Source organism: Mixophyes fleayi, chromosome 7 (assembly GCF_038048845.1).
Source record: "Mixophyes fleayi isolate aMixFle1 chromosome 7, aMixFle1.hap1, whole genome shotgun sequence".
Taxonomy (NCBI): domain Eukaryota; kingdom Metazoa; phylum Chordata; class Amphibia; order Anura; family Limnodynastidae; genus Mixophyes; species Mixophyes fleayi.
In genome coordinates, this window is record NC_134408.1 from 48,288,164 (window position 1) to 48,432,342 (window position 144,179).

At 40.2% G+C, this 144,179-nt stretch overlaps 2 protein-coding genes across 2 annotated transcripts; one reads left to right on the plus strand and one right to left on the minus strand.

Moving 5' to 3' along the window:
• The first annotated feature begins 733 nt into the window (after positions 1-733).
• Positions 734-54,330, plus strand: TXNDC11 (thioredoxin domain containing 11). Its single transcript, XM_075179796.1, has 12 exons — positions 734-1,140; positions 3,285-3,501; positions 5,876-5,973; positions 9,981-10,110; positions 14,276-14,369; positions 26,978-27,090; positions 29,332-29,532; positions 42,237-42,996; positions 48,671-48,816; positions 49,932-50,041; positions 50,492-50,572; positions 52,829-54,330. Exons 1-12 carry the CDS (start codon positions 1,016-1,018, stop codon positions 53,436-53,438), a joined length of 2,685 nt encoding a protein of 894 aa, XP_075035897.1. The 5' UTR covers positions 734-1,015; the 3' UTR covers positions 53,439-54,330.
• Positions 54,331-57,576: 3,246 nt separating this feature from the next.
• SNN (stannin) lies at positions 57,577-71,145 on the minus strand. The gene is made up of 2 exons (XM_075179800.1): positions 71,031-71,145; positions 57,577-59,410 (listed from the first exon to the last, which is right to left on the minus strand). The coding sequence occupies exon 2, from the start codon at positions 59,337-59,339 to the stop codon at positions 59,076-59,078; it is 264 nt and encodes an 87-aa protein (XP_075035901.1). The 5' UTR covers positions 59,340-59,410; positions 71,031-71,145; the 3' UTR covers positions 57,577-59,075.
• Positions 71,146-144,179: the final 73,034 nt, after the last annotated feature.

The following is a 144,179-nucleotide window of genomic DNA, read 5'->3' on the forward strand; positions in this document are numbered from 1 at the left end:
GCCCACAACAAGTGGGCCTGTGTGCTTTAAATGCCAGGGCTGATTTTTAGTCCCAGTCCGGCCCTGGTGCAAGGTCTCTTCGGAAGAGCTGTGATACACCTCGTGCAGATTTTTTTTTCACAGGAATTTCCTTCAGTTTTGCATGTGCCCCATAGAGGTGCGAGCAAAATTGAGAGGATATTTTTTTACCATATAAACGGTAACAATGCGCAGCCGCGATATTTCTCAGAACTTCGCACCCAATCGAATTCCACCCTGGTAGCCTAATGATGCTGGTGAATGGAGGAAGTGAAGGATCCAGCGAAGCTGGAGAGACTTCAGCTGGATCCCACTGAAAATGACAGATAACATGATCCAAAGAAAGCTTTACCTTGCTGCAAAAAGCTTTAGCCAGCTTAATAAATTGCAGAACTTTGCAGTTCCCATATTTATATTTGGGGATTAAAAATTAAATGTGTTATTGCAGGTGAAATCTTTGATTTCTTCTGCCATAAACCCTTCATAAATTGTGTGATTGCCATGTTACAGAGAAAACTGCTGTTTTCTCCATTTTAATGGCTCATCGCATTTTAATAAATAGACCCCTATTTCCCATTAGCGAAAAAATGACCACGATATGGGACATGTGACTGTAACATTGAAATACTCCATCTATGACTTGTCAGTGCGGACATTATTCACAGTTATTTACAAGTACAAGCTGTCATGTAACAATAATTACATGGCCTTCCCTAGCTGTCTTATAATACGAGACAATGAGGCTGCGGTCTGCTATAAGGATCTTGTGTGGCCGTGCAGCTGGATGCAGGAGGGGTTGGGTGACGGTGTCTGACAGCATCCCGGCTGCGGCCTGCCCCCTGCACAGCCACACGCCCCTCGCTTGACTGGGCCACGGAAGCAGTAAGACAGACGTGGCGGCGCCCAGTTCGCGCTGGTGACGGCCCCGGGGTGTGATGAGGAGAAGGTCCGTCCTGCCCCCAGCGGGCTCGGGCCGCCCATCAGCTCTATAAGCGGGATGCAGAGGCCGGGCTGGCTGCACGTTAAGCGGCTGCTCTGTCTGATGGGCCGGAGGCCTGAGCTACTGTGCGGGGCCATAGCGCTGAGCTGCGCCCTCATCGTTGCTCTCAGGTTCACCTGCAGGTAACTCCGGCCGCTTTACACCTATGCACCCTGTCATCAGTTACACTGTACCTGGCCATACAGCTGTCACTGGTCCTTCACTCGCTAGGAATAACTGCAAAGTGCACAGCTCTCTAATACAGACAATGTTATTTATATCATTGCATTCCTTATACAGTCCTATAATATCCTCTCACTGATAACTAGTGGTGACAGTGCTCACCTCTGTGTGTTAGAATTAAAATGACACACGTAACAATATTATATTGCCACTTCAAGTCAATATTAAAACATTTCTAATAAAATCCTATGATACGTTTATTTATTATTTCTAGTGTATCTAATGTTCTCTATCTGTTGTCAGTAAGTGTCATTTGAAATGACACTTCCTTTCAAAGCTGACATATTTCAGTGTAACAAGAAAATACAATAAATTGACTTGTTCATAAGTATGTATGCTGTTGCACACATAGATAAGATATATGGTATTTGCTCCTTACAGTTTTCTTTGCGGGTACATTTACCCTATTTACAGCTAAGCTCTAGTTTTTGTTAAACCAGACCGTTCCTGGCATGGGGTCTGTTTTTATTAATAACGGTATTATTATTTTTTTAAAGGTGCAGTATGGTCATTGTATGTTTATTTTTAGAACCATCTATCATGTGTTTACCTATATGCCAGTTTAGTTGAATTATGTGTTATTTGTAGGTGAGTGTATGAAGTATGCTGCGTTACAACAGACAGCACAAAGTGGTATTTGCACTATTGCTTTACAAAACATTCTCCCTCTCCAATCTGCCCTACAGATTTAATTGCCATTCATATGGACAGCACAAGCAGCAATGCATAGAGATGAATTGATCACTTACCTGTGTTTTACCCCAGTTTTCTCACTTTGCGTTCAGTTTGCAGTGCAAGGGGTAGACTGAAGGCAACAAAAACCAGTTACTCAGGATGAACTCTAAGTTGGACTGCTGTCGCTCAGCCCCAAAGAACAGTGGGATCTCTTTCTAGTTTGGCCTCATGGGGGCTGCCAAATTGTTTCGATATATCTGCTTGGTGCTCTGTTCAAGCGACTGAATCGTATGTGGGCATATTAGAGAGGTCGGCAGATGGGGGCACATACAAGCAGATAACGGTCATCTGCCAAAACTGTTGACAAGCTTAGCTAATAATGATCCAATTACTTTCATTCAGTAGAACTATTTGCTCATGGTTTTCACTTTTTACTGAAAAAATATGTAAGAATGAACTTTTCTTATGAGCGTTTCTCCCTTTTAGCTGTGTTTTCTTTGGAAGTAGTTGTAACACAATTCTGTAATAAAAAAAAAAGAAGCACGAATGGTATCATATTGGAGTAAGTGAGGTAGTAGTATAATAGATTTGGCTACTTACAATGATTGTTAAACATGAAGTTATTTATATAAGATTAAGAGTAATGTTTTTTTTAATCAACCAAACCAGGATATTTGCTGCAGGTCCACATCCTTCCATGACGCATTCTCTGCATTCACATTCCACCTATACTATATTCAGAAGCAAAAATTCAGATGCACCAAACCCTTAGAACACACATGTAGTATACTTCTGTGTTATTACACTTATAGTTGGTTCCCCTGTCCCTCATTGTAGCATAGTGAAGGGAGTCCTCCATAGTTACCTGATGCCTGCTACCAGACAGAGCCAATAGATAGAGCAGAGGCCTTTTGGTGCTGCAATGCCTTAATTACAAGCTATTCCACCAGCTAGCACAGTGATGGCTAACCCGTGACACTCCAGGTGTTGTGAAACTACAAGCCCCAGCATGCTTTGCCAGTAGATAACTAGCTTATAGCTGGCAAAGCATGCTAGGGCTTGTAGTTTCACAACACCTGGAGTGTCACAGGTTAGCCATCACTGAGCTAGCAGAATGGAAAGGGTCTGGTGTCTGGGGGCCCTCACCCTAGTTGGATAGCGATCCCCATCTAATCGGTGTTCTCAACACAATCGCAGTGAGACTTCCAGAGCACAGGAATAGAAAAAGATGTGTGTGAGTATCTGCCTGCTAGTTGGGGGAAAGTGGATGTCAACATTTTTTTGTTCGTGGTTGGAATTCTTCTGTATGTATAATTCACCTCCATTATTGGGCTTATGCTCTAATTGAATTGTACTATTTCTTTTTCAGCCGCGCTAAAGATGTCATCTTACCAGCAAAGCCGCCCGTGCACTTCTTCTCCAGCCATTCACCAGTGGTGGATCTCTTCCTTGGCCAGCTTGACTATGCAGAGCACATACGCCGGGACTCTGAGATAACCTTATATTTCCTGTACGCGCCCTGGTGCTCACAGTCCATTGCTGCAAGGATAGAGATCGAGCAAGTGGCTAATAAGCTTGCAGACCAGGTAAATAATGTTCGCTATAGCATACCCCATTATTATATAATATTATCTTAATGTTACAAGACATTTTACAGTGATTGTTAATTGAACAATACACTTTATATAGTATTTCACTTTAAATTGTTTAATTATCCAAATGTGCTTTACTAATAATATACTTTTGTTTGAAAGCATTCTTGCCAAGTGTTTTAAAGATTTGTCCATGGAAATATTTCAATGTAAATGTCCCTATTTCTCTCGATTGACCAACTGCACAATAAAGTTTTAATGTGAGATGCAGTTATTACCTTCTACAGTTACACTTTGGGCTTTAATATTTATTCAATATTTGTATAGTGAGTAAAATGCAACAAAGCATGTTATTAAATTCAGTAAACACAGCATTATGGGGATTGTAGTGCATCAAGGTCCTCTGAGAGTATCACGAGTCCCATGCTTGGATTCAGCTGCAGATTGTCCCTGAAAAGTATTTTAAAATGTTGGTAACTATGTAAAGCCTGTATGATTTGAAAAATAAGTATTAACATGTTGTTGTAATAAAATCCTAATTGCAATATAATGTTATTAATAGATATCCCAGTCTTGACATTTCAGTGGGTGCTGTTTTGTGATCCATAGCGAGATGTAATACTCTGCACATCACTGTTATTGCGTACAAGAGGGAATACTGAGTGCTACTCTTGGCAACTCAGTTTATTTGCACATTTCATCAATCCATATCATCCCTCTTTTTCCTGGCTTCCCATGTGATGATGCACCAGTGCTGTGTGGATGCTGTGATATGGGATTCTATGTTTCTCAGGAGCAGACTGAGCATACTCCTGCCAGTAGATTGGGCATCGCCCCTCTCCCTAGCAGAAATCTTCATACCTTAAAATTGCTGCAGAGAGGTCTGAGCATCAGGAAGAAAGAGGACGGGGCCAGCCTGGGCCAACCAGAGTGAGAGGGGTGTGGCTATGTAAAATAACCCCCCCCTCAAAAAAAATAAAAATTCTAGGTCTGCCCCTGGTTCACATTCATTAATATTAATGGATATTTAGAACTGCACAGAAGGTGGCTAATTGACATATCAAAAAGTGAATATAGAAGAAATTAGACAGTTGTAACACACGTAAATGTAACATATCATTGTTGTTCTTATTAAAATATTATTATGTTGAAACTGAAATATAGAATTCATTCCAGCTCTAACTATTTTTGTTAATATGGAATTTCATACATTTTAACTTTTTAACCCTTTATGTTTTAGCATGTAATAACCTTGTTTTGAGGTTGATGTAGTGCAAAATCCAAATTTTCCATAATTTATTATCATAGATATGTAAGGTGCCACAGTACTCTGCAGCGCTTTACAGTAGGGCAAACACTATATGCATAAAACATACAAGGTAGACAAAATAAATGCAGACATGAAAACAATGGAGGATCCTGCTCATTAGAGAGCTTACATTCTAAATAAAAGAGGGCATAGCTGAAACAAGAGAAGCAAGAGTGGAGATTGGGATAGTTGTGAGGGAGCGTAGTGTGAATAGTATTATTGAGGATAAGGTCACCTCTAAAAAAGAGATGTGTAAAGATTTGAAGGCTGTGGGAAAGTCTGATTGAGCGTAGTAGGGAATTCCATAAGTGGGCAGCAGCACAGGAGAAGTCTTGTAGGCAGGAGTGAGAGGTGGTTACCAGAGACGAGCCAAGGCGCAGGTCAGAGGTAGATCTAAGAGGGCTGGAGGGAGAGTATTTTGATTTGAGGTGTATGCAGGGGTAGTGTTGTTGAGGGCTTTGGGTGAGTAATTTGAATTTGATTCTGGAGGACACAGGGAGCCAAGGTAGAGGTTTGCAAAGTGGTGCAGCAGATGTGGAGCAATGAGAGAAGAAGATCAGTCTTGTTGCAGCATTTTAGATGGATTGAAGTGCGCATATATGGGTGTCAGGAATGCCAGATAGCAGGAGGTTGCAGTAGTCAAGACGGGAGATAATGAGAGAATGGGTAAGAGTTTTGGTAGCATGTTGAGTAAGAAGCCTGATTGCAGAGATCGAGAAAGGAATGAGAGGAGAGAATGTGAGACAGGTGTTTGTACACTAATTGCTCAAGTAGTTGGGAGGCAAAGGGGAGGAGAGAAATAGGGCGGTAGTTGGAGAGAGAGACTAGATCGAGAGATGGTTTCTATAGATTAGGTGAGATGAGCGCATGTTTAAAGGAGGATGGAAATGTCAGTGGAGAGAGACAGGTTGAAGAGGTGAGTGACAAGTGCAGAAGAAAATAACCATGTCCTTGTTTGCTTACTGTATTTGTTGCCTGTTTTTTATCCAGTTTTATACTTTGATAAAAAAGTGTATAGGAAAACTTCAGGCTATCTGTATAATGTATTTTTTTCCCTAGGTACTTTTTGTGGCTGTTAATTGCTGGTGGCACCAGGGCAGGTGCAGGAAACAAAGAAGTTTCTTCTATTTCCCTGTGATTAACCTATATCATAAGAGGTAATTGGTGAAATACAGCGACACGTACACTGGATAAAGCAGATGGTTTAGTTTCCAGAATCTGATAACCATGCTTTAACCTCTTTGACTTCCAGGTGAACTCCGTTATTGTACTGTGGTTTTGAAAATGTTAAGATATTGCAAAGGCTTTGAAAACCACACTAATCAAATACAGAAAGATTGGAGGGTGATAAGAAAGTCTAGGGGATAAACTTATCAAGCTGTTGGTTTGAAAAATTGGAGGTGTTGGTATAGCAACAAATCAGATTCTAGTTACTTATTTAGTGCATTCAACAAAATGACAGCTAGAATCTGATTGGTTGCTATCGGCAATATCTCCACTTTTTCAAACCTGCAGCTTGATAAATGTCCCCTCAGAAGTCTGTTTTTTGGCTAGATATACAATTACAAATTGAGACAGATGCATGTCAGTCAGTATGTAGGTGCAGCCACTTCTCACTCCTGCATGGTTGCTGCATCCAACCTGGACATGAATCCTCCCAGTCCAGCCAGCAGTTACATTCTGCATTGGACTATTATCGAAGCATCTTTTTGTTATAAATCTTCATTTCTTGCTCCTCTACATGTCCTACATTTTTAAAGTGAGCAGAGGTAGAACAAAATTTCGGATTTCACAGCAGCTCAGGTGGATGGTGTACTCATCTTGTGGCCTGTGGGACACGTGCGGGTTCCATAATGTGAGAAGAGGTAAGCAGGAAGCCAGAGGTCCAGAGTTTGGGGAATAGGCAGCTTACTGCAACAGCTGGAGGAGCCCAACAGTGATGTGAGGCTCCTGTCAATGTAATGCAGGAAGATTGTGGTGGTAAAAATGCACTTCTGCATGATGCTAAGCACTGGAGAGTATGTAAGTGCTACCTGAAACTGGAAGAATGCATGTTGGTAATACGTTCAACATTTCTTCACTGCACAATGCCATATTTCTGTGACAAAATCAAAATTGTTTTGATATGTTGTAGAGGATGGTGAGTTGTATTTTTAATTTTGTTTCTTTGTATATTAAAATTTTTTTTTTCTTTTTTGTTTAAATCTGTCTAATCCACAAAAGTTTACCCACACAATTTGATAAAGCTATAAGAATATACTAGAGTATTCAGTGTACCAGCGTCACAAGCTGTAAGTGTATGGGATAGAGGGGATAGTACTAGTGTCGGCTGGATAAAAGTTTGGGTATATGTGACCTGTGTAGCACCATTATGTGCCAGATTGGGGATCTGGAGATGAGACATTTATTTAAGGTTGGCTTTTGTTTTGTTTTTGTCTTATATCCCCATTTATTTTATATTGTCTAAGATGAATGTTCTGGTTGCTGACATGTCAGGAGAGCTGTCTTTGCATCAGATTTTATAGGGCCAGTGCAAGACTTTACATGTAATCAGGCCCTCTCAGAGGTTCATAGAGGCTCAGAGAAACCCAAATTAAGAGGCCCCCCCATCCCCTCTTTCTTAAAAAATAAATAAACATAAATGTATCTTAAATTGATTTTAATGCTTAACTTTATTAAAATGTACAAATAAAATACGTTGTACATATACTGAAGTCCTGGATTATTGGAGATTTCAAATTACATGCAGCAGTCAATTTGAAAAATCCAACTTTCGTGCCACGTCACCGTTGGTATTGAGCATGGCCAGCCCATTCGCTCTTGTCCCATAGTTGAGCGATTATAATGTTTTATGTTCTTCAGCGCACTGAATGTTCATTCTCCAGAAGCAACAGATGCTGGCAAAATATGCTGTTGCTCACGTAATAATGTTATTTTTTAAAATGTATTAATAAAAACGAAACCTGTTGGATCTATACAAGTATGAGCATTGTAGTAATAAAAAAATAAAATGATGAAATTAACTTACCTAACACACTAATTCTGCAATTTCTCGAGTAAAGTATTAGTGGCAAATGAGAGCAGATCTGGCGCTATCTTCTGCTCCACACGTCCGGTAACCATAGTGATATCTTATAATAGTGTTTAATCATTTACATTCTCCAACTAAGACTATCTATCAATCCTAGCCAACACTTATGATACTACCCAAGTAAATTCTGTATTGCCTGGTTTCGCCACCAGGGTGCTGTATGCTGTGGCCAACAGATGTGCCTGGCTCACATTTTAATGGAGATCTGGGGCTAGATTAACTAAACTGCGGGTTTGAAAAAGTGGAGATGTTGCCTATAACAACCAATCAGATTCTAGCTTTCATTTATTTAGTGCACTCTGCAAAATGACAGCTAGAATCTGATTGGTTGCTATAGGCAACATCTCTACTATTTCAAACTCGCAGTTTAGTAAATATACCCCCTAGTGTGCTTCCGGACACGTAGTTGCCACTTAGGCACGTATGTCCAATGTGCCCCTGGTCACATGGTCCTCAGTGCACATGGTAGGAAATCGTAATTGTTCTACATGTCAACGCATGCTGTACCAGGTGAGTGTTAATTTGTAAATAAATAAGTTTATAAAACATCTAAAATAAATATGGTTAAAAAAAAGCTTATGAATCAAAGTGATATATATATATATATATATATATATATATATATATATATATATATGTGTGTGTGTGTATATATAATCCTAACCATTACACTTTTTTAATATCGCACGCATACTATTCAAATCTGTAAATTCTCTCATACTGTTTACTAATTAATTTCAGTCCCTGCCCTAATGGAGCTTACAATCTAACTACCACAAAAAAACAGACCAAACCTCCAATAAAGTACACATATTTTGGTATCCCTGAAATGCTGGAAGTCAGACTCCAATATAGGAGAGTAGATAAGGAAAGAATCGCAAAAGTATATTTACTGGTCTATGGTACAAATTAAAGTTGAGTGCGGCCAAAAATAAAACAACTCTTGTTGTTCATTTCAAAACTGCTAGCAGTTTCTGTAAGCCATCTGTCAGTTTCCATCGTTAAATGCAAATACAATTTTGTGCTACGTGGATTAACAGTATAGAAACGCAAACAGTCCCTAATGGTTGCAGCAGTGTCGTACTGGGACCATATTCAAATCACCAGTAACTACCTTTTCTTATCTCAGAAACTTTAGTTTCCCTCCCTGTAGATTGTTATAACCAAACAATAACCTAGATATCCTGTATAACTACAAAACTAATCTGTAAACATTCAGCTGTGATGTGAGTGAGTAATAATCAAATTACCTTTCTCCATTGTGTTTACTTTATATTTATAAACCGTGCTTTTAAAGCAGTATGTCTACTGCTTCGTTCTGAGGAGAAAGTCCTATATCCTAGAGCCACGCAATAGCTCGGAGAACAGCTGTAATGAAAAACTGCTCCTATGTGCTCTATGGTCAATATCTATATATCCTTTTAGATAGTGATCGGAGGGGACAGCAGTAAGATGCAGTGAGGGATCCCATGATCCCTATACCGCAGTGTTTTCCCCATAAGGTCAGAGCTGAAAAATTACACATGTGTAATGTACATCAGCTCAGGCTGGCGTACATTACCTTGTGTAACTGCCTTTTTGGAACTTATTAATTTGGGATATATAGCAGTGCCCATAGATCTCTATGGGGACTGCTCTGGATTTAGAAAAAAACCTGATATCTGCTGCGATGCACTCTTAATAAATGTGCCCAGTACTTACATGTGCGTCGGCCCCCCGAAAAAGGCTGTTTTCTGGGGAATTTATTACAAAAATAATAATAAATAGATGTTGTGAAAGGAAGTCTCCCCATACCAGCTATCTGCTTGTAGTTACACCTGGAGCGCTATCCATTGTCCAGGCCTGGCCTACTGAATGTAAAGGCTTTCTCATTTAGCTGGAAACTCTAATCTCTTGTTTGGAGGGAAAGAAGTGCCTTGAATACTTAACGTAATACAACAGTTTGTGGGTTTATACTTCTAAATTTGATTCCTTAGTCCTTACATAATTTAGAAATATCTTGTTTAAAGTTATATTTTACTTTGTAAATCTTATGCTACTTTCTCCCTCAATGTGTATAGTGTTTTCTTGCAGTTTTGGACCTATTGAATATAAAGGGCCATTGACAGCAGGATATATAGAAAAGTTTATACGACGAGTGATGAGTCCCATTTCATATATTGCCTCTGTGGAAAGACTAAAGGATTTCTTATCCAGCTATGAGGTATGGAAGGTTTCTATTGTATTTATTGTTCTTATATAGCTATGTAAATTGATTGCCCAGAAGTCTGTTCTTCTTTTGCAGTGTTTGTATTGTTTGCTAATTGTCCCTAGGCAGCATAGCTTACTCTCTTCATTTTAGTGAGTTTTTTCTATTGCTCTTAATAACCCATTCTAAGTGGATGTTGTGTCATCAGCTTTTATCCTGCTCTCAAAATTCATTGAGTGGGGTTTTGATTTAAAAGTGAAGTCATGTAAATCGCTTTGGTATATGAGCCCAGACTGGGAAACTCCATGCCTTTTATGTCTGTGTAGGAATAATCTAACTCCACTTGTAAAGACATGTGCGTATCTATTAAACCATACAAGTGTTTTTTGTTTTTTTTGTAATATATTTTATTAGCGTTTCACAAAGGTATGCAAATACGAAGCTACATTACGTTAAACAACTGCAATAAGGAGTGTAAAGGAAAAGACGAAAAATGTGTGGGGGGGGGGGGGACGACACAAGGGGCAGGGTGAAGTTTTTGTGCATTTATAGACTGCATAAGAACCCCGTCCAGTAACCAGAGTAAGGCTGGGTACACGCTACAGTTTGCAGCCGATTGTTGGGCCAATCACCCGATAAAGGACTGTTCGGTATTGCATTAGTGTGTGCACTTCAACGATGAAGGATCATCATTCCAAAGCTCATCGTATCGTTTCATTTGATTTTTTTTTTTTAAACCGGACTAAAAATCTCGTTCAACGATGGAACGATGTTGTTCCAATTCTGCAGTGTGTATGCGCTCACGGTCAGGATCTCCAGAGAGACTAGTCATGATCTTTGCAGCCGACAGTTATGACAGACGAAGAGCACAGATCTGAGGGTAAAACGCGTATAGTGTGTACACATGAATCGGCAGCTGATCGTGACTTTTTTTTTTTTTCCATCTGGAAAAAAGTGCCTATGAGAATTGTGTAATGTAGGTAGTTCATCATCATCATCATCATTTATTTATATAGCGCCGCTAATTCCGCAGCTCTGTACAGAGAACTCGCTCACATCAGTTCCTGCCCCATTGGAGCTTACAGTCTCAATTCCCTAATATAGACACACACTCACAGACAGACAAACACAGACAGAGAGGGACAGACTAGGGTCAATTTTGGTAGCAGCCAATTAACCTACCAGTATGTTTTTGGAGTGTGGGAGGAAACCGGAGCACCCGGAGGAAACCCACGCAAACACAGGGATAACATACAAACTCCTCACAGATAAGGCCATGGTCAGTTGATGGTTTTGCTGCATTCATTAAAGGTGGTTTTATATTTGTGGTATGATTTCTTTACAGCCAGTTGACTGAAGATGAAACCATCATGAATTTGGTTGAATAATTATAGCTCTCTGAAGTTGGTACTTTGTAATATGTTTCATTTTAGCTCATTTGAACTGAAATATTTTTTTTTTTATTTGAAGGGAAAAAGTGTCAAATTTATAATCTTTCTTTAGTCAAAATATTAACTTTAAAAATGACTAACTTTTATCCATACCAATGAAGAGCGACTATAAATGTGACATGGTAGTTTGGCATAAGATCCTCAGTTAAACCTGTACTTCTACAGATGTGGTGTTAAAACTGCTGCTCTATGTAAATTAGACTTAATGAAATCAGAACAAAATCTTGCAAAACAAATTTGAAACCGTGTACGTTGTTCGTTGTTAGTACAGTTCCTGTGTGTTGAGAAAACAATTTAATTTCAGGTTTTTTCATAATCTTAAATCTTATGTTTCCCATATAGGACAACTGATAAGTAATTTATTAGCACTGTTTTTGCTGTCCATGACACTTTAGACTTGTCATAGGGTGTACAAGGAGTCCAAATCATGCAGCACTTATAGCCCCATATTATACAACCTCCAGGGATCACATATTATATAACCATATTGCCCTCATATTGGTGATACTAGCCTTTCTGCTGTCTCATGCGAAGTGTGGTCATAGTGCCCAGAAATATACTCTTCATTCGTATTATGTTATTAATATGCTGAGCTGTAATGCCCAATGATATACACTTATTCGCCCACAGCCAACAACGTCTGTGTTCTGGTTGCTTCCTTCTCCCCTCCTCTGGATTAAAGTGCTTTCGCCAGAAGCAATTCTGGATGTACGCTGCTGGATTCTAATTGGTCGCTTGTATCCTGTGGGGTGCAGCACTAAAGTTGACTCATTCATGAAAATTTTAAATAATAAGATAGCCTCTTGCAAGTGAATTGCCTACAGTGGGTAGTTCCACTGCTGCAGTGAGTTACCATATGTTTTTCTAAACTCTATGTGCTCTCTATATAGTTTTGTAGCTCTATAAGTGTCACTTAAATTGTAAGGGATGAATGTGAAACACTGGGCTTGTCTCATAGGTCTGTTGATTTGTAAACTACTACTTTGCTGTAGCAATAATTCTCAAAATAAAGTCAAATGCAAGAGGTCATGATAAAGAAACTCCAACTTCTATACTCCTATTTAAAATAAAATGAAATGCTGGCCAATGTCTGTTGCTAACTATACCGTTCTTCCAATAATACAGAATTGTGGGATATTAGAATAGGAAATGTGTGATTTAAAATAAGTACTGGAATAGGGGAGAATGTATAATGCATTGGTGACCTTTCTGAACACACACATCCTAATAAGGGAAATACATTTGTAGTATTGTTAAAGGTCAGCTTTTATGTAAAGGTTAACACATAGGAGTATAACCGTGCTGTGTACAAGATGCCTCTTATGTGTGCAGGTAAAATAAAGCTAAGTAGGACTGAATGGTGACTGTACTAAAAGCATAGTGCGTGTTTGCATAGTGCATGCTTGCTTTGTCCTGCAAGCGTGTTTAGTATTTTTCTTAACAGCAGGTGGTGCAAGTGTCACTAAATTAATAGAATAATGTATCATTTTGTATCTGTTTCCTAAAAAAAAAAAAATACACCAAAATACCACAATCACAACTGCTTGGTTTGTCTTATGATCTCACAGGAAATACATGTTGTGCTTTTTCTTATGTTTGTTCTATATATGTTCTCAAGATAATTTGTTTTATTTATTATATTGCATCTTTTATCTTTTTTATACAATGTATGTATATATATATATTTATATTTATATAATATATATATTTTTTAAAATCTGTATGCAACTGTTCACCTAGGAGGGAATGAGTGCATAAATTGTACTCTCTCTCTATGCTAATGCCTCGCAGCAGGAGAGTCATGAAGTATGGGCAGCACTGTGGCTTAGGGGTTAGCACTTCTGCCTCACAGCAGTAGGGTCATTAGTTTGATTCCCGACCATGGCCTTATCTGTGTGGAGTTTATATGTTCTCCTTGTATTTGCATGCGTTTCCTCTGGGTGCTCAGGCTTCCTCCCACACTCCAAAAACATACTGGTAGTTTACTTGGCTGCTATTAAATTGATCTTAGTCTCTTTCTGTGTGTGTGTGTGTGTGTGTGTGTGTGTGTGTGTGTTAGGTAATTTAGATTGTAAACTCCAATGGGGCAGGGACTGATGTGAGCGAGCTCTCTGTACAGCGCTGCAGAATTAATGGTGCTATATAAATAGCTGATGATTGTGATGAAAGAATCTGGCCTTGGAGAGCTTAGCTCAGTCTGAAGTTTGACTTTGCCCTGGAGAGAGCATGTAAAATAACATCCTGTGACAAGAACTCTGTACCCAGATTTTAAGCAAGGGCAGATGAAACCCGTCTTTTTATAAATGCACATCGCACAAGGCACTGTGTAATAGAACACTGTCAAACTTGGTACCTGGTTCTCTTTAATAATAAACATGAAACTTTACATTTTGTAATAAATATTTGACATATTTAAATGATTATATGTTTACTTGTATACTGTTCTCTACATAATTCTTCAAATACAGATATTAATCCATTCAATTTTTAGTTAGTATGTTGGAATAAGTGCATACCTTGCTGGCCTGAAATACACACGGGCAATGCTAAAGTAGAAGCTACATATATTATACATAGAGTAAAAGCGCTACGCAATTTGCTGGCGCTATATAAATAAATGTTGATGATGATAGAGTATAAGAAGAGGAAACAAAATAAACACTATAAATACTATGGTATTTGTCCGATGTATCTTCTTTGTATTATGTTCTTTTTTTTTTTTCTTGCAGCCTGGTGTCCTGGGATTTTTCGAGTTCAATGCCTCCCCTCAACCTCCAGGCTATTTGACCTTCTTCAGCTCTGCACTGCACTCATTACAAAAAGGTAGACACATACACTCTATACTACGAACATGGTTTTGTTCCTTCTATTTGGGTAATATTTAAAAAAAATAAAAATAAATATATATATATATATTAATATTAACATTAACATTAACCCGTGCATGATACTCATGCAATCTAGTCAAATCAGGCTACTTAAGGTGTTAAAAAGGATCTTGTCATGCATTTGGGCCATAGCCCAGGCCTCAACCACCAACCACTCCCCACTGTCACCCCCGGCAACCACCAACCACTCCCCACTGTCACCCCCGGCAACCACCAACCACTCCCAACTGTCACTTCTCCTTCAAGAAATATATATATATTTTTTTTAAATCTTTATAAACACTTTTAACAATTAACAAATTAAATTAACAAATTAAAAACATCTTAGTATACCAAATTTCAGCCCTTTCTGAATTTTTTTTCCACACACACTAAGAATTTAGTAGGTCAGTGTATAACTCCGCCCAGCAGGTGGCGCTGCAGCTTGGTTTTATTTTTTCCACACACAGACAAACTAACACACGCCACTAGACATTTATATTATAATAAATTTATATATATATATATATATATATATATATATATATATATATAATATTATATTATTAGTGCGTACGTGTATATATATTAGGTAGAGAGTTTTGTTCCAGATCCCCAGACACAACGTTCAGTACAGAACACTGTGTAAGTGCAGCAAGTTCCGCACACTGATTTATGTAATGCTAACAAGTGACATAACAATGGTTAAAGGTAATGATAACCCTGGACTGCATCTTGATATTTTCACGACTGAGCGATACATTCCAGGATTGAATATTAGTCATTAGTCATGTGATAGTCTTGCATTCTATGCTCTTCGGCAAACTGCTCCCAATTCTCCAGCCACATGGAATAAACAAAGGGCTACTGTCTGGCTAAAATATATGATTGGTGCAGCAAGATGCTGGGGAGGAGGGGCCAAGCAGCTGCTTACCTTGCTTATTGTCTCTGACAATAACATTGTCATACACCGACCCTGCAATCATATCTAACCCTGGATCTTGGCCTATATAGGTCACTTGTATATGATAAGTGACTTATCCTATGCCTCAGAACTGTTGATGGGTACAGCATATTATCTTATTGGTGTATATGTTGTAAAACCAAGTGTTGATTTAGTGATAAAGTATTATGACCCTTTAATGTTTAATATATACAGGGGAGAAATCAATTCTGCTGCGAGTAACGCGGCGCTAAATCTATTACCGTTAATACGGTAATTTTAACCCTGATTTCTGCTTGCGGCTCCCTGAGCTGCAGGCAAAAACCAGCGTTAAAGATTACTGTATTAACGGTGGTAATGCGCTATTTTACTGTAATATCGGTAATAGTGCGCAGGCCGCGTTTTTTTCGGCAGTAACGCAGCCAATTGAATTTCCCCCACAGTGTGAAAATTTATCTTTGACATATATATTTATGTGTAGGTGATGTTTGGCTTTGTGTAACCATGAATTCTGCACTGTAGCAAGGAGTTACTTTTGTGTTTAATCATTAGCTGGTTTATTATGTGTGTGTGTGTGTGTGTGTGTGTGTTTGTGCATTTCCTGTCTTTTTTGTGCTTCTATTAGGTCGCAGTAAGATTATTATTATTTTAAGGCTCCCTTTTGGGATAATAAATGACAAGTAGAAAATGTCAGTGGCAGCAGTCAGCGGGTGGCTGTTAAACTCCAGTGTTTCTCTCCCTCTGATGCTCAGGATGTGATGATCTCATGTAGAAAAATAATCACCAGGTGTGAGATGCCGGAAGGGGGGGGGGGGGATGGGGGTGAGGTTTGAAGAAGCCATGTTAAAGATATGATTTTGCTGTGTAGTTTGCTAAGCAACAGGCAAATAGACATTGTAAAATGCAGTTTATTTGCTGTCCTCAACCCAAATTAGTCAGCCCTTCTACAGCTCCTTCCAATGGAAATGTAAAAACATGTTGGGTTCAATTGGCAAGTATGGATTTTACAATGCCTGTAGTGTCGTCTATTCACAAAAACTAACTTATACCTGTTTGTCTCTCTGTTCCACGATTTACACTCGCGCACAAACCCCGTCTTGGTCACACAGATACTTTGGGATGCCTGGTTATCCCCCATGCCATGGCTAAAAAGCATACTGCAGTAACAGTGATATTCTATTCCATGCCTTCACCTCCTACTCAAGTCCGTTGGGGACTCAACAAATCTTTCCTCCTAAAAACAAACGTAACCTTGGAGATTGAGAAGGCACTTGTCAAGTGTTGCACACAAATCCCTTATCTTCCCCAAAGGCTCACAACGCGGACATTTTATAAGCTTGGCAAATGCCCCAAAAAACAGTAATGTGTTCAAGTCCCCGAACAATAACACATTAGAGGCACCCTAAGCACTCTGCTTTTGTTGGCTACAGCAGCCAGATCTCTGCATGGTTACAACAGAGGGCCATCTTTCCGAGAGGAATAAATGCACTCTACCATAATCCCACTTCTGCCATCCTGACCAATGTCATTGTCTTCCCGATGTTCGAGATTCGCAACTGCACCACATGGGGATGCCTACTCTCAATAATTACGCTCCTGATGGAGCATTTTGCAAACCCTGAAGTCTCGTTATACACAGATAAGTGGTAGAAGTGGGCTGGTATACGTTGGTATGCCATACCACCAATTCTCTTACTGTCTTCATTGTAAAACTATCAAAGTCTATTCGCTTACATTTTCCATATCGCCACTTCTGCATATCCCATTCAACCACTGAAACAGGTGATATTTGTCTTACACTGACATACCCCGTTATTTCCATATCTAACATAGGCTATGAGAGATGCTCCCTTGGTGAGGTCTCGAAGAAGACCTGAGATTTTAGACCTTAATCTGCCCTCGCCTCTAAAGGAGATCACAGTAAATTTGACATTTTAGCTGCCAAACTGTAGGCTTAAATACCTTGGGTTCTTTCTCACAAGACATTATGAACCACTGTACAGGCAAACTACACAGTCCTCTTTAGATCTGACAGCAGATCTCCACTGCTGCAGTTTACTTCATCTCATGGGTTGGGTGCACCGATACAGTAAAAGTGAATACCCGTCCAAGACTTTTTTTTGTTTTCCGTTTTCCAAGTCCTTTCTGTTGATATGACAGGAAATGTTTGATTGTTTGGGACTGTATAAATACTTACAATTAAAACACCTGTATAATATATACTTCATAGGCTTCACATTCCCACAAAGTGCCACATTTGAAGGACTGTGTTGGTGGAGAGCCTCCACTAGAGGCCAGCTATATCCACCATATACAGATTACTGCTAACCACTGGCATAGACCCCAAGGACCTCCAAAAAATTCCCTACATCCGGAAGAATGGTTGGCTGTAAGAGCTAATGTAGCATCAAGCTCTATATGAGTATCAGGGAAAAGCCACTAAAGTATTCTCTATCTTTTATCTCTTAAATAATTAAAGACTCTTTCTCTCCTAGTAGTAGAGCCTACTGTGATGATAGAGTATTCCCCTTCCTTTGGCATTGTTCATGTTTTACTTTCTGACACCAATGAATCAATTACAATGAAGCAATTACAGTAGGAATCAACTGCAAAGTGTATGAGGATGTTCCTGAGGCAACTAATTCAATCTCCCCCATATCTCACAATACAAAAAATGATAAAGTGCATATATATATATATATATATATATATATAGGGTTTTTGAGCGCCTCTTCATTTTTACCATGCAGTATATAATACATACATTATAATGTTACATTACATTTGACACTCCATGGTCACATTATGCCTCCCCCACGGCCACCACATTACACCACCCCTACAGCCTCATCATAACCCCCCCACCCCTTAGACACATCATACACCCTCCCCTCAGCCCAGCATACTTACCTAAGCTGAACTGGAACTCGGTATGCAGGCAGAGCTGAAGCTCTTACTCCTTGTTCCCCAGGCTGCTAGGACAGTGTGTTATGTCACACACTGTCCCAACTGTCTGCTTGTTCCACCCACTGGAGATTTTTTTATTTTTTTACAAGACTGTGTGGGGCCAGGTCCCCCCAGGCAGGCCGGGACCCGGTTATTTGTACTTGGGTCACGTGTCCGCCATCAGCATTGTGTGTAATTAAACCATTACAGTTTGTTTAGAAATAGATTTGATTAAATGTAAAACTACATATTGAGCAAAAACTAAATAACTGAGCTCTCATAATATTTGGTAAAACATTTCTGGGAGACTACTGTTTTTATTTCATACTTTAACTCTAGATCCATTATGAGTGTTAATTTAAAAGGGATTTTTCACAAGCTCTCCCAGAACCTGGTCCAGACTAAACATGATGAGGGAATGTTCCCTATACAGTTGGGATCCATCTATAACTACTTTATGGTATCTCTTTCCATTCTTAGTTTATTATTATCGGTCCTATTTATCAAACAAAATCCCCCTGTTAAATCCCTGAAAACTGATGTTTTCGGGGATTAACCACAAAAATGTAATTTACCATTATGGCATCACAGCTGATATTATAGATATCTTCTGCTTTGCATCTCTCTTCGTTTTACTGAGCACTCCCCATAACAGTGTATGGGGAGTGCTCAGTAACGCTATTTATCAATAATAATCTTTGTTTGTACGCCAACTGAAGCTGGCGTACATGAACATAATTGAAAAGTTTCACTGAAGACAGCTCTGCTCCGAAGAGCAGAGCTGCACAGCGCATGTGTGGGGGGATCATGTGATCCATCCCGGTCACATGCTAGTTTGTCTTTTTTGTTTTACACTAACTTGCTCATGCACAAGTTTTGCGATCGCCGTATGCGCACAAGGATTACAAAGAAGCTGAAGAACTTCACTGAAGGACCGCGAGAGAAAAGACAGTGTTAGGTAAGTGATACACTTCACAGGAACAGCCGTATTTTGGAACGGCTGTTCCTGTGTTGATTTTTTAATAAATATGATAAATCTTTCAATCCGCATCTATGCGATGAGGATTGAAAAGTTTCATTCCTATTTTGCAGTGCTTTGTAAATAGACCCCTTAGCATCTAATAGCCATGATTGTGAGTGTCCTTTTCATGGGTACTTCTAGAAAGTTGATTTTTCCACCCAAAATATAGTTGAAGGGTGGCTTAGGATTTCTATCCACAATTGTAATTGTTGAAACTGCATCTATATTCATACGTCTTCCGAGGCATAGCATAAGAGTGTAACAGGCACTGCAGCATGAAGTCATCATACAAGTTGGTTGATTGAATGAACTCTGAATAATGCACATAGCCGTTTCTACTAACTGCTTATACTAAACTTAGTGTCCATTTATGCAATTCTCCAAAGTCGTTGTGGTTTATTTTAAGTGACTAAGCTGTTATCTCTAAAACATACATTTTACGAGCCTTAAGTAATTTTCTGTAAGATGTATGGTTGATAACCTTGCAATAGTTCATGGTACCCTAGCATTGTTTATCCGTCAGTTCAGTAAGTTTGTTCCCTTTATTTAACTATTACAAACAACGCTTTATGTGTTTCTTTCTAAAACACAAATCCATGACCCACTTCTTACAGACACTCTGCTGCGTAGAACTAATATAAAATTAATAAAAAATAAAACTTTGTAAAACAAAATGGAAGAACTTTCTAGAACAGTTTATGTATTATATCCAGTGCTTGAATTGTACAAAGTGTCCTGTTATAGTATACATAAAAGTTCCAAATGGTGTGTGAGCTGCCACAGGGGGTATGGCCAGTGTCTAGTGGCTGTGACTAGCTAAGGCAGCCTCCAGGCCCCTCCATATTTCCTTGTAATGGCATAAAAACCCTAAAGTTTATTGCATGAGGCTCATCCTTCTTGACACATCTCTCACTTGTTCCCACAGCTGGGACACAACATCCCCTCCCTGACTCAATGTCATTCACCCACCCTGTTAATGCTAATTAGTTTTGTCACTATCCTGTATCTGCTACTTTTTTTAGGTAAAGAGCCACATTTACCTCCCAAATTTGCCCCAGAGCCTCTGAACAATTTTTTATCCATGGGTGATCTGTGAACTGGTCTTTAGTAACATTACTTAAAGTAAGCCCCGTTTCCTCTACTTGGTTCTGGTGTCTAAATTATCCAGTAATGTAAGATGGTGTTACTATAATCTGAGATTTTCTGCATAAAAAAGCTGTGCCGCGTTTTCGTCTGGTATCAAATACTGGCATTATAACATAGAAGGACTAGCTGCTCTGGAAAGATTTTTAAAGCCCATGAGCAGGCAAAGGGATTCATCAAAAACATGCTCTCTGCCCATTCTATTTAAAGGGATAGTTTTGTACCTGCTTTTAAATGCGATGGAACTAAAGTGGGGAGAGCATTAAGAAACCAATCGCTGCAGTGCTACAATTGGGCAAAGCGACATAGACATGATAGGGAAACACTGGTTACGTTGCTGTGCACAGCCAGTCTGTCCCGGTGTACAAAGCTCACCACTGGTCCTGATAGCATGGATGAGGTGAGCTGGTTTGACATTTGCTATGGATCCTGTTATTTCTAGTTACACCCCTAGTTGATGGCATTTAATGGATAACTACACTGAAAAAGAAATAATTACAAAATATTATTCTTGTAGCTTTTACCGTCATTAACCATTTATTCTTCATCTACTGAAGCTTATCCCTGATATCGATTATTCAGATCTAAGAATAAGTGATTAGCAGTATAAAAGCTAAGATAGCCACTGCTATTAGAGAGAGGAATGAAAAGGTAATTGTCATTTTTAACCCATGCACATGTTGACAAAGCCTTGTTTGTTTTCAAATGTATTATGAAAAGGTAATAACATTAGAAATTGTGGGAATAGTAGTAGCAAAAGTTAAATAAATAAATAAAATAAAAAATTCCTAGGAGTTTTTTCACTGCTCAGTAACTGATACAGATGACCTGTGTAATCCGTCTGTCAGTTGTGGTTTTAGATGATTTACTTTCTTTATTTTCCCCCTGAAACTGGATAAGTAATTGCTTTCTCAAGTGTTGTCATAAAGTCAAAACAATGACAAGTTTGGTATTAGAACAGCAGGATCTTGTGCCACCTCCTAGGATCTGTGTAATTCTAGTACGCCTTTTAGAGGAAATAATTGTCCTGACCAAAGTAAGTCTGTCGTCTAAGTATGTGAGGTAAGGGTGGCTGGACTAAACGGTCTAATGCTCCTACTCAACTAGGAGAAGTTATTGGCATAAGGCAGTTTAATGATTGAATGGGGATTTTTTTCAGAACCGTTGTCAGTCCAGACAACACCTAGTTCAGATTCCATGGGGGATTGCAACTCTGGAATTGTGAAACTAAGCAACTTGCAGCTTTTAAACAAAAAATGCACTTATGACTGCAGTCTTAACCTTTAATGTGTGGGTTTAAAACCTATATCCAGCCACTCTTGTAGAAAGCCCAATATCCCAGCAATGTTGGGAGAGTCCAAGAGGCTGGTTCTGTCTACTTCCACATTCTTAGATTTTAGATTAACAGGTGTTGTTGAAGCTTCCTCATCTATAAGCACCCTTGATTTTAAAATGTACCACTAAGCATCCAGGCTGTAAGATGTAGGGTATTTCTTTATTTCTGGAAGAAGTAGTGTAGCTGTTTGTTATTTTGTATGGGATGGGTTTACCTTTCGTGCAGGTCTGGCTTTCTCCTGGGGCGCTTCCTGTCTACAATAGGGTAGCAGCATTTGGGACTGTGCCGGAGCTGGCGTCTTGACGCCGCTATGGTTGAGTAAAGCTCCTCCATATGGCTTTGGGCCATCTTCTCCCCACTGGAGTGAAGACATGGCTTCTGTGACTCCTGAAGATGTGTACAGTACAGGGGCACACAGAGATGTCACTACCAAGGCAGTGTCAAAAGCAGGCAGGACACCGCTTGTGGTTTTGTGCAAGACTCCAGCCTACTGGCAGAAGACATATCTGCACATATGGACCAGGAGCCCACCCCAAAAAAGCTAAGGAGCTATAGGACACTGCTAGGTATGCCCTTAGTAGGGGTGTTTTATAACTTCTATTATAGGTTTTTCCGTTAGTTGGTATCTTTTTGTTTTTCTTCTTTTTCTTTTTAGAACACCATACGATGTGGAGCTTGTGCAAGGAAAAACAGCCAGCAAAGTTAAGGATCGTGTATGTGGGGCATGTGATCCATTACCAAATGACTATGTAGCAACTTTGTGTTTGATATGTACCCCTAAAAAGATGGAGGATTCACAATCTCCAGAACAATTGAAATAGTTTTTTTTCTCCTGCATGATGAAATCAAATGATTCAAGAGCAAGGGTCAAACATGGATAGAACCCAAACTGATCAGTATGTGGAACACTGGATTCCTGGTCTATCTACTGGATCACTTGGCTCTTTGATAGTTAGATACTGAGTCTTATCATCTATGAGTAGGGATGATACATTGGTCCCCAATACACCACAGGATGCTCTTTGAATTTTACTTGATGGTCTAAAAAAATAAAATAGTGTTTCATACTTGGAAGTTTTGAAGGATCTAGTTTATAGTAAGAGTGCCAAGCTTTAGATAAGTACCAACCTAATATGAACAGAATGAACCGTATGTATCCCTTTCAGGATAAGGATGTATCCAAATAGTGTCTGGTACCTAAAATTGATTCAGCTATATTAGGTCTGTCATCGAGAACCACTATTCCATTTGATGATGGTCTCCTGAAAGACCATATGAACAGGAATATGGAGAGCTGTTTCAAAAAGTTACATATTTTTTCAAGCATTGCACTCAAGTCTGCTATTGCAGTAGCCTCAGTCTCTAGAGCTCTTAGATTATGGGCTAGTACTTTGCAGACAGATATTGAAGAAAAGATCAGTAGGCTATATCTTCTGAAATGTGTAGAAATTATGCAAAAAAGCCATGCTGGATATTATTGTTTTTTTCTTTTAGAAACATGTCTTCAGCAGAAGTAACAAGAATAGCTCTTTGGCTATGCCCATGGGTAGCAGCCCTGCAGTCAGAAAACCATCTGGCCACAGTTCCATTTGTGGGCACGTTTCTTTTTGGTGAAAAACTTAAAACTATTCCTCAAAAATCTGCTGTAAGTAGATCAAACAGTCTACCTTTAAGATAGAAGACAACAGTTTAAGGACGCTCATATTTACAGACCTGGAAAACCGTATTCCAGGCAGTGCTTTGCAGGGGTTTGGAAACTCACCACTCAGGACTAGTTGGTACAAGATGTTTCAGCAAGGGATACAGTATAGAGTTTCCCATTCTGCCTTATGGGAACAACTTTGTCATGTCCCGAAATCATTCTTCTCTCGTGGAGCAACAAGCTTTTGAAGACGGCCTTCAAAACCTGGTGAAAGTGAAAGTTATTATTCCTGTTCCTGGAAATCGGGACGACACCCGCTTTTATTCAAAACTATTCCTAGTTCAAAAGTCATCAGGAGGTTTCAGAACCATTTTGGACTTGCAAAGTCTCAATTGTATTGTGCAAGCAAGGCAACTCCATTCTCATTGTTATAGGGGAAGGAGATTTTTTTTTTTTTATTTTTTTTTTTTAAATTTCAATAGATCTGCAGGATGCATATTTTTACATCCAGCACCATTGATTTTTTTAGACTCTTTATCCAGGGTTGTCCATTTCCGTTCACTTGCCTTTCATTCAGCCTTTTCACATCTCCAAGTACCTTAACTTGGTTCACGTAGTCCTATGGTGGCTCTCGGAAAGCATGGCATAACCCTGTGTCTGTATCTGGACAACATCTTGGTTATAGCTAAATCAGAACAGATTGCCCAAGATATGACATCCCAGGTGAACCTTTTTCCGAAAGCAACATGGTAGGAAAAGTCATCTTGTGCCCTTGCAACAACTCCTGTTTTTGGAAGTCCAGATAGATACTGCAAAAGACAAACTATGCCTCTAACAGGAGAGATTTGTCAAGATTCAATCTTTCACAGTAGGTTCAGTCTCAGACAAGTTTCAGCAAGGATTTGTCTCCGTCTGCTTGGAATGTTTTCCTCAACCATAGGTGTTCTTTCTTGGGCAGAATGGCATATATACGAGACCTCAAGTTGGATGTACTTGCCAAGTGGGATCACAGTTTAAATTCCTTTTGTCTTTCCAGGATCACAAAACAGTCCCCCCAACTAGTGACAAGATCCCAGTTTACAGAGTCAAGGTGTAACACTTTCAGAGTCAGAGTGGGTAGAGCTTCCAGTTCTATAGGTTGGGGAAATCAGCATACAGTAATAAATTATACAAGGCATCTGGCTAAAAAAAGGAAAAGAATGTCCCAAGGGAATGTTGTAGAAATGAGAGCAGTTTGGCATGCAATTCAACACTTTATATTCTACCTACAGTACAAACATATAAAGATACTTTCCGACAACAGAACAGTAGTTGCTTTCATAAATAAGCAAGAAGACACCAAGAGCAAGACAATGTCAGATGTGACAGCTCTGTGGGCAGAAAAAAATCCCAAATCTTTTTTTGGCCCTTTTATGTAGCAGGCAAAGACAATGTCATAGCATGTTCTTGATGCCAAGTTGGCCTCGCAAAGCCTTTTTTTTTTATGTATTTATTTATTTTTAAGCAGCAAAATGATTGTGACCAAAAATTAAACCTTATTCTACCTAGGGGTGTCCTTCAGCTTTCTTGGGGTGGGCTCCTGGTCCATCTGGGCAGGGATTCCTTCTGCCAGCAGTGGCAGTAGTAGGCTGGAGTCTTGCATAACATTCTTCTCAAATGGCCCACCCTTAAAGTATTATTTCTAGTAGCAATTACATCTGTTTGTCTAGTAGATCTGCATGCCCTGGTGGTGTAAGGAGCCTTTCTTAAACATCTATGCTGATAAAGCATAATGGCATAATCATCCTGCTTATTTACCAAAAGTTGTTTCTTCCTTCTGTATTAATCAAGAAATAATGCTGCACTCTCTCTGTTTGCATCTAACATCATACTGTAGATTTTGTTAGCTCAATATCTATTTATCTCTCCAGTACAAAGAGTTTCAGAAAAACTGGATAACACTTTGTTCTTCCCAGTATTCCCTGCAAATGATGTGCTCCATCAAAACCTACCTACCTTGGCAAGATGGATCAAGGATGTTATTGCACAGGCATACAAGTGGAACGGGGGAGTAAAGTGCCTAAACTATTAAAGGCACACTCTACAAGGGCTGTGGCTACGTCCTGGGCATGCAAGGCTCAGACTTCAGCAAACGATATCTGCAAAGTCAACAATTCACACATTTACCAAACATTCTATGTCATCTGCTGCTGACGCGCCATTCATTTCCTTTCCTTGAAATACTTCATGGCAGCCCTATGTTTCCCACCCATGTTCTATTCTTATATTTTCGTAGGACAGCTTGGGAAGTTACTAAAGACACTGGTATGGAGGAGAAGTCACCTTATATACCCTCCAGGTGTGTTTAAATTTCCTGTCTACACTCAGCTCAGTAAGGAGTTAACCCATTGTAAGGGCTGTCATGGAGTATTTCAAGGAACATAAATTAACGGTGAGTATAATTCTCCATTTTTTGATATTTTCCTTATGAACGAGCAAGCTTCACTTCAAAAGATTTTGATATATAAATGGTTTAATTTCTGGATTTTTCCACTCTGGTTTAATTTCTGAATAGTTCTTAGATCCAGAAATCTCCAGTCTTGCAAACATCTGATCATCAATACACTGTGCCTCCATTTCCTCAATATTCATAGTGACACAGCTGTCTAAGGGTTAACTATGTTGCAACAGACTGAACTTGGTGAATTTGAACAAAAACTTTCTATTTTTATTATAAAGTTAGAATGAGAATGAATGACTAGAAATGTATTTTATGACCATTATAGTGTAATTTGACCTCAAAGAATCAGATATACGAATCTTGATGTTCTGTCATGTGTAAAATACACTTAATATGCTGTGCTGGCTAGTTTTATGATCTAGTGTGGGCATAAGCTGTATAATGAATATCAATGTTTAAGTTTATACAAACCTTATTAACACTCTGGGTAAAGCTATCTAAATTGCATGGGCTCACTAGATCTTTGATCATTCAACAATTTCTTGGTGCCCCTTTCATAACAGAAGTGTGCGGAGCCTCTCACTGTACAGGCAGCCAGGGTCCAACCCCTCCCCCTTCGGTGCCCCTGATCCATTTTCACCTATAGATGGTATTTAGAAGTGACCATTTCCAGTGTAATCACTCCTACAAAAGTCATGTTCTCAGGTGGTAAAGTGTTTGCTGAATAATCAAAAGATCAGTTTCAGCATATCATCATCATCATCATCATCATCATTTATTTATATAGCGCCAACATATTCCGTAGCGCTTTACAATTGGGATATAAGTTTGGAATAAAAAATACTGTATTGTGATCTGGACAAAGTTTTTAACTGAATGCAACTTTGCAAGGGTGTGAATAATTTTAGAAATTACTGTTTGTAAAAATGCATATATATATTTCAGTGCAACATCCCTGTTAAAATGTTAAAGTAGTTATATATAGACTCTTGGCCATGAGAAAATATTGAGGTGTATATGCTGATTATCTGGAAACACTATGCCATTTTTACGTTTGGTCATCTCTTACATTTCTTCTTTGGTCTCATTTCAGATTACATAGAAACAATCAAATTTGGGATTATCACTGCTCGGAAGCTTGCAAGAGAAATCTCCCTCACCAATCCAGGAAGTGTTTATTTGCACAGAAATCTAAATTCTTCTTTAGTAAGTACATGGTTGGAAGGAAAACACCTTTTTACAAGGTTTAATGTAATAGTATTATACAATTTATTTTCAGATGGTGACGTAGGGAACAGGCAGGGGGTGGATAACAAAGGAGCACAGTTGTCTGACAGTGAAAGGAGGAAAATATGAGAAAAGAGGGCCCTACTCATGAGAGCTTTGTGCTTAATGAGTTTTTAGGACCATTTGAATAAGTTTTAGAGAATGTTGAAAAGTCCCAATTGGGCGTGGGAGTGAGTTCCATAGGTGAGAAGCAGTGCGGGAGAAGTATTGGAGGCGGCAGTCATTAGAGGTGACCAGTGGGGAGGAGAGACGGTGGTGTTTGGCAGAGAGGGCTGGAGGGAGTTTGGATGGACGTGTAGAGGGGAGCGAAGTGTTTGAGAGCTTTTAAAGTGAGGAGTTTGAACTGAATTCTGTGAGGGACAGGGAGCCAGTGTAGCGACTAACAGCGTGGGGACGCAATGCGTAGTGACAATATAGGTAAATGAGACATGCAGCAGCATTGAGGATGGATTGAAGTGGGGATGTCAGCGAGGAGGCAGTTGCAATAGTTGGGACGAGAAGAAGGGACTGATCCTGGAGATATTGCAGAGGTGGAAGAAGCATAATCTGAGAGAGGGACTGGATATGAGGAGTGAAAGAAAGGGAGGACCCTTAGGGAACACCAACAGGCAGAGGAGCAGAGGTGGAAATGAAAAAGGAACTGTTTGAGAGGTTGGTGGTAAACCTGTACTGTCTTTGGCAGTGAAAAGGTTATTTGTGACCTTGGTAAGGGCAGTTTTAAAGGAGTGGAAAGCACGAATGTCAGGTTAAACTGGTTCAAGGTGGGAGTGGGAGCCGCAAAAGGTGGTGAGGTGGTTGTAGTCAAGCTGCTCAAGACAAAGGGGAGAAGAAAGATCAGACCGTAGTTAGAGTGGAAGGTCAAGGTAGGGTTTGTGAGACATGGGCATGCTTGAAGGAGAGTAGAGGCACAGGTTGTGAAGAGATGGACGTGGTGAGAGCAGTCATCAGAAGAGATATGAAGATTAGGATTCGAGATTGGATACAGTCGAGTGGGGAGAAGATAAGAGAAAGTTGCGGTGGGGAGGGGGGGGGAGGAGGACAAGGGGAGTTGGGACGAGTGGGATCCGGCGGCATTTTTTATTTGTAAGTGTACTTACAAAATTTATACGCATATGAACCAATGTAATTCAAATCTTATTGGAAATCTAACTGAACTAGATCTCACAGTACAGGAAATTAATGTTTCCCTTACAAAGCTGTATAGAAATATGAAGTTTGGGAGGTGATGTGTTAAGACTAAATTAATGTCTGGTAATGTCAGTAGAAGGATACATTACCATGGCAACCATATATAAAGTGGACTTGTAGTGTTTCTCACTGATGAAGCTTATCATATTGGGATCATTCTTGGCAACAAAACAGCATCTTGCATTACGTTTAATGATTGTTACATAACCATGCCTATGTTTTGTGCTTGAAGTGGGGCAATTATTTAAATCATTGTCTTGTTAGTTTTATAAGGAAAAGCTACCTACATTCCATTTAATTCGCTGTACTTGATGTAGAACAATGCCTATAAAAATCATTAATCTTGAATAATGCAACACTAATACCAAATTTGCCATCTCAAAAAATATTGGGTGACTTTAATGAACTATAGGCAATGATTGTATTACAATAATGTCTCCTCTTCCTACAGACATTCTTTATCCTAATTCTTTGTTGGCAATCTCGTAATGCCATAGGAATTGTATAGAAATTAGTTGGTCACACTGGCTTTTCTCCAGCTATATTTCTTACAGAGAAAATTACAGCTTAAAGAAAGTGTCACACGGGTGTTTAAGAACACTGCACCTTTCAAGAGAAATATAACTTTCTGAATCTGATGGCAACATACAGCTTTAAAGGGAGCGTTTCCTGGCATTCAGCTGATTGACAGGGAATCTAGTTTACCCTTCACTACTGAGTTACTATTGGAGCGTCAGAACGTTGCGCATTTCAGGCTGTTAATGCGCGGTGTTCTACTATGTTATGCAGCAATTGTCTATACACTAATTAAAATGTCAACTGTCATGAGCATTTAAACACTGTACTAAGGTCAACACTGCTTGCAGGTTTTTGCCCCCTGACATTGCTTGTTTAAGATTAAAAACAAATTTGATAGCATTTTTGCAACGAGTCATTTTATTTTTGGTTCATTTATCTTTTTTTTGTTCCCAGGTCTACCCAGACAAAGAAATGAACTTCACAGCTGCAAATATTTGCAAGTGGGCACTAGACAATTGTGAGACTGTGGTGCCCTGGTTGCGTCCTCACGGTGGGAAAAGTCTTCTACTTAATAATGAACTGAAGAAAGGACCCGCTCTTCTCCTGTTCTTCCCCTTCAACCCATTAGCAGAAAAACAGCCGCTATTGGATGAGGTTAGTGAATGCAATGTTGCAGTAGGTATTGATCAGGACAGATTACCAAAATGAATGTTTCTGCTATTTCAAGGTTTATGTCCTTACATGATACTGGAGATGTTTGAAAAGGGTTAAAATACCTATTCTAGCTTATACAGTCTTGTGAAAAAGAAAGTACACCTGCTTTTACTTATCTGGACATATTTTAACTATATATTTATTAGCACTTGTGATGGTCAAATACAAACATTTGATTAGCTGCACCTGGCTCAAATTAACGTCTTTATTAACACCAAGGAGAAAATACATCTGCAATGATCACACAGAAATAAATGTTGTTGTTCATCAGCCTGGAAATAGTTATAAGGTCAGATCCAAACAATTTATCATTGTGCAGTGAAAGATTTATTTACAAATTGAGACAGTTGGCAGTCTTCCAAGGAATTGGTGTCCAAGAAAATCCATCCAAATATCAGACAACTTGATGCTCCAATAAATCACAAAGAACCCAAAAAGCTACATCCAGGGACCCTCAGACCTCTGTCTACATTAGGGATGTGCACTGGCCACTTTTGGTGTCTCGTGTTTTGTGTTTTGAATTCGGATTTGCTTGAGGTTTTGGGTTCGGATTTGTTTCGCAAAACACCTGACGAAAGGTTTTGGTTCGGATTTAAGGATTTGGATTCGGATTTATTTTGAAAAAAACATAAAAAGTGCTAAAAACCAGTTTTGTGGGTTTTTTTTCCACTCCTACGCTATTATTAACCTCAATAACATTCAATAACAATCATTTCCACTAATTTCCAGTCTATTCTGAACACCTCACAATATTGTTTTTAGGCCAAAAGGTTGCACCGAGGTAGCTTGAGCACATAATGCCAAAAAAAGAGGTACAAGATGGAATTGTTCTAGGCCCTCCCTCCCACCCCTCGCGAGATTCGACGCTAGACTTGGACCACAGAGCCTCGTTTTCATTTTTTTGCCCGCCGGAAATATCCGAACAGTGCTTGGATCCCGTTCGGATCCGCACTGTTCGGGTGGGCTCGGATTAGCGGAATCCGAGCCCGCTCATCTCTAGTCTACATGTTTAATGGTAAAGTTCTTGAGTCTGTCATCAAAGAGACAATACAAATATGGATATAATGGAAGTGAAGCCAGTAGAGAGACCCTTCTTTCCAGTAAAATCATTACATTATGGCTGTTTTGCAAAGTTGCATCTGAACACAAGACTTCTGAAACAATTAACTCTGGACAGACAGCGCCAAAGTGAAGTTATACGGTCTTAACATATAATACCATATTTGTAGAAAATCAAACGCAGTATATCACCAACAATCAAGCACAGTGGTGGGTGGTTAATAATTTGACATTGCTTGATGCCTCAGTCATTGAGTCCATCATGAGCTCCAGTTTATATTGTAGTATTCAAGGGGAAAATGTGAGGTAATCTGTAAAACAACTATGGCTTGGCCGAAACTGTAGAATGTGACCGGACAAGGATCATAATAACACCACTGTATCTACAATTGTATGGCTGGAAAAAATGGCCAAGTCAAACCCCATAAACATGTAGCAGTACCTTTTACAGCATGATCAGATGCCCTCTGTCATCAATGAACAGTGTTATAAATAAATAAGGGAGACACAATTCCTCAAATATAATGTAAGAGACTCTTACAGAAAACATTTATCTCAACATATTGCTGCTAAGGTGGTTCTACATGCTATGGACACTGAAGACGATTATATATAATCTATTATTATAGATTCCATTTTCCTTCCTTAGTAGTCATTGATAAGAAACTGATTTCCCTCCTCTCCCCACTTATATGACAAGGTACTAGTGTTTGTCTAAAGAGAGCTGTGAGGCCAATTATATTTGCATTTGAGTAGACTTGGTTTCTAATCAGGTACGTCAGCACTCCCACAGAAGTTTTGCAATTAAATTTTCTTAAGACAAAAACCTTTATGTGGAGAATACCACACACACACACACACACACACACACACACACACACACACACACACACACACACACACCTACACCTTTTTGGAAACAGTAAAAGAGATGTATATGGGCCCATCTGGGCGGTGGTAATTTGTGATCATGAGGAAATATATACTGGTTAAATATGTTTACATATTAAACACTAAGGGACTAAACACTGAACAATATTACAGTGTTTTAATGGTAAAGATCTAAATAATAGGAGATATACTATTTTCGTTAAAGGCTTGTGTAAGTTTGCAGAAGTTAGATTGAGTTAGACAATGTGATGTTGTAGTTTCGATAATGGAGATATGTGACTGTGTAGTTTGTGTTATATAGATAGGAATTGAATACATTTGAGACAGCGTTATAATTGACCCATATGGCTAGATATAGTGACTCCTGCTACACTGTACAATTGTGGGCAATTTATAGGACACAGTGAAACAGGATTAAGTGTTACATGGGCTAAGGTCAGTTGTTGTTTAATTTGGCAGCAAGGTGATGTTTACAAAGATTGCGGTGTTATGTTGAAGTATTAATATTTCCAAATGTTGATTGTTGATTTTAATACGGACTGTATTGTGTTATTGCTTTAACATGTGCTTTCAACACCTTCCCCATAAGGGAAGTTGTAATACATGTGTAAAGAGGACAATGTGTAATGATTGCTAGATAGAGATATTTGTGGTGGACTTGCAAGTATTGTATTGTAATGTATTATTGTTGTATTAATAAATATATTGCTAATACTTGTTGTATAGTTTAATAAGTTAAGAACTGGGCCTGTTATAGTTATAATGGTTGCATTGTTATACTGACTGTATTGTGTTTGTGTTAATAAGAAGTATACTGTCCTTGTTTAATAGTCACATATCTTGAGTGGTATAAAACAGGCAATTAAAAAATGGCTACCAGAGAGCCAAATGCTGTTATCATATGTTCTCAACAAAGCATGGTATGAGGTCGGCCATTTTTAAGTGTTGACTTTGTACTGGGAAGTCTTATTAAGCAGCGATGTTGTATTGGTAAGATTTGTCTGTAAGATAAGTTTTATGAGTACTAGAGTATATGTATTGCAATAGTGAGATATAGATATATATTGGTGTGCAAATAGGTTTAAGATAGAGATAATGCAGCCAACATGTGAATTGTCATGAATTCTGATACATACATGCGCACCCACATATTCATAAATTAACAAGAAATTTAGATATTGTACCTACACATTGTCATATATTATATGTACTGTGTGTAAGTTTGTTAATGAAATTATATTACATTACTGTACAAGTAAAGATTATGTTTCATACTTTTATAGCTGCCTTGTAATTGATAAAGGACATATTATATATAGAACTTTGAGATACAGTAAATTAGGTTTAAAAGGCACTGAATAGGCGTGTCCTAAGGGGGATTGGGTAAAATCATGTGGTTATGTAACGAGTGTATCCAGGAACCGAATACAAAGATAATGTGCGCAATTAAGGTGTAAACACAGGATCTTTTACAGACACATGGACTGTATCTTTGTTCACGGGTTGCCTTATATTTTATCTAATAAATAATGACAAAATCAAATCTGCTATGGGTCATTTATCACATGATTTTAAATGTATCAAATGACACAAATTGGTTTGGACTAGGTGACAATATCCTGCTATTTAAACCTAGACTTGAACAGATTTGAAAGAGGGTGTACTTTCTTTTTCAAGATTATAGTTGTCACTAAGGCTAATCCACAGCACAATATACTATGTTTGAATGGATTTGCCAGCCAAGATGGTGGCATCTGTGGGGGCATCTAATGGGAGGGGTGCAGGTTAGTCACATGAGTGCATTTCCATATAGACAGCAAAACAAATCTATTTGTGATTTTGTGTGATTGAATATTTACCTGAGCCGGCAGGGGCACAGAAGATGTGGTTTTCTTTCACTTTTTAGGAGTACGTGCACAGTCTTTTCCTTACAGCAAATGGACGTGATTTATCTGGGTCGTCAGAGTTGCAGGAAACAAGACCTTATCCTATATTTTTATTGGGACATATTTTGCACCTTCCAGTTTCACTTTTGAGAGAGAACACATTTCAAGCCCCACGTCAACCAATGTAATCATTACATGTTTCACTTGTCTGTTTGAGGAGACATTGGGACGGACTTAAATACATTCACTCGCACACTCTTCCCTAGGTCTTCGAATGAATCGGGAAAGAGTGTGTTAGGAGAAAAACAAAGAGGAGGAAATGAATGAAGAAATGAATGAAGGCTGTGTTCCTAGTGGTAATAGGTTGGACTTGCAGTTAATGTTGCATTCCATTTACCAAGCTTGTTTTCAGGTACAACCTTAAATCCACAAGTGTTTGGAAACACTCATATGTATAGGGGGCTTGCTCCTAAGATCGTAAATGTAAGTGCACCCAGATATGTGCCTGGCAGTCCTGGTGTCATTCACCAGATGTCAGAGAAATCAGTCCCACCATGAATGTGTGCCTGTGTTGTGGCTGACTGTATCTGTGTATATATAGCACATGCAGCAATTATAGCTACAGGTTTAGCATGTAGGCGGTGGATTGTATTGGGTGGGGTATTAAAGCTGAAGTACTCCTATATTCACTTTTGACCAACACTGGAGGCATAGAGCAGTAAATCAATCCTTTGAAAATATATAGTTTGTTATACTGTGTGCTTTTCTTATGGCCTTGAGCCAAGAACCTTGTGACCTTCCCATCCAGTGCAACATGACCTTTAAACGTTTCTGTTAAAAGGCATACAAGGCTTTTTTTCTTAAGAACTGTAGAATATTTTGTAAGGTTCAGGACAAATCCATTGTGATTGCACAACTTGTTTATTGACTCGTGAGCATATAAACTGTAAGAGTCTGACATTGTATGTAAGGTATTCCAACTAGTCAGTCCTCCCCAGAACTGTTTAAGCTATTTTGTATGTAGCTACATGTTTTCGTCTTGGCAGTACTTATAAGCTATGAAATTTTAAACTTTAAAAAAATAATACCTGGAGCCATGTAGAATATTAGTCCAAATTTAACACATAGTAAATATATAAATGTCTTCCTGTAAGCAAAATAGACAAGTGTCACATTATACCCATTTGTGCCCAGTATTTTTCAACCTCTGGAACAAAACATACTTTGACCTAATTGCATTCTCATCATCTGGAAATGGCAGTTGGCATTAAGTGTGGATGCAGTAGATTGTTACTAGATTACTAAAGAAGAAAGCATAATTACAGTGCAAGTCATTTGAAAAGATTCTTTTTGTAAAGTTTAAAGGGGCATAAAACTTGTGTTTTAATTGTGCCTAAAACAGGGGAATGAACAGCTATAGCACACATCAAATTATCTTTGAATGCTGGGTAATGTTGCTGCTGTCACATAGCCCATGCAGTACAATTTCTCCATGAGTAATGTTACACACCAAGCTACAGAACACCCGATGTTTGGGATAATAAATAACTTAATTTAAAATTTAACAAATCAATAGCATTTGTGATCTCACCTGAGGTAACTCAGTTACTTGCATAAAAAACACAGTAGCTGAATGTCAAGAAATGCAAGTGGCTGACAGCTACCCCTGCTCAGACCACAGATTGGGAAGTGTAATAACTATATAGCCCTCTATGGCAGTAGGGAGCCCAAAAGGGTAGAGCCCCATGTTGCTGGGCTGGGGTAACAATGGAGTTTCACTTTTGCCACCCCAGTGGTCTCCGTATAATGGATATTGATACCTTTGCCCATTATACCAAAAGAGTAAAAATGTTACCCATGATTTGAAAGTAAGTTTTAATTGCATAAAAGTTTAGTTAAAGCCCTTGTTCATCAATTAATTAAATAAAAAATGACATCTTCTTTCTTGATTCCTCAGAGTACAAATAAAATCGAAAAATCCCCATAAAAATGATCCACCCCAACCCACAAAGAATGGCAGATGCAAAAAAAAAACCCAAGAAGAACCAGAACTTCCCTTAACAGTCAGCCAATCACAAGCGGTTGCACACACTGGCCTCTTGTGATCTTTTGCGTTGATCATTTTACAGCAGACTTTCGTAGAGAGCGGTTGGATCATTTATTTTGCAATGGTTGTTCCGCTCTTCCCCTCAAATTTTCTGGTGGGAGGGTAACCCACCTGGTTCAAAGTAAAGTAATTTCTTCTTAAAGTGCTGTGTCCTTGTGCACCAATCGCAAAGCACACTGGTAGGAGAGAATGCACTTTTTTTTTTTATTATTATTAATTTTTATTTATAGGGCGCCACTAGGTGTCCGTAGCGCCGTACAGGGACAAACAAAATTAAAATACAAGATGAGACAGCACACTACAGTAAACAATAAGCACAGTAACTCGGTGAGCTCAAAGCACAGCTAGAGGGGAGGGGAGGGGAGAGGGGATGGTCCTGCATACGGCTGAGCCCGAGAGGGAGGGCCCGGATGACAGGGAAACCCCCAGAGGGGAGAGGGGACGGGGGGGGGGGGGGGGGGAGAGGGTCCTCGAGGAGGAGGGCTAGGTAGCTGGAGAGCCGAGTTAAGAGTGGTGAGGACAGGAGGAGAGATGACCCTGCTCAGAGGAGCGTACAATCTAAGGGGTGGGGTAGACAGACAGAGAGACACAGGGGAGAGAGGGAGAGATAAGGATAAGGGAAGGGGAATGAAGGGGAAGAGGTAGAAGAAAAGGTAGGAAATTAAGTGGGAGACTGGAAGGCTTTAAGAAAAAGGTGGGTTTTTAGAACCCGTTTGAAACTGGACAGATTAGGGGCAGTTCTGATAGAGGGAGGGAGCTTTTTCCAGTGGAGGGGGGCAGCGCGGGCGAAGTCTTGGATACGCGCATGGGAGGAGGTGATCAGGGGGGAAGAGAGGCGACGGTCATTGGCAGATCGGAGAGGGTGGGATGGAGCATGAATAGAGAGGAGGGTGGAGATGTAGGGTGCAGTGGAGTTGGCGAGGGCCTTGTATGTAAGAGTGAGGAGCTTGAAGAGGAATCTGTAGGGGAAGGGGAGCCAATGAGGGGGGAGACAGATGAGGAGCTGCGAGAAAGTAAGATAAGCCTAGCGGCCGCGTTGAGGACAGATCGAAGGGGAGCGAGATGAGAGTGGGGGAGGCCAGTAAGGAGGACGTTGCAGTAGTCCAAGCGGGAAATGATCAGAGAGTGAATAAGACATTTGGTGGCACCGTGGGAGAGGAAGGGCCGGATGCGAGCTATGTTACGCAGCTGGAAGCGGCAGGATTTAACAAGAGAGAGAATGTGGGGGCCAAAGGAGAGGGAGGAGTCGAGGATGACACCGAGGCAGCGAAGTTGGGGACCAGGGGAGATAGAGGTGTTGTTGACAGTGATAGAGAGATCAGAAGGGGGCGAGGTGTGAGAGGGAGGAAAGACTATGAGTTCAGTTTTGGCAAGGTTAAGTTTGAGGAATTGAGAGGACATCCAGGATGAGATGGCAGAGAGACAGGTGGACACCCTAGAGAGGAGGGAGGGAGAGAGATCAGGAGAGGAGAGGTAAAGTTGAGTGTCATCAGCGTAGAGGTGGTAGTTGAGGCCGTAGGAGCTGATGAGTTCACCCAGGGAAGAGGTGTAGAGGGAGAAGAGTAAGGGTCCCAGGACAGAGCCCTGGGGGACTCCGACTGGAAGGGTGGACGGGGGGGGGGAGAGAGATCCAGAGGTGGTGACAGAGAAGGATCGGTCAGCAAGGTAAGAGGTGAACCAGGACAAAACTGGGCCGGAGAGGCCAAAGGACTGGAGGGTGTGGAGGAGGAGGGGGTGGTCGACGGTGTCAAAGGCTGCAGAGAGATCAAGGAGAATGAGAAGGGAGAAGTGGCCCCTGGCTTTAGCAGAGAGGAGATCATTGGTGACTTTAGCTAGGGCCGTTTCAGTGGAGTGAAGGGGCGGAAGCCAGACTGGAGAGGATCAAGGAGGGAGTGTTCGGAAAGGTAGGAGGAGAGACGGCTGCAGACGAGCCTCTCGAGAATTTTGAAAGCAAAGGGGAGAAGTGATATGGGGCGATAGTTAGAGGGAGAAGTAGGGTCAAGATTAGGTTTCTTGAGGATGGGGGATACGAGAGCATGTTTGAAGGAGGAGGGGAAGATGCCGGTGGAGAGGGAAAGATTAAAGAGGTGAGAGCAGGTGGTGGGGAAAAGGGAGCGAAGAAGGTGGGAGGGGATGGGATCCAGGGGATAGGTAGATGGGGGGGAGGATGAAATGAGAGAGTGGACTTCCTCGCCCGTGGTGGGGCGGAAGGAGTGGAAGGGTAGGTGGCTAGGGGGGGGGGGGGTTACGGAAAAGTGGGGGGGTGGATGAGAGAGTGGAGGATGAGATATTAAGTTGGATGGCTTCAATTTTAGAGGAGAAAAAGGAGGCAAAGTCGGAGGCAGTCAGGGTGGAGGGGGTGGGGCCAGAAGGGTGCTGAAGGTGGCGAAGAGGCAGCGGGGGTTAGAGGATTGGGAAGAGATGAGGGATTTAAAGAAAGATTGTTTAGCGAGTGAGAGGGCAGAGCTGTAGGATGAAAGGATGAATTTAAAGTGGAGGAAGTCAGCCAGGGAGCGGGATTTTCTCCAGTGGCGTTCAGCGGTACGGGAGCATTTTTGGAGGAAGCGGGTAAATTTGGAGTGCCAGGGTTGGGGTTTGGAACAGCGAGGGTGGACGGAGTGGGCAGGGGCGATAGCATTCAGAGCAGATGTGAGATTGTAGAGGGAGACCGCCTGGTTGGGGCAGGCCATAGAGGAAAGGGGAGAAAGGAGGGTTTTAAGAGAGGAGGACAGAGAGGCCGGGTTGAGAACGTCGAGGTTGCGAATGGACAGAGTAGGTTTGGGCAGGGGAAGAGAGAGAGGAGGAGAGGAGATGGTGATCGGATAGAGGAAAGGGAGAGATTGAGAAGTCAGATAGACTACAGAGGTAGGAGAAGACGAGTTCCAAAGAGCCATATAACATCTAACAATAACAAACTCCAACCCACCCAGTTATGTCACACAAAATCAAATGCAATTCTGTGGGAAGATAGCTATGCAACTAGTTCCTTTGATGGAAGCTTGAAAATGTATTCCAAAGACCTATAAACAAATCATGACAACCATGTTCTTATGTCTTCCTCCGCATGCTTGGTAGTATAATTAAGAAGAAGAAAAATTGGATGATTAGGTAATTGTAGCCAGCTGTCTTATTTTACTCTGTTTGGGATAATAAATAAATTAATTTAAAATTAACAAATCAATAGCATTTGTGATCTCACCTGAGGTAACTCAGTTACTTGCATAAAAAACACAGTAGCTGAATGTCAAGAAATGCAAGTGGCTGACAGCTACCCCTGCTCAGACCACAGATTGGGGAGTGTATCCAGCTGTCTTATTTTACTCTGTTCCAAAAGTCCAACACGCTGTCTTTAACACATTTTGCTGCATTCACACGTTTGACGTTTTGGAGAATATCCCGTTATATCTGACATATTTGATAACAAAAGCATAAATATGTCTGTGAAATGATCTCCACGTGTCATTTATTACATATTTTGTCAGCCTCACCCGTCCTTTTTATTGTTTCATTAATAGTCGCTAGATCCTTAAAGTCCATTCCCCATATTATTTTTTATTTTATATTACTATTTCACGGAGAGGTATTGAATAGTTTTCTAATTTCTGTATACAAGGAAGATAATGACCCCATTTGGCCAAGGTTTCCCTGGCCATTTATTAAATATGAGTAGCCCAAGGGATTCACCATCTAGATTAGAGGTTAATGGGGCTGGCTGCTTTGAGACCACTGGTGCCATCTGGGGAGGTCCGATATGAAACATAGAATTTGATGGCAGATAAGAACCGCTTGGCCCATCTAGTCTGCCCATTGTTTTGTTAACCTATAGCAACCTTAAACCTTATTTGATCCCTTATTCTTAATAAGGATATTCTTATGTCTATCCCAAGCATGTTTAAACTGCTCTACTGTATTGGCCTCTACCACATCTGATAAGAGGCTATTCCACTTATCCACTACCCTTTCTGTGAAGTAGTTTTTCCTCAAATTTCCTCTGAACCTACTTCCTTCCAGTCTCTGTGCATGTCCTCATGTTCTAGTACTTCTTATCCTTCGAAGAATGTTTCCCTCCTGTACCTTGTTCAAACCCTTGATATATTTGAAAGTTTCTATCATGTCCTCCCTTTCCCTTAACTGTTCCAAACTATACATATTAAGTTCTTTTAGTCTTTCCGGTTGTGTGGTGTGGGCCATGCACAATTTTAGTTGCCCTTCTTTGTACAGGTTCTAATGTATTTATATCCTTCTGGAGATATGTCCTCCAGAATTGAACACAGTATTCTAGATGAGCCCGTACCAATGACCTGTACAGTGGTATTATTACTTCTTTTCTGCTACTGATTCCTCTCCATATGCAACTAAACATCTGACTTGCCTTCCTCATTGCTTTGTTACATTGCTTACCTGCCTTTAAGTCACCTGAAATAGTGACTCCCAGATCCCTTTCCTCCTCAGTAGTTTCCATTATAGTGCCTTTAATACTATATTTAGCCTCTGGGTGATATGGTTATATGGGATATGGTTCACAGTCTGCGGCCATGATTTTGGCTGGCAGCCATTTCTGGTAAGATATCGCTTCGTTCAACCCCTGTATTGTTTACGGGGGTGATTATTTTGCTCTGTGCTATCTGACGTGGCTATGGAGTCTTGGGTAGTTTTCTGAGGGCACCAGGCACTCAAAGCTCTCAAAGAGTGGTAGTCCACTAGTCAGATAATATTATTATTTATTATTATGTTGTAGCATTCTGCCATTGTGCACTCTGTGCTTGGCACCCTCTACTGTTTATTGGGGGCTATGGCACCAATATGGCAATACAATAATTAACTGCCCAGTGGATGATGGTGTGCTTTATGACATCTTAAGGCTAACATGGTGTTTGTTAGTCCCTGTACCTGGCTGTCCATTAGATGACTCTTAAGCATCTTTTTGCTTAAATTCAATAGTAAGAGTTATCAGGTGACTGCAGATGGAGTATGGGTAGCATGGTGTCGAAGTGGTTAGAACTTCTGCCTCACAGCGCTGGGGTCATGAGTTCAATTCCCGACCATGGTCTTATTTGTGTGGCGTTTGTATGTTCTCCCTGTGTTTGCGTGGGTTTCCTCCCACACTCCAAAAACATACTAGTAGGTTAATTGGATGCTATAAAAAAAAATTACCATAGGATCTCTCTCTCGACTGTAAGCTCCAGTGGGGCAGGGACTGATGTGAATGAGTGGTGGCGCTATATAAGAAAATGGTGATGATGATGGGTGCACGCATCTCAATCTAGGTTTCCCTTACTTTATCCCATGTAATAATGATTCAGCACCAGCTGCCTCAATCTTTCATATAGAATGATAAATAAAATAATGCATATATTATTCTCTGGTACCAAAAGAAAGCCATGTTGGTCCTTGGGGGGAAAAAACGCACTATAAAATTCAGTCTAGTAGAATGAATTTGCTAGTTAATAATTTCTAACTGGTTCAATTGTCACGTTTTAAAACTACTTATATTTTTAGTTATTTTTTTGAGAGTAGAAATTATTAGAAAAATAATTTGTAATATTCACTAGTTCCTAGTGAATGCATATTAGAACTGCCCAAAAAATAGCTGCATCTGTGTGCCCCACTGGTGTTACTAGTTCATTATGACAGGTTGTAGTCTTACATTTTATTTGTATTTATTGTTAAATGAACAAACTGCCGCTGTGTTCGAGATTACTGGTACAGTGTCTCACTGATGTCACTGGTTCCTGCTGAATTGATGGGCAGTATTCTGATAAATATTGGTCCTGTCCAAAAAAGGCTGAGTGGCTGCATCTTTTGTGCTCCTCTGTTATGTTATTGGTTCCTAATGAATTGAATTCCTACCAACAGTAGGGTCTTAGTAGGACGTGCTCGAGAAGAGGACAGTACACAGGTGAGTGGCCACATCACGCTGGAGAGTGTCATGTCCCCTGTGGTGCTTACTCCAAAGCATCTCCGAAGTTCTGGGCTGTCCCCACCCCCCTTCCTGTCCTCAAAAGAACACCTCTATAATTATGCGTGCACCTGCCGCTGGCTCCCAACATTTCCCAGTTCTGGAATTGGGACAAAAGTCCTAATTATGGTAGTACCCTCCGATCGGTGCTTACCCGCCTAAATTGGGGAAGTTGGGGAGTTATGTTATACGCTGGCTCACACCACTAAATTGCTTGTATATAGGTTTTAATGCATTTTAGAAGGGGATATTTTATTTCCATAATAACTTTGGTAGTGACTAACATAAAAAGAATAAGGTAATTTAAAGGGACACTTTTGTTATACAATTACTTGATTGTAAGCGAATACATGCATTTTATGACTTTATGGGGCATATTCAATTAGCTTTTTGATTCGCGGTAACGCGCGTTGCCGCGAAAAGTGCGCGTTCTTGCGGGTATTACGGTACCGCATTAACGCGGATTTTCGTTCGCAACCCTATGGGCTGCGAACGAAAATCCACGTTATTGCGGTACCGTGTATTACGTTTCGCGGCTGTTCCGGCGCGTTACCGCGAATCCAAAAGCTAATTGAATATGCCCCTATGTGTTGTATTTCCCACATTACACTAGGAAGGACAGTGCTGTCATACACCCAACTGTTGGATATTTTTTAATGGTTTTGTTTTGTTTCCTGAGCAGATAAAACAATACCTTCTATTTTAACAAGTTTTGACATGTGAGGTGATTATTATTTTGTAGGTCATGGACATTGCCCTGAAGTACAATGGCTGCTCTGAAAGCTCCACCAAGTACATCCTTCAGGAGCAAGATTCTGGGTTACATCTGGATTCCGTGTTAATGAAGTCATCATCATTTATAGCAGAGGCTTCAAAGCCTTTCCCTTGTTGTAACACTGTTGTCCTTCCTCAATGGCATCTTCTGTCCAGGGTTCACAATGTCTGTGAGCTGTGTGTTAATCAGACAAGGGAGATTACCCTGAGCAGATTACCTCACTGCAACTTTCTGGACATCGCAGCAGCCTTAGATTCTTTCTACCTCAAAGAACAATTCTTCCTGAACTTCATGTCTACTGGGAGAGAGTGCAACAACTTTCTAAGTTCCTATAGTCCCTATTATCACTATACTGCATGTTGTCAGACCGTTAGTAGAGGACTTATTGCTTCCACTTCCAACCAGGAGAATGTGCCCTTTGCACTTTCTTCCCTTGGGAAGGTCCCTAGTGAAACATCTCCCCATATCGTGCCTCACATTGAGGAGGAGAAGAGACAAGTAACTCCCAGCTATCATTTCACCAATGACCCTATCACCGGCCTCAGGTGCAGAACCAACAAGACCTTAAACATGTATCTCTTGGATTCCAATTTGTCCTGGTTGTATGCAGAGAGACTGGGGGCTTCTGGATCAGACCAGGAGAAAATATTTGCTGCTATCATTGATTTAAAAGAAGAGGTCCATTATATCATAGACCAGAGTCAGCCTCTCATCAGACCTACTTTAGGTATGGATCATGTTTTATATATGTACATCTGGTAGTAAAAATAAAATACTGTAGGTAGAAAAACTGGTGCTGTAATTGATGATTAACCATTGTGTTTTGTGACTGGCCTCATTGAAATTCATAGAATACGTTTTAACATAAATATCATATAATAGAATTTAGAATAATTGCATGCAATTGAATACATATGTAAATATTTGGAATCCCCATAAAACAAAGAGAATGCTTTTACTTTAAAGCTGCATCACCACCAGATTGCTACAGTTTACTTTATTTTACTGGGGCTCGTCCTTGTAGCCATTAGCTGCATTGATACAGCTTTAACATGTACCACAATATCAGAAATAGGTTGAGGATGAAATCAGCTGACAGGATATAAACAATGTTATAAAAATGTTCAGGGTTATACAGCAATTTCCAGCTAATTCTACAGAGTAAATGAAATGTAGTTGGTTATTTTAGTTCACATTTCTGCTTATTAAAGTTGTATTCTTTGCCTAAAATCTTCCTCCGGTACTATCTTTTGTGCTGCCGGGAAGCTAAAGAACATTGGGACTGTCTGCCTGAAGAATCTGTGTAAACAATACATGAAATATTTTCCTCATGATCCATTTTCAACAAGCAAAAACATTTAAAAATAATGCAATGTTAGGAAACTGCTTTCAAAGTGTACAACTGGTTCTCTTTCTATGTTGTGTTTAACAAAAGAAACCTTCTGACCTCCTTTTTAACTCTGAACTCCCCTATGGTTTTGACCGGCTAGCTTCATAGTAGCCTAGTTGATGAGGTTGAAAAAAGACACCAGTCCATCAAGTTCAACCTATTTTGGATTTCCTGCGAGCCCTTTCTTATATTTGATATTGATTAAGATTAAACAACCACCAATCTGTTTCAATTGGGAAAAATCCCTCCAGACCCAATATTGCAGTCCTATTTTTTCCCTATAGCCGCTACTATCCTTCATTTTAATTAACGGTCGTATCCCTAGATATACTTTTCCGCTAAAGATTTGTGCAACCCTTTCTTAAACATATCTATTGAATCTGCCATCACAGCCTTCCCTGGCAGTGAATTCCATATCTTGACTGCCCTTACTGTAAAGAACCCCTTCCTTTGCTAGTTGTGAAAATTCCTCTCCCCTAACTTTAGGGGGTGATCGCGTGTCCTGTGTATAGTCCTTGGGGTAAAAAGTTCCAATAAAAGGTTTCTGTAATGACCCTTGATGTATTTGTACATAGTAATCAGATCTCCTCTTAGATGCCTCGTTTCTAAAGTAAACATGCCTAAACTGGCTAACCTTCCCTCATAACGTAATGACTCCATACCCTTTATCAATTTTGCCGCCCTTCTCTGAACCCTTTCTAGTTCCAAAATATTTTTTTTATAGAGTGGTGCCCAGAACTGTACTGCATGTACAAGATGAGGCCTTAACCCCCCACATCCATGCAGATTCCCACTAATAATCTTATTGCGCACCAAGTAATCCTGAATACTATCCCTTAATATACCTTCCAGTAGTTTCCCCACTATTGATGTCCGGCTTACAGGTCTATAATTCCCTGGTTGTGATTTCGTCCCCTTTTTAAACAACGGCACCACATCTGCTATTCGCCAATCCCTTGGTACTGACTGAGCCTGATGAGATTGAATCTATGAAAATTAAGAATAGCGGTCTAGCTATTTCTGGGTTTAGCTCCATAAGAGCCCTTGGGTGTATGGCATCTGGACCTGGAGTTTTATTTATCTTAATATCCTTCAGTCGTCTTTGGACTCCTTCCTTTGTCAGCAAAGTATTAATTAATGGTACGGTTTAATTTCCGTTTTTATGTATTCTTCCTACCATTTGTTCTTCTCTAGTAAATACTGAAGAAAAGAAAAGTGATTAATACCTCTGCTGTTTTCTTAGTATCATTTATTAATTCACACATATCACTTCTTAGGGGTCCTATATTATCTTTTTTAATCCTTTTGCCGTTTATATACTTAAAAAACTTTTTAAGGTTTGTGTTACTTTCTTTTGCAACCTGTTTTTCATTTTCTAATTTAGCCAATCTAATTTCCTTTCTGCATGTTTTTATTACATTCCTTATACCTGCAGAAGGACTCCTCTGACCTTTCAGACATAAACAATTTAAATGCACTCTTCTTCCTTTGCATTCCTTTCCTTCCTTTTTTTTTTTTTTCCACATTGGTTTAGGCTTAATTCTTTTACATTAATTTCCCATAGGAATGAACTTATACGTGTATGTTTCCAACAACATTTTAAAGACGGCCCACTTTTTCTTCCGTATTTTTTCCTTCCAAATCTTTTTACAAGTCTATGCACTTTATAGACTCCTTTTTAGCATATTAAAATTTGCCTTTCTAAAGTTTAAAGTTCTAGTTGATCCCTTATACCGTTGCTTCTGTAAACTAATTTCAAATGAGACCATATTATGATCACTGTTTCCCAAGTGCTCCCTTACTTGAATATTTGATATTACGTCTACATTGTTTGTTTTTACTAGGTCCAGTATAGTCCGGTTCCTCTACTAATTGGGAAATGTAATGGTCTCTTAGCGTGCTCGGAAACCTATTTCCCCTAGCTGTACCGCAGGTCTCAGTACTCCAATCAATGTCCGGATAATTAAAATCCCCCATAATTAAAACTTGACCTAGTTGTGTAGCCTTTTCAATTTGCTGTAGAAGCTGGGTTTCCTCAATCATACTAATATCTGGCGGTTTATAGCATATCCCTATCAGCAACTTCTCTGAACTTTTTCCTCCACTGGATATTTCCACCCACAATGCCTCTATATTATCACCAATATTCTTGTAAATAACTTCCTAACAGAGCACTTCATACATCCAAACGTCAATCTGTATTCGCCAGTGACCATTTCTCCAACCTGCGGGGGATTCTCTGTGGGTAAAAGCATTGAGCCTTGGCGGTCCCCGTTGAGCCTTTTGAAGTAGATTTTTACTTTTAAATTCTAATTTTGTTGCAGGGCACCTAAAATTACAACTTCCATCTTCTGGTTCCTCTTATTGTGGGTGTATTTTACTGACTGACTCCACTCACGCTAAAAGTTTCTACAACAGCTTAAGTAACAGCAAGCAATAGGTTACTGTATTTAGATACTAAATACATACACGCCATATCCGCACACATTGCTATAAAGTTACTGATGTATAGATGGCAACTGATTAGACCTTATATTTGTACATTTTCAACACCCCCAGCCCTCACAACAAAAGCATCTACAAAAGTGGATTTTTCATATGATGCTGTCTCTTTTGCAGCCAAATACAGACAGTGATGTTTGTTTATAATAGAAATGAGACAGGAAATGTAAAGATCAATTGCTGAACAAGTATATGTAGTATAGGAAGATTTTTGTATGCTTTGATGTGTAAAAATAGGTTTAGTAGAAGACTGGAATACTCACTTTGTCCTGCTTTGACACCACTATAATGAAGGTAGTTATAATGTACAGTCATGGCCAAAGGTTTTGAGAATGACACACACATTATTTTTCACAAAGTCTGCTGCCTCAGGTTTTTATGATGGCAATTTGCATATACTCCAGAATGTCATGAAGAGTGATCAGATGAATTCCAATTAATTTTAAAGTTCTTCTTTGCCATGACAATGAACTTTATCCCAAAAACAACATTTCCACTGCATTTCAGCCCTGCCACAAAACGACCAGCTGACATCAGGTCAGTGATTCTCTTGTTAACACAGGTGAAAGTGTTGACGAGGACAAGGCTGGAGATCACTCTGTCATGCTGATTGAGTTAGAATAACAGACTGGAAGCTTTAAAAGGAGGGCGGTACCTGAAATCATTGTTCTTCCTCTGTAAACCATGGTTATCTGCAAGGAAACATGTGCAGTCATCATTGCACAAAAAGGGCTTCACAGGCAAGGATATTGCTGCTAGTAAGATTGCACCTAAATCAACCATTTGTCAGATCATCAAGAACTTCAAGGAGAGAGGTTTAATAGTTGTGAAGAAGGCTTCAGGGCGCTCAAGAATGTCCAGCAAGCGCCAGGACCATCTCCTAAAGTTGATTGAACTGCGGGATTGGGGCACCACCAGTGCAGAGCTTGTTCAGGGATGGCAGCAGGCAGGTGTGAGTGCATCTGCACGCACAGTGAGGCAAAGACTTTTGGAGGATGGCCTGGTCTCAAGAAGGCCAGCAAGGAAGCCTATTCTCTCCAAGAAAAACATCAGGGACAGACTGATATTCTGCAAAAGGTACAGGGATTGAACTGCTGAGGACTGGGGTAAAGTTATTTTCTCTGAAGAAACCCCTTTCATATTGTTTGGGGCATCTGGAAAAACGCTTGTCCAGAGAAGGAAAGGTGAGCGCTACAATCAGTCCTGTGTCATGCCAACAGCAAAGCATCCTGAGACCATTCATGTGTGGGATTGCTTCTCGGCCAAGGGAGTGGACTCACTGACAATTTTGCGTAAGAACACAGCCATGAATAAAGAATTGTACCAAAACATCCTCAGCATGATGGAGCACCTTGCCATAAGGCAAAAGTCATAACTAAGTGGCTCAGAGATCAAAATATCAAAATTTTGGGTCCATGGCCAGGAAACTCCCCAGACCTTAATCCCATTGAGAATTTGTCGTTATTCCTCAAGAGGCGGATGGACAAACAAAAACCCACAAATTCTGACAAACTCCAAGCATTGATTAGGCAAGAATTGGCGGCCATCAGTCAGTATGTGGCCCGGAAGTTGATTGACAGCATGCCAGGGCGAATTGCAGAGATCTTCAAAAAGAAAGGTCAACACTGCAAATATTGACTCTGTGCATAATAACTTGATGCAATTGTCAATAAAAGCCTTTGACACTTATGAAATGCATGTAATTTTATTTCCGTATACCATAAGAACAACTTACAAGACCGTCTAAAAACACTGAAGCAGCAAACTTTGTGAAAGCTAATACTTGTCATTCTCAAACTTCTGGCCATGACTGTATACTGTGTGGATGATTGCAATGATTAATTGCTTCACTTAGTTTGGCCACACGTTGATCTCCAGATCTGGTAATTCCACACTATGTTTAGTAGCATCACCTCTTGAGCCTGTGTAGTAGTGACAGTAACTCACCGGGTTTATTGGCTTGCCCAACAATGGTTGAACCAGCTTTAGTCAGATTCAATATAAAGATCTTTCAGGCAGGTACCTTTATATTGTTGTGGTTGTCACTCCCTGCTGTAATGAAACACCAATGCTATCTGGCGTTTGGCCTGACTGCTGAATGATCAGATCTTTGAATTTTATAGATAAACGTGGAGCTCATCATGTGTAGTCTTGTTACTTTTCACTGTGCTGCAAAACAATATGTAGCTGCATTACCACTCCTTAGTCTACAATAATCTCTATGGCTTGCACCGAGCCAGGCTGCTTGGATGAATGGAACAAGAGATATTGCTAAGGGCATTCTAATTGCTGTGGAATTGTACTGATAACCTTCATACAGAGTAGTTTTAAGTCCTTGTAGCAGAGGAGAAATACCCATTGTTTTAACTGTACATTTCCTAGATTTAAACGGTTTAAGATTTACAATATCTCTTGCGGGATATTATTCCTCTTATATTAAAGATCCAAAACAGTGTTGTTGTTTTTTTTTTTCCCCCTAATTTTTTTTTTTGTCACTATTTTCTTTTAGAGGCTTTTATCCAGAACTTCAGCAAAGTTTACAGCCCACTGCAAAGGCATCTAGTCAGTGACCCTGCTTTCAGCAAGTCAAAACACCAATTCATCACCGAAGTGACATCTCGCACTTTCCATCATATTGTTCTGGACAGCAGAAAGGTACCTGCTGGTGGCATTGTAGTGTATTCTATAACGTGTGTGTGCCATGGGTATCTGCTTTACAGTGGTGTTGGGTCTGAAAGGGAAACGTGAATATGTTGCGGGATGTTTTATACATTTATTGCAGCTCCCCAGGTTTCAATGTGAATCTTTACTAGCTGCGGGAGAATCAGGACATCCAATCTTGTGTGATTTACGTTTCCCTCAGATCACCTGGCAAGGGTGAGATCCCATGGGTTAAATGGACCAAAGGAAAGTGTAGTAATCAACCTTTATTTGGTGTAACTGGACCAGAAACATAAAATGCAATATAGTTTAGGAATTAAATTAGTGCCCCCCGCAGGGGGGAGCGCTCATGGGGATGAGGTGGTGTCACGCGGGTGGAAATTTAAAAGAAAGACAATCAATAAAAAGTAAAAACACATGTAACCTCCTATCACTTAAGATACATACATGTTTTTTGAACCAGCATACTTTGTTGCATGTGATTTTTTTTTTTTTTTTTAAGCAAATTTTAATACATCATTTAGAAATAAACGATTGCCTGAGTTAATTTACCAGTTTCATGGTTTTTTTTATGTGAATGTAAATTATATCTACACTCAAGCAAAACAGAGGCTGTATACTAATAAGAGAAACATTGTAGGCTTCAATACATTAGGTTGCATTGACTATAATGGCAAAAAAAAAATCTCCCTCCATCTGTGTTGCTGTGATCGCCAGCACAAATAAGCACGTCATATTGCACCTTCATCCCCTAGATATGCAGCTGTGAGTTCCAGCCCATACACATGACGGCTTTATTTCTGTAAGACTCCGGTGAATGAGCCATTCACACATTGTAGTTGCAGCAGTGAGCTTATGAAAGAAGTATTGTCAGATGGCAGTTGGCGTGAATAAAATTCCTGCAATTTTCTAATTTCAGAAGTATACTGTATCTGGTGTGTTCAGCAGACCAATCGCAAATCTGCTTTTTTTTTTCAAAAATAATAGCTAAGCCTTAATAAGTGAGTGTTTGCACTTTATTTTCAAGTATTAGGGGAGACTCTGTGTGCATCAGTGTTAATATAGATAAATTAGATCACGTATAACCACAAGACTTGTCTCTTCAACAGGATGTATTGTTGCTGTTCTACACAACCTGGTGCGGTTTCTGTGCCACCTTGAATCATGTTTTTATCCGTCTTGCTCATCTTCTGGCTACAGACAGTCTCATCGTAGCTAGGTAAGATAGCAATAAAAACATTGGTTCTGCCCAACCTGTTTACTATTTAGGGACTAAGTCCTAAGATGATTCTCAGAAATTGCATCAGGGAAGGTGAGCTGCCAGACATATTCACTATACATTGTCATTAAAGTGCTGAAATTGCAACTTACAGTGATGTAGATAAAAAATACAGTATGAATTTTGTGGAAGGTTCTAGAGGACTGGTTTGCCAATGAACATAGTACACTTTAATTTTGACTTAATATTAAATAATGTGTATTGGTAGAACCAAAGAGTTGAAAGAACATCCTGTATACCTGTGCTTCTTGTCTTTTAACATTGGCATTTCAATGAGTGTCCATCCTACCATGACAGCCATGGATAAAACGAGTTGTGACCAAGAGCCTGTACAAGTAAGGGTAAGAGACTAATATAGTAAACTAAATGGCTTGTCTCTTCTCATACTAGGATAAATGTTGCACAGAATGATCTTCCATGGGAGTTTATGGTAGACCATGTCCCCACAATCATGCTTTTCCCCCAGAACAGGTAAATATTTCCTTTTAACTCTTTCAGTGCTAGACATTTTTAGAATTGCTTTTTTTTTTTTTTCTTCTTATTCACTTGCATTAAAAAGCTGATTGTCCTGATTTTGGTATACAACACTTAAGGCCAGTGTTTTGTGACACATTTGCATGTGATAGTTTTAGGTTGGGTGAACTTCAGAAGAATGAGGCACAAAAGTGTTAAAGGAAACATAACACACAGGTATTAGAGAGGGCAATGAGTAACTCCCCTCTGGCCTCAAACCCCCCTCCCCCCCCCCCCCCCCCCCCAATCAGTAGGAGCCAATGATTTTTGAGTGAATGTAATGTCTTGTGTGTTTATGTTTTTTTTCTGAAGCTCTTATATTTTATATGCATATAACTATGCATTTTTGATGACTGGTGACACATACGATGTGATTACCCCGAAATAAAGATCAGGTTTTTTTTCCAATCACTTTCATTGCTGGTGGCTTTATGCTAATTACCTTTTGAACATAATTTTTGAATGTCATTGGTTAACTCTTAACACAACTACAGCCCCATTATGAAACCAGGGTCGTTTTTGTTTTTTTTACTTTTTTCTAAAACTTGACTATTTGACTTTCACTTGAATTTTGTTGGTTAAGGTCACAGTAAATGTGGTTTATCTTGATTTCAGGCTTTACATCACAAACGCATGTAATTTCAATAAGTGTGTAGACTTTTTAAATCCACTGTACATCCCAAATGGCAAAAATGTTAGTCTCAGCCAGCACCTCATCAATGTCACACCCCACATATCTGCCAGCATCTCTTCCATTTATAAACTCTAGCCCCCACATTATGTCAGTACCAGTGTTACCCACATACCAGTCAGTATGATTACATCAAATTGCCCTATGTAATGCAAATATTAAAGTCCCCATAATATATAGCTTACCAACCCCCCCCCCCCCCATATGTTACCACCCATAAAATACTGTACCTGTAACATAACACTGCACCCCCCCCCCCCCTTCTCCACGCATAACAGCCAGTGCAACCACAAACCCAATTTGTGTTGTCCTGGATGCACACAATACAGCTCACCTGAGCTATATGTTGCTGTTGAAAGTGAAATCATCATGCAGAGCATCCACTACCCTCTCAATACGGCAGACGCAAGAAGGAACATTTAATCTTTTGCCAAGTGGACCGATGAATCATGTGCAGTGAATTAGACAACATAGAGTTAACAGAAAGGATGTGAAGTTCTTTATTTAGTATGTATAATTTGCCAATGAGTGCTCTATAATCTTAAAAGAAATGAAAAAAAAAAAACCTGACTGTGTTTCCATAGATACGAGTGATTCACTGGAGATATTACAAGGAGCTCAGCCTCTGAATTCAGGGATAGAGCCTTCTTTCTGTCTTGTATAAGAACTAAGTGGACAGTATGCAGCTAGCATACAAATCACTTTACATGGCATTTACTAAAGAGGAAGCAGGGTAGGCAGTGAGTGGTTCCACTTTAATAACGTTTTTACTGTAAAAAGAAATATAGAAAATACCAGTTCCCCTCTACTAAAAATACATTAACTGGAAAATGTGTATTATACACATGTTCTCTCGCACACACATTAAAAAGAGCAAGATGTAAGCAGATATATTACTTGTTGCATGCAGTAGAAATCCCCTTAGTGTTTTATTGCTCCACTGTAGACATCTTACTCTGTGATCCTGTTAGGCTGGGTACACACTACAGAAACTCTCTCCTGATGTGACATCTTTAACAATTTTTCAGACGACAGAAAAAGTCCCGATCCCCAGGCCGATTCATGTGCACACTAACCGCATTTTACACGATTTGCCTTCAGATCTGTGCTCTTCATCTGTCATAACCAACAGCTGAAAAGATTGTGACTGCACACTCCATAGAGATCTATGGACACTGCAGAAATGGAACAGTATCGATCCATTGTTGAATGACATTTTTAGTTCAGTTTAAAAATCAAAACGATACAGTGAGTTTGAGTGATAATCGTTCAACGTTGCAGTGTACACACTCGTGCGATATCTGGCCAAGCATTTGTTTGTTTATTGTGTGATTGGTCTGACAATCGGCTGAAAACCCTGTAGTGTGTACCCAGCCTTAACGAGCTTTACCGCTGTTCAAACAAAAATATGTTTTGGTATTGGTGTATATGAGTCAGGTGTTGATAATGGGCAAGGATAATTTGCTGAATACAAACAGCCTAGCACACTGTCCACCCTCCACTTACAATTCATGTGTTTGCAGGAAAGAGAACAGTGTCATGTACCCTGAAGATCAGCAGATCACCGTTCCAAATCTTCTGAAATTTATCCTAAAATATGCCACCCGGCCTTCCACGGCAGCTGATCCACCTGCCTCCTGCCCAATGCACTACCTGCAGTACAAAGAAAATCATGTTTCTTATTTGGAGAGAGAAATACAAAGACTGCGGGCTGAAATTGTAGTTTTACACAAGGCTCAGGATCAGCTGGCAGAACGTATTTCAGAAGTTAGAAAAGATGCACGAGAGCTTAAAGTACAAAAACAGACATTAGAACAACACAACAAAGCCCTGGAGGATCACATGGAGCAACTGCAGTCACTCTACGAGCAAAAAACAAGGGAGGTGGGAACGATGGCGGATACGATGACGGAGTTGGTAGCGGCTTCTGAAAGTCTTCTGGCAGAAAATGCGCTGCTCAAATTTCTCATGATATCTTTGGAGGCCAACCACAAAGCAAACCCAGAGACAGAAAGGTTTGATGACCTTGATGAAGGAATTGGGCCAAGCACTGATATTTCGGAAGGATTAGCTGATAGCGCCACCACGGAAGACACATTAACGGAGTATAGTAAGGAAAATAAAACAGACTAATTTTTTAATCAGAAATATTTTCAAAATTATTTATAGATTTACAAACTGCAGTTTTAGTGCTTTTCCTGGGGGATGGGAATCCAACTTTTTTTTTTTTTTTGCAGTCTCTAAAGTACAAGTTCCATTCAAGCAGATTTATAGGTCTGTGTTTTATAGGTCTGTTTATGCCGGCAAAAGCATTGGTGACAGCTTTGGTTTCCCTTGAAATTAATTAAAACCACTGTTGGGAGAAGTTGCTACAATTTTGTACATTCTGAAAATAATTGTACAAACTGTAAGAAGAATCTGAACCATTTGTTTATTTTTTTTATTTTATCTGTTTAAAAAAAAAAAGTGTCATTGTAAAATGCTGTGCATTTTTTTAAAGTTATTTTCTACTTAATGCAATGGTTCTCAAACAGAAAAAAAATATTTTGATAAGTTAGCTACACTTGAAGTCTGCATTTTATTTCAGTGGCAAAAACATGGCTTTTATTTGACGTTTGTTATTGCTCAGACGGCAGCAGGAATTATTCCAGTTACAGGCTATAAAAACGTTCTAAATCGTAACTAAACGTAAGGAATTCCCTCAGGGAGATTCAATTAGCCGTAAAGTGGCTCTGGAACGTCCTTGAGACACTTAGCGGTGGCGATTAGACAAATCTCCACTTATCTTTCATTGCGCCACATGCGATGGAAAATAAGATTTGTACTGTAATTGTCTGCACGCTGCACCACCGGCAATTGAATCTCCCTCTATAAATGTGGGGAAACTGAATGTATTCCTTAAGATCTCTGACGGAACAACTATATCATATTACATCAAAAAGCTATGGAGGTTGTAAAAATACTATTTGTTTGTCTCTAAAAATATTTTGTTATATCCTTTAAGGAAATAGATATTTTTCGAATAGTTCTGGATTCTCTACAGCCAGGATCATTTTAGTGGGAGGTGATTTTGTTGAGGGGGTGGGGGGGGGGGGGAGAGAGGAGATATCCAGTAAAATTCTAAAAAAGTAATTGTTAAAACCATACCCACATTTTACTCATTAGCATAGGAAATAGAAGTATACAGGTGTTTTAATATGTTATACAAAGGAAGACAAGTCTCATGACAACCTAAAATACACATTTATTTCCTCTTTCATAGGATATTTCTCAGTGTTGTTTCTAATGAAGGTCAGGAACACGCATGTGTATAAAGGGTGTTTGTCATCAAGGATCCAATAAGGATCCATCAAGGATCCAATAGGATGGCATAAAAAGGATTTCTAATTATGAATCCAGTGCAGCGCTTAAGCTGTATAAAGAGAGAATACCACACCAAGGTGATAACCAATTAAGATAAGTCTATGGACCCCAATAATTAAACCTATTCAGAGAAATCCAGCTGGCTGGAGACTTTGAGACAGCTTATTCAATGATTAACAAAAGTGTCTGAATGAAACAATCTGAAGTAAAGGGCAATATGTAGAACTTCTTACTGAGGTTAGTCATTTTGAATTGATTTTTGGAACAACCCTGCTCCTAAGACTGCATCAGAGAGGTGCTTACCAAGTGTGTGTGTGTGTATGTGTATATATATATATTAGCCAAGTTTGCTGCATAAGAATAGTGGAGAGCAGTGTTATCATCTAGGCTATATGTGGGGGGTAGATTGCTCTGGCCAGTAGTGACCTCATCACTAATATTGAAGCTTGATACAGGAGACTAATGTCATGGTTATGATTTCCTGGCAGCACTTATAACATACATGTTTCCAAAAACAACAAGACCATTCATCAGGGCTTGCTGCCTTCTGGAGGATGCTTTTATTTATATTCCAAAACATACATAATATTTAATGGATCCTTTCTTACTTACTTTCTCTAATCAATGGCTATGATACATAAAGGCCTGTGGCTAGCTGGCTTTGTCCTGTTAAGTTAAGCTTGGGGCCCAAAGAGACTTTTTTTTTTTATGTTTCTTAATACTCGATAAAATGTCAAACCAAAATAATCTGTGTATATGAACTGGATTTACAAATCTTTATTATAAATAGAATGTAATGCCCCTGTACAATATTAGAGGCAACCAGACTTCTATGACCATAAGAGCACAAGGCCACCCAGGACACTGAAAGTGTCACAAATTACTCTGCTCACCAAATAAAATCCTTCTGTATCTTTTTACTCCACCCAAAACTTTTGAAATCTGAGTAGTGTATAATGTAGATCTTGTGACACCTTTACATACCAAGTCACAAATCCTTGATGTGAAAAATCTGCTGCATCTAACAGCCCACAGGGCTATACCTAAGGGCACAATAGGAAATGTTGCCTAGGTGGTAATACAGCTTTCACATTACTGGGGCAATAGCATGATAAACAGAAATAGATATTTATTTTTTTCCTAAATTGCACTGATCTGTGTTAAATAAGAACTGTTTACCTTATGGAAGGAAAGGAAAAAAACCGCTTGCATTTTTATCACATTAAGTCATCTTCCCACATACAGGACTCTGCATTCTTCCCTTGATGAAGACATAACATGAGCATTCAGTGGTTTTTGTTTCAATATAAAGTTTTTATTTTTTATAACTTCTTTTGCACAGTCTTCACCTGGCACAATTCTAATCTGGTCTCACTTTCTCAATGTTACTACAGTGATTTGTAATGTTTGCTTTAGATACCTTGTATAACACCACAAGTCACACAGCTCTGCAGATGGATGTTCTAATCACAATACAAAGTCCACAGCCAGGTCTCTGCTACTTCTTCTGAAAGCTATTTCCTTGGAAATTAAACCTTGACTAAATTTTACATGCTGCTTAGTGTCATTTTGTCTAAGAGCTCAGTGACAAGTGCCGAGTTTCAATGCTACACCATTGGAGAGGTGAATTGGTGAATAATGAAAACAAATATTACTATTGTGGTCTCCATCTGCAAATTTCAAAATCAGACATTGTGAAAAAAAAATAAAAAAATTCACATCTATTATTAAAAAATCTTGTAAAATGCAAAGACCACAATTGTTCTGTAATATTTAATGTAAAAGGTGCCCAGATCCCACAGATGTGTTTTAAATAGAACATTTTGTACCTTAAACTGATTTTCCAGGAGGTACTCCTGTAACTGTGTTCCCTGTGCAAGATTGCTGTTGAGAAGATTTGCAAGAACAAAAACAATACATCTCTCCTTGGTCAGGAAGCTCCTCAGTCTTCACATGATGGCAGAGGAAGGAGAGGGGATGGGTTTGGGCCATGAATTTTCCAAAACCCCTCTGCTCACTACATTAGGTCATGTCATCATCTTTGTTTATTTTTAAAGGCACCACAAAACTCTGCTGCTAGACAATTGGAATGACAAATCTGCATACAAACAGAACAAGCACATAGAAGGTTGATGGTGTTGCGAAGGGATATACGCAATGTTGCGGTACCGTATTATCACTTTACATGCCCAGCAGCTCGTAAGCGCCGGACCTAATTGTATATGCCCCCATGTGTCTTTACAGGTAACCAGTGATAAAGAAACACTTCACTTTTAGAAGGGATTTGCAGCTTCAGTACATTTTATTTAGATAACTAACCATGCCAAACTTTAGTACAGTCTGCAAACCAAACAAATCCAATTGTCAATCATTAAAGGCCAATAATAAATTTAGATCTAATAGGAAAAGGTAAGACGACTATTTTAGGGAGCTTATATTTTTGCTACAATCAGTACGTAATGATGTCAGAGGAATAGTTCTTACAGCGGTTTGCGTACCAGGATCTGCAGTTGCATATTCTTTTAATAAGAAAGTAGATCATTGTACGTACAAGAAGCAAATCATGACATTTCTTTTGGATCTTATTTAGCCTTCAACTATAACATTTGTCTGCTTTTACAGCCAAAGGGAAAGATACCCGAAAAAGTTCCTAAAAATGTACTGGTGGCTGTCCTGCTCTGATCCTGCTGTAGCCAGGGTTCAAGCTTCCCACCTAGGTTTTGGATATGCCCTGAAGTTACACTTGCCTGTAACTGTGCAAGGTGAGAAATGGCCATTACGTGGAATACTGCAAGGATTTGACCAATAAAAACAGGTCACTAAAATAAAGATATCAAAGCAATAGAATAGTGATGGTAAATGTATTTTTGTGCTAGTTTGGGTGAATGATTTTCATTGCAACGAGAGCTACTTTATAATGGAGATTTAATTTCTGTAAAACAAACACCTGGTTAACATTATACATACAATCTTTCATAACAAAAACATTTTAGACCATTTCCTTACGACAGCAGAATGTTATTTTTGAATCTTAAAACCCAAAAGAGGAAGCCAATTCATGATTAAAATAAGGAAATACCAGTGGCTTGGGATCCATAAATCACTTTTTCATCATGACTTAAAAACTACATTTCCATTTACACATGTACTTTAAAGAAGCATAAAAATTTAGTTCTGTCAATTAAAAATATATGTAAAATCATGAACATCGTTAACACAATATACCAACACTAAAATCTCATATTCCATGATTAATGCTATTATATTCTTTAGGCTACATACCTACTGTCATTAAAATTGTGTTTAACATGTGTTTTTAAATCAAGTTAAGTGCATGTGAACAGACTGGGGAAAAAAAATCATTGTCCGTAGCCTCTTCTCAGTAGCATTACAAATATTAAAGAGCATTGATAGACCATATTGGCTCCCCCCACACAATGGCTGCCTCCCCAGAGAAGACAATGGGTACACTTTGAATACAGGTTACAGAATATAAATGTGGTATGAAGTCCAACACGTAGGTCATCTGGTATCAAAATAACCAAATTCAATCCAACTTTAGACCTGTTTCCATAAAAGAATGGGTTTAATGCACAACATTCTACAGTATTTACCCCCACCCCAACAATGATTGTTTTAAATACAAATAGATTACACAGTATTGTGGTTTGGAAAACCACCTATTATGTGTCAACATACAATAACTTAAGACTGACAAAAAAAACATACAAATGTATGTGTTGTAGTGAAAATCTAAAATGATCATTTCATTATTAGAAAAAAAAACATTTGTGTAACTGCTCATCTGCCATTTGCTCTTCGGGGGCCTCCTGGAACACTTACACATAAGGAGAGTTCACGATCACTGGCTCCCTATAGCTATCCAACAGAAATGGCAGCTTCACTGCAGTTATTAAGCTTAAAGCTACCTCAACACACCATGTCGTGTTGCACCTCCTTCACTTCCTAAAGGAACAATGGAGATGGAAACTTAGTGTTAAAAAGACACCAGTAAATGCTGAATTCACTATTAAAATCCATCTGTGGTTAGACATTGCTACAGAGAATTATCTTGCACAAATTCTTTCGTTGAGTTCTTTTTTACCAGCATATTAAGTCCAATTTAGAGAGATGCTTAAAAAAAAGGTAAGCTATTACATTGGTCACAGGATCAGGTAGTTCACATTCCGGGGTAGATGTCCATTTAAGCTGGATGAAGCACATTCAAGTAACACATGGTATGAAAATAGAGAAGATTGTAGGAAACAAATAAAAGTACTGCACATGCAGTGTTGGCCACAGACTGGCTGCCAGGGAGGGAGTTCACCTTTCGACCAGGACAAGGGTCTATTTTCACAGTATTAGTTCTGCTTTCTTGTAGCATCTTAGCTGGAGGGATGTGGCGACTTAGTTATGAGTCTCAGTGCCGTTAGGGGTTTGCTTGGTTTTCTTTTCAACGCGTGGTGCTTTGGCAGAATACTGAACCAAAAGAAAAGGCTCTTTGGTCTCTCCTTCCCCAACAATACTCTCCTCGTCTTCTGATTGGCTGATCTTCTGCAAGCGAAGATAACACCAGCAACCCAGAATTAAGGCACCGAGGGCTGCTATGGCAATAAGGATAACAATTACTGTAACTACCCCTGTGGTGGGGTTATGGTCCATTATGGACATGGCTGGGATTGGTATTCAGACGCTAAAATCGAGTGTAATCTTCAGCCTTGATTCAGTTCAGAGACTGGTCACTGCATGAATATAAAAAGAATAAAATATTAAATACATAAACTGTACTACTTTTAATATTTTTCATTAAAGTGTTTATACTAAGAACAATTGAGATGTGGATCCAATAATGTTAATGGCTTATAAATGGCGTTTAATACACCCCCCCCCCCCCCGCATGTTTATAATGTCTCTGATCCTGGTATATGTGCTGCTCATTCCAATAGCGGGTAAACAATTAAGCACTTGTTGGTGGTTTGTTGTTAAGCACTGCAGAACCTAAAGCTCTGACATAGATCTGCCTCATAAGCAGTTGTATTGGGGGACAGCATTTGTAATTCATGAGATAATGTAGTCTGCTACAGTTACAGCCACACCAGGAAGTCTCCACCATGTGGCACATACTTTACCAAAATAAGATTTGATGGCAGGAATATTTCATATTAATCCATTATTTACCCTAAACATTATAAAATCCACTTTTCAAAATGTCAATCCCTTTACAACATGATTTCATTATGATGCCACTATTCTTATCATTATATTGAATGTATTCATTATTATGCAAGCTGAAAAATACAGACTACTTTGCAGTTTTTTCTTTTAAACAAAATGAATTACTCACACCATCAGTAATGATACATTACCCAAAATAGACCTAGAAATTGTATGGAAACATAGGATATAAATGCGCTTCCTAATAATGACTTATGGAAATAAACCATTGTAATGTATTACCCCTATTAATTTATTTTTAATAGAAGTTCCATAGAACTAGTAGAATACTATGCGAACATTTATTTTCTCTGAAAGTTTCCAGAACAAATAGTGGCTAATTTAAAATAAAAACCAGTAAATGATTTGCTTGATTCAAATAAAACAGTCAGGTAGTCACCTAAACGTCCCCTGCATAGCTGTTTGATTTCACAACATAATGTCTGTAGCTTTTTATGTTTTCAGATATGGCAAGTATAATGATATAAGACGACTCTGGTGAAAACAAGGAAAGCATTTCCTCCTGGGGCGGGTTAATTTGGAAGCAGCTTTCACACAGCTGAACAACTACAGCTTCTCACAAAGCAGTCTGATTCACTCTTGGTATGACAGGCCTAAGCCCCAGGAGTCAGAGGTCAGTGTATTCACAGGCCAGAGACAAAAAGAAATAAATAAAACTATTACTTGACAGAGCGACAGTGCTTCTTCCGCTCATAGGGGAGAAGGAAAAGCTCCCAGAGTGAATGCTGCTGCTTTTAGAGTCAGTCCTAATTCAGGATTTCAAAATAGTTTATTTGTAAGTCACCAAAGCACCGGCCAGTGCGTATAACATAAAAACAAAAGAAGAAGATTTGAGGATTTCCTCAACAGGGCCTGGCTGGCAAGTTTTAACCCGGGAGAGGGAGGAGGGATAAGACTTGGCTCTATCAGGAACATTGTAAAAGGGAAAAAAAAAATGCAGGTAGCCCAGTGACTGAGCCCACTTTGGGACTGATCCGGGTGACAGATGTTATCCAGCCTAGTCAGCCCCTGTTCTCACCAAGTGCTGTAGAAAGTGCAGATCTTACAATGCAAGGGTGCACAGCCATTGGAATGTGTAATGTCTGTAAAGCTCATGTAAACAGGTCTGACTCTAGAAATCATTGTTCCTGTGTTACCATACCCATTTTTTGCAAGAAAAATGTCCCATATTGTGCTAATAAAACAAACAAGGCGCTACATCATAAGGAAGGGTAGCTGCCAACCTTACAAGAACCAAAAACCTGACCTGCTCCAATTGGGTATAAATCAAATCTACCTGCATAAACCTAAAGGCCTATTTAGTTATATCCCGTGACCCCACACACCACATACATGTGCCCACACATACCATCTAATCGAGAGGGTTAATATATTGTATCACCCTCCATCTGTTTTCCTCTGTGGTTGATGTGTTATATAGCACAGACATAAAGCATAAGATTTTACATTTGTAATTGCAGTTATTAGTGAGGTTCTATATTTATCCATTTAAACCTTTTTCCTTAACTCATTATTTATTTAGTTAATGCAGCAAAATACCCAACAACTTCCTTTTGGATATAGACACCCACTGTTCAGTAAAGACTGGATCCTACACAGAAGCACTGCAATAAACAAAAGCCCAAGAGGTACCTTTAGGTCTGGGTCTACCAGATGGCCTTCCAGGACAGTACATTGCCATAAGTCTTATAACCTTTATTTATGATGCTGCAGGATCTATATAGAGTACAACAAGGGCTCCTGTAGTGTATCTCCTTTCAATTAAATTCCAGGTTACCCGTGTCATTGCTTAGATTGCTCAAGCCAAAAAAAGTCACCTTGTACTTTGTACTGGGTGAAAAAAGAACTTGATTCATTTATAATAATGTATAATGCTATATGAAAAGGAAAAAAAAAATGATTTTACAGCTCACAATATTCCTTTTATTGCTTAGCTGAACCTTTGCAAGTAAACATAACAAATGTTTCCTCGGCTTAGGTCCACCTACCATGTTTTTAAAAACTTATATGTTCTGATGGAACATCCTCATTTACTCAGTGAGGTTTCCACTGTAGAACTTCACATGCTTAGCAAAAGATCCCTTCCCTACGCTGATGAGCCCTACTCAGTATGTTGATGTGATTGTCTCAGCCATTGCCCAGGTCATGCTCTGGATGCGTAGTGGGTAAAGCATTGGCTTAAGCTGCCATGTAAATGATATATCCCAGGAATACCGCTTACGTGCAGGAGATCCATGCTTTCACTAAGAGGAAAGAACACAGATATTAGGAGTAAGAAACGAGCTCCTACATATTTACGTTGGTGTCTGCTCGCTACAGTGTTATTTGTGAATGTTTATAGCTAAATATTTATCTGACATAAAACTGTTTCAGGTGGTAATGGTCTTGAAATATACCCAACTTTTTAAAAGGGTTTTGCCATAATTAGATTACATTTTAGCAGTATATACTATATTTAATCAATACAGCATATACTGCTATGGAGTGTTGTTGCTGTATAGCTTATGCCCAACCAAGTGCTACATACACATTTCTAATCTATGGAAAATTCCAGCACTGGATGACTAGAGACTCAGCTGCTCTCAGCCACCTCCCTTCCAAGTGACAAACAGATCTCTTCTGACAATTAGTCACGGTGAAGCGAGAGACGGGCACAACTGCTGTACTTGGATTGATAAACCTGTATGATTTTGTCCATCATAGATTTGAGACACTTAGCTGCTACAAGCAGGTGTACAACAAGGGTAGAGAAGTATTAATGAATTAAATTTCTTAAATAAAACTGTTCTAAAGTGCATATTTACCTAAAAAGTTTATTTGCATGTTGATGAATATTTAAAAAGATTGACAAAAGAAGCCCATTTGCCAATTTAAATGTGGACTCGTTTTCTACACACCATGAAAGCAACCACTTGTAGAAAATAGTGCCTCAAGTCTCACAGTGTCACTGGTTCCTAGAGAACAGATGATATATTGGTTCAGAACACATAATGGCTGCCTCCCACACAGTATGTAGATGGGTCCACTTTAAAGTGCCTCAGGCCTCTACAAAGTGCCTCCTTCCTCAGTGATGTCATTAGGTCTACTGCATTGATATACTCAATATTTTGTTCAATACACATAATGGTTGTCTGTGTATAGGAGATGGGTGCACTGTAAGTATTAAGCATCAATAAAAGCAGTTAAGACATTCTCTAGGAGGCAGTAAGTAATGCATACTTGCCAACATTTCATTTTTTTTTCCGGGAGCTGTTAGTAGGAGGTCGGCGTGTAGGGGGCGGGGCCCTGAAAAATCCGCGATTTCCCAGTGAATCGCGGCGTTTGAACCGTATTCTGCCCACTTCTGGGCAGATCAGGGAGATTTCCACACTCTCTCGGGAGTCCGGGAGACTCAGGCAAAATGCGGGAGTCTCCCGGACGTTCCGGGAGAGTTGGCAAGTATGAAGTAATGAATAAAATAGTGTGAAGACATGTTTGCAGGTGAAACAGCTGCTTCAGTGGGGCTTATTTTAGGAGTCTTTACAAATCAGCAATTCCGGGAAACAAACATTTTCAGCCGAGACAACAGCTGAAAGACTCGATGTACATTCAATTTATTCTGAAACCACAGAGTATGAAACCACAAGAATATAAAAGTCAACTAACTAACAAAATAAGGTTCACAAACCTACACTAATCTCTGAGTGTACTATGACGGGAGAGCAGAAAGGAATGCAGCACACAATGATTTGGATGTGTATTTGGTTACACACATTACAGGGCAACTGAATGGCATTGGGACAAGAGGTTTTACTGGTGAAAGATTGCATTTGGATATGCAGCAATGGGATAGTGCACTGTTTCCAAACCCTAGTCCTCAAGTACCCCTAACAGTGCATGTTTTCCAGGTGACCAGTGATATAATTATATCACCTGTGGAACTTTCAAAATGTATCACTGGTCACCTGGAAAACCTGCAATGTCAGGGGTACTTGAGGACTAGGGTTGGGAAACACTGGGATAGAGTTTAGGAGGTTTCCTAATCTTCCACTAAATAAAAAGAAAGCAGAATAGGGATTGGCAATTTGTGACTGATGGCTGCGTAACTAAGAAACATGTGCCAAGCAGGTGCCTGTAAATTGTATGTGTAATCATAAGTTAAAGTGGAACATCTACACTTTTAGACTAAGTGCACACAGGTGGTTATAGATCTGTCCGTGCTGTGAGACAATGGCACACAAGGGATCATTAATACCTATGAGTAGCACATGAATGTGTAGCACAGGACATTACAAAAATCTATGATTATTCATAGGTATCAATAACAGTGCTACAACATTTCCCCTCACTATAGATATTTTTCTGACGCTTATGGTAGGTAAACAAAATTTTTTATTGTGTGCTCTAAACTGTCCAAATGTGACAGGTGCCATCCGTAAACTGTTAAAATACACAATTAAGTTATCCCTGTTTGTAAAGAATTCTACTGTAATTTGAGAGACATTAGTAGCTAAGTAGAAAAAGGTAGATTACTTAATTGTAGTCCTGCTAGTCACATACACACTGATATTGTCAACATGGCCAGATCTTAGTGGATAGGTAGCCACAAAATGACATTCGTTCCTGAAACAGACTGGATCAGTGCATCGTTAGCCTAATCATTTGGTTAAATAGAAAGAAATAACAGATTATTTAGTTTGCACACCCAAATTTGTGTAGCACTTTTAGGGCTGTAACTGCCTTCTTTTTTTCCCAGCACCCCAACCATATATCAGAGATTTTTTAGTTAGGACATAGCTGAAAGCTACACTACCAGCATTATCTATAATCTGTATGCAGATGGAAGAAAGATGTACCCATGTTGGTGTAGGTACCCCTCTGAATGTGGTCACCTTGTCACGGTATGATTTCACAATTGAATCAGTATCTAAAATGTGTTCCTGCAGTCTATTCCTATAATCATTTTGTTGACAACTGGAATGATAGTGTAAGTAACAAGAAAGCATGAAATCATGACATGCCCATTCCATGCTATGATGCAGCATCTCACAATACACATTGGTTCATCAGAATGTGGCTAAGTTTTACCTACTAACGAGCCTGCAGTGTCATTTGCACAAAATAGCACTAGAAGCCGACAGCAGAGAAGTGAAAAAATATATGAAAGGGTAAATATCTAAACAGCTTCACAAATGACAAATCACTCAACAAACTACTGTTATGGGAGTCAGTACTAGCAAATTAGTGCACTTTTGTCCTCAAATGGAAAACAAAACTGGCATGAATGTAATACCTTTTAATGGGTAAAGTGAAAAACTAAACAGGCTGTGCGTGCCAAAGCTCTAAAAAAACAGGAACACGAAAGAGAAACTGTTGTCTGATGAGAATGTCATATGGACAGGGCTGTCGCTACCACTAGGCAAACTTAGGAGGTCGGCTAGGACACCAGGGTTTAGGGGTGCCCAGAGGTGGCATGGAGGGGCAGTAAGGTAAGAAGCTGCTGCTTCTCCATGTTGGTAATGGTCCGGAAGTGTGCCACCGGGCTGTGATGTCATACCGTGGTTCCACACTCCCAGGGGGAGTACTTGCCATGCCCCACAAGGTAATAAGGACCTTAGTCAGCACAGTCTCTGGATTGTTGAGAACAAAAGCCTGACATAAGAGGATCCAAGTTTGCGGAAAGAAAGCGTGAGGTGAGTGTAGGCAGTTCTCTCTAGAAGCTTGGACTGGTAATGGGAACTGAGAGATGGGACAGTAATTTCAGGGAGTGTTTTGGTCAGAATGTATTTTTTTGCAGAATAGACGTAATCACCGTGTGCTTAATTAATGACAGAAAGTTACTGGTAAAGAGAGAAATTACAGACTTTAGTTAGAGGTGGAATGAGCATAAGAGAAAGGGATCTACAGATTTGTGAGGGAATAGGAACAATAGTAGATACTTCATCTTCATTTGTGGGATCAAGTGAAGAGAGGGTGTCCAGAGGGTGCTGGGAAGGAATTGAGCTTATTGCTTGTTGAGGAAGAGGAAACCATTTCAAGTCTGATCTTATCAATCATGTTCTTGAAGTAGGAAGCAAGATCTTGGCAACTGACAGTAGTCGAGGGGTTTGGGGTGGGAGGGTTTAGAAGAGATTTAAATGTGTTAAAAAGGAGTTTGGGGTTAGACACCTGAGCACAGATCAGAGATTGGAGGTATCCTGATTACATCTCATTTTGGTCAGCTAAATTTAACAATTAGAGGCTGTATTCTTTCAACGGACGATGTGGGAACTAATACAGTCTATTATAAAGGCCACTCAATGCAGGAAGCTCAAAAAGCATCTGCCTCACACAAGCAGATTCAAATGGCTTTCTTTACATATAATGTTGCAGGTGGCTAGATGGTTTTCCACCAGGACCAAGAAAGAAAATAATTATTATTGCAACTACCAGGTGAAAGTTCTTCTCCCACCATCCGTTGCTTGGTGGTAAGCCTCTAGTAAAACAAAACCTGGTTTGCAGATCTGCAAATCTTAGTTCTTCAAGAGAAAGGTGGCTACTTAGAAACAAGCGGCCCAGCCTCTCAACCCAACAGAAAATTCCTGTCAAATGCTCCTTATAACAAAAGTAAACACCTCATTAATGCTCACGTCCTCTCATTACAGGACAAGAGCCAACAGAGACAACCTTCACCCCTCCAATAGGACAGAAGACGAGTAAGCCCAAGCTAATGGTGGAGACATGAGACCTCATGTCCTGAGAGACCACCATCCCGATTCCACACCAGAATCCTACATTTTTACATCATGCTGTTTATACTTAATCTGTTTGGTGTTCTTAACCAGGCAATTTCTGTTGAGATGTGAACAGAATGGAACCCCAAGCTGTCAATGATCCCATACCCACTTGCACTTATGTGTTGTGCGGTATTTCTTGAAACTTTTTTTCTACTTGCATTCACTGCAGCTGACTGTATACATTGTGGTCAATGGAGTCTCCTCCATTCATTCCACCCTTCAACCGCAAATGCCAATTAACATCATATGATAAGCGGAATTGCACTTACCATATAGCATCACTGGCATTTTCCTAATACTAGCCGTATGGATCACAATATGCAGCACATTGCATGTGACACACTGCATTTTCAATGTGCAGATGAGAATAACTTCTTGCTGCCTTAAATTAGTTCATTTTAATGCAGAGTGGAAGGTATGTTAATAAGCTAGAAGTCTGCATAACTGTTAAAAAAAAATTGTCTGCTAAGTCTGCCATGGAAAGTAAAATGTGTGTTACTATATCAATGTGAAAACGGTGTCAATCAAAATATTTACCAAAGGAAGACACACTCCTGCTTATACTAAATTTAGCACACAGCATGTACGCAGTGACTATCAGGAGAACATTGCAATTGGCACAAGATAAAAATATCAAGCACAGGGGTAAATTTCTGAACAGTTTTTTTCTTGTTTTTGTACTTTGTTTCCCAAGTCCAGATGTGTAAAACATTTAGGATACATGTCCCCCCACAACAAATGCACACAAAAGATTAGGTCACCCTCCTGTAGGAGGAAGCAGAGAATGGATTCTACAATGATCAAGGAGTCTTGGGGGAATTCTAAAGCATGAGCTCAGTATGTAATCAAAAGATAAAGGATAATTCACACATAATGGAAACAGACTAAGATAAGACTGCAAAAACTAGTGATAAGATGTGCCGAGCACAATATGTACTTTTTAGCATTTTACTGCTTATACTTATGATTTTGTTAAGATGGTCATTCAGTTAATGATCAATAATCAATCAGGGGAGATACCAATTTTAAACTTTATTTTTCTACTCCGAAATGGCTGGGTGTAACGGATGTATTTTTATAGTACATAAATATTATTCTTAATGTTTATTTATAGGACACCACATGAGGTCCATACAGAGGACAAACATGTTCTAACAATATGATAAAGTAAACAAACAACACTACAACTCAATATGTATAAACTTTTTCCATACATTTATTTTTCAAATAATTAAGCAACATTATCTGTTTTGCAGAAGTATCATTTGGGGTTCTGCATTTTAATTCCTCAAACATTTTTAAAATGTAGCCAATTATCCTGGATGCAGGGTCAGCTACAAAATACCAGGGTGCGGGCCTCCACCGAAAACAAGCAGTCAGGTAATATTTTTTTAAGTTACACACCCCCCCCCCCCCCCCAGCCTGCAGAGCAAGGCGAGGAGTACAAAATCTCACGAGAGTTGGTAATCTCGCGAGACTAAAAGCTTCCCTGCTCACTCTGCAGGATGTTTCCACTCTGATGTCCGCAGCACAAGCACAGCATAGGCAAGTGCAGTGGGGGAGGTGGAGTGTATGTATGTATGTATATATATATATATATATATATATATATATATATATATATATATATATATATATATATACACACACACACTGAATGATGTGTTGTGTACTGTGTTCACTTATCACTCAGTTTTCCATATTTCATGTATCTGTACATTTTTCAAACTGGTCCCAACATTCCAGGATCAATACAAGAATACAGCACTAGATTGTGAAAGCTGCAACAGGTAGGTGACAGCAACACGGTTTAATACACGTCACATCTAAAGAGGTGTTACCACACCCCATGTTGGCCATGCCCCCAGCACTATGTGGCTGCGCCCCCTTCTCCTGCTCATGTGTGGAGTGGGGTCCCATAAAGTTGCTGTACTGGGGCTCCAAAATCCTCTTGGTGGCCCTGCCTGGATGTTGAATATACATATCATATACACACACTTGTCTCTTCCCTGGCACTCCAGTGGTTTGTACAGGAAGCATTGCAGAAAAGCTAGAACACCACAGGATGAGAAGCATTGGTTGAACTGATTGACAGGATGTAATAATTACACTGTGTTAGAGTATTAGAGTACTGGCCTAGAGTAAAGATGGGCAAACCCCACCCACACCTTGCCTTACAAGTGGGGAATTACTTTCTGATATACTGTGTACATGCTGTGAATCCAATGCAGCATTCCCACATGTAGAATTGCTGCATGACAAAATATAAGATATTTGACATTATAGCAACTTTGCTAAGCACCTGAGAGCAAACTTGGGTTTTATAATCACTAATTTTAGGCTCTAAGAGGCTTCCTGCTGTGTACTTTAAAAGGCTTACTGACAAGAAATCAGGGATACATTTAATAAGGCTTATTCAGCTCCAGTTAGTTTCCTGAAGTTGTTTGCCGCTAACATAAGGCTACATGGGCAATTCACTGTTGCACCAAAGAGAAATCATTTGTGCTTGTGACCGCCTGTGAATTGTTCCTTGCAACTTATCGGTTTACGTTTATAAATTTGGACCACTTACAGTTATGTTACATGTGATGTGCAAAAACATGCATCTTCTATGGAAGAGTGTTTTGTTGTAAACACAAGTGTGATCTGACAAAGATGTAGCAACCTGAACAACTCACAGTTGGTCAGTTGCCAACGTACCTGGCTAAATAAAATTGTGTAACCATTTGTTGCATCTGACAAATCGCTAATGTTGCTTTACGTGGGCAGTAAAATATGCAAGTGCACTTTGTGTTCACATATAGTGCCAGTCGTGGGGGAAATAGAGCATGCAAAAAATGTTTAATGCCCAGCAAAAGCATCTGCATTACATTGATGCTGAAGCAGTGAGGGAAAATGTAAACCAATATATAGATAATGTTATAAATACAAGTTACGATTTTTTCTTATTAAAAAAAAAAAAGCATAAGTTCAACAATGTTCACTTCTGACTTATACAACATAAAATTGCAGTTTTATATTTAATCCTTATATATCATAATATTACAGTACTTTTTTAGGAATTTTATATACATATTGTTCTCATTGTAAAGCAATACAGAATATGCTCATGAGAAGAAAAGAAAAGGCTTCTAAATGGGAGAAATGCAAAACAAAGCTAACATTTTGCTGCACACCTCATTAAAAATTAAGGAAGAATAAATTTTTTTTTTTTTTTTTCAACAAGGCCGGTGGGTTCAAAGACTTTCTAAATAACTAATGGCATTATCAAGTAGCAATATGTATGTCTTGGTAGTGGATTATTTGCAGGTTCAATATGTCAACAGCTATAGCATACAAAAATAATCTAAAAAGGGTCCAAGTCTCTTCTGGAGTTACCTAGTCAGTCACTACCATTAAAAAGTGCCAATCCCTGGATTATAGCATCAATAAGGGCTGTCAATTTAAAGAACTGACATTTTAACCAAATACCTGGGACCTCATTGGAAATGCAGAATAAGAAATTATTGGGTAAGAAAATAATATTCTCTGTAGCTCCTTACACAGTTTCTGTTCTTGCTACTCCTCCTACTGTATATACCAGATTTGGAACAAAGGCCCAGCACAGCTCCAAACCAGAAGCAGATGGATGATGGGGAAGTATGCTTCATAGTATCATGTATCCTCAGCTAGCGTTGCTGGCAAGAGGAGGAATGTTTATTTCTCTAAAGATTGAAACTAGATCCTGAGGAAATCCCTGATCAGACAGTCCAGCTATAAAGAGCAGCTCATGCCCTTAAATAAATAGGTAATCTGGCAGCCTAGAACCCTATAATCAGACATCTCGACTATATATCTCCTATAACTGCTGTTCAATGTACTATCATTGTGCACGGTACAGATATTTCAGAGACCTGCCACAGATCACAAGTGGAGCTGACAGCTGCAGCAGATCCCACTTCAAAAACTGTGCAGCTATATACAATGTAATTAACTCACCCATGAGATTGGCACAAAGGGAATACTGGAGCGTGCACTACCCAATGTGACTATGTAGCTATTACAGAGCTGGAATGATCTACAACATTATTACGTGGATTAACTCGTTGATGGCTGGACTACTATATCCAGGCATTATTATCAAACATGAATAAGAGTCATGTATGTAATAAACATGCTCTATTACATCCCGAGGTTTCCTGCAATCAGCTTTTGCAGCAGTTAATGCATAAAGTGAAGGGAGAGGACAGTGAACCCTGGCATGTAAAGGGATCTTATGCTTAATTTATCCTCTCTTGTGTTTGCAATGCGGGTTCACAAACAGTTGTCATGAGGCGGCACATCAAAGAGCGGTTATGGAAACATACAAATGAAAAGATGGTGATGCACAAACCTTGTCGGTACTCCCGTGTGCAGCCACGGTCAGCGATCCCGGGCTCGGTGTGGGCTATAACGCTGCATCCTCTCCACACACCAACCATAACCCAACCCCGCATTCTCATTTGCATAACGGTATTCCCTTATTTATAGAGTCCGTTTACGTCAGCAGAAACCGTCCGCCAATCAAAGTGGAGCATGAGCGTCTAGCTTAGAGACAGCTGCAGGGTGGGCAGGAATGTAGCAACAAGGAGCGAGTTGCGATCACGTGAGGCGGGATCACGTGACCTATCCTGGGGTCCGCTGTCAAGTCTGCAGGAATTTAAAGTCGCTACACAAAACGTAAACAGAACCCGTAGCCTGTGGCCAAGGTCACAGTACATTACTGTTCAGGGAAACAATAACCCTTTTTTTGCCACAATCATTTTTATTTTTTATTGCAATGATAAGGAATGAAAGTAACCAGTTATTAAAAGTCTTCCTCCCGAACAGCAGTCATGTTAAACGGCTGTCCTGGTGAACACCTGTCTCCTATCTATTCTAAGGACATTTTCATTATATAGGCAGCACGGTGGCTAAGTGGTTAGCACCTCTGCTTTACAGTGCTGGGCTCATGCGTTTAATTCCCCAACATGGCCTTATCTGTGTGGAGTTTGTTTGTTCTCCCCATGTTTGTGTGAGTTTCCTCCTGGTGCTCTGGTTTCCTCACACACTCCAGAAACATACTAGTAGGTTAATTGGCTGCTATCAAAATTGATCCTACTCTGTGTGTATGTTAGGGAATTTAGACTGTAAGCTCCAATGGGGCAGGGACCGATGTGAATGAGTTCTCTGTACAGCGAGGCGGAATCAGTGGCGCTATATAAAATCGGAGATTATATAAAGGGCACAGTATTTGATATAGGGGCAGGGGGGAGACCACAGAACATGATGAAGGGAGGGAAAATTTTAGGGGTTAGGGTTAATCCTAACCCTAATACCCCTAAAATTAGTGTTAGTGTTAACCCTAACAATCCTGACCCCTAAAATAATACTTACATTATAATAATGATACCCGGGTCCGTCCACCACCCATTTAACAGGAGTCGTGGTTTCTGATGTCATTTTGCAGAGTCGGCAACAGAGCGAGTCGTCCCATGAAGTCATCTGCATCCTGGTAAGTAGTTTTTTTTGCAGGTCTTTGTACTACATATTCGGAGTCCTCATGCCATCCTTTTCTGTGTTGGGGTAGTAAATACCTTTAATAGGTACTACACCCGATTATGTGGTCTTTCTCAAGGCTTGGAACTCTGCACTATGTTCTTTTTCCTGTTTTCCTAATAAATTTAGACACATAGGGCCTGACATCCATTCGCTTGCACAGCGTATCTTGTGTGAAATAGCTCTGCACAAGTTGCATTTGGACACTAGTCAGGAATGGTGACAGACTTAGGGCAAATAAGTTTTCATTGATTTGTTGCTGAGAATGAGCGTAAATGTGTGTGTGTGTGTGGGGGGGGGCTACAGGTGTATTAGTCTAGGGGGGTCAGAACCCTAATCATGCCCTAGTACTGTTTGATATTCACATTTCCCGAATTGATGTAAAAGATCATTATGCTTTCCTTTAAGCAGACTACACGTGCAGTGAGTGAGATTACTACTGATATTGTGCAGTTTGCATCACATTGCAGCATCTGTACCCACAAAATGAAGGCGATGGGCAATAATATTCCAATCAAAATGAATCATTATCAGTCAAGTTGGAAAATGCCAGATGATGCCCACTATGGCCTGTGTGTGAGGTTGCCCTCCAACAGTTTATGGTCCCAGTGTAACCCAGTGTGGTTCAACCACTTGGCCCAAGATCCCAATGGCAGGATCATTCCACATTAGTCACCCACACACATGGCAGTGTACAGTGACCCTGGGCTAAGATAAAATGGCAGGATCAGCCCATGTGTGTACAGCTATAGACAGGACGTTTTTCTCCACACACATCACACCTGGTTACATGCACACTCTACCTACTAAACTGAGAAGCATTTTTACAGACACCCATGTGTGAGCATGCTACTGTAATACTACAGGACCATATTTCATATTTTCTACAGCACTGTGGTTCCAGTACCCAAAGTCCCCTGTAAGTCTGAAGCTGAAAAATGTGCAGAGACTGCATGCAGTGTGAGCATCCGAGCACAAGACAATAACAGAAATGAGTCAAATATAACCTACTGCTGAGTAAGGGGAAGCAGTGTCTCACAACACACCAGTGTCACTGGGAGCTCTATGTGGAGTAGTCAAGTAAGAGAGTAAGCATTTTTGTCTGCTACACTATACTAATAGTACTTAAATTGCAATTGTTAAAAATAATTATTCAGATCATGTTACCAGAACAAATACATTTAAAAAAATAATCAAAACCTACGTGGCCAGTTAAATAAACAAATGTACAAGCTATGTCAAAATAGTTTTTTAGACTGCCATGGCATGACTAATAGCTCCATATACATTTAGCTCCCCTGCTGTGGGATGGTATATAGTTGCACCTACCTCTGGAGATCTTCATACTCATCCTCTTCTATCCAAAATACAGTGGGTAGTTACACTCACAGGTACCCCCCTGCAAATGCAGGTTTCTATAACAAGAAGTTGGTTGAGCAGACGCAGTACAATTGCAATTGACAAATTAATTAGTGGGCAGCACGGTGGCTAAGTGGCTAGCACTTCTGCCTTACAGCACTGGGGTCATGAGTTCAATTCCCAAACCATGGCCTTATCTGGGAGGAGTTTGTATGTTCTCCCCATGTTTGTGTGGGTTTCCTCCAGGTGCTCCAGTTTCCTCCCACACTCTAAAAACATACTGGTAGGTTAATTGGATACTAACAAAACTGATCCTAGTCTGTGTGTCTGTCTGTGTGTGTTAGGGAATTTAGACTGTAAACCCCTATGGGGCAGGGACTGATGTGAGTGAGCTCTCTGTACAGCGCTGTGGAATTAGTGGCGCTATATAAATAAATGATGATTATGATGATGTGCCATACCATTTCTGATTAAATAAAGATTCATTTAAATTGCATATTTTCTCTCCTGTCACAAAATTACAGTTGTTACACATTATATAATCTGTCCCTAGAGCTAACACTCTTGCTCATTGGGATTGTCACTCGCCTTTTACTCTCCAGACTTTGTGCTACCTGGATCACTCCACTTGCCTCTCTACACATAGACTACCCTTGAATGACAGTGGAGTATCCACGCTTCTAACAGCTCTGTGACAAGTCAGGCTCACTCCACTGGTGTGAAAAAGAAGTCTCTACAGAGCAATGGTTATACCCATTTATGATGTAATCGGCGTTCTCTACAGATTGCCCACATAATGGATATCCCTCTTAAGCCTTCCTTCCCTGATACTGTAGAAAGACAGCAGTTGCTGGAGTGTTCAGCTCAGAAGGGGAGATATAGAATCACCCAACATCCAACCCCATATAACAATTTAGTACCTTGTAGACTAGGGCAGATGGGGCTGTAGCCATGTGCCTCCTTATATAATCATTTGCTGGGAGGATCCCTTCTCTGGCATCCCCACCATTTACTATTTAGCAGAGACCAGAGGCTAGATTTACTAAACTGCGGGTTTGGAAAAGTGGAGATGTTACCTATAGCAACCAATCAGATTCCAGCTTTCATTTATTTAGTGCATTCCACAAAATGACAGCTAGAATCTGATTGGTTGCTATAGGCAACATCTCCACATTTTCAAATCTGCAGTTTAATAAATCTAGCCCCTGGTGCTCACATATAACCATGTCATCAGCCAACCACAGTCGGTGCTGCTCTCTCTGTAGCAGGAGACATCCTATACAGTTTAATTGAAAGTCTTGGAGCTGTGGTATCTGATTTTCCCTGTTATGGAGAGAGCTGGGCAGTGTCAAAGATGATAGGCAGCTGTCCGGGCTTTATACGAGTGCTGGAACCCTGCTAAATATAGTGACTGGTAAGACTCCCATTAGAACGACTCCCACCAAAGTACTATTATTGGGAAGAGAGGTGATTTACTAAACATCTTACATAAAGTGGAAAATCCCTTTAACTTCCTGTAGAACTATGCAACAACCTTAGGGGAAAATCACGTGCACAGCAGATGGCAATGTTTTATTTTAGATATCCTTATGTCAGAGTATGTTAAAAATAACTCTGTTGTCTTTAATGTGTCTGCTTAATTTTTACACTGCTGCTGATTAATTATAAGCTCTAACCTCTGAAATTCTCTTGCTCTCTGAAGCAGCATGGTTCTCTTATCCAGCTCTATTGACAATACACTGAAGGCTCAAGGTCTCGGAATTCTCAGTGTCGCCAATTTCATCCTACTATTCTAATGCTTTATCATTTCTATCACAATAATATATCACATAATACCTACATAATGTTGGCAATGCCACTAACATTTACAATAAAACGCTGCCATGGATATATTCATTCGTGTTAATTCTTCCATGTCTAAATTGAAATAAAACATTTTTTTTCAGCTGGGTGAATTTGTATATGTAAATGAGCTCTCAAGCTACTGGTTTGCTAGGACTTCTATATTGTGAATGTCTATATTGGGGCAGCACGGTGGCTAAGTGGTTAGCACTTCTGCCTCACAGCACTGGGGTCATGAGTTCAATTCCCAACCATGGCCTTATCTGTGTGGAGTTTGTATGTTCTCCCCATGTTTGTGTGGGTTTCTTCCAGGTGCTCCAGTTTCCTCCCACACTCCAAAAGCGTACTGCTATAAAAATTGACCTGTGTGTGTTGGGGAATTTAGACTGTAAGCTCCAATGGGGCAGGGACTGATGTGAGTGAGTTTTCTGTACAGCGCTGCAGAATCAGTTGCACTATATAAATAAATGGTGATGATAAATGATGATGTAAGTGCACTGGCAAAGAGAGACTGTGACTACAGTTTGTTTGTGTGTTTTTTAAACTTATTTTAAAAATGATTATGGCAGTATGTTTGTACCTACTCCCTTTCCCTACCCAGGAACAGTACAGATATATAGAAAATAAAAATGCTACAAAGACACCAAATTGCAAACCACTGGTGGCCACATATGAAAACAAAATAATAGCAAATTGCTACAATATTGTTCCTTTGTGCTCAGGCTTATGTGCCATTTGCAGAAAAAAAAAGGCTAAGCCACAATTCACTCTTGTTTTCACTGGTTCAGACCCCACATTGACATGTTTAACCCGAAATTAAGAGTTATTTTTTTTAGGAATACATTATGTAGATCTATGTTAATTAGGATTGGTCTGCAGAGATTTGGGTCTCTGTTGCCCATAATATCCTGCAGTACATGACCATACATGCCTTTGAAACAAGGTTTTTTTTTTGCTAGTTCTTGATTTACCCCTATGAGGTGATCTTCATATCTCAGTGTGTTTTGTCTTCACTGAAAGTTACGCAATCCATCATGGGCATGTTAACAAATTAGATGTATGAACAGTCAGTACACTCAGATATTTTGACAATGTGGTGCTCACTTAGGGCTAGATTTACTAAACTGCGGGTTTGAAAAAGTGGAGATGTTGCCTATAGCAACCAATCAGATTCTAGCTGTCATTTATTTAGTGCACTCTACAAAATGACAGCTAGAATCTGATTGGTTGGTATAGGCAACATCTCCACTTTTACAAACCCGTAGTTTAGTAAATATACCCCTTAGAGTTGTTTCTTCATTTTGTACTTATTGGTGGGGATTGTTCAAACTATGGTCCTGCACTGCCAGGGTGAGGCGGCTTAACCCCCTTTATCTATCTGGCTCCACTAAGCCTAGTTGAGGAGATTTAATATTTAAATTTCCTGCCCAAATTACTTTAAATACTGGGTCCTCGAGGTTTGGTGTTCCCTCCGAGCTGAATATTGCTCCAGGAGGGCATGACCCAGATCTCGGAGCACCATACCACTGGTCTTCTTTCACTTCTGTGTGGTTCCTATGAATGCTGCATGGAGATTCTGTGAAGCTCTCAGAGCTGAGTTCTTCCATTAGCAGCACTTGGGACCATGGAAGATCCAAACATAGCCAGACCCACCTGATCCACACTTCAACATTTTTTTTGAACTTTAAAATACTTTTGAACTTTATAAACCAGTTATATCATATTTGTTTCAGGCCCAATAGACAGTATCTGGCAAATGTAAAATATTTTTTTTTGCTAATGTCGTCTCTAAACTGCGCTGCCAAGGACTTTTTTCTGGCCTATGAACATGGATCCAAAGGATCTGTGCACTGGCCATTAACTGAGGACAAGCAGAGGTGACAGGTGTATTTCTCATCACCTCGGCTGTCACTGCTTCACTGCAGCAGTTAATCCAGCAGCTACTCAGCTTCCGGTATAATGCAGGGAAGCGCTCCTAGCGCTGAAAATGCAGGCTCTACAGACAACACATTTCAAAAATTAGAACATTGTGTTTTGCTTTTGACAAACTATTCCTAAAAACTGCTTTACTCATTTCTTACCCAGGTAGCAGTTCTGAAGAAGTTACCTATGACACAATCAGCTGTCATCTAGACAAGACAAGACTATTTGGCAATGAGCCTGGTACCAACACAAGTTACTAGTGTCAGCAACAGACAAAAAAAAATAACTGTAGCTATCCTCTGGTGCACATGTTGATTTGCATAACTTTTTCATTCACATATGCTTCATAAAGATAAATAAGAGTTGCTTAAGTACCAAAAGTATAAACCCATAGCAAAAATGGTCTTTTATGATGTCACAGGCCTACTTCTGCAATTGCACCCGATTTTAAAAGGGAAGCAGTAAAGTTTCTAAAGGTTGTTTAAAAGGTGATATTGTTAACACATCTAGTACCAAAGAATAGTTGTAGGAAGTTGCAAACAACTTTATTGGATTCCTTATCTTGAACAGCGCTTTTTATAAACCTCTTGACAATTATGTCTTTCATTCACTGTACTTTCATCATTGCAGACAACGCTGGCATATGGACTTTGTGGGTTTGCAACTTTAGACCCTTATCCAGACCATCCTGCAGGAAGTGGAGGGTGTTGATATTTTTTTTTTACTTTAATAGTGTCTGGATGATTAACGGATTGTTTAAAAATATTTTTTTGCTTAGCCACCAAACAGTAAAAGCAAACCTTTTAGGATTGAGGTGGCATCCCGACTCTGTTTCAAGAGATCAGGAAGGATTGCAAGAGAGGGTAGATCTAATGGCACCTGATTAAGCATAGCAAACCAAGGTTGTCTTGACCAGAATACACAGACATGGACCACCTCTTCATAAGCTATAATTATTTTGCTGACAAGTTTGAGATAATGACCACAAATCATATTCAACCCTTCTGCTTGAGATCATTTATCTGTCCAGAAGGCTGGGAATCTTGGTATTGGCTGGCATTCATCAAGTTCACTTCTGGACAACATCACCTATCAAACAACTGATTGAAAATAGTCTGTCAACTCCCAAGTTCCAACTGCTCAGTGAAAAAAAACTGACTGAAGAAGTCTGTCACTGCCTCCATGCAAGGCAAACTGCTATCAACAGCAGGAAGAGTCTGGTCCATCTAGTCAGGACTGGTACACGAACGGACTGTAGAATGCCAAATCAGAAAACGGAAGGCGTGTCAGATCAAACTGGATCAGCAACAATCGGAAGCATAAGCAGTACCAAACAACAGGCAGAAGAGAGGTCAGGTATGGTCTGGGTCAGAATTCACAGAATTAGCCACAAGATGTACAGGAACACTGGAGTAAAGATTTGGAGCCTAATACTCTGGCAGAGTCCTGTGCACAGAGCAGGTTTAAATAGTACCAGGTCAAATACAAGGACTTCTGACCTTTCTAAATGGCTATCGTCTGAACCAGGATCTAAATGATCATCAGAAATAGATTTTGTGTAACTTGGGTTTTTTATGTTTCTTTGATTTTGCAAACATAGAAGGTATACTAATACAGTGTAAATGCAATGACAATGGTATAACTAATATGCGAGTTTAATAAACTTAACACAAAAAATGCATAAGTCAATGAACAAATATGAATGACTCACTTATCCCTAAGGGTGCGATACAGACATTAAACAGATTTGTATGAATGACGAAGTAAACCTTACAGTTTAAACATTATTTAACAGTAATAGCTTACGAATGTCAAAGTGTGGTTACCAAGAAAGGAAGTGGCATGTGCAGAAAGAAATTACATTTGTGTTCCTTCACTACCTGCTGCCTCTAAAGCCAGAACAAGAATTAATATTATTGCCGTTGATTTGGAAAGTGCCACAGTGCTCTGCAGAGTCAGACTTTTGGGACAGAGATACAAAGTAGATAAAATAAATGCAGACTTAAAAACAAAAGGTTTGGAAGGTCATGCTCATGACAGAGCTTACAATCTAATGGGCTTAACACTTCATCTTGGTGTGTGTGGGGGGGGGGGGGGGTTGTAAAAAAAATCTAAAAAGTATAATGATCACAGTCCACATTTTGTGAGAAACTGTTAGGAACTTACCTTGTTCCCGTTCCGCTGCGCTGTCGGCGTGATCTGACAGCGGTGTCCAATCTGTGCAGGGCTTCTTCTGTGGGCGCTGCCGCACTTCCGGGTTCTCCCTGCTGCCGATCATGTGACTCCTGGGCGGGGAATTCAAACTCCTATATCTCCCCTGCTCTGAAACGCTGCCTGTGTCAGAGCAATGTGTTTCCTGTTCCTGGCTACAGTTCCTGTGTCCTGACTCCTGTGAACCTGCTCCCTGTGTATCCCTCTATTCCTCCTACTCCTGTGTACCTACCTGGCTGTGACCTGACTATTCTTTGGCTTATCCCTGGCACTACGAACTGGACTATCTCCTGTGTACCGACTCGGCTGTGTTACCGACTATTCTCTGGATCTCCCTCTGGCACCGTATACCTGATACCTTCTGTGTACCGACTCGGCTGTGTTACCAACTATTCTCTGGATCTCCCTCTGGCACCGTATACCTGATACCTTCTGTGTACCGACTCGGCTGTGTTACCAACTATTCTCTGGATTTCCCTCTGGTACCGTATATCTGATATCACCAGTGTACTGACCCGGTCGTCCCTCTGGACCCAAATCCTGCCACGCACCCATTGGCTCCGTGCATCTACCGGTTACTGTTCCAGACCTACAACGCCTGGAATTAACGGTTAGTGCCTGTACTTGCACCGCATTGTCTATTTTCTTGTCTGCCTGCCATCACTTAGAACCTTCTCCCTTACGTCAGTAGGCTAATCTGGGGGCCGCGACCTGCGGTTCTTCGGCAGCAAAGTCCACACTACCTTGCGGTGGTTCTTGGTGAAGACCGGAAGGCCGTTAGACTCCGCGCCCTAGGTAAGCCTGTGCTAATACTGACTAAGGCATCATAATCGTAACAGAAACGAGGTGCAGGAATTGTGTCACTGAATTAACCTCTTGTTTCATCACAGGTTGGGAGAGTGAGGAAATTGGGATGTTGTTGATGGTGATGGAGATTTAAGGAGAGGTGCTGATTCTTGGAGGAGGGAAAATTATGATCTCTGTTTTCTGTCTTAGACCTGTTGCGCTTTAGGTATCATTGGGACATTCATGTGGAGTTAGGAGTTGGTTACACAAAATAGTAGAGAAGGGAAGAGTTAGGGGGAGGAGAGGTAGATTTGGGTTTTGTCAGCATACAGGTGGTACTGGAGGCTGAATGATTGAATTAGTTCACCAAGTGAAGAGGTGTACAGTGAGAAAAACAGAGGGCTGAGAACAGAGCCTTGTTGTGCACTAACAGATAGTGGTGGTAGAGGGAAGCATCATCATCATCAACATTTATTTATATAGCGCCAGTAAATTCATTGCGCTCTATGGGAACATACATTAATAAAACAATACTGGGTAATACATACAGACAAAGAAGTAAGAGGGCCCTGCTCGCAAGCTTACAATCTATGAGACAAATGGAAGTTCGATACACAAGGGTAAGTGCTACATCATATTGCACATTGGTCCAGCTAGAATGCAGAGGTAAAGGTAAAAGGTAAAAAGTATTGAGTGGGCTGTATGGTCAGTCACAGCAATGTTGGTTGTCTTGTGTTAGCTGTGTAGAGGGTGGTATTAGGGTAACCTAGGGAGGTTAAGATGGTGGTTGAGGAATATCATAAGCTTGTCTAAAGAGGTGGGTTTTCAGAGAACGCTTGAAGGTTTGCAGACTAGAAGAAAGTCTTATTGTGCGAGGGAGGATATTCCGCAAAGTGGGTGCAGCCTGAAAAAAGTCCTGTAACCGGGAATGGGCGGATGTGATGAGATTGGAAGAGAGATGCAGAAGATCTTGTGCTGAATGGAGTTGAGTTGGGAGATATTTTGAGGCAAGTGGGGAGATGTATGTCAGTGCAATTTTGTTGATGGCCTTGTACGTTAGTAAAAGAATATTGGATTCGTTAAAAACAGGAACCCAATGTAGAGACTGACAAATCGGCTCAGCAGAGGAAGAACAGTTTGTAAGGAAAATCAATCTAGCGGCAGAGTGTTACTCCTAGCTTGCGAGGTGGGATTTATGGTCATGTTATCAACAAAACTAGAAATGTCAGGCAGGAAGCTTCTTTTTTTGGGTGGGAATATTATTAATTCTGTTCTTGAAAGATTGAATTTGAGTTGGCGAGAAGACATCCAAGATGAAATGGCAGAAAGACAGTCAGTAATGCGAGACAACACAGATGGTGAGAGATCAGGAGAGGATAGATAAATTTGTGTATCATCTGCATTGAGATGATACTGAAGTCTAAAGGAGCTTTTTAGTTTTCCAAGAGAAGTGGTGTAGATAGAGAATAGCAGAGGACCTAGGACTGAGCCTTGCGGTACTCCAACTGATAAAGGAAGGGGAACTGAGGTGGATCCAGAGAAATTAACACTGAAAGAGCGATTAGATAGTTAGGATAAGAACCAGGATAAGATAGTACCTTCAAGACCTAGGGATTGTAGCGTTTGTATGAGGAGAGCGTGGTCAACAATGGGGGATCCAGGATAATTAGAAGACAGTAATAGCCTTTAGTTTTCACTGTGATCAAATCATTGCCAACCTTGGTCAGCACAGTCTCTATTGAGTGTTGAGAGCGAAAGACTAAAGAGAATCCAGCAGGTTGTTTGCTGTGAGAAAGTGTGTGAGGCAAGTGTAGGCAACTCTCTCGAGAAGCTTGGAGGGGCATGGGAGCTGAGAGATGGGGTGGTAATTTGAGAGAGAGTTTGGGTCAGAATTTTTCAGAATAGGAGTAATCACTGCTTGCTTGAATAGTGATGGAAAGATACCATTAGAGAGAGAGATTACAGATTTTGGTTAGAGGTGGAATGAGCACAGCAGACAGGGACCTACCAATTTGTGATGGTATGGGATCAAAAGGACAGGAGGTAGAGTAGGAAGATAAGAAGAGAGTAGAAACTCTCATATGCCAGAGGCAGAAACACTGAAGGAGTGACAAGTAGGAAGTGAACGAGGAAAGAACTGTATCTTTATGTCCAATGGGAGTGAAGGATGTGCAGGAGAATAGGGTGACAAACAGTGGTGAAAGCAACAGAGAGGTCCATGAGTATGAACATGGAGAAATGACACTCAAACTTTGATGTAAGTAGATCACTGATCACTTTTGTGCGGGCAGTCTCAGTGGAATGTTGGGGAAGAAAGCCCAAAAGAATTGACAGGAGACAAAGTGACATAGGGTTGTACACAAGTTGCTCAAGTAGTTTGGAGGCAATGGGGAGATTACAAATAAGGCACTATTTGGAGATAAGGGCTGGGTTAAGAAACGGTTTCTGTAGGATTGATGAGATAGATGCATGTTTAAAGGTATATAGGAATGTGTTAGTGGAGAAAGACAGATTTAAGGTATGAGCTACAGAAAGGCATGCAGTGGGGGAGAAGAAGCACAGAACTTGGAAAAACGTATGGGTCAACCACATTTCCCTCACAGGCTTGTGAAATCCATGCCTTATCATCATTACCATACCATTACCATATCATACCATTACAATCAATCTTCTGTCTCAGTCCTTCTTCATAGATTTATTATCCATGCTCCAGCTAGATGAATGTCATCCAACATCATCTTAAGCACTCTGTACCTGTACTGACCTATACAACAAAGCTCCCATCTTCCAACATATCTCCCAACCTTCCAACACATCTCCCAACATTTTATAAACTAAATTGGGACCAAAGAAGCCCCACCTATGATCCACCCAAAGCACACCCTAAACCCCCAACCGCACCTACATTAATAGAAAACCAGATTCTCGTAAGTCATGTTGATTTCAGGGGCTGTAAATCAGGGCAATCCAATGAAAATTAGAGCTATTGGTTGGGCAGTAAAATCCAAAGTCTAAGTGGACCCCTAAGAAAATGTATTGCTTTCTGCAGCACAAAATCATTAAATCATCAAATAAGTACCTGTTGTCTAATATTGTGTAGAATGTGTGTACTGCATAAAAAATATCCCAAGTCATTGGACTCATGGTGGTCCTGCATAGCCAATGTTCAAAATGATTAATCATATACTGTAGCATGGATGTGCTTAGTAGCCAAACAAATATCAGCGTTGATCAGTTTAATGACATTAGGCTAAGGAAAGTTAATGTCTGATTGGTTTCTATGGTTTACCTTCTATTTTGTTTGTTCAATATCATTAAATAAGTCTGATAGTTCATTGTGACACTGTTCAGTTTAGGTGTTGAACATAAAAATCACTCAATATAAAATTAATTGCTGCAATTACTGTATATATTGCAGTATTTTTTTAAAACATACTTTCATAGCAACATCTATTTCAAGATAAATCTCCTGAACTGGTGTGTAATATGTGTTTAAAATACAGTTAACAGATTCTAATGTAGACAAGATAGAACTGAAAGTGAGTTGAGGGAAGTAATTAAATCTACACCCATCGGGTAAAAGTCCGGGTCCTGATGGTTTCTCTATTTCATATTATAAGACTTTTAAAGATAAGTTGATACCCCTGATGGTTTCGGCCTTTAATGCAATTTCCAGTGATTCCTTTTTCTCCTCACAAATCCTGGAAGCCCATATAACGGTGATTCCCAAAGAGGGCAAGGATCCCTTTCAATGTGCAAGCTATAGACCTATCTCCTTGTTGAACATAGATGTTAAGTTGTATGCGAAACTTATTGTGAATAGACTTAAATCTATGCTTCCAGATCTAATTCATTCAGATCAGGTAGGTTTTGTCCCAGGTCTTGAGGCACGGGACAACACCATCAAGGTAATAGATTTGATTTATTTGGCCTCATGTTCAACATCAACTTTAATGTTTCTATCCACTGATGCAGAAAAGGCTTTTGACCGCGTAAGTTGGCTTTTTATAAGAGGTCTCCTTGAATATTTGGGTTTAGGCCCGATGGGACTACATAGAATCTTTATCGACATCCCATGGCTCGAATCAAAATCAATGGAGATCTTTCGGAACCAGTAGTGAAAAATAACGGAACTAGACAGGGGTGTCCACTGTCTCCACTCATATTTATATTGTGTATGGAGACACTGGCAAGAGCCATCAGGACCAATTCGGATATATCTGGTGTCCGGGATGGAGAGAGAGAACATAAACTCGCTTTATTTGCAGACGATCTTTTGGCCGTTATTACTAATCCAATTATCTCTTTACCCAACTTGGTAGGATAATTTTGAAGGTTTGACCTATTGTCTAACTTTAAAATTAACTATAGCAAGTCAGTGGCTTTAAACATTAAGACCCCGGCCGCTATAGTGGAGGGCTTAAAAGGTGCTTTGCCTTTTATTGGCATCCATCTCAACTAAAATATTTAGGTGTTTTACTTTGTAGCGATCTATCACGCTTGTATGACCTCAACTTTAAGCCACTTCTGGGGAGTCTCCGGGTTAACTTAAGAGAGTGGCAGAAGAAGAAATTTTCCTGGATAGGTAGGGTTAACATAATCAAAATAAATGTTTTACCACAAATTCTCTACCTCATACAAACGTTACCTATTTTTATACCCGACTCATGGTTTCAAGACATCCAGCGTCTGGTGCAGGACTTTGTGTGGAGTGGGAGGCGCCCTAGATTCAAACACATCCCCTAGTACTACATTAATTTGGCTCGCCAAATTACCTAAGACTTCACATCCTACTTTGGGACCTACCCTTGCAAAATGGTCCAAGCTTTGAACTCTTACTCGCATCTCTTCATTAATATCCCTGTTAACTCCATTGTTCAAAAATACAATGTTCCCTCCAGGAACCACTCCTTTAGCATTTAATCTGTGGTTGCAAGCAGGAATTCATTGTGTCGGCCAGTTGGAATTACTGGGGTCCTCTCATTTACAGAAATACAATCTAAATGGGACTTACCTGATAAAGAGGTTTGGCGATACCTCCAGCTTAAACACTTCCTTTCTACGGGTCTCCCAAAACAAGACATTAACAGAAATTTAACGGTTTTTGAGTCCCTCCGCAGTAGATCACATTACCCTCCACATTCTCTATCAACTATCTATAAGCTTCTAGTGGAATATCTCTTTAGGTCTCTACGGAAATTTACTTTAGAGTGAGAAAAGGATTTGGGAATAGAGTTACCACAGGCTGATTGGTCTAAAATCTTTCAAACAATCCATGCTTGCTCACCTAATGTCTCAATATTAGAGACTCACTTTAAGGTTCTTACAAGGTGGTATAGATGCCTGACATATCTTACGAAAATTTTTAGCGGACAATCTAATGCCTGCTGGAGATGCACACAGGAATCAGGTTCACTACTACACATCTGGTGGGACTGTCCTATACTACAATCTTTTTGGTCACAGGTTATAAACATTACAAGAAAGTTACTTGACCAAACTATCCCCGTTACCCCAGTATTCTGGCTCCTCAATAAAATAGATATGTCTATATCCTGCTTTAAAAAAATATTTTTAAAATTTGTGATATTGGCTGCCAAGGCAGTTATACCTGTGAGATGGAAAACAACTATACCACCAATATCCGGCACTGGATTAATAGATTAGAGTATTATAGGTCTATGGAGGAACTACATCTTTCAACTACTGATTCTTTTGAAACATATTATATTATTTGGGGCCCTTGGTTGAACTTTATTGATTCTCCAGAATTTGCAGCCTTAGACATACCCACTTGAGCTATTTATATGTAGATACAGAGATATACTGGACCCATATGGTTATTGGATTAGGCTATTCTTCAAAATTGTTTTATATAAGATTTAGATATGTTTTAATCAATTAGCTGAGGCCGAAATGGATATATTGTTATGAGGGTTCTCATTATACTATCCTCCCACCCTTTCCTTATGCTTTTACCATACCCTGTGTTTGTCTTTTTGTTTTATGTACTAGGTTATCAATAGCTTTCCTTATGAGATTAGAAATGTTTTTGTTCTTTTTGATACATTTATTATTCTTTGGCATAATGTCATGAGATTGTACTTTCTTTATCATTTACCAATCAGAACAAATACTGTTGAAAATGTTTGTATGCTTTGGTGGTCGCTCTAGATGCTGAGAAAGCTTTTGATAGAGTGGCCTGGCCCTTCATGCAGCAAACCTTGGTGAGCATGGGGATCCAGGGAGCTTTTTGTAAGGGAATCTCTGCATTATACCATAACCCCACAGCCTCGGTTCTAGCTAATGGTCTCACTTCCTCTCCCTTTAGTATAAATAATGGCACCCGACAGGGTTGTCCTTTATCCCCCCTACTTTTCGCCCTTATTATGGAACCTTTGGCAGCCAGGATTAGGAATAACCCGGACATCACAGGCATCCCCACGAGTACTAGGGAACCATAAGATAGCATTATATGCTGATGATGTTATACTAACGCTCTCTAGGCCACATATCTCCTTGCCCAACCTTTTTAATGAAATTACATCGTATAGCTCACTCTCAAACTATAAAATAAATGCTGATAAATCGGAATTCTTAGACTTAAACACTCCCCAACACATTATCCAATCGCTTAAGGCCAAATTTAATTTTAGATGGCAGCATAGTAAGATTAAATACTTGGGAGTCTATTTAACTAAAAACTATTCCTCATTATACGCAGCTAATTTTCCCAGACTCCTTAGAAATGACCTATCCCAATGGAATAAATTTCACATTTCATGGATTGGCCGTATGGCTTCTATCAAAATGAATATATTACCCAGGTTATTGTATCTATGGCAGACTCTCCCAATTCAGGTTCCTTTGCATACCCTTAAACATCTACAGCAGATTATTTCCAAATTTGTATGGGCAGGACGTAAGCCTAGAGTACGAATACGTATACTCTTCAAGCACCAGACCGCTGGAGGACTAGGGCTTCCAAACATATTAAAGTATTATCAAGCTACACATATGTCTCAATGTATCCTTTGGCACTCACCTCCTCATTACAGAGTATGGACCCACATTGAATCAGATATACTTCAATTATACTCCCCATACTTCTTGCTTTGGATCTCACCCCAACATAGGACAAGACGCTTAGCCCAACTACCCTCAGCCCGTTTTTCTGTTTCAATCTGGGACCAAGTGACTAGAGCCTATAAGATGTTATCTAAATTTCCGCTTCTTGTCCCGCTCTGGAACAATAAAAAATTTGAACCAGGCCTAGATCACAGAACGTTCCATCATTGGACCTCACACAATCTACTCTTTGCCTGGGATCTAGCCCCAATGAGGGTGTTCCCTACGTTTTCAGAATTGCAGAAAAGACTAGGATTGCCACGAATATTTTTTTATCAATATCTGCAGCTTAGGCATTTTTATGGTTCCCTAAGAACTCCTCCCCCTTCAGATCATTGCTCGGCCTTAGAATCTCTATGTCGTTCATCTACCATTACTAGAGGTTTAATATCCACTGTTTACCAGCTGATTAATAGTTTTGGTCAGCCGGATAAAGAACCGCACGAGTTGGCTTGGGAGCGGGACACTGGGGAGACCCTGACACCAAAAGAATAGTCAAAGATTAGAACTAATGTAGCTAAGACATCAATTTCGGTGAGGATAAAGGAAAATTCATGTAAAATTTATTACAGGTGGTATTTAGTCCCCTCCCGTCTACATGCTATCTTTCCTGCTTTCAGTGATCGATGTTGGAGGAGTTGCGGACTGCAGGGTACCCTGTTGCACGTTTGGTGGAGTTGCCCTAGACTGCAGTCTTACTGGCAGCAAATTCATAAGCTAATTAAATCTGTGACACAGGTTAGGATGCCCGATTCCCCTCTTTACTCCCTTCTTCCCAGAAGGCTCCCTGACGTCACCCGACCCACACAAAAACTCATTGGACATATGCTGAATGCAGCTAAATGTTTGATTGCAGCTCACTGGAAAAATACTGCCCCTCCCCCACTCTCAACTACCATTAGCAAAATTTGGTCAATTTACAGAATGGAAAGCATTACAGCTGTTCTTAAAAATAAACCAGAACATTTCCAAAATACATGGTCTCCATGGACGAACCATTTCAATGCTGAACCCCCATTAACAACCATCTGACGCTCACCCGCTCCCATAAACTATGATTATTGGAGACTTGGAACGTCTTACACTTTTAAATGGTAGTCATAGACAGTTTGATTATACCTCCTTATTGCCAAGTATGTCACTATTTTTCCTCTTCGCTATCTGATACAGAGAGTGATAAACTCTTCTTCCCCTCCCTCTTTTTCTTCCCCAAATCCCCCTTCCCCCATTGTTTGTCTTCCCCCTTCCCCCCAAAACAACAAAAATAAGAAAAACAACATTTTCGTTTCTTTACAGTAACATGCTAATTTACTATGTACTGTTGTGAGTTTTCTTTAATATGCATTTCTGTTACGTAAAGTGAAATGTTTCACATATATGTTATATGATATCTCATTTTCACACTTATGTTGTTTTGAAAAACTTTAATAAAAATTTACCTTTCAAAAAAAAAAAGAAAATGTTTGTATAACCTTTTTATGTTCTTAAATTTCAATAAAAACTTTTTTTTTTAAAAAAAAAATACAGTTAACAGAGTGGTGTTAATGGACACTGTTCCTATAGGTGCAGATAACATTTAGTAGAGATACCAAACGGACCAGGAGGTCAGCACTTCTCACCAACTCAGTAGAAAATAGCAATCCATTAAAGACAGTGGTGGAAGTGGGCAGGTATAAGGTGGTATGTTATACCACTACATCTACTGCATTCATTGTAAAACTATCAGATTCCATTCACTTACATTTCCATGCCGCCAATTTTAAATTTCTACTTTGACCACTGATTAAAGATGTACGTTAATGCAACTGCAATTTAAAGGAGTAGTCCCTTCATTTTTTTTTTATATAATCATATTGCCCATTTGATTAGCAAAACTGTTTAACAACATTTTAAATAATTAGCTTTCTGAAGCATTAAGGGTAAAAACGGATTCCAGTTTTGCAAACCATTCCCCTCAATATAGGTAGTCCCACCTGGAACTTCCCGTTACCTCAAGCTGGGAGCTGCTTACATTTGTGATTGGGTCGTTTTTGCTGTAGAGCTCTGATTGAGTCCTCCAGCAGAATGAGCAGCGACACAATTGGTGTGCTGGGTTCAGACAAGGGAGGGCTCTTTGGGAGACTCTATTTACCATTTGGAAGCAGGATATATTAAAGGGTGTTTATCGCCTTGAATGGTTCTTAAAAGTTGCGACAAAAAAACGAAACAAACATAAAATAACAGTAGTTATTGCTTCGTGCCAAGATTAATTGTAGTGAATTTGGAAGGAGGGGGCGTGAGAGCCAAGACTAGCATATCTTCAAACTCACTTGATGCATGTAAGCTGAGCTCTCCAGCCCACGAGTAGCTAGTTTAGAATCAATTTTAATATGTGGTCATGTTTTTTCACAAAAGGGCAGCAGAACAAAGTATAAAAATAATCTACAAATAATGTTCTGGATTCTTGACTGAAGATTGTTCTGGGGGGTTGCTACGAAGGCATACTATAGCTATTATACAATATGTCTTTTTTATGTTGGTGAATTGCAAGTAGGGTTAAAATGTCTTAGTGAGCCAAATATATAGACTGCGTGAATATAGTCAATATCAATTCGAAAAAAGTCACGAAATAGTTGTTAAAATGTAAATGCAACGTAAATTTCCTGGCGATGAGTGGCAGATGGAAAACAGCTAAACCACCATAAAAACTCCCATAAAAATGACAGGTATTTATACCTGCTTCTGATTGGCTTGATAGCTCAAACATGCTATTTGAGCCAGCTTGCCATTCAGAACATAAGAGGATGCACCACTGACTTATAAATTATGGGGAAATCATTATTTATTGATTAAGGGTTAAAAATATTTTCGAATTAACTTATGAGGCCAAATTTTATTTTTCATTATATTATGGGGGCACTATGTAATGACACGTGTATCATAAATAAATATATTCCCCTTTAACAATCAAATACTATTGCCCATAAAATAATATAATAATAGTGTCCCCTTAATATAATAAAACATAAAATTTGCCTCATAAGTTAATTATACGTTAATTTTGCCCCATAATCAATAAATATTGATTTCTTCCATAATGTATATGTCAGTGGTGCTTCATCTTATGTTCTGAATGCCAATATATTTAAAAAAACATGCAGTTTAAGCAACCGTGCCTCTCACAATCATCTCTTTTTTATGACTGGTTTCTAGCGGGTTTCCCGGCAGTTTGTCAAACAGCCGCTTAGTAAATCTGACTGTTTGTATTTGGATCTTGTTAAAAATCAGGGTGGCTATCTCTAAGGTGGTGGTTTGTAAAACTGTGGTTTTCAGCTTTTTAGCTGACAGTTTGATCTTTAGTAAATCCAGCGGTTTTATATCCACAGGAAAAAAACGCTGAAAACTGGTGGTTTCATCAAACCACCCTTTAGTAAATATAGCACAAAAAGTCTAGTAGGAACAAAGTCCTCAAACCACAAGACAAAAGAAAGAGAATGCAGATGATAGAGTAGTTGGTCTGTTTAACAAACCACTGAGAGAGTATTTTCTGAATTAAGATGTCCAGAAAATCCTGTAGTGAAAATGTAGAAATACATCATACGATGAAAATTACTACTAATAACTTTTATAATACTTCATCTTTAAATGGAAGTGAACCAAACATATTGCTGTTGTCGTCTTCCTCTTCACTGGTTCCTTCGCAGTAGCAGTTACCTTGGAGACCAGGCCTAATAAAAGCCAGGCTGCCAGTGATTATGACCTTAGTGCATTGATGTACCTGACAGATTTAGCAACTAACTTCTCCCTATGGAGAAAAAGGATGTTTTTCCACAGCCAGTCTACCTGCTGACTTTAGTGGCAAGTAACTGATTTTCTATGGTAGCAATTCTATTTAATTGCTGCCCCCATGATGAGTAATTAAAACTATACCTGCAAGGAATCACTCTGTGCAATATTGCTCTGCAAGATGCTGCATGCAGCTCCAGCAGGGAGAATGCTAAAGATCCAAATAATTAATCTTATCTATAAGACTATGAATTACTCTCCACATTAGACATATTTTACCTAGTAAAAATATGGATGCTGTATTCTAGAGGAAAAAAAAGTGTAGAAAATAACAACACAATTGTTCTTCTCTGACGAGCTTCAGGCTGCACTATATTCTCTCCATACCCCACAGCTCTCCGTCAGGCAGGTATGGAGAATGCCAGCCCCAGACAGAAAATTGCATGTTACAGTACACAAACAGAGCACACGTGTTTTAGAATTAATTTTATGCTGCTTTTATACATAGAAGAGAAGAAAGATTATACCTGCTGTATTATAGAGGGGTTTTTTTTTATTTTAAATCAAACCTAATATCTAATGCATTTTTCACTGTCAGGCGCTGCCTTCGCACATTGTGCAGGGTCGGTTGCGTGCTGTTTTTGGTCGGCCACGTGCAGTTGCCTAGGAACTGGGAAGCAGCCTCCCCTGGCTGATTCGGTGCCTTCTGGCACATACGCATAATGCTTGGCAACGGGATGCTCTTAGCACGGCTGTCGTAGGTCAGTGTCGTTGCTGACCACCTTAGCTCAATCAGACAATTGGGCCTATATTTATAGCAGGCTCTGGCACCATTTGGGTACCAGAGTATCAGGTTCTTACCTTACTCCAGCGTCCATATTACTCCTGCTTCTTGTTATACCACCTGTTCCTGCATCCGTGTTTCTTCTGGTTACTGACTTGGCTTGGCTCCTGACTGGTTTTGGTCGCCTTCTCACTCTCTGGATTGACCCCTGGCTTCCCTGACCAATCATTGGACTTCCATTCTGTACCTTGCATCCCAGCTGGCATTGAGTTCGGACCATCAGACCATTCTCTGTTCATTTACTACTTTGCTGCTAACTGACTTAGAGAACCGCGACCTGTGCATCCCTTTCAGCAAAGTCCATACCTCCTTGCGGGGCGTCTCCCTAGCTCAGCTATGCTGATACTGGTAAGCAGCCTCCTTTCTGTACCAGATCCGTAACACAAACTTTTCTTATGCTTATGACCTGGTTGGGTATAAGCAGACCTGATGTACGCCTGATGTAACCTGGCACATAGCTACTGGTGCAGAGCTGGATGTTGAGATGTGTCTAACTCAACATATGAGGGTAAATACGCTATTTTTACGCGTGTCTTTTTAGAACTTTTTTTTGTACCCATATAGCTCAGTATCAGCCTCTTAGTACATAAAGGAACATATTTAAAAATAATATTGCAATTAAGTTTTCCGCATCCTTTTGGTGAAGATTTTTTTTTTTTATATTATGTTTAGGAGATTTCAGCCAACATGTATGTGAGATTTTCACGTCTCCCTCCCTACCCTATCCATTATATTAGTAAAAGTCAGTCCCATGTGCTGATACTTCAAACAATGTTGCTGCCTTTTGAAAAGCATAAACAGCTAACTATGTACTGCATGAAGGAAGTAGGTGGTTAAATGTTATCAAACACCTTCTTTCTTTCCTCTCAGTACCTGTTTCCACTCTGCTTCTCACTACAAACACAGCAAGGTGTAGTTTGAATTGCAATTTGTTTTCAGTCTCTTCTGTATCAGCTTGAATACTCTCCACACAATTTATACAGGGCCGTCTCTTCCATAGGGCACGATGGGCAGGTGCCCGGGGGCCCTGCAGCCCAGGGGGCCCGTCACAGGCAGCGAGAGAAAAAAGTTCCTGAAAAAAAAAAGAAGAAAGTACTTACCTTGCGGTCAGCTGGTGATCCGGCTCCCTCCCTGGTCTCCTCCTCCGTACAGCGCTCGCAGTGATGTCATCACGCCCGCCCAACATCCATTGCGAAGCGCAGCACGGAGGAGGAGACCATGGAGGGAGCCGGATCGCCAGCTGACCGCAAGGTAAGTATTTTCTTCTTTTTTTTTCAGGAACTTTTTTCTCTCGCTGCCTCTGACGGGCCCCCTGGGCTGCAGGGCCCATATATATAATCATTTTTTTTTTTTTTACATATATATATAAGGGCCCCGGTGCACTGTTTTGCCTGGGGGCCCCAAATGTTGTTAAGAGGGCCATGAATTTATTGAGGGCTGCATATTAAATTGCAGTAAATCTGCATCTATGTGCATGCATGCTTGGTGCAGCGTTGATACAAATGCCACAAAGACCACCGAGGTCTATGGTGTCATCTCACATCACTCATGTGGTACATAATATTTCCTTTAGATTGACAACGCTTTTAAGCCTTGAGGCTGCTGAGAATCTAATAAGCTTAAACGTTGTTTTCCAACCACAAGACAGCAAAAAAACAACTAACAATAGGCACAAATCATCTTGTCATTGTGAGAATGTGAATAAAAATGTATACACCTCATGTAAAGTAGAACCAAACATTGCTAATGCAAATACCAAATAAAATGAATACTCATGTGAATTAGGCAATATGGTGTAAATTTCTGGGGGTAAATGTATCAAGCTGCGATTTTGCATTTTTAGCAATTTTCTCGGGTGAGTTTAAACTCGTTGATGTATTAAAGTGCTAGTTGATAGAAAATTGGCAGTAAAGTGTTTCTTCCAAGATCGCTATTCCCAAAATCGCTACAAATCGCGATCCCGATATTTTGCCAGTCTAGCAATACAAGTCGCCGTATGTATGAAGCTGCGATGGTGCAAACAAGCCCGAGATTGATGTGAAGCTCGCCAGATACAACATGCTGCTTTCTATAGGTGTGATTAGCAAACACATCACTGTTACACTGCTGGACAATGTTAACATAGCAGGAGGCACAGTACAAGTTTAACTTAATCATGATTTATGGTTTAGAGGGGCCAAAATGAATATTAATTATATTACGGGGGACAAACTATGTAAATAAGAAGTTAGTGACCCAAAGTTAGTTCCTGTCTGATAGGCAGGGGATATGTAGCCTATCAGACAGGAACTTCCTGTCTGAGCTGAGGAGCTGCAGAACGGCACCGGTGACCGCAAGGTAAGTGATGGGCTGCTCAAATCTAACTATCGGCGGGGAGGGCTGCTCAAATCTAACTATGGGGAGCATGGGCTGCTGAAATCTAATTATGGGGGGTTGCTTAAATCTAATGGGGGGAGGGAGCTGCACAAATCTAACTGGGGGAGAGGGGGCTGCACAAATCTAACTATAGGGGGGTGGAGGGCTGCTCAAATCTAACTATAGGGGGGCTGCTGCTCAAATCTAACTAAAAGGGGGGAGGGCTGCTCAAATCTAACTATGGGGAGGGCTGCTCAAATCTAACTATGGGCGGGGGGCTGCTCAAATCTAACTATGGGGGCACTGCTCAAATCTAACTATGGGGGGAGGGCTTCTCAAATCTAACTATGGGGGGACTGCTGAAATCTAACTATAGGGGGGAGGACTGCTCAAATCTAACTATGGGGGGAGGGCTGTTCAAATCTAACTGTGAGTGGGGGGAGAGCTGCTGAAATCTAACTATGTTGGAGAGGGCTACTCAAATATAACTATGAGGGAGGATGCTCAACTCTAACTATGAGGGTGGCTTCTCAAATCTAACTATGGTGGGGGGGTGCTTAAATCTAACTATCGGCGGGGAGGGCTGCTCAAATCTAACTATGGGGAGCATGGGCTGCTGAAATCTAATTATGGGGGGTTGCTTAAATCTAATGGGGGGGAGGGAGCTGCACAAATCTAACTGGGGGTGGAGGGCTGCTCAAATCTAACTATAGGGGGGGCTGCTGCTCAAATCTAACTAAAAGGGGGGAGGGCTGCTCAAATCTAACTATGGGGGGCTGCTCAAATCTAACTATGGGGGGCTGCTCAAATCTAACTATGGGGGCACTGCTCAAATCTAACTATGGGGGGAGGGCTTCTCAAATCTAACTATGGGGGGACTTCTGAAATCTAACTATAGGGGGGAGAGCTGCTGAAATCTAACTATGTTGGAGAGGGCTACTCAAATATAACTATGAGGGAGGATGCTCAACTCTAACTATGAGGGTGGCTTCTCAAATCTAACTATGGTGGGGGGGTGCTCAAATCTAACTATGGGGGGGGTGCTCAAATGCTGAAATCTAATTAGGGTGGGGGAGGGCTGCTCAAATATAACTGTAGAGAAGGGGCTGCATATAAAAAACTATAGGGAAGGGGCTGCTATAATTTGTGAGGGAAAGAAAGGGAGGGAGGGGGCTGCTATAATGTGTGAAGGAAGGGGGTGTATGTTGCTTTAATGCACGAGGGAATGGGGGATCTTAATATATTGTGTGATATGAGGCAAGGTAGGTGGCCTGTCTTAATAACACATCAGGGGGAGGTACGCTATTCATTTAATGGTGGAGTTTAGGTGGGGACTAATTATTTAATGGGTGCTATTTTATGTGTGGGGCTATTTAATTTAATGCTGGGGTAGTTTGAGGCTATTAATTGAATGTGGGGCTAAGTTTGGATAGGAGGGCTATTTATTAAATGTGAATATTAATTATTTAATGCCGGGGGTGGTTGTGGGAAATGGTTATATTAAATGTAGATGCTATTAATTGATTGCTGGGGCTGTTTGGAGGGAGGGAAATAGGTTTATTTATTAAATGTGAATGCTATTATTTTAATGTTGGGGTTGGTTGATGGGAAATAGGTCTATTTAATAAATGTGTATACTATTAATTTAATGCCGGAGCTGGTTGGAGTTTTGCAAATATCATGTACCTATTTGTTCCCCCGAAATAGGGCCCCCAACATTCCAGGATCCAGACAAGCAGCAACTGAGCTAAAGACACCAACAGCCATAGGTGGTGAAAGTGACAAGAACAGGTAGAAGAGAGTAGGACAGTCTACCAACTGTCCTGAATATGGTGGGACAGTGCCAAATTTGAGTGACTGTCTTCCTTAGTCAGGATTACAAGGACAGTTGGAAGGTATATCCTGCTTCATAGTGTACTGTTCGTGAAGGCGGAGCTGCGTGCACCTAACAGTAGTGCACACAGTTTTGCCTGCGTATTTGTTTAATGTGTATCTGTCTTAAGTGCCCCAGGCCCTCCAGAGCCTTAATCCTGCTCTGGTGATACTTTAGTGGTTCTTGCTTTGAGTCCATTGCTGCCTTCTACCTTGCACTGGTCTCATTCTCAGATCACTTTGTTGAACATATGACCAGCCCCCATTGCCCTGACAATATCATTAATCCTGCCTTCTTTGCACTTACTATATCACCAGCAAAGCCTTGCAATAGCTCTCCCCTTCACTAATGCCATTGTCTGCCATCCCTCCCTGTATTAATTCAAACCACCACAAATCACTGGGCACGTTTAGGAATCATACACAATTATTACAAAGAATTGTTTTCTTGCAGATGCTTGAAGCATTTTATCTTTGTGGTGATTGCACGGAATAACTATTTATTATAAGGATTATTTTTAATGCCTTTTTTGAAACACATAGTACAATTTTTTATATATATAGTAATCCTATGTATGCCTCATGGACCTATAATTCTAAAAGAGTGGTGATAGTGGGACAAGTTAACAAATGGGAGACTAATGATAAGATAACGTTAGCTGAATTCCAACATTGTGACTATTTGAAATGTAGACTGCTTAATGGGAGAAAGTGGTTTGTGCAGGGTTAATCTTACGAATCAGAGAGAGACAATACAGACCTTTTCAACAGCTGCAACATTGGTAATCTGTTATCTTTACAGGAGCAGGACAAAACATCATCAATTATTTTAAACATGGGGCGAACCTCTCTATTAGCATTTGAGGGATTTAAATTCAAAATGCCCCCACAGATGCCGTTACTTATATTTGTCCAAGATTATCTATCACCACAGTACATACCGTGGATGATAGATGTTGAGCATTTGTACGAAACCATTTGAATATGAAAGTCAAATGCTTGGACATGTGCAGCTGATTGTATAATTGTTAATAATATCACTACATGCATAAGACTCCCTTTTACAGCTACATAAATTATTGCAGCATCTATCATAAAGCTCATGTTAAATGACCCAGTCCCACATATGTACATTTAACAGGACGAAATAGGATTACTTTTACTTGAGGTGTCCTGAATTATGTGAGAGACAATTAGTGTAATAAACTAAAATCTCAGCTTAATGAACAAACTATAATCAGCATGTTGTTTTCTGCATGTTTCTGAGTATTTCTTATAGCAGCAGTATAATTACCACATAAATTGATACATATACTATCAATACATTGATACATTGATACTCCTGGGAGAACTCCCAAATAATCTGGGGTCTCCCAGACATTCCGGGAGAATAGGCAACTATGGGAAAGACAAAACAACAAACAAATACACTCACAAATCAAGCACAAGGGAAATACATAAAACACCAAAAAACTGCAATCATAAAAAAATATAAACTAATAAAATAATAAACACACAATGAAACAAACAAGGGCAGCTAAAGCAAACAAGACACAAACCCCTGCCACAAATCTCACTTTCCACACTGCTCTACACAAAATCACCTCTCTCCTGCACGGTCACCTGCTCTCTATGCTCCTGAAAGCCCTGTGAACTCAAATAAGGAAGTAGCTTTTTTTTATAGTGTTAGTGAGGTCAAAATGCATGTAAAACTTGCAACCAATCAGAAATGAGTATTGGTTTTGAAAATGGCGATTTTACGACTAAACACGAGTAATTTGTGATTTGCTAAAAAGGATAAAACTCGCTCGAGATTGACAGCGATTTCTTATTTGAGACTACAAAATGCTATTTAATACATATGGCTACTTGGTGGCTCAAATAGCCGGTGATCTCTCACCATTACGGCGATTTCAAATCACTGCAAAAATCGCAGCTTGATACATTTACCCTGTGGAGTGGCTGATTTTCCCTGGTTTTGATGGGCAGTGTTGGTGAAATGTGTCTGATTCTGTGTCTAATTCTGCGCATCAATGGAAAGTCAAGAGAGATTTTGTTCACAGATGTTCACAATTCAGCTGGACTGTGCAGAGCATTTAAGTTTAAAAAACCAGACAGAATTTTATAGCAATATTTGGATTTCATCCACTGCTCCATTTAGACTCATTTTATATATTGCAAGATAAGTATTTTCCTGATTTTTTAAGGGGCTCTTAATTAAATCAGACTCTATATTTTATCTTATATAGTAGTAATAGATTTGTGTTTACCTTTGTATACAAAGCAAAAATAATATATTTAAAAACTACTGACCCATTACATGATGAGACACAGAAGCATCTTTAGCTGTCCTGAGAGCATAGAGAGGTTAAGTCAGTTTCTGAATTAGTTCCCTATATACAATCTTGATATGGAAACCAATGTGTGTTACAATTTTCAAGCTTTGAGAAGAAGCAAGTACCTATCCCTAACCCAACCCACCTCATTCCATGCCAAACCAATTGTCTATTGGTACATACCCTCACAGGAAGGACCTGGGTGTCTTTGAAGTAAAAGTTTATAAGATATGCACATTTGTCACATATTATATCCATACTGAAGTCTAATGTACTTTTTTATTTTAATTCAGATTCTGTGGCTTTGTTTATTTAAACTTGAAAGTCTGTAGGTCTCATACATCAATGTATATTGACCACCAAGAATAAACCTTATGTACCACAATATTTAAAAGGACTAAAGAATATCTCTTTTAATAAGAAATCAGCTGTTCTTGTTATGAAAATGTTTGAACTTACATTGATAACATTCACAATGATACAAATATTCATTTATAAATCCTGCTTGTTCTGAACCTTCTTGCTATTGGAGCATATAAAGGACCAGTACAAAGCTAAATTTAAATTATTTTATTTAAATTCCGCTTTCCTAAAATGTTCTCCTTGTTCCCTACTCCCCCGGATGTGCAGAAGCTCTGGTCGAGCAATGTAGTACAGAATTTGTGAAAACCAGTGTAAAGGAATAAAGGGGTGCTCCACTGACTAATCAGGTGTTTGCTTTCATTTTATAAGTTGCACTGGAAAAATGACAATATAATCTCACTTACACCAGTTTTCGTAAAAACATTTCTCCACTCACAGTCATCCCCTTATTTTCTGAATGAGAGGCTGTAATCAGGGCTGCCATCAGAAATATTGTGGCCTGGTACAAATAAAACAGGCAGCACCCCCCCTCCCCTTATCCTAGACTTCTTCTAACTCCCCAGGTCTGGTGGACGCAGAGGTGCAGCATGGATCAACTTTCTACATGCCCATCAGACCTACAAATACATTAGGGGTCAATACAGAGAGCTTTCATGGGAACTTTTTACCCCAAGGACCATACACAGGACACGTGGTCATCCCCTAAGGTTAGAGGAGAGGAAATTTCACAACCAGCAAAGGAAGGGGTTCTTTACAGTAAGGGCAGTCAAGATATGGAATTCATTGCCAGGGAAGGTTGTGATGGCAGATTCAATAGATATGTTTAAGAAAGGGTTAGACAAATTTTTAGCGGAAAGGTGTATCCAGGGATACGACCGTTAATTTAAAATAAAGGATAGTAGTGGATATAGGGTAAAAATTGGATTGCAATATTGAGTCTGGGGGGATTTTCAAAATTGAAACAGATGGGCGGTTGCCTACTCTGGATTAATTTCAAATATAAGTGCAGGATCGCAGGAGATCCAAAATAGGTTGAACTTGATGGACTGGTGTCTTTTTTCAACCTCATCAACTATGTTACTATGTTACCTTCCCACATGCACCTTACATGCCCATCAGACCTTCCCACATGTCATCAGACCTCCTTACATGCCCCACAGACCTCCACACATGCCCATTAGACCTTCTCACATGCCCATCAGACCTCCCCACATGCCATCAAACTTCCTTACATGCGGCTGCCCCACAGACCTCCCCACATGTCCTTTACTACAGAGAGAGAGGCTAGTCCTGTGATGAACTATAACAGATACTAAGAGGGAGAGAGTGTTATCCTGTATGTAACACCCCATTCTTGCACTCTAGGATGGGATGGTGGTAACACTGAAAATTTTGGGGGTATCACCTCTGATCTTTGGCACAGTGCCTCCACCTGAGTCTTCATTACACTGGGACGGGATGCAGTATACTAGTCGCATTGGGATAACCTAATTGCAGGTGTCTGTAATAGGTATCAGTGGCATGTGAATGCAAAGACGCTTGTAATTTGATCAGGTTGATGGTTTATTAACAGGATACAATGAAGTAACTGTTGTAATAGGATACAGGATAATATGTACCTTGTAGGTAAACAGCAGTATGCATCAGGTCTTGAGGATACACAGCTTGTACTGGATATTAAGCAGTCACACTGGAGGTTATGTACTACACAGCCGTGCAGGTTCCGTTATTGGTGTCACAATAACAGAGACATACATAGCTCAGACATGCTGCTTGCTCGAATATATCACAGGAGAGCCGGGAACCATGGCAGAGAGGCCGACCTTGCGCAGTAGCATTGTGCGTCTGAAATTCAGCAATGCCCAACTTCTCGTCCCTAGACCACTGGGGATTATTGGAGATGGAGCTTAGCGCTCCTCTCCTAACACCCTCCTCACCTAGTGAAGTCTCCAATTACAAGAACAAACTACATTTATAAACATTTACGCTGTTCTCTTGCTATTTAAAACATGGGGTTAATACTGTCAGCAAAAAGAAAACATCATTTGTCATAACATTTCAGAACACATTTTTCACAATATGTGATCAAAATTTGTGAAGCAAGTCCTTTTGTGAGCTTATAGGCTGCATTCAGCTCACTTGCAACATAACTCATGCTGACTGACTTTTTCTCAACAATTCTCGTTTGAAGTGGTGTCTTATTGCTTTATGCTTAGACCTGCCATGATGCTTCATACTTGCTGACAAGTCAATAGTCCTTTTATCATCACTCTCACTGTTGATAGTCTCAACTTCACTTAAGAGGTGTAGTTCACACAACGTTTCTTTGATCCATAAGGCTTTTTTAGCTGTTTCTGTCAAAGCCATATACTCAGCTTTGTGGCTGGAAAGAGCGACTGCAGGCTGCTCCCTACTTGCCCAGCTTACCATTGTGCCTGCCAATCCAAACAGGTAGCCAGTATGAGAGCAACGATCATCCTCGTCTGCACCCCAATCTGCATCGCGGAAAATCTCCTGCAGACCTGGATATAGAGAACGTTAATCTTTTCCGGGTATATTGCAATTTGACTCACTCTACTCACTATTTGTGTGATTTCAGAACGAGTTCCAACACTTGTATACATCAAACTTCCAATTACATTCTTATAGGGGATTTCCTTCATCTCCTTCATTTCAGATTCCTTAGTCAGTGACATATCTTTGGCCAATTCTGTACTCTTATCAATAAGGGTATTTACTGGTTTTGCATCTGTCATACTGTACTTTAGAAGCATAGACTCAATGTAACCTTTTTGGTCTAAGGTGACAGTCCCAGCATTCATATTTTGCGAAAGTCCTTTTCCCAACAGATGTTGTGCTGGGCCTACGTCTTTCAATCTGAATTTTTCTACAATAGACTTTTTACACCATATATGTGATTTTTCTGGTCCACTAGCAACAAGTCATCCACATATACAACAATGATGAACAGTTTTCCATCTATCATTTTGTGGTGTAGAAAGGGGTCAGTTTCTGAACATACAAAATCCATGTCAGTCAACATAGTGTCAAGTAATGTACCAAAGCCGGCCACTTTGTTTCAAGCCTATTACGTCTCGCAGGAGACTTCTATTAGTCAGTGTTGACACAGGCCTTCCCAGGGCGCGGACTCTAACGTACCTACCAGTCTTCACCATGAACCACTGCAAGGGGGGATGGGTTTTGCTGCTGGAGGCCCGCAGGTCCCAACCCCTAGGTTAGCCCCCTGACATAATAGAGAGAAACCAATAGATGGGAGACCCAGCAGACAGACTCTGTGGTGGTAAAACTGTGCAGGATAATTAGCTGAGAGTAAAAGCACAAAATGAGGAGTCCTGACGCATCTCAGTGAGGTTCCACATCAGATACACTGAAGCTAACCACAGATAGGAGAGTCACAGGGTTGGATACCCAGGAGCACAGCCGGGTTAGATACACGGAAACACGGGTAGCTGAAAAGTGTATAGGAATAGCTGGGTCGGATACACCAGGGAGTGAGCAGCAGAATGGTCAAAATGGATAGCCGGGTCAGATACACAGTAATTCAGCCGGGTCAGATACACCAGGGAACGGGCAGCAGAATGGTCAAAAGAAAGCCGGGTCGGATACACAAATGTCAGCTGGGTCGGATACACAGTGGACACAGACAGCAGAATGGTCAAATGAGCAGAGGTCATACACAGGGAAATCAGCAGGATCAGCACAGGTACACAAAGGGGAGCCAGACGCCAAGTAGTAACTTGTTGCTCTGACACAGGCAGTGTGTCAGAACGCAAAAGAAGTAGGAGAGGAGATTTCAAATTCACCGCCTCTCGAGTCACATGACCACAGCCGCGCACCACCTGGAAGCACGAGGCAACGGCTGCCATCGCGAGCAGGAACGAGGTGAGGTAAGTTCCTAACAAAGCCGTATAGAGATTTCCTTAATAAACATGTTTTCGCTATAATGCTCAGGGGGTTTGTCAAGAATGCCTGCCTCTGCCAGCTCCCTGATTCGATGACATCAAATAATCAAACAATATATCATCTCTATTTTGTAAGGTAACCGCTCCTAACTACCTTTACCAGTCACAAAAATCACTCTGCGTACTTGTGACTTGGAAGGTTACTGTAAGGGGACACCCAGGTTTCCATCCCAAATCTTGCACTCACCTATCCCTTACGTTATATATTTAACTGGTTCTTTCTCCAACACAGACACACACACACACACACACACACACACACACACACACACACACACACACACACACATCCACACATCTCCTAAACTTCCACCATCTAGCTAAAAGGGTTAACACTTCCCATACTGGTATTTAAAGAGTTAATGCAGCCAAGCAATCAACCTCTTCTAAACAGGCAGTGACTTAATTTAGAGCAATAAGGACAGCACGTATTACATTTTAAATATAATATACAGAAAAGAAACAAAGCTTACAGATTACAAAAACAATTATCAGAGGATGACATAACATAAGAAAAACATGTAAAATAAAATGGAGAAAGTTTCAGAGCGTAAACTTACATACAAATTGTATAATTTGCTTGGTAGATTGAGTTTGTCAATGTTGATTGCTTTCCCAAAAGTCTGACAATATCTTGTAAGTGGTTTCCTCTTTTAAAGACACTTTTTCACTTTTCCCCTCTTACAGGGGTTGGTTTCCAGTGGAGGCCTCTGACACAGTTTTACAACCAAAATTTACATCTTTCCTGTTTAATCTCTAATGCTAAAAGGTAACATATCTTTTCTGGGGAGTGTCACACTTATCCAATTGTATCATTAATAAATACAAATTTACAAATCCACAGATACCAAACAGCGATAGGTCGTGTATTAGGTGTGTTACAACTTATTTCCTCTCATTAGCTGCATAACAGACAGCTTTATTTGATGTATGGTATGCCTTTCCTCATCCTATTTATGAGTATGTGTTTGATCACTAATTATATTGATTGTTTGTGGTATTTTGGAAAACAAAATATATTTGCCTGTATAAAATATAGAAACCCATTATGTGTTAAAGTCCATGGGCTAGATTTACTAAGCTGCGGGTTTGAAAAAGTGGGGATGTTGCCTATAGCAACCAATCAGATTCTAGCTGTCATTTGGTAGAAGGTACTAAATAAATGAAAGCTAGAATCTGATTGGTTGCCATAGGCAACATCCCCACTTTTTCAAACCCGCAGCTTAGTAAATCTAGCCCCATGTCTCTTTGTGTGAGACCCCCAGCTAGGTCGATTCCTTAAAGTCACTTCATGTGCCAAAACCACTCCAGTACAGGACATAGCTCACTATATAAAGCTATTCATTTCCTCCTAAAGGTGACAATGTTATCTAGTAGTCCTTGGGTCTGCAGAGTCATAGAATAAACACAGGCCAGTATTTCTGGCCTCACACTTTACACATTAAGTTAGGTCATTAACCTTGTGAGAGCAGGATTTGCATTACCCTCTAGGGGCCTAATTCATTAAGGATCTTAAATGAAGAGGGATCTTAAATGAAGAGGTATCTTATTTCAGTGTCCTGGACAAAACCATGTTACAATGCAAGTGGTGCAAACTAGTTTTCTGTTTTGCACATAAGTTAAATACTGACTGTTTTTTCATGTAGCACACAAATATCAACTTTAAATTTCAGTGTACAAATAAGCTATCAAGTTTTTGTGTGCTACATGATAAAACAGTCAGTATTTATCTTATGTGCAAAACAAAATACTAATTTGCACCCCTTGCATTGTTACATGGTTTTGTCCAGGAGATTGAAATAAGGTACCTCTGCATTTAAGATCCTTAATGAATCAGGCCCTAGTTTACTGAATGGATTCAGTTCATATACAGTATTTACAATGCAGTCCCTTATGATTTTGCTTTATTCACCACAGTTATGTTATGCGTTAATCCTTATAACTTTAATTCATCCCTTTTCACTACAGGGTTTCATATAGATTTCCTCAACTAATTCCCCATTTAGGAAATCAGAGTCAAAATCTAACTGGTAGAGCAACAAATCATGCAATGTAGATATTGCAATGACTAAACAAAGTATACTGTACCTTGCCACAAGCGATAAGATTTCCCCGTAATCAATTCCAGACCTTTGAGTAAATCCCTTTGCAATAAGGTGAGCCTTGTAACAGGAAATCAATCCATCTGTATTTAGCTTTATACAGAAAACCCATTTGTTTTTAATTGTTTTACGGTGGCTTGGCCTATTGACTATAGTATAGGTTTAGTTTTCATCCAAAGATGTAATTTCTTTATCTACTGCTGATTTCCAGTGGTCCCACTCATCATTGGTTTTTGCCTCTTGGAAATTTTGTGGTTGTGTGAATGCAGAGTTGGCATATTCCTCACAGTATTTCCTTAGAGGTTTTCCCTTATTGCTCCTTGCAGAAGTTCTTGTTTCTTGTTGCTTGTTGAGATTTGAAATCCCTGACACATTTGGGGATGTAGGTATGTCTAGTATTATACCCTTTTCTTGAACTTCACTTTCGTTTTCTCCACTAGGTGGTATTGTTTCATGGAATATGACGTATCTGGATTTTATGAGTTTTTTTGTTTACAATGTCCCAAAGCCTGTAGCCCTTGCTCTCAAGACAATATCCACGTAAAATACAGTCTTGTGACTTAAAGACCAGTTTACGCCTTCTTTCTTTAGATATGTGTACCTATTCTTTGCATCTAAACACTCTAAGATGTCTGACGTTAGGCCTTTTCCCAGACCATGCTTCAATTGGTGTTTTGCCTTTCACTGTAATAGTGGATGCATACATTTTTAAGTAAACTGCTGTTTGTACAACTTAATCCTAAAATGTATTCTCTAGGTACATCTGTGAGCACCAATGCTAAAAGCCTGGTTTATTTACCTTTGATGCAGTGCTCACATACTGGTTTATCAGGATTGGCCACTGCCATTCCTGTTACCATCCCACTCAGAAGTTTCTCCACATTATAGTATAGATGGAATGGGAATGTAAGTGATTGTTAGTTTTACAATGAAGTCAATGTATACCATTGGTGTACTTGACGATGTCCAGGGTCACTGTATAATGTATTTCCAACCCTATCTACTGCCCTAGTAGCTGAATGAAATTACAAATTTCTCCCAAGAATTTCTCTTTGCAGAGAGTGGAGCAAAAGAGGATGGAGAGTGTTTTACTGTCCAAGGGGTATATTTACTAAACTGCGGGTTTGAAATAGTAGAGCTGCTGCCTATAGAAATCAATCAGATTCTAGTTATCATTTATTTAGTACATTCTACAAAATGACAGCTAGAATCTGAGTGGTTGCTATAGGCAACTTCTCCACTTTTTCAAACTCTCAGTTTAGTAAATATGCCCCTAAATGTGAGATTCCTTCTGATAATGATACTGTAGTTGAAATTATGGCGTACAGGATTTTACAATGTTCCCAATTAATAAATGAGAATGTTTGGGTGTACCTTTTGTGCAATACACTTATCTCAGTGCTGTGATGGTACCGATAATACTAGCGTCCGACAGTCTTTTTCATCCCTGATCTTGACTGCAGTCTTGCATATAGTCCTTCACTGCTCTCCTGCAATTCGCTGACACAAAAGGAAGGCAATGTGATTTGGAGAGCAAAATATACATATAATAAATATGATATACATATAGATATATGTACATAGATTTTGTAACGTATGTGTACATAGAATATGAATATTTTGGTGAAAGGCACCATGAAATACTTTTATATAAGACACACAAATATTGGGCAGCTTTATTTAGTAACATAAGTTAAGCAAGGTACACACTACAAGTTTTTCAATCAATTATCGTGCCAGTCATACGATATCTACGGCTGATAGGTCCTATATCGCATTAGTGTGTATGCTTATATGATCATATTTTATCGTACCAAAGCAAATAAAAAAAAATAAAAAATGAAATCATGGTCAACGATGGAACGATTCCGGACAAATGTGGAAGTGTGTATGCACTCACGACCAGCTGTGTGGGCAAATCTCTATGGAGTGTGCAGAGTCACGATCTTTCCAGCAGATGGTTATGAGAGGTGAAGAGCACAGATCTGAAGGTAAATCGTGTTGGTGAGTACGCATTAATCAACATGCTCATCAGGGCTTTAAGACGTTGGTAAAATGGTTACAGAAATGGCACCTGTAGTAATCTTCTGTAGTGTGTACCCAGCTTTATAGTTGAGCAGAGATTGATACATTACGTTTTGGAATATTCTGTCAAAACAAAATGTTTACAGTTATAGTGGAAAAGTACAATAAACTGTATATATGTTTAATATATTTTTTACGTCTTTTGGATCATTTTAAAAACAATTGATCAGCAGGATTTGAGCTCTGTAGTAACCTTGATTCTAAACTCATGCAGAAAATGTTCCTTTCCTTGTTCTCTATTTTTATTCTACTTGCTGTGTCTGTTATTTGTTACTTTGTGGTGGGCTAGTTCTGTATGAATCAGCAAGCCTGGGGTTTTTGTGAGGACACTATGGCCTTGTCTGCAGCAGCAAAATCAAGCATTCATAATTGCATTTTCATGGTATGACTACTTGTAAATAATGGTGTTGGAACTTCAGCCTCAATCAATCTTATTATTATTATTTCAAATAACTGACAGCAGAGCAGAAATAAATATAAAAACATATTATACTGCTACTATGTCATCACACTCCACAGAACAAAGCCTCCTAACCTTTTCCATGACGTGATACCTATTCTGACAAACCTGTCTTTAAATTAATTTTTAAATGACTAATGTGGTAAATAAGACTGAAATCATGAACAATATAAAGAACCAATGAAATCTTAGCTCTTTACTTCAGCTTTTCTGTCAAAATATATTCCACATATCATCTCTTAGGGGCAGATGCAGGATTTCTAGAGGGGTGTTTACATGCCTCATACCACATACCACCAGAGTTAAGTGACTATCCTTTTACCCAGTGCTAGGCCTCTTGCCAATCCCTTTCCATCCACTTAAAATACATGGGCAATGCTGAATGCATTACTGTTAGTTGCATGTAGCCAGCCCTTCACGAGTAGAGCTGTGTGACGTAAGATATACATTCCAACTATTGTTAAAGAGTCCTGACTGAGTAGGACAGTCATCCAAAATTGTGACTGCCAACCAAAATCAGGACAGTTGACAGACCATCTGCTTACTCTTTCCTACTTTTTGTTGCTGCTTTCACCCTCTGCTTGTGTCTTAAGCTCTGCTTGTCTGGATCCTGTAACAGGAACTCTGTCTGTAAAATGGGATAGGTACATGAAATATGGAAATCCTAGGAATGAGTGAAGAATCTAAGACTTCTTACCCCCAGCCAGCCCAGACATTAAATCAATACCACCCTTGATCTAATAATTATATCTCCCTACCTGCAAACAACCCAACAGTAAGTTAATACATCGTATGCTGCTGTTTCACTGTTTGTTTAAGACTTTCATTTATAGCTTTTGTTGTGGGAGATTATTGGAGGTTGATTGAAGCCACTGTTAACCATACAATCAATGTGTAGTGGCTGCAAGCAAGTGTTGCTAGAGTGTTTAGTTCATAGTGTGTTAATTATGAATGTATTAAGAGTGATATAGCATAATTCAAAGTTATACAGGAGGTAAAAAGGAGGTGAATATTCTATCTGATATCACTGCTACAGGAGGACAAAATCCAACACTCCAGTGAGTCCTGTTAGCACCTGCTTTAGACACTCCCTACTGAACTGCTAGCATTGATGATAATATCACTTTTGATTTAATGAACTGCTTACAAACTGTCACACTTTTACACAAGGAATATCACTGACTGGTATTAGCGCTACTAACCTGAGAGGCGCGGAGTCTAACACACCACCGATGTTCACCAGGGACCCCCGCAGGGAGGTTTGGGCTTTGCTGCGTGCGATGTGCAGGTCGCGGTTCTCCCAGGAAGTCACCAGTGCAGCGATTAGAGGGTAGTCAGACAGGCTGAGTCGAAACCAAGGAAGCGAGGTACCACGGAGAGTAGGCAAGAGTAGTCAAGAATGGTCCAAAGGTCAATACCAGTGCGGGCAGCGAAGTACAAGGGATATCCGGAAGAGAGGTCAAACAAGCCAAGGAGTCAAAAACAGGAGGTCAGGAACAGGAATATAAACTAAATGCTGGAGCTGGTTAGAACCAATACTCTGGCACTAGACATGTGTCAGAGGCTGCTTTAAGTACTCTAAGGTGCCTCCTGATTGGGTTAGGGAGATTTAGGCGGTTTAGACATGCTGGCTGCAGACAGGTGAGTAGAGATAGAGTTCTGCTGCTAGGCAACAGGACGAGGATTGCGGAGGGAAGGTGTCCGTCTCCGGCGCCTGTGGAGAGCGCGGAGACGGCACCTGACAGTATCCTCGCCTTCTTTCTTACGGGTGGTGCAGGAATCCCGCAGAAATCTTGCCAACAGACGTGGAGCATGAATATCCTCTTCATAGACCCAAGATCTCTCCTCTGGGCCATAGCCCTTCCAATAGATGAGAAATTGACGTTTTCCTCTAGAGATACGAGATTCCAGAATGCGTTCTACCAGAAATTCTTCACCACGAATGGTCTTGACAGGAGGAGGTGGAGGATTTACTGGAAAATTCGTTGAGAATGAGTGGTTTCAGCAGAGAAATATGGAATGTATTATGAATCCGAAGGGAAGCTGGTAGATGAAGTCTGTAGGTGACTGGATTAATCACAGAGGAGATGGGAAAAGGCCCTATATAGCGTGGAGCCAGTTTCATAGTGGGAACCTTGAGTCTAAGGTTACGGGTAGCTAACCACACTTTATCTCCTACCCGAAGTCTTGGAAGGTTTCTTCTGTGACGATCAGAAAAGTGTTTGTACCGATTTGAAGACAGTAGTAACCTGGAACGAACTTGGGACCAGATTTGGGAGAAATTGCGGACCAAGTCTTGTGCGGCAGGTACGGAGGAATCAGATAGATCGGAGAAAGTGGGGAGAATAGGATGTCTCCCGTAGATGGTAAAAAAAGGGAGAGTTACCTGTAGACTCGTGTTGGTGGTTATTATGAGTAAACTCTGCCCAAGGTAAAAGTTCACTCCAGGAAGATTGTTGGTTCGAACAGTAACACCTTAGAAATGCTTCCAGGTCTTGATTGGTCCGTTCCGTTTGCCCATTTGTTTGCGGGTGGTACCCAGAGGAGAATTTTAGACTAATACCCAGCTGTTTGCAAAAGGACCTCCAGAATCGGGAGACAAATTGGACTCCTCTATCAGAAATGATGTCCCTCGGGCAGCCATGAAGGCGGGAGATCTCTCGAATGAACAGGTGGGCCAAATGGGATGCAGAGGGAAATCCCTTGAGGGGAACGAAGTGGGCTAGTTTAGAAAAGCGGTCCACCACTACCCAGATGGTGTTAAAGCCATGGCTGGCAGGAAGATCTGTAATGAAGTCCATGCTAATACTGAGCCATGGTAGATCTGGAATGGGCAGTGGGTGAAGAAGGCCAGCAGGGGATCTCCTAGGCGTCTTGTGTTGGGCGCAGACCTCGCAAGAGCGGATGTATTTCTGGACGTCCGAAGATAACGAGGGCCACCAGTATAAGCGGGATAGGAGAGCAACTGTCTTCTTAACTCCAGCATGACCAGCGAATTTGGCGTTGTGGTCCCATCTCAAGAGTTTAATGCGCAGATGTTCTTGCACAAAGGAATGACCAGGAGGAGGGGTCTTGAAAGAGGAGTTGGTCAAGGCTAGAATTATAGAGGGGTTGAGGATAGGTTTGACAATCATGGATGACGAGACATCAGAGAAATCAAAAGATCGGGAAAATGCGTCAGCACGGAAATTCTTGGTACCGGGCCGGAAAGTTAGTATCAGCTGGAATCTGTTAAAAAATAGCGACCAACGGGCCTATCGAGGGTTCAGACATTGTGCAGACTGTAAGTAGGTGAGATTTTTATGATCAGTATACACTGTGATGGGAAAGCGTGCCCCCTGCAACAGATAACGCCATTCCTCCAGGGCGGTCTTGATGGCGAGAAGTTCCTTATCCCCAATCCCGTAGTTGGCTTCACTGGCCAAAAATCTTTTGGAGAAAAAACCACAAGGAACAGGAAAGCCTTCAGAATTCTTTTGGGACAGTACAGCTCCAATCCCAATGGAGGATGCATCCACCTCTAAGAAAAAAGGCTCATTTTGATCGGGTTGAGATAAGATGGGTGCAGACAAGAAGGCCTCCTTAATTGCTAGAAATGCTCGTACAGCATCTGGGGGCCAAGACTTGGATTGGCCGCCTCTCCGAGTGAGAAGAGTAATAGGGGAAATTAACATAGAAAACCCCTTAATGAATTGGCGATAATAATTTTTGAAGCCAATAAAGCGCTGGGTAGCATTGAGCCCAGAAGGTTGAGGCCAGTTATGAATAGCCTCCAATTTGCTTGGATCCATCCAAAGACCGGAGCCTGATACAATATATCCTAGGAAGGGTACTTGAGAGCAATTGAAGAGACATTTCTCGAGCTTGCAGAACAGGAGATTAGCACGTAAACGGGAAAACACCTCTTTGACATGCATGAGATGAGTAGACAGGTCTTGTGAAAAGATTAGGATATCATCCAAATAAACAACCACTGATTGGTAGAGTAAATCCCTAAATATTTCGTTCACAAAGTCATGAAAGACAGCTGGGGCGTTACTGAGCCCAAACGGCATCACCAGGTATTCATAGTGACCGTCTCTGCTATTAAATGAGGTTTTCCACTCGTCTCCTCTGCGAATTCTAATTAGGTTATAGGCTCCCCTGAGGTCCAACTTAGTAAAGATCCGTGCCCCTCGAATACGGTCAAAGAGCTCAGAGATTAAAGGAAGGGGGTAGTGATTTTTAATCGTGATGGCATTTAGTCTCCTGTAATCAATGCACGGTCTGAGAGAGCCGTCCTTCTTCTTTACAAAAAAGAAGCCTGCACCTGCTGGAGAAGATGATTTCCTAATGAATCCCTTCATGAGGTTCTCAGCCACATACTCCGACATAGCCTGTGTCTCGGGCAAGGACAGTTGCTATATCCTGCCTCTAGGAATGTTCTTTCCAGGGATGAGGTCGATGGGGCAATCCCAAGGCCGATGGGGAGGAAGGATCTCGGAAGCGGTTTTAGAGAACACATCAGCGAACTCAGAGTAGACTTCAGGAAGGCCCACCAAGGAAGAAGTAAAGAGACAGGCCAGCTTGGGTTTAGATGGGAAAACGGATCTCAGACATCTTTTATTGCAGGATGAACCCCAGCGGATAACTTGAGCTCGCTGCCAGTCGAATTGTGGAGAATGGAGCTTCAGCCAGGGTAGACTCAAGATGATAGGGTTAATGGATTGGGGTAGCACAAGGAAACTTATAGTCTCTGAGTCAAGTGCTCCTATCTCCATCCGGAGAGGAGAAGTAGAGAGAGAGATTGAGCCATTGGAGACTCTATTTCCGTCCACCGCAGTGAGCATCAAATGTTGAGACAAGGGTATAGTATCCAGACAGAGTTCGGTCACTAGTTTGGAAGAGATGAAGTTCCCTGCAGACCCAGAGTCCACAAAGGCCCAGGTAGTAAATGGGCCATTAGGGAAAACCAAGGTGACTGGCATCTAGAACTCCGACTCCTTCCGAAGGTAGGGGGAAAGGGACTGGGGTCCTACTATCACCTAGGAGATGGCGTTTCCCGGCCTCTTGGGACAAACAGAGAGAAGATGTCCTGGTTCACCGCAATACAAGCAGAGGAGGTTTTTCATACGTCTCTCATGTTCCTCTGGGGACAGACGAGAACGGCTGATCTGCATAGGCTCCTCTGCAGGCGTAGTAGGAGGAATAAAGTTAGGTGCCGAACGAGGAAACGGCCGGCGAGTGCGGTCCCGTTCGAGAGCTTGTTCACTGTGGTGGATGTCCACCTTAACACACAGGGATATGAGGTCATCCAGATTGGAAGGAAGATCACGAGAAGCTAAATCATCCTTGATGCGCTCATTAAGGCCTTGCCAGAAGGTAGCTATGAGAGCTTCGTCGTTCCATCGGAGTTTGGCTGCAAGGGTCCGAAATTGTACCGCATATTGTCCTGCTGTAAGAGAGCCTTGGCGTAATCCTAGGAGACCAGAGGCGGCTGAAGAGATTCTTCCGGGTTCATCAAATACCTTGCAGAATCTTTCAATGAAGACCACAGAATTCTGTAGTATGGGGTCCTCTTGTTCCCAGAGAGGGGAAGCCCAGGCCAATGCTTGCCCCGAGAGAAGTGAAATTAAATAGGCCACTTTTGCTCTTTCTGACGAGAAATTCTCCGGAGCCAACTCGAATTGAATCGAACACTGGTTGAGGAAGCCACGGCATTTCAACGGATCGCCATCATATTTCTCGGGAGGAGGAAGACAGAGGCCTCTGACGGTACTACCCCTAGCGGGGATGGTAGGATCTGATGCAGCAGAGGAAGTGGCGGCCGAGGAAGTGGTAGATGGTAATGCTTGCAAGGAGTCCAGACGGGAGATGACTCCCTGAATGCATTGCAATAATTGGGCCTGGTTGGATTCTTGTTGTTCCACTCTTTGACCCAGGTGAATTAATAAGTCGCGGGCCGAAGGTTCGTCTGGTCCGCTCATGGCCAGAGTATTCTGTCACACTTTTACACAAGGAATATCACTGACTGGTATTAGCGCTACTAACCTGAGAGGCGCGGAGTCTAACACACCACCGGTGTTCACCAGGGACCCCCGCAAGGAGGTTTGGGCTTTGCTGCATGCGATGTGCAGGTCGCGATTCTCCCAGGAAGTCACCAGTGCAGCGATTAGAGGGTAGTCAGACAGGCCGAGTCGAAACCAAGGAAGCGAGGTACCACGGAGAGTAGGCAAGAGTAGTCAGGAACGGTCCAAAGGTCAATACCAGTGCGGGCAGCGAAGTACAAGGGATATCCGGAAGAGAGGTCAAACAAGCCAAGGAGTCAAAAACAGGAGGTCAGGAACAGGAATATAAACTAAATGCTGGAGCTGGTTAGAACCAATACTCTGGCACTAGACATGTGTCAGAGGCTGCTTTAAGTACTCTAAGGTGCCTCCTGATTGGGTTAGGGAGATTTAGGCGGTTTAGACATGCTGGCTGCAGACAGGTGAGTAGAGATAGAGTTCTGCTGCTAGGCAACAGGATGAGGATTGCGGAGAGAAGGTGTCCGTCTCCGGCACCTGTGGAGAGCGCGGAGACGGCACCTGACACAAACCTTGTGTTATGAACTTGCCTGTTATGAACTTGCCCTTACAATAGCCCTTATCCAAGATGGCTGGGATTCCATCTTGGATCTCATTTCCTGTTTGGGCCTAGAAAAGGCACTTCCTGTTTTGAAGCCTTTGCTTGAGTATTCTGCTTGTATCTGAACTAGATGCTTCCACAGAACCTTGCTCCTTGCTCTTGTGATTTGGATTGCTTGATATTTCTACCAGACCTTTATTTGCCTTTAGACTTTGGGTTTCACTTGTTGGATACTTGAGATTTATATATATATATCAAAATAAATCCTGTTTACTACAGAACTACCTGGCTATTGGGTTCCATTTGTGATACCAGAAGTGTGACACCTTGGGCTAGATTTACTAAACTGCGGGTTTGAAAAAGTGGGTGGAGATGTTGCCTATAGCAACCAATCAGATCATAGCTGTCATTTTGTAGAATGTACTAAAATAAATGATAATTAGAACCTGATTGGTTGCTATAGGCAACATCTCCATTTTTTCAAACCCGTAGTTTAGGAAATATATCCCCTTGTCTCTCATCTTATTTCTCAGCGTTTCCAATCTGTTCATCTTTATTACCACGTTGTTAATGTAGTACCCACACTACATTAACTGCTTTCCATGTCTATCCACACTGCTATCTGCCTCTTCTCACTCCCATGCTACCTCTCCTCCCTTATTACCCCCTTCCCAATCCTCCCTGCCAAATATCCTCACCTACTTCAACCTACTCCATCGTCACTTCAACCCACCCTTCTGCCAGTTAGAAAGGTTATCCTTCACCCCCTCTGCTACTTGCCTGGACTGCTATGTCCATGTTTTTATTATTCTGCTCTAAACCTATGTCTGCTGTTTTCATATATGTCACATTTGTACTAGTGTGTCAGGAATCTGTGGCGCAATACAAATAAACAATAATAATAATAATATGATAAAATAGCCATAATGCAAAAGTGAAAAATATATAAAAAGGAGAAATACAGAAATAAAAAAACATACACAATTTCCTATCTGTTGTGTGCGGATGCAGAAACATGGACCATTTTCGCAACACAGTTGGCTTCTGGGAATATGACAACTTTTGATAACATACAGTGACCTTATAATTCTAATTCTTTAGCTCAGCCCTTTTAATCTGTGAGGTAACTAGGAGAGCTCTGCGTATATGGTAATGGAGTTTTTCAACAGCGTTTTTTGATTGAAGCCCTTGATCCTCTCTTGATCAAAAGTAGGCCAGTTGGGAGACAAGTTTACAAAAGCAGAAATAAAACCTTACCAACAATCTTCTTATTCAGACTCTCATCTGATCTTTGATTAGTTAAAAGCTTCCCAGGTAGGTTGAGGCCGGGAAGCCCCAAAGACATGAATTGGATTAGTTTGTGGACTGGAAATCCAAAAGCAGGCTGGATACGATATTGCCCAAGCCCTACATCACACTGGATGAGTCAGGAAGATTCTCAAGAATATATTGGTATATTCCAGGTGGACTTGTGGCTATTATTATTATTATCATTGATTTGTAAGACACCACAGTCCTCTGCAGCGCCGTATAGTAAGGAAAACAGTAGATACATAAAACAGGGACATACAGGGTAGACAAAATAATTGCAGACATAAACACAAAGGGTATGAAGGACCCTTCTTATTAGAGAGCTTACATTCTAAGTGGAAGAGGGCACAGCTGAAACAGGAGGAGCGTGTGTGGCTCAGAGTGGAGATTGTGATAGTAATGAGGGTGCCTTAGTATGAATAGTATTATCGGGGATAAAGTCAGCACTAAAAAAGAGATGTTTTTTTTTAAAGAGTGCCTAAAGATTTTAAGGCTGAGGGAAAGTCTGACTGGGCGTGGTAGGTGGGTAGCAGCACGGGAGAAGTCTTGTAGGTGGGAGTGAGAGGTGGTTACCAAAGACTATTTATTAAGTTGTCCCTGCAACACAAAGGGATGGTATATTTATATGGGTTTGATCTTTATTGTTAGTTTTTTTATTTTTACATCCTGATCCACTTTATAAGAGGACCATTTAAGATTTATGAGAGTGTTGGAATTGCTGTCACAGAGATCCCAGGTCTCCCATAGCAAATAATAAAACTCACCAACTAAAATGTGGAAAGTTTTATTCAGTGCTAATGAACTGCATGACCGAATGGTAGATGTTTCCGCTGGTGATAGAATTTAAATAATGGGTTGGTAGCAGTGTGGGGAAAATACTTATTATTCTTATATTTCATTTTAGTAATAGGGCCAAATAGCGTTAGTTCGGATACAGTAACAATCCACTGTATTGTAGCTTAATACCAGGACTGAGTGGTATATATTTATTAAGACACATACATGAATACTGTGGTTGATTTAAACAACAGAATGTGAAGACAAGGAATCATTTTCCCCTGATCACTTTGTGCTTTGTTCTTGTAGGATGTAAAATACTATGGCAGTAACGCTTTAGTAAAGTGTTTTGACATCTCTACAGTATCTACATAACTCTTTCTTAATAATGCTCTTTTTCCCTTTTAGCTTCTGGGAATAGTGCCAGAATATTTCATCTTCTTCTATGTGTATTGTGAATCCTTTACAGGCAACATTTCAAGCACATATCTAGTTCAAAGGTCAGATTTAGAGGAGTATGTGTGTTTTATTTTAGGCTTTCTTATTTAACTTCTTAAAGGATATTCCATATTCATTTATACACTGTTTCTTGTAATAGATGCCTATTGTATCCAGTTTGAATCGAGAAGTGGAAACATGTAATGCATGTTTTTTTTTCAAGCTTCCCACACCTATATGTGGTCACCAAGGCCACCATCTGGGGAGTACTGGGGTACAGCTGTAATGGGCCCGGTCTGACTAGGGTGCCTTCCATGACCTACCTGCCACACCCCCTTAAATTTAGTCTGTTTTTTTTATTAAATGGTATAGCACACCCCCATACACTCAGGTGCTCCAATGGCTAAATAACTGCTAGTCGAATCTGGTCTCATCTCCAGGATAGTCAGTGGGTGGTTTAGTCTCCACCTGTAAAGTGAATGTTAACAAACGGACCGATAGCATTGTGGCAAGATGTGCATATACGGGGCATGGAGAGAGGTCTGATGGCATTTGTAGCGTTCTCATGGGCATATAAGGGGCTTAGGGGAGGTCTGCGCAGCAGTTTGGTGAGGAATGTAAAGTGGGGAGGTCTGAGGGGCATCTGGGGAGGGATGCAGGACACATAAGGTGTCTGATGGGCATTTTAAGGGCATGTGTTGAGAACTAAGTGGCATGGGTGTCACCACAGCCGTGCCCATTGTTGTGATTTACTGCAGTTATGTGATTTACAGTACTCTGGATGGTGCCTGCTTTTCTGGGAGTCTGGGAGGACTCCCTGAATTCGGGAACCACCCTGATACCCTGAAAGTAGGTAAGAATCCTCTGGATAAACTGGAAATGATCCCTATCAAAAAGCACTTCCTACAGAAGACTGCCTAGATACACACAAGAGTTCCACAACACTCAAAGCATAATGAATAAATATAGAAGGTATCAAAGGAGCATACTGTATGAAAAATAGAAATGGCAGAAATGTATTCAAACCTAATCTGATATTGTATAAAATGTCCAATACTGAAGAATAAACAATGAAAATGAAGTGACAGTCTTTCCTTTCCACATGTAATTGGATCAATCACAATCGCAGGAAATGAGTCCATCTAAAATTCTTTCTTTAGTTTGTATTGGAACAATTATTTCATTTGTTCCACAATTAAGTCTCCAAAGCAGTAACCATATATGTAAAAGACGGAAATAGGGGAGAATTAATATGAATTTATTCCAAAAATACAAAATATATATTGCTGCCAAAAAGAACCAATATAAGATAGTGCTTTTCGTTAGTAGATCCTAACAACACCACATGTGGGAAGAGTATAGTGGCAAAAATGTATATGTATCAACTACTAATACACTTACATTAAATGCAAGTTCACATGGAAGGTAGTTTCTCCTTCAGTAGAGGTCTCCTCCGATTTAAAACATTTTATATTCTCCCAGATTGTATATGAGAGAAAACAGAAAAAAGAGGATCTAACATAATACCTAACAGATAACAAATTTATTAATAACAAAATATAAAATCACATATAGTAGTGAGATGCACTTCTACCCAATCAGAAGGGTAAAAATAACATTCCATAAAATGTGTAATTAGAATGATCTCCAAACACACCAGCAAATCCACTCCTACCGAATGTGAGATGAAACCAGCAGAGAGATGTAAAAGCCCGGGCAACAGCAGCTGAACAATCACCCTTGATTCCGATAGAGAAATAATGCTGTCTATTTACTTCTCTGTGTTCTCCAATGCATTTCAACCCTGCCTCTGGGGTCTTTATCAAGGTATACACGGAGTTCCGGCTGGTCTTAATTTATACATGTATCAGCCAATCATTAGAGAGATAGTATCGTCCCAAGGTCATATTAAAAAAACACAATACTAAACATATATAGAAACTTCACAGCTCAATACAATAATAACAAACCTTCCAAAAACATGTTTCTTAAATGTGGAAGGAGCGGTAGTAGAACGGCGATGACAGCAGCATATTAAATGGCCTGTTTTAGTCATGAATAACTGTTCCATTCATAAAAAATACACTAATTACGGACCCAAATTATCAGTGGATATTATACTTAAAATCTAATTGAAATTAGACACAATGTATAAAAAATAAAAATAAATTATTATTATTATTATTATTATTAAACGGACAATCACTATGAGAACTACATATGTATTGTGGCAAGAGCCCGCTACTGCTGAAGCACACGCGAACAACTTCTTCCTTTCTATGTAGTTTTATTGTCAGGATGGTAAATGTTTTGACACCGTACAGATTTCACAGCAATACTTGGAGACCCTAAACGCTAGCTATACATAGACCAGCTCTCTCTCAGGACCAGCCAGCTACCCCAGCGTTGGTCTCACTGAACAAGTAACACAGTCAAGCTTTTATACATGATACTCCTTCCCCAGCCTTAGCTTGATGGGCAGGTGACACACCCACCTTCTCTTTATAAGGAAACGCCCCTCACTGCCTCTGTTTGGACTAATCAGACACACCCTGTCTGTTTGCTGAGAGGAAATCATGTAAGTTAGCAAACTTAAAACTACACATACGTTTTTACCTGGTTAAACCTCAAACTAGGTGCATAACTGTGCCAATGTTTTATTCTGTTTGTATACTTTCTCTGCCTCTTGTCAGATAAATGTCTCCCTTTGTTACAGTATGTTAACACGTATTTCCTTCGGATAATGTATAAAAATAATAATACAATTAAATAGTTAACAGAAACCAATAGTTACATCCCAAAAGAACAGTAAGCACCCACATGGATAACATATAATATGCAAAGAATACAATCAAAGCCTTCCTAACGTGAATCACTAGTACTGGTGTTAATCTGATATGCTATATTTAAATTTAAAAGAAATAAAGATATATATTTATGTACTCTTAATACCCAATAAAATAATTCCCATTATACTCCATATTATCAAAATGGGTAATAACCAGAAACTTATAGAAACCACTTAAGCTCAAACTCCATATTAAGTCCATCTGGAACTAGCGTTTTAAGTTTGCAAATACTTTCCATTTCGGCCTTTGCCAATCTAATATCCAAATCATTACATCTCCAATTCCCTTTCACCGTTCTAATTCCACAAAAAATTTAATGGAATAGATATTACATTCATGTTGATCCTTACAATGAGCTGATAAGGAATGATTCATATTTCCCTTCCTTATATTTCTCAAATGTTCGGCTACACAGACTTTCAAGGGTCGACTGGTCTTACCTATGTACTGTTTATTACATGTACATTGTATCAGATAGATCACATTATTGGAATGACAAGTAATAAAGTATTTGATTTTATATTTAAAACCATTAACTGTAGATATATATTCAATGATTTTGGACTGGTTACTTTTGATGGTTCTTGGTTTTACATGGCAAACACATGCCACATCTATGGAAACCTATGGTGTTAATATGCTGACAAATTAAATTTCTGGGTAATACACTATGGACAATCTGATCTTTTAAACTAGGAGCCTTCCTATATATAAATTTTGGTCTCTTCAGTAATAGATTCTTCAAAATTGGATCACTTAAAAGTATCTTACAATATTTCGACATCACATTCTCATAGTTTCTATAATGTCTATTGTATTGGGTAACAAAGGCCACATCATCTTTCCTTCGTTTCACTTTATTTTTGGAATCGAATAAAGATGCTCAATCTATGCCTTTTATTCTTAAATGTGCACTCTCAACAAGTTGATCTGAACATCCCTTTTGTACGCAGCGGGTCTTCAACGTGGCAATTTGTTCTTCTCATATATTAAATGGATAAATGAGGCCTCATACTGATTAGTATATGACATACCCATTTTGGTGAGGTCAGTACCCCTTGCCAGGTGATAACACCCCTTTGGTGACTGTTAGGAACGTTGAAGGAATGTAGTTTATGAAATTCAGCTTTTATAACCTACTAATTTCATTTGAAAAATGCGCAAAATCATTTTGAAAATAAAAAAACATATTTGCATACCTTGTTATATAACCTAAGTACCACAGTAATTCCAGTGAAACATATTTTAAAGATTCTTTTTATGTTCTTAAAGTTCAGCTGTTTTCATACTCTGTGAAGAGCTTTGTGCAACCTTGATTCTGCTGACTAATGCATACTAAGCAACAAACTGCTAGACTGACAAATACAAAGCTTTGTTGACATTCAATGCCTGCTTGTTTAATACTGACTTCCTTCATGTCTCCCAACAAAACCATGGTAAATAAATCTGGCCCAAGAGACTACTTCCTCTTTGCTTTGATGTAGCTCATTAGACACGTCAAACTGTCTATAAATAAATAATTTTTGCCATACGAGAACAAAAGAAAATGAACTTACAGATCTCATGCAATTTAGAGAAACTGTCAAGATGTTTTGTGCTTTTATGTGAACAGAGTTGTGAAGAATTAGTATAAGTAGGCATGATCCATGTGAAGTGTCTATTATAGTCAGTGGTGGGATTCAGCCGGTAGGCATCGGTTCGGCAGAACCGATACCTAATTTTAAGGTGAGTTCGGCGAATTGGTTGCCCCGGAGTACACCCTCTTCATTGGTGGGAGGAGCAGGGTACTTAAAAAAAAATAAAAATACTCACCTGTTCACAGCGTCGGCATTACTCACTGCTCCGGTTTAGAACCGGTTGATAATTTATTTGAATCCCACTACTGATTATAGTCACAAAGGGCTTGATTCATAGTGGAACGCAAGCGTAAATGTAACTTGTGATTGAAAAAGTTGTATTTACGCAGTATTAAGAGTAGAAGCCCAGGTATGAATGAGTAGCAGATGCATCCGCTTGACTACAGACACCACTCAGATACTTAAGTCCAACAAAACACAAACATTTGCAAAAAACTTTTATTTTATATGTTACAAATGCAATTGCCAGGAAGCATCATTTAAACTTGAAAAACCAGGAACAACTTTCTGGTATATTCTATCCCCCCACCCCAAATTTTTTTAAGTCTTTGCTACTATTTACTCTACAAATTCTAATCTATGACTGAGGGACTACTAAAGTCTCAATAAACGTGTGAGGATCATTAGCAAATCTCTGAATACAAGCGGTTCCCTAGTTCAGGTGTTTGTCATCATCATATTCTACTTACACCTGTCCCTGACCACCTGCAAATAAAAACGCTTTTCAGCTGTATCTGCGACTAGGTACCAGTCTGAATCCGTATGCAATTGTTTGAACATGCTCTTACTGTATATTGCCCAGGTAACAACACCCCTTCCCTCTCCTGTCATGTCTCTTTAGACATAAGGAGTCGTAAGTGCCAAAAAGATGTATGTTCTCCCCGTGTTTGCGTAGGATTCCTCTGGGTGCTTCGGTTTTCTTCCACACTCCAAAACATATGGTAGGTTAATTGGCTGCTTTCAAAATTCACCCTAGTTTGTCTGTTTGTGTGTATGTTAGGGAATTTAGACCGTAAGCTCCAATGGGTCAGGGACTGATGTGAATGAGTTCTCTGTACAGCGCAGCGGAATCAGTGGCGCTATATAAATACATGATGATGATGATGGTAGCTATCTGGGAGGGCTGCGACCTGCATGCCTTTGCAGCGAACCGTAAACTCCCTTGTGGGGGTCCCTAACGAAGACTAGAGGTGTGTTAGACTCCACGCCTTCTAGCTAAGTAGCGCCAATACCGGCACGTAAGACCCTCAGAGCTAATATATCCGTGACAGCTCCTTGGTTGGCTTTAAAGTACAGGAAGCTAATAGCCATGGTGCAGATTACATGGGCAGTCAGAGCTGTAACTTAAAATTTTAGTGCCTTGGGCAAGAAAGAAAAATTCATCTCTCCTGGGGCCTGATTCATTAAGGATCTTAACTTGAGAAACTTCTTATTGCAGTCTCCTGGACAAAACCATGGGCCTGATTCATTAGTGATCTTCTTATCTTGTGCAAAAGGTAAGATGCTTATTGTTACGAAGAAACAGGGAGATAAGAGTAAAGTAAAGATGGATTTTCATCCTAACGTAAGAAATTCTTCACTTATGCAGTGGATTTTGCTTCTTATCTCCCTTTTCTGAGCATGAACAGAGTGGATTAGCTTAAGATAAGCAAAAAATGACAGATAAGATCCTTAATGAATCAGGCCCCATGTTACAATGCAAATGGTGCAAATTAGTATTCTGTTTTGCACATAAGTTAAATACTGACTGTTTTTTCATGTAGCACACAAATACTTGATGGCTTATTTGTACACTGAAATTTCAAGTTGATATTTGTGTGCTACATGAAAAACAGTCAGTATTTAACTTATTTGCAAAACAGAAAACTAATTTGCACCCCTTGCATTGTAACATGGTTTTGTCCAGGAGACTGAAATAAGAAGTTTCTTAAGTTAAGATCCTTAATGAATCAGGCCCCTAGTCTTCAATTTTAATCAAAGGAACCTAAAATATTCATAAACTGCGCCTCCCTTCAGTTGTGCACCCTGGGCAGTCGGCCCTATCACACAGCCATAATTAAGGCCCGGGGTACAGCCACACTGTTTCTGAATCGCTTGCTTATTCTATTTTTGTCTTGCTTCTGGATAGGACTCCTGTTTCTCGATTTTCACTACTCTTTGACCACAGCATCGTGAGGATTTGCTTTGACTACTTACTACTCTTGGATTGCTGCCTGCCTTGACCTCGGCTCTGGTACTGGACTGATTTCACTCGGACAATAATTTTGATTTTAAACCTTTTTTTGGTGAGGGGCGTTGTGTGACCATAGTGGCCACTCTCCATTGACAGTGTTGTGAAGTCATTAGATCATGCCAGTGACACTTAAGTGAACAGAGAGCTAGATGCCTCTCTATATGGTGGTGGCTGTTTGTCCAGGAGCTGAGAGCAGACGCTGCTCTGTGGTGCTGTCCTATGGCACTGCATACATAAATAGGCGGCTGGTCTTAGGACAATTAGTGCATGGCCATGGAACCCTCTTGACTTTGTGCTCTGCCTTTTAGAACAGCGAGGAAAATACTCTTCATCCTTGATCCAGGCAAGAATCTAGAAAGGTGCCATTTTATTGTACAATGTGACTTCTCAATACAATAACTTAAAGCCAAGGTGATAGGTAAGACATAAGAGACATCTTCCCTGAGCAAAAAGTAACTTTGACGGTTGGGGGGGGGGGGGGGGGGGGTTGGGGCACAAAATAATAGTCATGAAGTTAAAGGGCTGCTCCAGTGTTTTAGCAGCACTTTATGATGTCCTCCAGTAATAACCTGTAGTCACAGGACACAGTGTCTGAGGTGCATGATTGGGTGGATCAATTCACTTCACAACTGCTCTGCACTTAAGACAGTGCGGGATTAGAGTACATGTCACTACCCGCCCAATGAGAGTGCACAAATAAGCACTGGTTACTTACTTGCATAGGATTCAGTAATCAGGTGCATTGCTAATTGGTCCAGAGGAAGACAGGTTGTGATACTGTAGTGTGTAAATACAAGTCCCAGCATGCTTAAGGAGCAAGGTGCCTCTCTGTATGGTCACAGCTTTCTGTCCAGGAACTGGGCGACTCTGTCAGAACAGAAACCAGTGACACTCGATGCAGACCTGGAGGACTCGGGTGGCCATGGTGATCCCTGAGTGGTTACACTGCAACCCTAATTACGGCCCTGGGGTAGGGTGGTAGGTGAGACGTTAATTGAGGTTGTTGGGAAAAGATGAACAGAGGTGAAGGGATGTGTGGGAAAAATTACTTGAGAGGATGCTAGGGGCAAAATTAATTAAGGATCATTTGGAGAAAGTAATTGAGAGGATTCTGTCCTAATCAGGAACATTTCATAGTCTGCACAAGTGCACAAGGTGTATTTTATCTGTGCTGGTGTACTGTGTATAATTCTAAAATGTCATTAGGTGCTAAAAATGGACATGGGCCTGATGTGTAATTTACAGCCCAAAAAGCACCTGTAATAATTGTGTCTTTCAGCCCATTTACTGAGTCGGACAACTAGCTAGTGCTGGTAATCATCATCAGTGTGTGTTTGCACTGTTTCTGTGTTCCACAAACCTCCCTTACTGTACTTTACGTATGTTAGAACACCCCTTCCCTCACCCATCACACCACTTCAGGCACAAAGTGAACATGCTATGCAAATGAGTGTACGTTCAACTCTACATCAGGCCCTGTGATTTTAACAATGAGTACTTTCATGAAAAATTCTAAATAGCTGAGAAATCTCAAAAACTAAAAATCAGAGATGTTCACTGACCCCCGTGTTCTGGTTTTGGATCTGGATTAACTTCGTGTTTTGGTTTTGAATTTGGATCCCTATTTTTTTCTAAAATCTCTATTTTATTTCTAAAATCACATCATTTTGCTTTTTCTTTCCCCTACATTATTATTAACCTCAATAACACTAATTTCAAGTCATTTGCAGTCAATTTTGACCACCTCACAAGTCACAATATTATTTTCATATACTTTCACACAAAGACTGCAGCAGTTCTTGCCAGTGATAAGAAGAAGACCATTGTCATGCCTGGGCATAAGACCACAAAATCCACCTCTTATGTGCGGAATTATTTTTACACAAATCCTGACAACAATTGTCTAGCCATTTGTAGCATTGTAAGGCCACAGTCAGTAGAGTTAGGGACCTTAACCTCATCCATGTTACGCCATTTGAGGCGAGTTCTTTTGTGAAAAACAGAAACTTATGCTAAAAAATAACAACAAGCAGTCCAGCATCAGCTACCTCCCTTTTCTCAGCTAGATCCCAGCACCTGCAATCTACACTTCCAACACCATCATCATCAATATGCTCACAAGTGATCGGAGTTAGTACTGCATCCAAGTTTTTAAGGCGAGATGACTCCTCCCCTATTCAGGACTCCTCAGAAGAATCCTTGAGCGTTAGGCCCACTGCTGCTGCTACTGCTGGGGGTGGATCTTCAACCCAGAAGCAGACCAAGAAGAAGACTACTAGTAGTTTACAACAATAGAGTTTTAAACAATCCTTTGCAAGAGGAAGCAAGTATGAAAGCTGTCACCTAGTCGCAAAACGGATCACATATGCCATGAATACTATGCTAGTATTAAATCTGTGTCCAATATCCACTATTAATGCAGCTGGCTTTAGACAGTTACTTGAGGTCTTCTGTCCCCGTTACCAAATTCCATCACGACACCATTTTGCTAGAAAAGCTATTCCTAACCTCTACCAGAAGGTTCGTAAAAATGTAATTATTAGGCTGCAAAATGCCATTCTACCCACTGTACACTTAACCACAGATATGTGGACTAGCGTAACTGGGCAAACTAAAGATTATATGATTGTAACAGCCCACTGGGTTGGTGATTTGCCTTCACCAGCAGGGACAGCAGCTACTCTGTGTATCATCTGCTTCAAAAAGAGGCATATTATTATTATTATTATTATTTTTAGTATTATCGTAGATTTGTAAGGCACCACAGTTCTCCAGAGCTCCGTACAGTAGGGAAGACTAGGACATATATAAAACAGGACATACGTAAAACAAGAACAGACAAGGCAGACAAAATGAATGGAGACATGAAAACAAAGGGTATGGAGGACTCTGTTCATTAGAGAGCTTACATTCTAAAGGGAAGAGGGCACAGCTGAAACAAGAGGAGCAAATGTGGTTCAGAGTGGTGATTGGGATAGTTGTGAGGGTGCATTAGTGTGAATAGTGTTATCGAGGATAAGGTCACCTCTAAAGAAGAGATGGTTTTTCAAGAGCATCTGAAGATTCCAAGGCTGTGGGAAAGTCTAATTGAACATGGTAGGGAATTCAATAAGTGAGGAGCAGCACGGGAGTCTTGAAGGTGGGTGTGAGAGGTGGTTATCAGAGACGAGACAAGGAGCAGGTCAGTGATATACTGCTGACAACCTGCTTGAAAAACTAAGGGATGTCATTGCAGCATGGCTTATCCTGCTTGGACTCTCCTGAGGATATGTGATTACTGATAACGCCACCAATCATCATCATCATCATTTATTTATATAGTGCCAACATATTCAGTAGCGCTTTACAATTGGGGACAAATACAGTAAGAAACAAACTGGGTAAAACAGACAAAGAGGTGAGAAGGCCCTGCTCGCAAGCTTACAATGTATGGGACAATGGGAGTTTGATACATGAGGTTTAGTCTACATTTTGCATTTCGGTCCAGCCAGACTGCAAAGGTAAAAGTGATTTGTAAGCTAAATGATCCCGTCACATAACAATGTTGGTCAGGGGGTAGTTGTCTTGTGTGAAATTGTGTAACGGGTGGTAAAAGGGTAATCTGGTGAGGTTAAGAGAGTGGTTGAGGAATATTATAAGCTTGTCTGAAGTGGTGGGTTTTCAGAGAACGCTTGAAAGTTTGTGGACCAGAGGAGAGTCTTATTGTGCGCAGGAGTGAATTCCATGGAGTGGGTGCAGCCCGAAAAAACTCCTGTAACCAGGAATGGGAGGATGTAATGAGGGTGGATGAGAGACCCAGATCTTGTGCAGAACGAAGTTGCCGAGTTGGGAGATATTTTGAGACAAGAGAGGAGATGTATGTGGGTGCAGCTTTGTTGATGGTCTTGTAGGTTAGTAAAAGTATTTTATATTGAATTCGGTAGAAAACAGGCAACCAGTGTAGAGACATACAGAGTGATTCAGCAGAGGAATACCAATTGGCATGGAAAATCAATCTTGCTGCTGCGTACAAAATAGATTGTAGGGGTTGGAGACTGTTTTGGGGAAAATCAGTAAGGAGGGAATTGCAATAGTTAATGCGGGAGATAAGTGCATGAATTAAGGTTTTTGCAGTGTTTTGTGTAAGATATGTGCATATTCTGCTAATGTTTTTTAGATATACATAACATGATTTAGATATAGAGTCGGTGTGAGAAACAAATAATAGTTCTGAGTCAAAGATCACACCTAGGCAGCGAGCTTGAGAGGTGGGGTTTAAGGTCATGTTATCAATAGAGATAGAAATGTCAGGTATGCTCTTGTTGGTGGGTGGGAATATTATTAGGATTGAGCTTGAGTTGGCGAGAGGACATCCAAGATGAAATGCCAGAAAAACAGTCAGTTACATGGGACAACACAGATGTCGAGAGATCAGGAGAGGATAGATAAATTTGGGTATCATCCGCATAGAGATGATACTGAAATCCAAAGGAGCTTATTAGATTTCCAAGAGAAGCGGTGTAGATAAAGAACAGCAGAGGACCTAGCACTGAGCCTTGCGGTACTCCAACTGACAAAGGAAGTGCAGCAGAGGTAGCCCCAGAGAAATTAACAGTGAAAGTGCGATTAGAAAAGTAGGATGAGAACCAGGATAGGACAGTGTCTTGAAGACCTATTGTTAGAGCATTACAGCGGGTGGAATTCCATCACATTCCCTGTTTTGCTCACACAATCAACTTGGTGGTACAGAACTGTTTAAAAAATGACAATGACATGCAGGAGATGCTTTCTGTGTTCCGAAATATTAAGGGTCATTTTTGGGATTCTGCAACAAAATGTATGAGAATGCAGCAGCTGCAAGAAGAATAGAGTTTAGGGGGAATGTACTTTAGTCCAGCGCAGTGGAGAATACTTTCCTTGTTGTGCAAGGTGCTGAAACCACTCAAAGTAGTCATCTGTGAAGAGAGTGCAGACACTGTTAGCTTGAGTCAAGTGATTCCCCTAATTAGACTTTTTGAAAAGCAGCAAGAGAAATTGAAGGAGGAAATGAAGCAAAGCAATTCCGCTAATTATGTTGGACTTGTAGATTAAGTACTTTATTCGCTTCACCAGGATTCAAGAGTTATCAACATCTTGAAATCGAATCATTACATTTTGGCAACTGTGCTTGATCCTAGGTTTAAGAGTTATGTCTTCTCTTTCTTTGCAACTGACCCAGATTTCAAGAAATGCAATGAGCTCCTGGTCAGCAAGCTGACAGCTCAAGTGGTACATGACACAATGACGTCTCCTCCTTCAGTTTCTCTGGAAATTGCTGCTAGGTAAAAATGTAGCTTTCCCAAGACACCCAGTGGTGATGCAGATGAGTCTGCACAACATTTTGACATTTGGTCTGGTCTAAAAGAATTGCCCAAAAATCGTGACAGTTCTTCTGTAAAATGAACAACAAATTCCATGAGGAAGGCTATTACCGGCAATTACATCAAAGTACACAGACTTCTGTGATGGAGGATTCCAGCGGGGATGAATTAGTATTGTTTGAGGATGATGTACACACTTATGAGAGTGAATATGATGACAGTGTAGATTGCAGGTGCTGAGTTCTAGCTGAGAGAAGGGAGCTAGTTGATGCTGGTATGTTAGGTAATATTTTGGTTAGAATGGCATGTTGGCAATTTTATGTTTTTCTACAGTAAACTTTCACCTCTATCAGAGATGTGTTTTTTTCTTTAAAAAGGTACAAGCTTTTTATTTATATTTTTGTTTGGCTGACTTAAAACCACTATGCACTTGAATATAGGTTATAGCACACGAGATTAGTATCATCATGACAGAGACTGGAGAGAGAGCCAGACCATGTGCTGCCTCTGCTGGGGCTGGAAGATACACTCTGGGAGCTACTGGTCTACCTTGTCCATCTCTCCAGGGTCCGCCAGACTCCTAGCCACATCTCTTCACCTTCCAGACAGTTTATTCCTCAGGTAACACAAATCTTCATATATTAACCAATATGTGTATGCATGCATGTGTGTGTGTGTGTTCATATTTTAAAACTAAAACAATACAGCGAAAAACAAAACAAAACATAGATTTGTTAGCTGTCGCATAAAACCCTGCTGTCTATTTGACAGCTATATTCTCCCTGGTGTGCCAACCATGTATGGTCGTGTGTGTAAGTGTGGACTTTACTAGCAGCTTCTTCAGTTGGTAACTGTGTCACTGTATAAAGTCCTCTATGTAGTGTCCTAATCATGTGCTGGTATTGCTATAAAAGATTTTTCAGTCAACTCAAAATCGCCCCCTAGACTAGAAAAATGCTGAAGATCAATGTATATCAATAGATTTTCCCTCTGCCAACTCACATGCCATTCTCAGTACCTCACATTCAGCTACTTGACTAAGTGGGAAAGGCAAAGGGGTCTATTTCTATAACAATTTCTTCAAATATAACAATACCCAGTACATGCCTGTCTAACAGTGAAAAAATATAAAACACGAAAATTCTACATTTTCTATGGTTTCACCTTATGTCGTATCTTGTGGCAAAAATCCTACTCCAATGTTCTACACAGAGATGCATATCTGTATGTCTAACCTCCAGCAATCTCCTGTCCTCCCCACCTGTTGTGCATGCATATAAAGGCACATTTTTGTACAGGAGGCACAAAACACAAAAACAAAACAAAACAGATATGCAATCTATAAAACATGAATCGTATTTCCGCACAAAAAAACCTTTCTGCTTAATATTAGCAGCTTCTATACACATAACACCAAACCCCTGACTGTTTCTGTAACTCATGTCAATCTAGTATGTATATCCCTGAGTTTGTCTTATGTAAAAAAATATATGTCTTAGCCCCCTTAATGAGACTGTGTCTATGTCTTTTCGTATCTTATGCAAGAGGAGAGAGAGAGATAGAGAGATACTAGCATAGATGTAAAGACTGCGAAATAAGAAAGAAATGAATAATAGGAATACAAAGCTTTGAATACAAGGGTTTGAAAACAAACATATATGCAGAAAGGGAGATTTTTCAGCAAAAATGACAGCTGGATTGGACTCTATGGCAAAATGTATTCATTTCACTAATTCCCTTAGCTATTTGCTAAATTATGACCCCTCCCCATACTTGACTAGGGGGTCTTACGTCAACCGTGCAATCCAGTGTCGTCCGTCATTTGTTCATTAAGAACTCGGTATCACATTAACTACATACCTTTTCAATGCACTTTCTGACTTATGACAGAGAAATATAGAAATTAACTCTTGATGACTCATCTGGGATACATAAAACGATATTTTGGAGAAAAGTATGTACATACTTCATTTTAGGATAATGATTCTCAGCCAAACAAATTATCATGAGTCACTGCAGCCTAAAACAAAGAGTGTTCCAGTGACCCATTGTTAATTTGTCTTTCAAGAGTATTTCTTCTATTTCTCTATCCCACCCCTTTAAACACTAAGGGCTAGATTTACTAAGCTGCGGGTTTGAAAAAGTGGGGATGTTGCCTATAGCAACCAATCAGATTCTAGCTTTCATTTATTTAGTACTTTCTACAAAATGATAGCTAGAATTTGATTGGTTGCTATAGCCAACATCCCCCCTTTTTCAAACCCGCAGCTTAGTAAATCTAGCCCTAAGTCTATATTACTTCTGTGTACCCTTATCTGTGAGAAGAAAAAAACAAGATAGTTATCTTAAAACAGCAAACAAAACAAACATTTTCATTCTTTACCATGGCCAGCGATTTAGGAAAGCAAACATGTGACAACATAAAACAAACAAACACAATCAACAAAGATTACTTTTGAATCAGTTTCTTTCTAAACTTTCACATTAATACTTACCACAGTTTTAACCTTTACCTTGCCTGGTTGTAGGACTACAGATATAACCTGATCTTTTTTTTTTTAGTTGACTATGGTTCCCCCTCAAAACATTTACTGTTGTGAGGTGTGCAGATGCCTGTTAGAAAACCTCTGTGGGTGTCTATGTAATTCCCCCTTAGGTGGCCCAAGTCTATTTGTTTCCGCTCTTGTCATTGTACAGCCCCTTGCTTGATGTCCTGTTTTATGGCATCTAAAACACTTCCTCAACTCATGTTGTTTCTGTTCCTTAAACCAGGTGTGGTCTTGTGTGCAGTCCCTCTGGTGCTGGGTTACTTACCATCATTAGCCTATCACTCCGTGCTTTTTCCTTTTTACATATATTTTTATCATGTCCTATAACTGACTCCCTGAGAACACTTACAGTAATTCCTGTCCAGTGTGGTAATGAAGTTTTCACCCTTCTTTTCAAGTTTTCCCTGAGGCCATCCATTAGAACTGAAACAGCAACCTCCCTGTAGTGTACATTATCCTTTATGTCTGAAACCCCAGTATATTTGGCCATCGCTATTAGAGCCCTGCAAAATGCTTTTTCGCTGTCCTTTTGTTTGATAGTAAAAATTTTACACCAGTCCACTATCACTGGAAAATATATAGCCAACTGTGTGATTATATGTCTAATATTGTCCTGATTATCATCCTCGGTTAAGGATTCACCCTCCTCCAACATACAATCCTTAATGAACTTTTGTATATCAATATCGAGAGGAAGACAGGCTGTAAGCACCCTTCGCCACTCTTTATTAGTAGGCTCATGTGCATTACCTAAATGACTAATAAATTTTTGACTCTTGGCCAAATCTTTTCTAGGATCAGGAAAATCAGACATAATTGAAAACATTTCAGACCTAGTCCATGAATCATGCGTTACTACATGTTTTAAGGGAACTTCACCATCCTTGTTCACCTTCCCATTGGGAACTGCTGTTGTGCGAACAGGATGTAAGCCTACCAAATCACTATGTTCTGAACTAGTTGCTGGAATCGCTGTTGCAGTACAATGAATGTCTCCCCCTTTTACAACCTTTACATTATTCTCACCAATTTCAGCCGTTGCCCCTGCTGGTGGGATCGTTCCTTTTCTTTGTCCTGAAACATTACTTAAAACAACATACAAGTTACTAGTTACAGTTTTCACATTTTTGGTATTGGCTGTACTTTCCGCACCGACCGAATTTGTCAGGGGCGTGCTTGCGCTCAGTTCTCCACGCTTTGCAACGCACACTTCCGGAACGCTCATTTCCGGTACGCTGATTTCCGCTGTGCGCGCACTTTTCGCCACACTTACTTCCACTGTGCATTCGCGATCGCCGTATGCCACTTGTAGCGTGACATACTGAGTGCAATCGACCAATAAAACATTATTAACCAATATACTTTTCGTTCATCCAATTATACGACTTTGACACACCCCACCTGTTTCTGCATGAGCTATGGCACAGTAGAATGTCTCTGGAGACTTTTAAGAACACTGACAGCCCTATTATTACAATTTCTGTTTCAGCATTGAACCCTGCCACCTCTCCTGTTTCTGAGTGAGCTATGGTACAGTAAAATGTGACTGCAGATTTAGACCAAGCCTGCCAGCCCTATTATTTCTATTTCAGCAATGACAATTAGCAATGGAGCTCTCCTCTTTGTGTGCTACCTATATAACACAGTACAATGTGACTGCAGATTTAGAAGACCAAGACCGCCAGCCCTAGTATTTCTATTTCAGCAATGACAATTAGCAATGGAGCAATGGAGCTCTCCTGGATGTCACTGGAGACTTTGAAGAACACTGCTACCCCTCTTTCTTTTCATCCTATGATGCTGCCCAACTGCACTAGAGACTGCCAAGAACTGTGCTACCTCTTCTGTGTCCCTCTGTGAAATGGCGCTGAATCGCATTGGAGGGCGGTACTTATAGAATCCAAAACTCGCGAGATCCGATGACGCAATAATGACGTTTTGCCTCATTTTCAATTCCGATGATGCACGAAAGTACTGAGCCGGCTCGGCCCGGTACTCGGATCTGCTAAGTTCGGGTGTGTTCGGTTCTCGGGGAACCGAGCCTGAGCATCTCTACTAAAAATATCATAACCTAAAGGCAAATAGGATATAGGTGCTGAAGATATTGTTTTTAATCAAGTACATTTATTGATTGCACTTGCTGCACCAATGGTAGTTCCGCCACTGCCCTGGGATGGAAAGACCAGTCCTGTTAGTACAAGAAGTGCTGAATATACAAACTATAGCTCCTAAACCTGTTATTGCTGCATTGAGCTAGCTGCTAAGAGCAAGCAAAGATACACTAAAGCCTTATTAAATAAACCTGAATAGCCTTAACATAATCCCATTTCCAGTAAATAAGTAATAGTCATTTTGGAAATAATAGAAACAAATAGACCAGATAGCTTAATCCAGTAATTCCCTACCACATTTATGAGTCACATTTCCATTTAGAGCTATCAAAATAATTCATGGGTCATAGGAGCAAATTACCATGTTCAGTATATGCAATGGAAATTATATATGAACTATATTTTAACAGTAAATGACAAATCACACCAAATGGTTGTATTTCATTTTTTTAAAATTTTTAACATACAGATATTAATTCATGATTCTGACTGTATTTCTTACAATGTTATAACATTTACCATAGAGTGCATAGAGAAATTCAAACACTGTCAGAATAGCGTATTGCACTGCAGACTGAATGACCATTGCACTTGTCCTATCAGGTGGTGGTAGTCAATATAACAATGCTGTAAACTCCGACACCACAAACCTGGACATGAGGACACCGAACACCTCAATGCCAAAAGAGTGGTAATACAGACTGCTTGAAAAAGACACTTCAAGCAATTGCGATGGCCCCAAGTAATTTATATATATATATATATATATATATATATATAGATAGTATAATCAGGGGAACAGGTATCATCTCCTGGGTGAACAGCAGTAGAAAGAAACACGAGTCCAGAAGTTTCTGAATAACAGCCACAGGCAGTTTATTCACCAGCTTGTAAATGGAAACAAAACACAAATAAAATCCTAGCCGTCTGGCTTCTAGCTAATACATTTATGGAGGCCCTCTCTCATGTGTAGGACCTTATGTCCCACACATACACCAAACCACATGTAATTGTTGCTCACTGCAGCAGAGTGTCTCAGGAGGCAGCTCACCTCTCCCAGGTCTGAGACCCTGGCTGCATATTCCAGCTGCCTTATCACAGGCACCACCCAGGTGCATCTCTTGATTCGTCTGTTTAACCCACAAATGACAGGGACCTGGGACTTATGTACCTGCCATTTATCACTAGCCCAGAGTTTCTGTCACAATATATATATATATATATATATATATATATATATATATATAGATTTATAGCAATGTGTCTGGTATACTTAAATTGTTGTATGATTGCGTAATTCCAACACTGGTTTCACTATCATAAACTACTAATATTTCATAGTTCATCAGTTTCTCTTATAATTGTTTGCCTTTTGTAAGTATTGCAGCAGCAGTTATTAATGTGGGTGTTAGCTGTGGGGTGAGACCCTTGGTGTTTTGAGAATCTAGTAACTTCTCCTCTCTTTTAGGGGATACAAGTACTGATATGAAAGCAATGTTGGAAGTACCAGTGCATTGCACTCCACCTTTCTGCTTCCTGGTGGAGGTAAAGCCATTGAAGCCATTGAGTGAAGTTCTTAATTTTGGATCAAAATAATCTAATGGAGTTTCTATTAGAGTAAGTGTGGTCAGAAGATGACTACATCCACCGTCTGATAGCAGCCATATTTTAATTATCATTGTGCTCATTATGAGGACACACGTGGTAATATTGGGGCAATCGGCTGATATCACAAGTTATGTCTCTGCATGTGCGGCCAGCTTTAATAATCCTCATATTTCCCAAACCAGATCCCACCATGAATTACTGAGTCACTCTCGGTGCAGCCCATTCAATCTAATACTCATTTGGGTAAGTAAGTTGAGTGGTAGTTGTCTTACAGAAGGCACCACGCAGTGTCGCTTGTTGGGGGAAGTATCCAAAGTTACCAAGGAGGCCATTGCTATCTTATTTGTGGATTGTGGTACTTATTTGTTTGATCAAAAATATAATTGCTGAGGTAAAACAATTCTATAAATTATTTGAATAAAGGTAAAAATAAACCAAGTTTATGTAACTTGTTTTTCAGTATTATGGAACTCTAAAACAATTTATACCAGAAAAAGGGTTTTCATATCCTTGTATAAAATTGTAATCATTTTCATGCAACAGTTCCTTTTGTAAAGATGGTGTCAGACTGGCTGTCAGATAGTATACATATACACATATATATTAAGGTTTATTTAGAACAGTAGGAACATACCAATCACAATGCAAAACATTTGCGCATTAGACACTAAAATTGCTATAGTATATAAAATAAACATGAGGTTCTTATAGCACAATTTGATCAAATTGTGTATGTCCGTCTAGAGAGACAAGGTGATCTCATCAGATGATCCTGTGATAGAAATGAATTGTTAGTGTAGGTAATCATCACTCACAATCCAAATCATGGTAAATTTTCTCAAAATGAGACACATCAACAGAAAATCGCAGTGCAAGTTTAAGCGAGGGCCAAATGTCATAAATATTTTGAATGGCACAACAATCCCCTCCGGGACTTGAAGCAGCACTTTTATGACAGGCTCTTGTTGCTGTGACTAGTGATTTGCCGTCTCTGTGTGTGTGCAGTATACATATCACAGCTATGTTCTTGCACGTCTGTGATGTTAGAATTTAACATCACAGAACATTCTTCCAGGAAGTGGTTTAGGGAATGAAAATGTTACTGGACACTTCTAAGCCAAAAAGTTATATGAGGACACTTATAAATGTATCTTAGTGTGTTCTGGGAATAAAGGTAAGCATCTTTGTGGAAGTTTATTTGTGATCATTGTGCTCAAAGCCTGTCCTACAGGAAAACCCCTCTTTTCTCTTTGTCAAATTGTGCAGAAAAAAAATCACACCAGTGCCTGATTAAGGGTACAAGCCGCCCCAGGTTAATACGCTCGTAGTGCCCCCTCCTCTTTCACGCCAAATCAAGATCAAGCCGCCGCTAACACCTCCTACCTAGTAGGAGGTCCGGTATGCAATGAACTTACGTTCATTGCGCAAGCTCTATATACTGTATTATGTGATTTTCCCACGCTAGTAGGGGAATCACCTAATACTGTAAATAGAGCTTACATAAGTAGCGTAGCTCATTGTACAGTCTATAACGGCTGAATTTTTTTGTATTTTCGACAAGTGGAGGGGGGCCTAGAGAGCCAGAAACCAAACTGGCTTTGTCCATTTCAATTAATATTGTACAGTCTATAACGGCTGAATTTTTTGGTTTTTTCAACAAGTGCAGGGGGCCCTATAGAGACAGAAAGCAAACTGCCTTTTTCCATTTCTTTACATATTTAACTATAAGTGTAGGGTGTAATATACATCCAAAGACGATGGCTGCATTGCCAATATGCATAGATGGAGAGGAAGACAATCTGTTTTGTGTGTAGAATAAATGAAGGCCTACCTACCAGGAATTAAACTGTTTTTTTTGATAATTTATTAGCTTTACAATTAGTTTAATTATCTATGAAACAGGTGGAGCACTAAATTGGGTTATTTTAGGCCCAAAAACATTGCTTTTTCCAACAAAATAGCAAAACAAAACCAAACAAAACCAAAACCAAAACCATTACACGCAATGGCGGTTTTGCAAAACCAAAACCAAAACACGACGGTAATCCAGATCCAAAACCGAATACAAAACCAAAACACGGGGGTCAGTGACCATCTCTAGAAATAATGCACACCAAATAAATACCATTCTATTATTCAGGTGAGGCTTTGATGCTATAAAACAGTGTTTCTCAAATTGGGTTCCTCGTAACCCCAAGGATCTGCCAAGGGGTTTTGAAAGACAAACATATGTAATGGCAGAAAACAATTTATTGGCTAAAACAATGTATTTTTCCTAAATTTTTATGTACAAATTAAAAGTTGTGTGGTGACATTTGACATTAATCATTCTGTCACTGGGACATCCCACCCCTGATGACTCATCACCAAACGCTGCACAAAAAGATCTATACCTCACTTTGCTAAGCTTTGATTTTTTCCACCTATTCACAGGAGCAGATGACAATGGACATAAAAGGCAAATTATTGCTGGTATTTTATTTGTGACTTACTTTTGTACCTTACTACAGTAGTTAAAAGTTCCAGAAAGTTGTATCTTTGGAGGGGGTGGGATATGGACAGGGTTCCCCAGTATGTTCTGGAGCTTGTCTTAGGGTTCCATGTACTAAAATACATTGATAACAATTCTTCTAAATTAAGACATATAATGACTCTCTGAGTAGTAATTAGGACTCATTATGAGACTGCTGTTTCTGTCTGCAGCAAGCGGCTGGTCTTTTGTAGTCTATTTGTGTCCCACATATTCAACCTGAAACTACCGGTATATATATTCTGCACAGTCTATACCCCTGCTGTTAACCACAGGGATTATTTTAATAATGCCATGTCTCTCATATGTTAAATGTCAAATTGCCTTTATCAATATGTTGTGATGGGTGATAATACACACTAGGCTACAGAAACATACTTGGAGTATATAAATTATATATAATATTAATTATTGGTATGTCACATTGAACAGTAAACAGAAATCCAAGAAAGCAATATATTATTTTAAAGGACCAGTAACCCATACTTGCCTACTTTCGGCAAGCGTAGTCTGGGAGAGGGGCGTGACTAGAGGGCAGGAGGGGGCGGGGTGCTGGCAAACGTGTCATTTTGACCCCGCCCCATGACGGAAATGCCATTTTGTCGCAGGAGCGGGGCCAAAATGACGCGATTCACCGCAAATCGCGTCATTTAGGCTAGGCAGTTGCGGGATGCGGGAGACTTGCCTGCTCTCCCGTGAGTCCGTGAGACCGACCCGAATCTCGGGAGTCTCCCGGGCATTCCGGGAGAGTTAGCAAGTATGCAGTAACCAAAAATGTTAAATGTTAAGATATGAACCCTGAAGGTAAAATACATTACTTGAAGAAGTGGAATGTCAAATTACACTGAATAAAGTTATTAAACTTCCCATACTATTACAGACAGCTGCGTCTTCTCTCAGGTCCTTAGAACAGTGTCCTAATGGGTTCTGACACAGGTGAGAGAGATGAGAATGAGTCGCTGTGACATAACTGGAGCTGTGTATGAGTTAATCAATCCAAAGCAACTCTGCCTAGCTGCCAGTCACTGCTTGTTCACTTAGAGAATAACCTTCCATCTAATATGGCCACCTGCTGCAGGAGGGGAAATAGAGCATAGTGAACATATTCAGTCAAGTATAAACACAGCAGTAATTGTAAGTACAGTATTAATCTCCTAAATTATAATACTTGCTCTGACCAGTCAAAATCTTTCCGGACCGCTTCCAACATTTTTGAGCTTTTCTATGTGTTGGATATGTGTATATATATATACACACACACACTGTACCTTCTGATGTTACTAAAGGTGTTCAATGGAGTTAATGTGGATGTTGAGCTACAACACTTTTGTAACTTAAACAGGATGCTGTTTATTTAAAGATGATAACAACAGTAGAATGCAGTTACTCACAGTAGTTGATTTTGTAGTACAGTTGCAGATAGGCAATACACCATACTTGCCAACTCTCCCGCATTGTCCGGGAGACTCCCGCATTTTGCGAGAGTCTCCCGGACGAGTGTGGCAATCTCCCTGATAGGAAGGGGGAAAAATTTAGTTTAAACGCCGCGATTCACCCGGAATCGCGGCGTTTAGCCCCGCCCCCACTGTAAAATGACGCGATTTGCGTCATTCCGTCACGGGGGCGGGGCCAAAATGACGCGATTTCGCAGCCCCGCCCCCTGCACGCCCACGTCCCAGCCGGCATCTCCCGGAAGAAAAAAAAAAAATGTTGGCAAGTATGCAATACACACTTGTATGCAGGTATACAGGTTTGCTTGGTATTATGCATGGTTATGTGCACACTTATACATATATGCAGTTGCAGGTTCTATAATATGCTGCACAGCCGTGCAGTATCACTTTGTGGGCGCAGACTCTCTAATATATCAAGGGAGCCTACGGGTCACAGTGTGGGCACTTTGAGGTGCTTATATTTTACTTAGGAGCGCAACTACTGATGCTGGGTCTGGGTGGATGAAAGTGTCGGCGTCAAAGACGAAATTCTGGTTTCGGAGTTTTGCACATGTGCAGTAGCTCAATCTGGACATAGGCGTCCTGCCCCACTTCCACCTCCAGTGGACCACCCCACCAGGGATCGTGGTTGCCTTAGAAACCTGTCAAGGAGATGGAGCAAAGCACTCCCTACATACTAACATATATATCCAGCGTGTGTGTATGTGTGTATATATATATATATATATATATATATATATATATATATATATATATATATATATATACACACACACATTGAGGTGTACATGGTGTGCACTTTATCAGTAAACATAAATGATGTGCTCTGACCACCTCGGTTGTATCAGGTTGTCATTGGCAGCCAATTATTTGGCATAGTGTGCACTGTGTACATTTATATATGCTGAAGTAAATTTCATGGCAGCATTCAGGAATGAGTTTAGATATTTTGATAAAACAATTTCTAAGATATTGAACATTGTTAGGGCATGAAGGCAATAGTTTTATGTGCAAAACAGACAGTTTCTTGTAATGAGTCCAGTTCTCCTTACCAAGACACCAAATAAACAAATACTGGCCCATACAATTCTGACACCCTGAGTTGAAAACACAGAATTAAGTCATGTGCTCGCACCATCATGTCAACTGAACCAGGTAGAACACTGTCATCGTGCCCAGCAGAGTTATTTGTCCATCCTGAAAGTTTATGTGCATCACACCGACAGAGGACGGTGAGTGGAACCTCTGCTGCGGAGGACAAGGGGGAGAGGAAGACATTATGTGGGTCGATGTGACAATCAGTCATAATGGTGCCCCATACAACCAGGCACCCCTAGCAGTTGTCCTGTCAGACTATAGCTTGGGCAGAAACTGATAAACTACATAGCCAAACATATGTGGACACCAGAACATCACATCCATATGTGTTTGTTGAACATCTCAAATCATGGGCATTAATATGGAATTTGTCCCCCTTAGCTGCTATTAAAGCTTTTGCTTATCTGGGAAGGCTTTCTTCTACATTTTGAAACATGGCTACAGAAATTCGTATTCATTCAGCCAGAAGAGCATTAGTGAGGTTGAACACTTATCTTGGGTGATAATGCCTGGAATGGAGTTGGCATTCCAATACATACCATTGTTGTTCAATGGGGTTGAGGTCAGGACTTTGTGCAGGCCTGTCTTCCACACCAATCTAGCCCTTGTGCATGGGGGCATTGTCATCCTGAGACAGGAAAAGGTCTTCCCCAATCTGTTGCCACTAAGTTGTAAGCACACAAATCTCTAGAATGTTATTGTCTGCCGTAGCATTATGAATTTCTTTCACTGGAACTAATGGGCCCAGGCCACACCATCAAAAATAGCCCCAGACTATTGTTCCTCCTCCACCCAACTTTACAATTGACAGTACGCATTCAGGTACAAAGCATTCTCTTGGCAACTGCCAAACCCAGATTTGTCAATCAAGACTGCCAGATGGTGAAGTGTGAATTGTCACTCCAGAGAAAGAGTTTACACTGCTCCAGAGTCCAATGGTGGTGTGTTTCTCCCCACTCAGTAGTGAGTGTTGCAACCAAGGACAGATTTTTCTAACGTGTTATGCGCTTCAGCACTCAGTGGTCCCGTTTTGTGAGTTTGTGTGGCCTTCCACTTTGTGGCTGAACTATTGTTGCTACTAGATATTTTCACTTTACCATAACCGCACGTGCAATTGCCCGGAGCAGCTCTAGCAGGGCAGAAATTTGATGAACTTGTTGTTAGGGTGGCATCCTATGACCGTGCCACATTGAGTCACTGAGCTCTTCTGGATGCCCTATTCTAGTGCTAATGTATGACTATGGTGTTTGCATGGCTATATACTTGATTTTATGCTCCTATTAGCAACCTATGTGGATGAACAAACATACTAATTAGTAGGGTTATCCACATACTTTTGGCCATGTAGTGTATTAGGGTGAGGAGGGCTAGTTACTTGTACAGTGAAGATCAGAATGTGGAGAACCTCAGATCAAAATCAGCAATGAAATTAAATTACCATATCAGGAGCCAGAAATTGGCATTGGGCGTTAAGCAAGCAGTGTTTGTGTGCATTCAACAGTCTGATTGTGGGTCAAATAGGCACAATAATTAAAGAGGGCATTCAATGGCAGTGGTCCAGTCTTCCATATCCAGGGAGAAAATAATTTAGATTTAGTTCAGCTTCATCCTGAGTGTTTCAGAACAAGTTTTTACATAAATAAAAAGTGTATACAGTCTGGAACAGTGATGGACAACAAGTGGTCTGTGGGTGAGCCTTCACCTACTGAGATCAAGACTTAACAGGAGCAGCTAACTTCTATGTCACGTGACCTTCTCTGCACATAGAGGGAGGTCAAACAGCATACCAGAGGAGGGGGGAATGCAGTGTGTTCTCCATCCTACCTCTGCAGGCTCCATCTGTAAAAGTAAATAAAAGCAGGGGAGGTGTGGGAGACATGAGTGGGAGGTCTGATAGTCATGTAGGGGAAGTCTTGTTGGCATGTGGGGAGGTGGGAGGTGCATGTGGGGAGGTTTGAGAGGCATGTGAAGTATGGGATGCATGTGATGTAGTTTGGGGGGCATGTGGACTGAGGGGCATGTGAGGTGGCCTGAGTGGCATGTTGAATGCATCTGGGGGAGGTCTGATACGCATGTCAGGCAGGTAATTTTGGGATGAGTGATGAGGGTATGCCAATGTTGCTTCCGCTTTTTTTCATTCTGGAAATTATGGGTAATGTGCTGCCCTTTTGAAGATAGGAGGGACCTTGAAGCATTTCAGGTTGTCCATCACTAGTTTAGAAAATAAGCCCAGTATATCTTGTGTGCAAAGTATGTTAGTGGGTAGTCAGTAATGTCAAATGATACACCTTTAAATTGGGTAGTGAGGCAGTGACATAGCTTGAAGTGATACATTTATTTGTATTGAATATGAGCAATGTGAGCAATTGCTAGAAACTTGCATATACTATGCAACCCTTAAGACCGATCTTGTGAGATACATTTCAGACATGTAGCTTAAAAATTATGCAATCTCTTTGCACTCAACCCTATCTGTTCTGCAAATGTGTGTAAGGGTGATAAGCCACCAAACAGCACGTACACTAAGCCCTTCTATGAACATAAGCAAATTAGTGAGCAAGCATCTAGCATGTGTGTAAACTGGGTAATAAAATACCTTAATGCACATACTAAATGAATTGTAGGCCTAAGAATAGGAGCTCACTGAGCTGAGATAAGTATAATGTATTTTCTAATGGAAATTTATCAAAGCACATAAAGACAGTAATAATCAGTAAAATGTGTCTCTCTATTTACAGTGTATTCCTCTCAAAGAGCTGGAGTAGGAAGAAATAAGTATTTGTAAGACATATCCTGCTCTAAGTTACCTTATTAAGTGCTACAAAAATGTTGCTTTACGGAGTGGAGATTTTACACAGATGAAAATAGGAGGGAGCCCCGCCAGCCTGGCCAGAATTTTTTCTTGGCTTGAACGCCTTTCCCCTTAGCATTTGAGTCCCCATTCTGAACAGAGTAGGTGACTCTGTTTGGAGGGTGGCACATGTGCAGTAAAGCCCCATGGGTGGTGCTGGAAATGAGGCCCCACCATGACCTATCAGACACTCTGCACTGAGTAGGTGACTCTGTAAGGAGGGTGGCACATGTGCAGTAAAGCCCTATGGGTGGTGCTGGAAATGAAGCCCCACTATGACCTGTCAGACACTCTGTACGGAGTAGGTGACTCTGTATAGAGGGTGGCACATGTGCAGTAAAGCCCCATGGGTGGTGCTGGAAATGAAGCCCCATCATGACCTGTCAGACACTCTGTACGGAGTAGGTGACTCTGTATAGAGGGTGGCACATGTGCAGTAAAGCCGCATGGGTGGTGCTGGAAATGAAGCCCCACCATGACCTGTCAAACACTCTGTACTGAGTAGGTGACTCTGTATGGAGGGTGGCACATGTGCAGTAAAGCCCCATAGGTGGTGCTGGAAATGAAGCCCCAACATGACCTAACAGACACGGGCAGCCATGGGCACGTAGTTCTACAAATACCATCATGTCTAATCAGTCAGTGGTTGCCAGTGATCACTGGGATTTAGTCCACAATAGTACTTACTCTATTTTCGGCATTCTTTTATTATCCTTGCACCCATTGCTCCAAGGGTGCCAGGAGAGCCTCAGTGCTATTCAGTACAATTCTGTTGAACAATAGAGGGAAGTGTCCTCCTGCTTTAGTGTTTGCCTGTCCTGGGCGAGGCGTTTTTGATTATCATCCAGACTGTAATCATCACCAGCATGTGCCAAGGCTTAGAGAGACCCATAGATATGCCTCCTAAAAGGCATGTCTGGAGATGCAGTCAAGTCTCACTAGGCCACATATTTAACGACCATGCTATGCTTATGTGGGCACGTACCTCCTGTACATAACTTGTTCTTGCCTTCCCTTCATTCCTCTCTAGGGGGTAATATGACCGCCTATGCCACCATGTCTATTGTTGCTGGGAACCGGCTGGGCTTACTTTGCCCCCGTTCCCTTTTGTTATCCCAAATATGCCCTCTAACCGCAGTAGGAGGGGCTTACAAATGCTG

Excerpts from the sequence above, each read along its gene's own strand:
- SNN (XM_075179800.1), bottom strand. The coding sequence starts at position 59,339 with ATGTCCATAATGGACCATAACCCCACCACAGGGGTAGTTACAGTAATT.
- TXNDC11 (XM_075179796.1), top strand. The coding sequence starts at position 1,016 with ATGCAGAGGCCGGGCTGGCTGCACGTTAAGCGGCTGCTCTGTCTGATG. Across the intron at positions 14,370-26,977 it reads ACTGCACTCATTACAAAAAG|ATTACATAGAAACAATCAAA; the intron begins GTAGACACATAC and ends GTCTCATTTCAG. Across the intron at positions 48,817-49,931 it reads TTGTTCTGGACAGCAGAAAG|GATGTATTGTTGCTGTTCTA; the intron begins GTACCTGCTGGT and ends TCTCTTCAACAG.